Source organism: Chaetodon trifascialis, chromosome 1 (assembly GCF_039877785.1).
Source record: "Chaetodon trifascialis isolate fChaTrf1 chromosome 1, fChaTrf1.hap1, whole genome shotgun sequence".
Classification (NCBI taxonomy): domain Eukaryota; kingdom Metazoa; phylum Chordata; class Actinopteri; order Chaetodontiformes; family Chaetodontidae; genus Chaetodon; species Chaetodon trifascialis.
In genome coordinates this window covers 23,693,857-23,838,035 of record NC_092056.1, presented here as the reverse complement: position 1 = coordinate 23,838,035, position 144,179 = coordinate 23,693,857, and the positions used below count along the sequence as shown (strand labels likewise).

Genomic DNA, 144,179 nt, shown 5'->3' with positions numbered 1-144,179 from the left:
ACCATTGTCAGTTGGAACAAAAAATCCACTTGCTCCCTGGTGAACACTAATGTAGAGAGCACTACCACAGCAGAAAAATCCATAAATCTTAGGTATCTTATCCTTGGTCAATCCATTTATGACCAAATTAGCACCCTAGCAAAAACATATATCTATCTATCTATCTATCTATCTATCTATCTATCTATCTATCTAGATAGATAGATAGATAGATAGATAGATAGATAGATAGATAGATAGATAGATAGATAGATAGATAGATAGATCTATCTATCTATATATACACATACATACATATATACAGTCGTCCTCAAAATTATTCATACCCTTGCTAATTCTTGTGATTTTTTAATGTAGTGATGAAATGAATGCAATTTTTCAAGTTTGTGTACCAGTTATAAGTGACCAACAATTGAAAGAATGACAACAATACAAAATTCAAACAAATCTTTATTTCAGAGGTATTTTATTGATGGATTCCCAAAAAATGCCATGTTCAAATTTATTCATACCCTCGTCCTTTGTCTTTCTTTAATAGTCAATCGCATAGCCTTTGTTCTTTATGACTGCTTCTAGACGATTCTTGTACGTGTCCACAAGCTTCCTGCATGTCTCCTGTGGGATGTTGGCCCACTCTTCCTTGGAGAAAGACTCAAGCTGGGTCAGATTGGTCGGTTTCCTAGCCATCACTCTGGTCTTCAAGTGATGCCACAAGTTTTCAATGGGGTTCAGGTCAGGACTTTGACTTGGCCATTCTAGGACGTTGACATCATTGTCTTTGAACCATTCCTTCACTACCTTGGCAGTGTGTTTAGGATCATTGTCTTGCTGGAACGTCCAGTTGTGGCCAAGCTGGAGTTTCTCAGCAGATTCCTCACATTTTCATCAAGGATCCTGATGTAATCCTCCTTTTTCATGGTTCCTTGGACCTTGACGAGATTCCCTGTGCCACTGGAGGAGAAACATCCCCATAGCATTATGTTCCCACCACCATACTTGACAGCGGGCACAGTGTTCTTCGGTCTGTAGGCTTCTCCTTTCTTTCTCCAGACATACTGAGTATCCATATGGCCAAATAACTCCAACTTTGTCTCGTCAGACCACAGGATGGTTGACCAAAAGCTGGGATCTTGCTTCAGATGACGTCTAGAAAAGGCCAGGCGAGCTTCCAGATGTTTCTTCCTGAGCAACGGCGTCTTCCGAGGTGTACGTCCATGGAGACCTCCTCTGTGCAAAACTCGCTCGATGGTGGACCGTGACACCTGTGTTCTTGCCTGATCAAGCATTTCAATTAGGGCCTTGGTTGTGGTCTGTGGGTTGTTGTTGACCTCTCGGCAGATTTTCCTGGCAAGTTTAGAGGACACCTTAAGCTTTCTGCCACGCCCACTGAGGTTTTTAACAGTGTTGAACCTCTTGTGCTTGTTGATGATGCTCTGGACGGTTGACAGAGGGACATCATACTGCTTGGAAATGGCCTTATAACCCTTTCCTTCACTGTAGGCACATACAAGACGGTGACGTAGGTCCTCGCTGAGCTCCTTCTTCTTCTTTATTCCATTGTGACACCTTAAAGTAACTACTGGACAAAGATTACCACATTTGGTACATTTTTGTTGAAATATTGTCAGGGGTATGAATAATTTTGAACATGGCATTTTTTGGGAATTCATCAATAAAATACCCCTGAAATGAATATTTTCATGAATTTTATATTGTTGTCATTCGTTCAATTGTTGTTCACATATAACTGATACACAAACTTAAAAAAAATGTAATATTTCGTCACTAAATTAAAAAATCACAAGAATTAGCAAGGGTATGAATAATTTTGAGGACGACTGTATATATATATATATATATATATATACACACACACACACACACACACACATTAAGCTTATTAGTTTATCTTGTTTTATTAAAATAATATATAAAATGAAGTGCATTTTTCAGTTTTTCTATCTTCTTTACAATTCATAACCATCACAATATAGTGTACAAGTCGCTGAGCTTGTTCAACAATAGCATGGGAGGCTCCCAAGGGAGTAGTTTATCTATTCACTACATATATGTGACAAATACTTAAGCATCATGGGATAATGATGTAATAAAACAAGCTAGAAAAATGTCGGCCGCCAAAATCATATTTCATCCACTGCGCAGGTAGCTGCAGTGTCACATACAGTCCAATCTTTTACCAAGTATCCCGATTGTGTATCTGATCAGAGAGGACCGCAGTACCTTCCTATCTCGAAACATGGAGGTGTTGGAGGGCAACACTGTGCATGAGGAGATATGGGAAGAGGCAACAACAGGAGAATAATGAGCCACAAAACTCTGATGCCTGAGCTTTGTAAATCCTAATGACTCTGGCTCCAATTCAAAGGAGAAAGGCCCACTTGAAGCCAACTTTCATTTCCCACTACAGAATGGTGTCAATCTCATCGGCAAAAGGAATTATGGGTGTTGCACTCTCCACTGTGCACAGCTTCTCCGTCAATCAAAATCCTCCGACACAGGAGGTAGTGTGTGCTACAGGTTCGGGGCTGTGGATAAAAAAAAGTCTCCTCATAATGTAGATAAAATCTAACTTGCCATATTCATTTGATAAGTAGTCTCAAATGTCATATTCCACAATTTGCATGTTCAGCCATCCACATTACCACGTCAGCAGAGAAAGTAAGACAAGATTCCACACAGCTCTATTCATCAAACCACTGTCATATATGGGTAATGCCATAAAAGTGAACAGTTCTTAAATTCACCTTTGAAGTGTTCACATCTTTGTGCTTAGTAGCTGTCTCCCTTATGTAACTGTTCCACTGGGAATAGCTTTGGCACATTGCTCTCATTTTGGGATGGCTGCAACACATTTGACGTGGGGGTATAATTCTCAATGTCACTGAGTTCTCAGCGTTCTGACGAGCACAGGCAGCAGAGCAAAAACGCTGTTTTCTCTCCCCTGCTGCACTCCCTCCGTTGTAGATCTCGGTCCTTGTTGCAGACAAGCCACAGCAAAAGGTTTACTCCTCTCAATCACAGCTCTCAATCTGAGTAAAATAACCACAGCGCTTTGTGTAAAAGCCAACATATATCACACAACAGCACTCCTTTTGTATCTGCAAATCAGAGAAAAAGTGATGCACTGAAGGTTGTTTCTGCCACAACACCCACAACAAGAAAAGAAGCAAGAAGCGTTTCTTGAGGGGAGTAATTGTCACTTCATCTTTAGCCCTCGGCATCTCTGACAAAATATTTATCTCACTGTGGCACAAGCAGTATTGTGGGCTGTGGTAGAGACATAAATTGCATTTTTATGTTGTTCTATTGAAAGGGGTGGGTAGGGACTAAAATGCTATTTCAGAAAATCTTACTCTGCTACATTTACTGCTTACTTGGGATTTCTCTCCAGTTCCGCCTCTTAATATTACTCCCACATGACACCCTCCATGCAACATTCTCCTATCTGCAAGTTCATTATCATCAATAAGTCAAGTATATTCTATCTTTCATCATCATATCATGCATTCCAACTGCAGCACCTTTTTTTGCAATGTAAACCAATTTATTTCTCCCCTCTATTGCAGATAGTATTAAACAATGCCCTAAGAGTAGAGGCTGTCTGAATGGGAATGATTTATTACAAAGAGAGAAGTCTGTGCGTCGGTTTGCAGAGCTCTGCAGTGTAAAATAACCTCATTTATATTCTATATTGCTCAGGCTGCCTCACTTAATATTCCTGTCAGCACTCTTATTCCATGCCTTCTGTTGGCTTCGCCTGCAATAAAGCCACTACCTTTGAAAAGTGTACAAACAATATTTAACACATTTCATCAGATTAGTGCAATGCAATAGGAGCACCTTTAATAGAAAACAACAGGGTCAAGTGAGCCACAGAGCTCATTGTGTGACGACAGATTTGCATCATTATGCTGCAGGCATCAGGATCATTAAAAAGATGTGTGACAGAATGTCACCTGCCCTTGTGCTGCCTGTGTGTACCTTCAGAGGGTCTCGGAGCACATGAGAAGTAAACATAATCATAAATAAATAAGATGATGACACCACTCATTATGTAAACCACAATTTGACAGGTCTTGTCCTGTAATGAGAAGCATTGAAATTCTGTAATCACTACATCAAATTGTGTCTCAGCTAGTTGCTTTCAGCGCGACTTAAGGAAACTAGTAAGTAATCTTGTTTCCATATTACACACTCCCATATAAACAATTCAGGTTGGAGTCCAAAGGAAACAAAGACCAGAGCAGGAACAGGTTAAAAATGAATGTCAGTTATGTCTTTTGTTCTAATTAGTATTCTGTAAAAACATCATGCTATGTTTAATTAATTGTAATCCCTTTTAAGAATTAACAACAAATCCATATCCCAACGTGTATTTCTCTCAATCTTTAGTCATAATATATTCATTAAGTACTTCAGTACTGTGGTCTGGTTGTCAGCATGCATCTTCTCTGCATACCATCATACAGAATAATCTCATGTTTCCCCCTTTGTCATTATTCTTCTCCTTTAATTACCTAGGTCAGATTGGGCTAATTGCTCTTTATGAACTACAAGGATGCCCCCACCCCTCCCACAACATCCTCATCTCTCGCTTCCACACAAATGGATAATTATGACCACTGCTAAATGGCTTAAGAATTGATTTACTATGGCTAAGAAGATGTGAAGAAGCATTACCGTGAAATGGGCCAGTGTTTTGCTGGACTATTTTTATGACAATTATTTATCCGTATTGTTTTCTAAAGTGAAACAATACATAGCTTGTATATAAGCAACAGCTATAACATCACATAGAAGATAAGGGCAGCATGTTAATTTGCCAAATAAATGCTGAAAAGACTGCTCCAGTAGCAGCCCAGTAGGGTCAAGGTCTTAGCTAAAATGATTATTCAAAATAATTCCAGAACTACCTTGAGTGGTCATCTTTCTTCATTTTAAAACCATTAACAAATTAATACACATTACTATGGAATCCTTTTAGCTTATTCCAGCTGAGACCTTGGATGCAGATTGCAAAAAAGAGTTCTTGTGATTTTAAGAGATCAGAGAGGAGAGTATTCATCAACTCTGAAGCTTCTGTCTTGATAGACCACAGCTATGGGAGCTTCAAAACATAATTCAGTCAGGTATCCTATAGCTTCTATACCACCATAAAGCTTTCCAAAGTTCAAATCAGATGTCTTTTAGCCATGCATATGTTTTAATGGATGATGGCTTACTGCTTCTCAGCATATGCTATCTATTGTAGGTTGGTTGTTAATAGCTATTGACTGTGTCATCTTTTTTCCACTCAACAAAAACGCTCTATACAGCCATGGCCCATATAATTACAACATGTGAGGACTGTGTGGGCATATACAGACTGGGCTTGATTGCCATCTACCTGACCTTCCTGTTAGGTGTTCCTACACTACACTTCCTACACTATTACACCAGCACAGCTCCAGCCTAACTTCAAGTCTAATTAGCAATAAATAAGTGAAAACACCTGTGTGTAAACCCCATTCACAGCTGGCATTGACATGTAGTCTGTATTCAGATAGGGGTTAACCACATTCGTTTTATATTTAGAATTGTATATACCTAACTGCTTTGTATTGAGATCTAATCCCAATGGGGGTAGATTGGAGATCATGAAAACACTTATTAATGTTAACTGTCCAGTGCATCCAGACACAGACACCAGGCGTAAATGGGGTTGTTCAGTGGCCATCAGGGTTGAAATTCAACTAATGTACCAACTTTGCCAGAAGTGGCGGGATGATGATGTCTAAACTGTCAATGATGACCCACAACCACACCCTGTGTTCGACCACCAAATTACTGTAGCTCTTCTTTGCTGCATGAGCAATCCATAAATGCTTTTCAATTACAGACAATCAAGACAGAACCTTTAGGAGAGCATGAGACCAGCAATAATGTTTAAAGACATGAAATACGTTCTGAGAGAGGAGGTGAAAGAAAGATCCTGTGCTGATCTGCTAGCCAGGTGATGCTATCTGAGAGGGGCAGCTGTGCCATCAGCAGTACAATGCCACACCTTGGGGCAGCACAACACTTTTATTCATCCACACACTTTACACAAGCCACTCAAGACAAGCAAAAGAGACGTATGCAGCCATTAAAAACTGGTCGATTCTCAGTTCCTGCCCTCTCCAGAATGTGTTGAAGAAGGCCAAACCAAATGCATGATTTTCGCTCAGGCCTTTGGTAGAGATCTCTTATGGAGGGAAACAAAGGGTCAATACAGTAATGGGTTTGCCCCCCCAACACTCCTCAGAGTGGTCTCACAGTTAGCATCATAATAAAGCCTTTTTAATTGACACAGATAAGGATATGAGGAGAAAACCAAGTGCCCAAGGGAAAGGTTTTGCGTTTGCCTGGACCTGATGCGGTGAATGTGTTCTGTTAATCAGATGTGAACACATGGCTGATGAGAAGGGGCCCTCTGCTAATTGGCAGTGTTTGTCTGTTGGTGGTTGTGTTCTTTCAAGGACCACGCAGCCTCCCATTGGTACTCAGGGTTCTGCTTTGTGCTCCGAGTAGTGACGCCACATCATTAGGGAGAGGGACCCAGGACCTTTCCATTTACTTAACGAGGGGAACTTTCTCTCAGTGGTGAGCAGGACTCAACCCCTCAGCATCCCTGGAGCACACCTTTTTCAGAACTGATAGCTACAGAAGTCTTTCCAGCTGGATGCTACAAACAGATACGATTGGTTGAGTTGTCACAAAAATTGTAATTGACATCATTTTGTAACACCGCAGCAGAGGTTTTCATCATTGTAAATGATTTAATCAGTTTTTATCTATAATTGGCAACTCTGGGTAGCATAGATATAACAGCCCTTTGAGAGCTTTGCATCCTTGATTAAACTTTTATAGAAACGTAGACAAATCATCAGAGATCAGTTAATTATTGATATTATTTGCTTTATCTCATCATTTTAATTTGAGTTAGATGTTGTTGCCTTTTCCCCCTGTTATGGTGCTACATTAAATACTTAATAGGAATGTGAAATCTGATAGATTCAGAGATACACTGTGCATTCATTTCCAGCTGGAGATCTGTTCTTACCTTTCGTTTATGGGAAATGTGAAAAGAAGGTCTGTTATGCTCTACAAAACTCTCACTGAATCCCTGCCATTAAAATGACTGACTATCCCTAAAACACATCCAGACAAATGAAAGGAAAACTGTGAATAAATGAGTGGAGAAACATAATGGACGGCGATGGTTCCATCCACGGCCCGAGGGTTCACTGAAAGTTTTGAATTCAGAGACAATGAAGCTCTAATATTTATCTGACAACTCACAAAAACATAAATAGAAAGATTATCAATATACAAGCAGATTGAAATTTCTAACCTTTATTTAGATATATTTTTTTTTTTTGTCCAGACAAATCTAAATCGTCAGTGTAGCGGTCCAATAAACATACGCCAATATCCATAATAAATCGACTTGTGTACTGTCACTGTCTCTCCAGTGAATCTTTATTGAATCTTCAGCTCTAGTATTTGTTGCTCACTGATATTAATTAGAGTGCCTCGCCTCCTTTGCCTTGAAAGCAATTTCCTGTTCATGTTCACAAATTAAGATTGGACTGCTCAAGATCACACTAATTACATATGAGAAATCTATTTTGCAGGAAGTTACTCTTATATCGTCAAAGGCCTCTATGTTATTGATAATTGATTTAGGAATAATTCATGACACAGTAGCCTGATGTAAATCACATGATGAAGCATAAGAGCTTAATGTGCAAGAGCTCTGTTAGCTCCCGCTTCAATTGTTAACATATGCTGCCAATTATTCTTGCTATTTTATGAAAGCATGTTGACTTTGTTTGTTTAAGCAGGTTCACTCTACTCTGACATACCACATGGTGTACACTATAAAACAGAAAAACCAGCTCAGCTTAATATTCAAATGGACGACATTCTGTAACCTTTGACTTCCATTAGCTAAAATCCGCTCACCCAAGAGATCACAAATACCCAGGAGTTTTACTTAAACATCGCTGCAGGTTTTCTGCTGAAACTTATCTGTTTTTGACCTTAAGATTGCTATTAGTATGTATATTGAAGTTCAGTTTTGAAGCTGTTCCTACAAAGGTCAGAACACTTATGAAAATTAAGAGGACGGTGGAAGTTTTTGATGGAGAGAAGAAAAGCATGCTCTCTGTTTGATGGAATCTAAATGTTAGCAGTTGTTTGAATGGATTTTTGCTAGACTTTACTTTATACCAATGCTATCACTCATGAAGCTTCAGACCTTAAAATCTGTTGTAGCAGGAGAATTTGTGCATGTATGTCGGTCCTGTGCAGATTCTGTGCACTCATAGGGTTGTAACAGTGATACAACATTCACGTCAAGTCTTTTCAACAGCATATGAACGAAGGGAACCGAGTCGCACTTGGTGAGATCTGTCTTTTTTATCATTATGCCCAAGTTTCATGGCCAAATGGACCAGCTAATGGGCTATGACATCCTTGGAAACTGTTTGGAAAAGGGCAAGCATTTCCAAAAAATACTTGGCAGGTGATTGGATGAACCATCTGTCAAACACCATCTATCATGGGCTAATGTCAACCAATCTGATCGACAAAATGACAGAGTAAATGAAACTCATGTTGAAGCCAGTCAAGAGAAGAGCAAAAATATCAGTGCCATTCTTTGCTCTTCTTTCAAAGAAGAAATACTCTCTAGTTCTCATATAACTGATGCTACAGCATCATTTAGGCTAAAGTCTCTGGGAGTCGCCCTGTTTTTTGTTTTTTTTTCCACCATTAATCTGCATGACATGTGCTCTGGCAAAATCTTCTAAACCCAGCCTGCACATGCAAAATGAAATGAAATTGGTGAGATGTTTAAGTTTGAATCTGATCCAAACGAAGCCATAAGATCAGGCTCCTTTCAAAGAGCTGTAATGGCTGCAATGGCGTTTGGATCCACCAATCAGTGCATTTCTTAATGTGCAGTGGATGGTTGTCTCACAAATTAGTATTCTGGGACTGGACACACTTGAACCCCTGTCATCACTTGAAGCTATCTCCTTAACATCATGTGCTTTGTCCACAAAAGACTAGATGTGCAAACACGCATCTCCTGTATCTTTTGATAATGAAGCTATTAGAATTATATCATTAACTACATTCTCATCACATTTCAAGTTGACTGAAGTAAAACTGAGTGAGCTGGACACACATTTTTCATGTACTTACATTTAAATTTTAGGCATGCAGCTGACACCAAAAGAAAAAAAAAAATCATGTTCTTTGTGATGAAGTATTTTCATCCCAGAGGTCATACAGCAACACAGCACACTCTGCTCAGTTTCTCACCTCTGCACCACTGGCTCATCATTCTGTCATGTAGAATGGGAGCTGTCAACAGTGACACCCTCTACTAGTTGGGTGTCAAGGATGGATGGTGCAGCCTGCACAGCCTCTTCATTTAACCTAGAGTTTTACTCTCCAGCCACGTTACGTAAATAGAAAGAAGCTGGTGGCTGTATGGTGGAGGCATGTTTGATCACTCGAACAGATGCTGCTGAGATGGGCTGAAAATGGGATTCGCTCTGGGCTTTAGGAAAAGTGGTTCTTTCCTTAAAATCAACAGCATTGGTTGTTTGTTTAAACAGCTTAGAACGACCTATGTGTGTGTGTTCACTGCTGTTGCAGGAAATAGTGTGATTTTCTTCTAAAAGGTGGAGTTGATGGATCAACATGCAAAACGTGTTAGCATTAGAAGGAGAAGCATGTGGACTTGAAGTGATGGAGGGGCGAGGGGCGGTACAGCAATACAGACTGAGGCTCTAATGAACACACCAGCACGATGGATTTGAAGAGTACAGGCAGAGGTTGTTTTGAAATGAGGCAGATTTTTGATTGCGCTAATGTGGAGGTTTAACAGCAGTCATGGCCTTAAAATGAGATATATCAATGAAAGGAGTTTCCCCAACATTTTTTTGGGGAAGGAACAAAAAAACAAAAACAAACAAGCACTCTGAGGAGGACTCTGGGATTGTGGGTAGTTGATTGCCAAAGTAAGCTTCCGATTCTACTGGAGACGGACACAAAGTCTTAAAGGTTATTGGCACTGAGCCTTCAAGCTGTTTTACTATAAACTATTTTCTATCATTTACTATTATTTTCTCTTGTTGCAACCTGGGCATTGTGTTTCTCCTTTTGGCCATCATTCCTGCTGATTATGAAAGCATTCTCCTGAACAACTTCATCGCTGAGATCGGGCAGGCAGGAACACCATGAGCCACAGCTTAACAACACGTCGTTAAAATGTTTTCTTTCCTTTTAAAGCAGAAATATTCTCATTAAACTAAAGGAAATAGAGTAACTTGAGTTTCCGTTACGCGTATATGGTGCAATCTGTCGTCCAGTTTGTAGCACAAACATTATAGCTGTTTATTCTGCATTCAACATCTGGGGAAGGCTAAAAATTTGAAAGAGGTGAAAGCTTGACAGAAATTGGCAGCAAAAGGAAACAGACAAAGATGATTTATCACCCACAGTTTTCACTCACATCAAGAAAAAAATGAATCCTTTTAAGGTTAATCCTTTTAAGATGTGAGATCCAGCAAAATGTTCCTCCTCAGGGATTTCTCTCATTTTTCTTTTCTTGTGAGTACAGCCATTTCTCAAAAGGGTGAACAGGGAAATACAGCATACACGCATACTGTATGTCCATGTTTACACACACACACACACACACACACACACACACACACACAAGAAGATCAATTAAATACTTTGTACATCACTTTAAGAAGCTGTTTGCTTTCAAATAAAAAGCTGGCCCAAAGCAAATGAAGGGACAGCTGAGGAGAGCTTTATATGTTCCCTGGTCTCGTCCCAACTCTTGTTATTGTACAGTATGAATAGATCATGTGAAGCTGATTTGTTTTGATATCTTCAGCATATATTGATGCGTATCTGTGATCACAGATTAAATGTCTCTTACACACAGGGAGCAGCTGTGTGCACACTCATCAGCTGTGATGTTGTAATGTGACAGGGAGTCCGCAGAGTTTATGTACTCATCAGAAATCATCCTGTGATCGCACACTTCTTTACTGTCAAGCTCGGATTGTTTTCTACACTCTCCTACTTATTTTCTCCACAGGCATTTTAATGCAAAATCCAGCTGAGATCAATCACTCCCCATAAACCAGGACCATACAGAGAAACGTCTCAGAGGAGCGAAGAAGATCTTATATTTAAAACATTATTATACATAATGCACGTGGATCATTCATTTTTAAACCTTCACTCAAAATACATGGCTACAGAGCTGTGTATCAGTGTGCTCGCCATATAAAACCACTAGGAGCTGCCTTTAGATTTTGCACGTCTCACACATTGTGTTCAAAATAATAAGCAATGATACACAAAAGGAAAAAAAAGAGTGAGATGAAGGAAAGACAATAAACAATTTGATATCTCTGGAGTGCTACCGGGAACACTCTCCTTGTTTTCTTTGGTCTGCATTGCCATTTCCATTACGGCTGGGTTCAGAGAACATTTTGACTCAGGGTAGAGAAGAGAAAATGAGAGCGAAAACTCACACATCCTCAGGGTAGATGTTGATTTGAAAGGAGAAACAAAAGAATAATACCCTTTGATGTGAAAAATAAAACCAACCGCTTCGCAGCTTTGATGGGAGAATGTCAGGAAACAGCAGTCTAATTGGTGTTGTAATCTCTGTGGAAGTGAGGGCGAGGGGAAAAATGAGGCTTTGTGGCCTGTATCCCCAGACTAGACAGATGATGGGGTTTAAGTACATATGAGCAGGATACCAAACATTCAGCATCACTTTTTCGCTGCCTCAGACCCAAGGCAAGTATGGAGGGTCACAGAGTCAATTTACTTAGTAAAGTAAATAGTAAGTAGTAAATCAACCAGTAGACTCTGGCAATAATAATCGTTGCACCCGAAAGCTAATAATTACTGACAAGTTTTAGCCACTAAACTGGAAAACATTTTGGTGTCAGTCAAATTTTTGGAGGGTTGTCTTCAAACCTGCTCGGTAAATGAGTGAAGCAGCGAGTGTAATATACCCAAAAACATCTTAAAAGCAAAAAAAAAAAATGTCATTGACTACATCCCTGGTTACGACAAGAGACAGTGTAGTAATAAAGCACAGCTTGTTCTGCTTTATGGATATCGTCTGCACTGCTGGAAAACGTTTTAGACCAATAAAACTTCTTGGCTGAAAGTACCCTGTTATGTAATTCAGCCATAACCCCACATCTGCAATAGATGGCGCAGGCGTGGTCTGCAAGCTATTCATTCTATACAAAGACACACCTCATTAAAAGATGGTCATTGTAAATGTTTTGTGAATGGGTGAGGCCATCTTAAGCCAAGGGCAATTGAGAGCTGCTAATTTTGAATATATATATATATATTTTGAATATATCCTGTGATTTTCTCCCATGAAAATGGGAGCAAGCTTTTTTTTGTGCCCCTCCCTCCCGCCCAATTGGTGCTGGGTATTATTTCTACATTGCGGAAGTAGTTCTTTATAACCTTAGCCCAACGCCATCTTTGTTCTAAACTTCTAATTACACATACGTTTCATTCTGAATATGCAGCTCATCTATGTAACCGTCAGCGGCTGAAATTACCTGCAGATTTCACAAACAGCATCCCTCAGTGTCCAATGTAAGCAAACAGGGTGAGCTTGCAGAAATGCCTCTCAGCAAGGAGAAATAGAGGCTTTGCAAATTTTTCTTACTCTGCAACAATAGAGATATCCATAGTAATTAAGTAAGTCCGATAAAAAAAACATTGATAGTACAGTAATGAAATAAGGCACGTTACAATTGAGGCCTCAGAGTCTTGGAGAAAGCTATTGTAATTGAGGAGCAGTCGTGTTATCCCAAGCTCCATTAAAATTTCATCACCCTTGCACATTTCCATGAATGGCATTATTCAAATTATGCTAAATCACATCAGCTTTCCTGCTTGGCAATGCAACGTTGCCCATTACAATGACCGAGGCAAGATTCCCGAACTCTGGAAAGGGGTCTGCATGTGATTTAACAGCATGCATCATATTCTAAACAGATGCTGAAAAGTATTGGCCCCTGGCCTCTGAATATTTGGAAGATTGAGGAATGTGAATGCTGAAACCAGCCCATTTGAGACAAATCCTCTGCTTTATTCAAACAGATATAGCACACATGGTTTTGAAATAAAGATTAAAAATATGAAGTGAATTGGCTCGGGAGGCAGCTGGACCTCTGTTATTTTCTGCATAAATATTCTGTGGACATATTTATTACATCTACCATTATATGTATTCTGCTCTCTGTAAAATTGCTCATAATGGTGGAATGTAGAAATCTCAAATGATTTCACTGCTGCATTCATTACAAGTGACTGAATAAGTCTGTTGGCTGATGATGAATATATGCAAGGAATACATGTGCATCCCTTTTCTGATTACACACTGTACATGGGACAATGTTTAATTCAGAAACAGCAGCATGTTATTCACACAGCAATGCAGTTCATACTGCGCACGACGCATCAGGAGAAGTCCAACACAGCTTGACACTGATTTGTTATTGCATGTAACTCAGTTTGCAGTGAAATATTCATCAGGTGGAGGAAGCACCTACACTCCTGCCCATAATAAGTCAACTGCTAACATGTTGAGTGTTGCCTGTCTTAACCTAGGCCATGGGAACATCATTATGATTATAGCAGTGATTTTATGATACCTGGCTGTTAATAATACATGATAAATAGCTGGATGAATGGAACAAAGCAGTGTGTAATATTAGGTGACCCGTGTTATTAGCACTGAGAGGAACCATTAGTGGGTTGCTTTAACCTACCTTAATGAGGTCTCCCTGCTGTGGGAGTGAAAGGGACGATTGGTGCATACGTTAAAGGGGGAACAGGAGTAGATGTTGGAGAACATGCACAGTGGTGTGTGGTCGCTTTGTGTCAACTGCTACACACCACTGGTACACACACACACACACACACACACATATATATATATATATATATATATATATACATAGAGAGAGAGAGAGAGAGAGAGAGCGAGAGAATAGAGAGTGAGAGAGAGAGAAATTACTATAGTTTTTTAGAATAAGAGTACTATATCATAGTATTAATGGGATGCTCAAAACATGAGTGTATCTCTTTCCATCAAGTTAGGGAGCATCTCTTCAGAAAGTAAAATAATTAAATTGTGTTGCAGTATGTAATGTGGAGATAATGTTAGCTCTGGCTAAGTGAGACTACACAAAAAACAACCAAGCTACTACACAGTACAGCTAGTACACAGTTTCTCTTGACTCAATATTAAATACGCCAACATTGTTCCAGGCGTGTGGGTCTACAATAGATGCTGCTGGCTACATTAGCCGCAAAACATGCCAACGCCAAATTCAACAGTCCATCCAGAAAAAGAAACAGTGCGTTGTATTGACCCTCAAATACACTAGGTCTTCACTTCCTGGGTTGATGAGGACTTTTGTGTTGGTTCTTGCAGCCAGCGACAGAACAACTGCAGTAATTGCTTGTAATTTTACCTTCAACATCTTCGTGTTACCAGAGTCAGTGTTATAGTGAGGAAAATTGTAGTTAATGGATGTAACTCCAGTTCTATGAGTGCGTGCATGCCCTCCATCACTCTCCTTCCTGGTCAAATAGCCCTTACCCTCCCTGTCCTGTTGAAAGACAAATGATGGTCACACAAAGCACAAACTAGATGGGATGGCATGTCACTGCAGAGTGCTGTGGTAGCCATGCTGGTTAAGTGTCACACCTCTTCCTCCAAGCTTCACAGAAGGAACAACACATGCAGATACCATCCGCTCACCTTCTGTGCATCTTACAAAGCAAAAAATAGAAGCAAAAATCTCAAATTTGGACTCATCAGAGCCCAGCAGACACATCTCAACATCAAGTGTTCAGAGGAGACTGTGGGAATCAGACCTTCATGGTTGAATTACTGCAAAGAAACCACTACTGAGGAAGAACAAGAAGAAGAAGAGAATTGTTTGGGCCAAAAACACAAGAAATGGTTATTAGTCCCATGGAAATCTGTTCTTTGGTCTAATGAGTCCAAAGTTGAGATTTTTGGTTCAAACCACGGTGTCTTTGTCAGATGCACAGAAGATGAACGGATGGTGGTTTCTGGGGACTTTGTGCACATGTAGCTAAGAGGGATATGCAAAAGACAAATTTCAACTGGCTTGTGTTCATTCACAATTAAGATAAAAGCTATTTATCAGGAATTGCACTAAACATTTACCGTGCAAAGGTCATAGAGTGCAGCTGTAACCTGACCTGCGATTATTTTTCTCTATTTAAACTATACCAAACATGGCTGTTAAATTTAGATAGCAGTGGCGCTAATATAAATCCATTTCATGTGTTTAGACTGCACTTTGAGCCATCTGAGCCATGGAATGTAGGGAAATAGGAAAACAGCAACAGGCAAATTAAATACATTATATTACTGAACAGTCATATAATCCATCCACCCTCTATGCCGCTTATCCCTTTCGGGGTCGCGGGGGGGCCGGAGCCTATCTCGGCTGTCAACGGGCGAGAGGCAGGGTACACCCTGGACCAGTCGCAGAGCACATACACACACCATTCACACTCACACTCACACCTAGGGGCAATTTAGAGTCACCAATCAACCTAATGAGCATGTTTTTGGTCTGTGGGAGGAAGCCGGAGTACCCGGAGAGAACCCACGCATGCACGGGAAGAACATGCAAACTTCACACAGAAAGGCCCGACCCGGAATCGAACCTGCGACCTTCTTGCTGTGAGGCACGCACACTACCTGCTGCCTCACCGTGCAGCCCACAGTCATATAATATAAAACACATATGCAATACAGACTAAATACTGAGCACGTGTGCTCATCTCTTAGGGAACAGTAGATGTTACTGATTGATCCACAATAAGCTTGTTTGTAAGCTTGGAGACATGACATCTGATGGAAACAGGACTTCTTATATAATGGGCACCACTGCAGAAATGTCTGCTCTTTCTATGTTTCCACTGCTGCCAGGCATGCAGAAATGCCCTGCCTGTGACAACCCACATTCCACTAGCTATGTGCACAGCCTAGTATAGGAAGTAGCAGTTATTCTTCAAGTAGATGCATCAGGTCTAGTGGTTTTGATAAACTGCTACACATCTGAAAATCAGTTGAAAGGGTAACAGATATTCTATTAATTTACATACAGGTATACATTTTATGGGTGCAACACCTTTGTTCCACTGGCCCATTATTCTCATCCCCTGTGTTATGTTTCCCACCAGCAGACCACGAAGATCAACCTCTGAATTAAATAAATTTCATGAGTTGATACTTGTAAATTTGAGTTTCCTATAGCTTTAAAAAAGGTTTCGTGTAGGCTCAACAAAGAAGTTCATGCGAGCTAAATGACGTAATGTTTTAAATATACCGAGCCATAAAGCTAATTAAGTGAATCCAATTAATTACAAGTAGAGTAGCTGCTTGTTAAAGCTCTCTCTGAATGAGGAGAGGGGGTGTGGGGGGAGAGTGGGCCAAAAGATGAACCCCCAACCATGGGCCGAGTTCTAGACCCATCAATAGACATGACAGATGGTTGGCAGAGTGTGCAGATAGATGAATTATGTGTGTATACCTGTATGTGATGTATGATAAAATATGTTTGAGCAATTGTGTGACTGATGGTGATGAACATTACAGCTGTAACCACCGCGTTTACGGTGCAGTTTGTGCTGCACACCCACATACAGACTGTTAAAAGAGAATATTGCTGTCATCGAGCGTCATTGCCGATCTGCTCCCGTCTTTACCTAGTTTCTATTTCATATAATCATTTTGTGATGCATGTCAAATTTTGGTCATATTTTGTCACTTTGAAAGACAAACTTTATGCTGTGAAAGCATAGCTGGAAATTAAGTGCCGTCTCGCTTTAACTAAACCAGTGTGAATAAGAAGACATGGATGTGACAAGTTTGTAAGGTGACACGTTGAAATATTATTGTTGTTATTATTTGAGGTATTAGCCTATTTTCTGGCAGAGACTTCCGTTTCTTCCCGAGGGTGTCAGGTGATTGACAGTAAGCACAGCGTAAAATAATGCGCCCACTGAGATGAAAACATTAAACTCAGGCACAAAGAAAGAGAACAAATCAGACACTTTGCCAAATTAAGGCATCACATTAACCATGATAAATTATATAGCCTGGGCTAGGGTCTCCAAGTTGGTGGAAATATCTTTTCATACTGTACAATAAAATGAATGGCATTACATGAAGAAACAAATACTTTGCAGAGACAAGGCTTGAAAATCAGTCCAGACAATCTGCATTAACTTACAAAAACACTGCCACAGTCTTTTCAATATTATATTTTTCTCATTTTCTGTGCAAATGACTGACTCTGAAGGGAGGACTTTAATAGTAATGAGTGGTATGGGGGCCAGAAGATGGACATGGTTTCCACAGGGATCATCTGAATCAGTAAAGAAGAAGAGGCAGGAACATTACTTGTCAGTCATGTGACAGAGCCTCATTACACTCACACATCACTGAACCAGAGACTCTCTCAAGTGTTTATTACACTGGGCTTCAGGGAGAAATCGATCTAAAATGACAGCTGTTAGGTCCATTCCTGCGGAGAGTGAAGTTTGACCTGTACACTGTGACACCTGCTCTACCTGAAGTCACTGTGTTCAGCTATCCAGGGTGTGATCCTATCACAGGCTGTTTTATTAGCTTTGGCTGGTTGCATTTTTACAAAAAAGGGGAAAGAGACTGAGGAGAGAGAAAGGTTTAAAACATGTAAACATGTACAATGTTACAGAAATAAGTGGTAGATATTGTACACAGATAACGGCGTCTTTCTCTCTTCTACTGTGTGCATACCTGACAGAGACGGAGAGGAAACAGATATAGTTGCAAGAGAATACTAAATGGTAGAGACACAAGAGCAGAGACTGACTCCCTCAGCTGATGGAGCTATCAAAGTTATAGACTGCAGATAAAACACTTGATTCCACATTACTATGCAACCACTGGGGGAAAAGTCGCTGTGACTATTTTGACAGCAAATATCTTCAAAAAAGGTAATCACTGCAGTAGCGAACTGGTAGTCTTGACACAAAAGATGCAGCGCATGCTTGAGATGGCAATTGTTGTGCCTCCTCTTCATTCAGAATAGTAAGCACTGCATGAAGGTCTTTAAATACACTGTAGCTCCCAGTTGGATAAAGAAATGAACAACTGCACAAAGCAGCACTTCCTAGTATGTTGTAATGTTGTGGGTCTGTGGGGAACCTGGAGCATAGCACAGCTGTTAAGTACTTTTAGCAGAGCTATTGTTCAGTGAAACAAAACAGCCCATTCAGCTTGGCTGGTTTCCAGAGCACTCCTATAGCAGCCAAATGTTTATCATTGTTTTGACACTGCATAGGATAGGACAGCATGGGGTGTGCCTATAGATAGCGGTGTCGAGTTTGTGTGTGTGTGTGTGTGTGTGTGTGTGTGTGTGTGTGTGTGTGTGTGTGTGAGCAGAGAGAGGGGGAGGTTGTACAATGCATTAATGTTCCAGGAACAAATTAGGGCTACACTGTAACAGACTATTTGCCATACTCTCTTTGACACATCCTTGTATCATACATCTTTTTTTTTTTTTTCCCTGTGTAATTCCTCTTGGGGGTGGAGTACAAGCGCAGTGGTGAGCATGCAGTAAAATGAGCTCTTTAAAAATCTCAGGTGTCTCCATGTAAAAACGTGTTATTAGTTGCTGTCTCTACAAAGTCATCTCTCAGCCATCTCCAGTGTTTTGCCGCTTCCGCTGCCTTTGAATCTTCCTGAATTGAGTCAGTGTTTGGCGTAACAGTACAGGACAGAAATGAAATGTGCTACATTATCTGTTCAGACTGCAGTCCAATAGCTGCTGCTACACTGATTGTGCTTTCCCTCTCTCCTTACCCATTTAATCTCTTCATTCTGGCAGCATGCGCAGCCAGGACAGTTCTGCTTTATTCTAATTGCATACTTTCGATTAAAAAAGCTTGTTTTCCTTGATTACTTTGATGTTGAAATGGGAGCAGGGGAGCAATTCACATTCATTCGGCAGTATGTCCCCCCCCTCCCCGCTCTTTTGTGCTAACAGCAGAATTCCTATTTATATATTGGCAGTGGAACTAAATTACTGCAAACATCTCTGTGGGCCAGCCAGGCATAACAGATTGGCAGGGTCCTGTATTATGTCAGTGCCCCCTACTGGCCGCATGCAGAAATACACTATTGTTCATTCCAGGCACGTATGGCATCAGGGGCTGTTAGAAACACAGTGGAATGGGCTACTAGATTCTTTGCTGGGCTGGTGGAATATTTGCAAAACAAATCCCTCATGATTTTGATTCCTCTGCCAGTGTGCTTCAATGTGTACACACAATACAAAAATGAATTCGATTCACCTCCACAATATCTGCATTTAGCCTTCATAGCTTGCCTGGAGAACTTGCATTAAGTCCAGCAGACTTCATGTCCAAGATTACTAACATTACATGAATTTGCATGCATGAAATGCCTTTTTTGTAAAGCCAAACACCTTTTGTAGCATTCCTGTGACCATGCAAAGATCATAAAGAAAGGGCTCAAAATGTCTGAATAACTAGAAGATATGGAGAAGATAGGATTTGGGGAGTGACTGACATATTTAAAGAGATGAGTATTTAAAAGGAGGAAGGTTCCCAGAGGAATATATTCCAGGGGAGGAGGGCTGAATGGGGGTGAGATAAAGAAGGGAGGATTCCTTATCTGTGTTTTGATGCTAAATGCTACATGTTATATTGTACACTTTAGCACAGCAGGGCTAAGCACTCAACTGTCCATACAGCAGAAAACCTGATCAGCCATGTATCATTCATGCCCTTCATTGATGTTAACTCACCAGAGTACAGGGGTAGGTTTGCGACTAAAGGCATGGGTTGACATTCCCGCTGGGATGTGAACATCTCTCCCTTGAGTCCCATCACACACTGCTACAACACTACCAGACATCAAGAGGCTTTTGCTCTTTTTATATTTGATTCTCTCCCCATTTCTCCTTTCACAACAGCGAAAACCATGAGCTGCACACGGGTGCACAAAATGCAGCAAACACGGCCTTATTGGTCTATTAGCACTCAAATACAGGTCAATTAGGAGTGTTCAACTGCTGAGAGCTCAGCTGGAGCAAAAGCTTGGAGATTAAAGCAACAATTTAGACAAAAAGGTTTCTTTTTGTTATGTGTCTCTGCAAAGACAAATAGATACTGACAGAAACAAAAACCATGAGGGAGAAAGCTCTGCAAGCACTGAGCTGCGCTTGCTGGAGACATAAATAGGATCAGATGCAGCACACAGAACAGTGTGGTTATACCACAAAATAAAATATGGCTTTTGACTATGAAATAAATTTTTTCCATGGAATGTCATTTGAACACTTGTCACTAATGAATATACAGAAGTGCCATAAAAGCCTGTTAAAGAAACTGCATCATTATCGGTGAAAGTACAAGATAATGTAAAGCTTTTCTTTGGGAAGTAAATGCCAACCACTGAAATGTCACACAAAGATCACGATAGCCTCAAAAGTGAATAATGTTTTCAAGTGCTGCCCTCCCATCACATTCACAGTACAAAAAAAGCATCTTTGGGGCTGCTTAATCACTTCAAACTCTGCTATTTCTGAGCATTTAAAGGAATTTTGAGTAAGATTGGCACGTTTGCAATTCTTATTATTCACTTTTTTTGTCTTGGTGCAATCAGTGTAGCCCAGTTTTAATATAATAGGTCTATTGACGAGCACCTTCCGTCTCCTATCATGTCAAAGCTTGTGCCAGCTGCACCTTGGGACAAGGTTGTTTGTCTTCATTAGCATCCAGTGTTTCTTCAGTGTTTTCATTAACAAGGTCCCCTCCTGTATTTGTCAACTGCAGTGAAAGGCCAGAGACACAACAGAATCTGGGTCACGCTTTAATCGTTTTCATGCTATCTCTACCGCTCTCCGAGGTGTTTGTCTTCCATTAGCCGAGGAGAGACTTTCCCACACTTGGGGTTGCTCAAGCAGCTGGTACAGCCCGACCCTGCCAGTCTTGAAAACGGGGGGAATAAAGCTGCATGTTTTTGTTCCCAGGCATTCCTCGTTGCCCACCTGCATATGCCCACAGCATGATGGCTTTTCTCGAAAACTGGCAACAACGAGGTCCAGATGAGATGAGGTGCAATTTGCTCAGCCTAGAGAAAGTCAGGTGTCTCAGCACAAACACACACTCAGTGCCGGCAGACACACATACAAGCAGCATTCATAATGATAATAAACATGTCAATGCTATATATTTTAAGGGCCAATTTTATGAATAGCTTTAAACCACTTGGACCAGTAGAGATACTGTTTTAATCTCATGTGACTTGCTTTCATTGTATCTACAAAGGTCATTCTACCCCACTGTAAACATGTCATATCAAATCCAAATTATTTTTTGCCTCAAACAAGAGGTCAGAGAGTTTGCAGAGGAGAAAAGCACACACACGGGCATTCATGCACATTCGTGACATTATTGCATGTATATGAACTTCTATAATGGCTAAATCCATTACGCACATACTGATGGCAGATGTGCCGAATCGTGCTCACATACCGCTGCCAATCTCCAATGCGCTAACCCTTCTCAACACAGCAGTGCCGATGCATACAGTACTCATCACACATCGTGACCTCTAATTAAACTGCGAAGAGTAACTTTGAGGAGGAAGAACCACCTGCCTCACTTCATTTGCGTGTGTTGTCGGTTATAGGGAGAGAAATTAAGGCGCTGTCAGCAGTTTAATGAGCCTCTCACCTATTGTTTCCAGCACTTTCCTGTGGAACCGCATCTCCGTTCCTCGCTCTCAACAAAAATGACTGTAGATACTGCTCTCAGTGTGCAAGTTGCAGTGATTAGCAGCTGTGATTTAAGCTCTTTCTTAATTAACCCTGTTCTTTAATTCCCTACCACACTCATTTTCAGGAGAGACAATGGAGAGTCTGCACCGACTGCTCATGGGACTGAGCCTATTCCGGTGACGGGGTGATAGAGATATGGTTTATCTCACAATGTGCACATTAACCAAGTCGATATGAGATAGATGGAGAAGACTATCTTAAATTATTAATCTCACTCAATGTTAGTGCACCTACTGGTTCTGTACAGTTCAATGGGTCAATCTTGGTACTGGTTTCCTTTAATGGGGGCTTCCTTCCTCTATGTACAGTAGCCCATTAAGCATAATATACTACTATCACAAGCTATGTTAATCACTGCTGCAATTTCAGTATACATCCTATTCCAAGATGGTTACCACCACTGCTAGCCTGTAAACTCTAAATTAGCTACTTTTGATTTTTTTTTATGCATTTGGAAATGTTCATTGACAAGTGAAACCAGATACAATCTGGACCAAGTCATACTCAAAGCATGCTGCCAAGCGTTTCCCAACTTGCTTTAAGTGCATTCATTCGATTCTGTCAAGGTGGCCTCATATTTCTGAGAAACATTGCACTTCATTGTGTTGCCAAAATGGTAAAGGTCTTGCATATCCCAAGGCAAAGTTAAGAGATTAAATGCTGCCTTATGGGAGCCATGTCTGATTTCAAACTCTTCAATTAAACTCACTGACAAATTAAAATCTGTCTCGCCCCGTCAGCATCAGCATTAGAAACCATGTGTGTCCTGTTGTGGTGCTCACCAATCAAGCAAAAATGAGAAATGTTCATAAATAGAATAGATATTTTCAACAGTGTTTCATGCCTCCATGCAGAAAATCTGATACTGTGAAACTTCAGTTTTACATAACTTCTTCAGCACAGCAATACTTTGTGCTCCACCTTTTCCAAATAAAACTGCAATAGCTTCACAACAGATGGATTAATTGACTCACAGTAAGGAAACTTGTGGTCAGCTGATTTGGCGCAGTTCTTGAAAGTGTGTGTAGTGCACAGAACATTCACAAGGGAATTCCCAAACACGACCAGCTGCTGTAGTTTTGGTAAAATGCAGTTTTGCATACCGATACTGACAGCACATGGTGACCAGCTCTGTCATCCAGTCATCCACGCCTGTATCATGGAAGAGCTTCACGAGTCCATCCATTATGGCCTGCGCAGTTCAGTCAGCACCACGTTCAATCAATCTGTCCAAGACAAAATCTCCGTTGTTGGACACAGACAAAATGTAAACACTTTCACATCTGCAAGGTACACAACGGCACATTTTGAAACATCTGACATTATGGATGTGCACCTTTGATCATAAACATTGGAACACTCTTTCTGTTCCCTCATCCAAGGGTTTCTATTTGTCTAAACTTAGCCGTGGTAGACTAAGAAAACACTGGTTTTGGACAGCCACTGGTTTGAAAGGCATTGACAAATGACCTATTTTGTTATTTAGGTATGAGTAGCTGTTTTCTAAACAGTATCATGGTTTTGTTATTTACATAACTCTATAAAAGTGCGACCTCCAACATGCATTGTGGCTCATCTTTTTACACCCAGTGCTTCATGTGGAGTGCTTGTCTTTGCAGTGTCATGCACAATAAGATTTTGATGTTGACATGGGTTCTGGCTTACCTTTATTACTGTCTTAGGATTTTGTGTGTACAGAAATATTCACTGCCAGAGTTCAGTGAATTGGGCAGGAAGTAATAATAAAACTTCAACAGTTGGAATCCAGCTCATGTCTTTGTTGGAGGTCATCTTCTGTCATTTCACTGTCACTCCCCAACTGAATAAAGCATAAATGCAATTAAATAATATTCCAAAGAAACTGTTCACATCGGGGTAGCAGTCACCTGAGGTTAGTCAGAGCATAACCACTGAGCCTGATGGATATCTCCATGGGTCTATTTGTTTTAAAGCCTGAATCACCATCCTTTTTTTCCTTTTTTCAAACAAAGTCAATTGGGGCTATTGATTTTTACTGAAGTGCTATAGTAATCTCTGCTTGCTTAATATACACCAACCACCAGTCTCTCACTCCAAAAAACATTTATCTTTGCTGCAGCAGTTGGTTTAATGGAAGAAAAATGGAGGGGGAGTGGCCAGCTAAATTCCAAGACCGTGTAGTGTCTGTCGGTTCACGAGTGGAGCTCTGTGCTCAACGATTCTGGACTGAATAGCTGGAGGCAGGGCATCAGAATCAGGTCAGCCTGTTTACTGATCAGCATTGAGACTCCAGAGAGCCACTGGGCTAACAGTGCAAAGCAGTAGTGTGGGGAGTGTTTTCACAACCCATGTAGGTCCCCACCGCCCTCGGCCAAACTCAGCAGCATAATTTCTAAATGCAATAACCATAAGTCAGAAAAGTTGAAGTTCACGGATAAAACTGGGAATGCTGTAAGTATTCATGATGTGCATTAGTATGAGAAGTGTTCATAGCTTTAGTCTGTCAGCGCTTTAGGCTACTACCCATCCATCTATCCATTTTTTTTTTTTTAAACTCGTCCACTTGCAAATAAATTTCTAGTTTATTATTCAGAATAAATCGAGGTTAAAGTTGTGCACTGTGGCTGCACAGCTTGTTTAGCATCATGATTGACTGCAGAGACAGACACAATGGAGTTTAACAATTGAGACATTCTTGTGCTTAGTCCTCCTGTGCCATCTTATGACACACTGCACACATTCGAGCTCGACTAGGTACCTTTTTTATATTGACCTTAAGTCATTACCTCCTGTATTGTGAAACAGGATATATAAAACTGTGGGAAGACACTCATAGTATATCAACTCAAGCCTATGATGGCATGCAAAATGAATATTGGGTGGAATATTGAGTGAAAATTGAATAGCAAGAAAGAGGATCTGAATGGGATGCCCATGTGTATGTGTGATGTGCAAACTGGCAGGTTAGTCTATAATAAACACACATACATACACTGGCACAGTATTTAGTCACTGTAATTGGTCCTACTGGCCATACATTAACTGCACACACATGCATACAGGTGTGAAGATGCTGTTTTAGGACAGCCTTGGGAAATTGCAAAGCTAATTTGCATTACTTAAATGGATTCACTATGGAATTGCCTCAACCACTTATTATATAAAAGCAGAAAAGTGGTATCTTCAAACACCTTCTGTGTCATATCAAGATTATGTGGTCATGAGACCTTCACAGTTCTACTTAGGTGAGAAGTGCTGTGGCTTATTTTCAGGACAAAGATTGAAAATTATACATTTTCTTTAAGATCTGGGGATTAATTGATACAATAACAACCCTACCAGGTAAAACAGTTTGTATCAGTTAATCATCTCAAGGTATGAATCTGTGTGTGTATGTGTGTGTGTGTGTCTGTGTGCGTGCGTGCGTGTGTGTGTCTGCTCTGCAAGAAGGTGCTGATTATTCCTATTAAAATCGTGTTGTGTTTCAGGCACAGTAACAGCAGTGTCATCTGCCAATGTTATTTCATGCTCGGTTGGGTGTGAATCAATTTCATTCCAGGGAACAATTACTGAAGATTGCAGATTTTTTTTTTTTTCTGTCCTTCCAATCATAACATTTGAATCAAATCATTATGCGCTGCTCAACATACAGTGCCAGAGTCAAAACACATCAGCTGCTCAGCGCTGTGATCATGTGACGTCCATGACAGGCCGTTTCCAAGGGAAAAGCAGTTGTTTGCAAACCGCTATGTTTATTTCAGTTTCCTCAATTTCAAACACACAGCAAAAATATTCCTCCGAGTTTTTTTTTTCTTCTCCTCTTTTCTCTGGGTCAATAAATACCACACACGACCTTGGTGAACTCTGACTCAGAGTGTTTATACTGTCGGGGCAGGGTAGTCAAACAATATGCGGGATGGATGGGAGATAAAGCCTCACACATTCTCCCATTACTCACATAAAGAATGTCGGCCCCCTCGGCGATGGACGGAGAGCCTGGATTCCAGGAGCCGAGTTGGGCCAACACTGGCAGTTATTTCTGGCCTCAGAATTGGAATGAGGCAGGCTGGAAGTGGGCAAGACTACACGAGGAGCCATGCTTCAACAGTTAAAGAGGCTGATCAGCTCGAGGTTGTGCACCTTTCGCTAACGTGGAGGTGTCATTCAAGCCCAGCTACCTCTAACTGGAGGAAAGGGTCCGTCCATGGATCACTAAACAACACAGACAGACAGGCTTGCTCCAATTAGAACCGGCTGCAATGTATCCTCCCCATCTTCCACTGGCTTTTAGTTAGACATGGATGGGTATACGGTTAAGGGTGACAATCGAAGTGAATATAATCAAACTTTAAGGGCATGGCCGTGTTTAAATTAGTATGTTCTAAAACAAGCAGTCCACCTGCTTGCTTAAAGGGTGAAACTGAAGTAACAATGGTCCTTTTTAAGGAGGATTAGCTAACTTCCTTTGAATTATAGAATGAATTATTTATATTTCAGATGTATAAAATGCTTCTTTATATCAATCTAACGGTGTTAAATTTTATAGTTGAAAGATAAGATGCCTGGAATTAAATATTTTCTCAAATCAGGTGAGGAGCCAATAACTGTCACACTCCCTGTGAGCAAAATGATCTGCTTTAGCGTCATGTCTATCCTTTGTCACAGAGGAACACTATGGAGAGGGTGTGTGTGCACACGGCATACACAGATCGCCTTCTTTCATGCCCTGTGAAGTACTCATCCCTTTCCTGTCCATATCACACAGGTACCTGACTGCTTTCGACAAGGCTGCAATCATCAAGCCCTGATTTTTGACTCAGGGTTCCACAATATCAAACTGACAAAAGGAGAAGAAGCTATTTCTGAAAGAGGCACAAGAGCATAAAAATCACACAAATACAAGAACAAGAATCGATAGAGATTCTCTTTTTGCAACATTGGGGATGTGCGATGTGGTGTATTGCATGGTACATCAACCTTCCACCCACACTTTGCAGATCTAAACAGACACTGCGCTTGTTGTTCGTCGTGTTGCCACAGCAATATTTCTATTTATCCTGCGAGACAGCTATACAAATAGATGAAGTGCAACAACATGACATTTTCTGTACTTCAATTACTTTGCGGGGCTGGGCCACGTGGGTTAAAAGCCAACAAACCATAACTTTCCCTGACATTTCCTCCCCCCACAGTGACCGTTGATGGATTCTCCCTGACAAAGCATTCATTATCGCGGAGAACAGAGAGTGCACTAAAATCTCTTCTCTTTTCTTCTCCCCTCCATCCTCTGCCTCCCTGTCCAAATCGAGATGAACTCAGCTGCGGAAGCAGAATGGGCTCCGCGCTCACCGTTAGAAAGGGAAAAGCGTCGAGTCGCTGCAGGATATTCACTGGCAATCAAAAAGTATATCCTTATTGCAGGGCAGCTATTATGGTGCAGTGGGCAGAGAGGCATATCAAATGGAAACAACTGTTCTGTGCCAGCTCAGATTTGATCCCACTACAATGAGAGAGGCTGCTATGGAAATGAGCTATGATGGCATGCCATTGAAGATTAGCTCCCTTTTATCATTTATCTCAGAGTTCAATGCGCCGAGGCTCAGTGGTCCAAGATGCATCGAGTCACCTTATGTGGCAGGCAGTGCCCCAACCCCAGCCCCCCCGCAAAAGCCCCAGAAGGATGCAGCTAAGATGTAATGTTCAGATAGCTCAATCAGTGAAACAGTTTGAACAGATAGGCACATCAGTTCTGGGTCAAAATCAAAACCTACGCTGCTTTTTGTGCCTGTTACGTGACTATTTAACAGGCGTTGACGCATAAGGGAACAATTTACATGCCAGAGTTGGTGTCTTAATCACATCTCTCTTACATGGATGCAAACACACACACACACACACACACACACACACACACACACACACACACACACACACACACACACACACACACACACACACACACACACACACACACACACACACACACACACACACACAGGTCTTATCCACCCACAGGCAGGGGACTGATTGTCTGATAGCATTAGCATTCCTGTCCAACCCTGATAGAAGCAACACAGGAATCAGGCTCACTTCAAGGGGTTCACATCACAGACAGAAACACATCCATTCACTGTAGACAGGCTAATAAATAAAAGAGTAACCCTGTGGCAGTAACAAGCCTATAAAGTATAGCTGTGTTTTACAAGTGAATGAGACGGACGGCCAAGAAAGATGGTTACCTTGCGAGAGCTGGGCAATCTGTACTTTACAAGGCTGAGAGGAGTGTGTGACTCTATCTAATACTGCACTCTGCTGCAGATTGACTCTCTTCATCATGATATGAAAATCTCACAGTGTCACGGCATGAGTTATCATGTTTACACTGTGGAGATGATATATGTCTCTTTAGGTGATGTGCATTTTTCCAAAATATGAATTGGTGGAAAAAGATATTGTGGTTTGAAAAACACTCAAACATCTTCATAAATCAGATGCGTCTCCGCAAATCTACACACACCAACACACATTAATATTCTGTATGAGAGGTGCTTTGATTTCAATTATTGGCTCCGATCGGGATACAGAAGAAGAAGTAGGTACAGAAGAGACGGTGCTGATGATATGCCAATTATTTCTCAATGGATTCATCTTTAGTTATCAAATTGTTTCAAATTCATTTTAATGAATTTTAATGAGATTGTTGTTCCAGCTCTACCTCCTGTACAGATTTCAATCGAACAGAAAATTTGTTATTTAGATATTTTTTTGTCCTTGTAAATACTAAATCTACTCTATATACTGTTGGACATACATTTTATTGCCACAAAGACACAAGTGTACACAGAAAATAACTAAACCAGAAGTGAATGAAGGCCAGCAGAGATTGCTGCCAGGCTCCAGTCTGGCTGTCATGCCACATCCAGGCCTGGTGGACACAGCACCGCTGAATAAAATGACTCCATGTCAGCTCCAACATATGCACATCAAGTATCGGATCAAAAAAAACGCGCCTGGTGGACACAGGCCTTTATATTTACACAGCGCCTGTTTTACAAGAAGAACCAAAAGTCAGCCAATCAGAACAAGCTAACTCAGCGGGCTCAATTACAAGGAAAGTCTGGGCAGCCAAAACACTGGCCTCACTATGTCAGCGTTAGCCCTATCCAGTCCACTGAGACTGCAATCAGCAGCACACAACACAAATACAAACACATTAGCTTTAATTAGATTGTGGCCAGCACTTTGACTCCATCAAATCTAATACATATTAAGCTGGATATAATCCAGCTGGTTGCTATGGTATTGTAGCCTCTGCAGTGGAGGGGGGCTGGGAGAATATGTGCTGCTGGGGAAACAGTGATTTGTTTAACTGGAGATCAAGATGGGAGTGAGTGTCTCTCTGGTCTATGCAAGTGTGAATGTGCGTGCATGTATGTGCTGTGCAGTGTGTTTAACGTTGTTGTGCATGCATGCAAGTATGTGTGTTAGTGGTTATTTCCAGGCGGCTTAGAGAGTGGATGTGTATGGTTTGTGCATGTGTTTAGGGGAGTGGGAGGTTGCTGATTGTATAAATGCATGGCCACGTACATGTGTGTCAACGCAACCATGTGTCACGTCCAACATATGCTCCCCAGCAGCTCTCCCTTTGGAGGGAGGCTGAGCTGTGGCTCACAGCAGGACTCTCTCTGACATGATCCAGGAGGACAACATGAGGCACGGTCCAAGGGGCCACGGGGCACAGCTTGGGGCCTCAAGAAAGCTGGAGATCTGTTCGTGTCATCATTGTCACCGTCTGTGTGTCTGTGTGAGCAGGAAGGCCGACTGCACCACACATATGGACACATTCCTACATATTGAAATATAGATATTACACTGTAGCTGAAATTCAACCGATTTAGTTCAGTTCAGTTTGTTACACAACAGAAAGGTTATTTTTGAGTTTCTCTGAAAGTTGTGGATGGTACCAATAAAACTATTCCATTCCACCCTGTTTTTTCATTACCCCTCTATTGAGGTTTCAAGTGAGCTGAGCCAATTCTAAAAGGTGGAGTTCAAGGTATGCTATTCAGGAGTTTTCAAAAAAAAATAAAAAATAAACAATGTAGGGATTCATACGAAAGTAATCCCTCTCAATCATGACTTATGACCCACTACATGTGTGGCTGTGGATCTATCTGGTACCTGCTCTCTCCCTACATTTTCTTATTTGTTTCTTATTTCGCTGCGGCGGTGACGTCTCTGGGCTGCAACTTTTGGGCAACTGGTGTGTAGCCCCCCCAACCAATAACAGTGCACAGGTGAGGTCAGCATATAAGCAGCACGAATCCAAGAGGGAGCTAAAATGGCAGACACAGCACTGAAAACTGTTTACAAACAGTAACCAACAATTCCTGCACATTATACTATAGTATACAGATCTAAGGTTTAGGAACATGTAGCTATGGGTTAGGTCTGAGTTTTAAGGGTACTATACTGAACATGCATACCTAGAGTTTACGGTTTACAAATGAGTAGCTCCTTGGCTTGGGGAGGGTGGTTCGAGTCCAGCATGAGCTATTCGATACAGAGGTGGTCTCGCAGTTGGAGAGGTGCCAGTTCAGTTCTTGTGCCCCACAGCCCATCTTGTTCTAATCGCTCAGGGTGCTTCACTGTGGCAAAAATCACTAACATCTCTCTACACCTATTGCATGCAGAAGGTGAATTTCCCCCAAGGGGAGATTAATACAGGGATTATTATTATTATTACAACATGCCTTCAGCCACCTGCACATACACATATATTCACCCTTATACTTTGATGCATTTAGTTAGGAATTAGTATCAAACAATGACAGTTTTCATTACTAAGCTGAAAATGATTTTCTCAATGTAAGTGAAAAATGTCCACATCAGTTTCCCAGAGCCCAAAGGGACATACGGAATTTCTTTTCTTTTCTTTCCAAACCTATAATTCAAAACCCAAACACATTCAGCATCCTATCATAGGTGACAAAGAAAAGCATCAAATATTCACACCTGAGAAGGTGTCAGCCCTAACCCTCTCTCTACATGCACCGGATAGTCACTAACTCACATTTAAACGTGCATGCATACATCTAACACTGCTGCGTCTAGAACAGCAGGAGCTGTCCGGCTCTGCAGGGCAAACTACTTCCTCAGCCATACACCCGCCAAGTTGAACAGATTTTTGTCAAACAATCAACGAAAATCCATTCACACACAGACAGATTCCTTCCATTTTAGTTATGATATAATATATCATCTATCACTGGGTTAGGGTTAGCCCTAAAAACATTACATGTGGATCATTCTCTCTCATAACTCAATCCATTTTTTAAAATCACTCACAGCAGTGGATATGTAACTGGGTAAAGACATTCACAGTAACACGAACAGTGAACGATGAACAGTGTGATCTGTTTGCAGCTAATGAATGCCTCCAGTTGTGGGAAATATCTGTGAGTGAATGATGATCACAAGAAACCATTAAAAAGAGTGAACCCACAAGCTAACAGCAGAGTCAAACTCACAGCATTTTGTGAAGGATTGGTTACCTTTGTTTCTCAGCAACACCTAACAGTGGTGGAGGGAATATTTAGATTATTACCACACTGTGAAAATACTCTACTACAAGTAAAACTCGTGCATTCACAACCTCACCTAAGTGAAAGTATATAATCAGCAAAATCTACTATCATACGCAAAAGTACTCATTGTACAATAAAATGGTCTCTGTAAGTTTGAGCTCATTTCAACTACTTTATATACTTTTGGGTAGTTAAATCTGCAGCTATGCATGCGAGAAGGTTAACAGTTCATTTAGCTTAAGGAGAACAACACTTAATGGTCTGTATTTCAGAAAAAAAAAAAAATGCATGTGATCTAGGTCATTATTTGGGACGATGAGCTGAACTTTGAGCCGGCTCTAGTGAAGTGTGAATTCCGTACTTCTATCTTGCATCTGCCACTGTTGACTTTACATGACACTGGGCAGTCAAACAGGTCCAGACCCATGTCTCTGCAGCCCCTATTAGAACAGAAGATCCCTCCGGACATCTCGGTCCCCTCTGTATAGAATTTATTGAGTCACCTCAGGCTGGCATGTCCACAGCTCCAGCCATCCTTCTTATCCATTAGGACCTCAGGGAAAAACTTCTGTCAGGTTTAAAGCTCCCAGACTGCATTATGGTGCCTTCACTGTCGCCATAGCTCTGACTTTGCTCATGTTCTTTGTGATTTAATGGGATGGAGCTTTAGTTATTTTTCCACTTTGATGTGTTCTGTGTTTTCTCTGCTATCCAGGGAGTTGTGTGTTTCCAGAAGAATCAGCTGAAACTAAACACAAATATTACATCTACTGTATAAAATGCTGCATGGTGCATTTTCTCCCTATTTGGTGCCCTGAGAAAAAGTTTGAGAGTGAGAAAAGTAAAGTAAAGCAGGTAATAGAGACAAGTCACACATGTGAGCAGTGATGCTCAGGTGTATTAGGTGTGAGTGAGAGTGATGTGTGTATACGTCTACCAACACCTCCAAAGCTCACTGATAACACAAACAAGATAAAAACAACGTGCGCTTTTTATAGGGAGTGACAGCCTCTAAGTATTGCAGCCGGCAACTGAGAGCAATGGCTCTTGTCATCACTGTGAGGCTGTCAGGCAACCAGCGCAGACTCAGGCCATGTTCCGCTGTTGCTAATACATTTTTCCAGTTTGGCACCATGTTAGAAGTTTGCCCAAAACACTCGTCAAACATAAAACTGCTACAATTACGCATGTCTCGGGTTTATGTTCAATGACAACGTTTTTGAACACTGTGTTCGGAGTATTGGTTTAAGTTCGGCTTCAGCTATGAAAAAATGAGGAAACAAAAGGCCAAAAAAACAAGGAAGCAAAAACAGTAACTAATGGCAGAGTAATGTTGGACTGCATTCCTTCAGGGGGCATAAATATATTAAACAAATGTTTGTAGAGACAAAGATATTTTGAATAATCTATAATAGTCCATGATTGATTGATTCATTTCTTATCAGGATGATCATCTTACTCTGGTTCTACTTACAATCATTCAACTTAGCTAAATTCTTAAACAATGAAGTTACACTGACAGCAGTTTCATGGTTTCTACTCGATTGGCTTTGAAGGGGAAGGACTTAAAAGCCTGAGATGATCTTTTCTGCAGCGTGGAGTAAACCCACACAGAGAGAGCCCTCAAATATCACAGCCGCAGCCTCGGCACATCTCTGGCCAATGGACACAGAGAGTGACGTATGGGGCTTTTGCTGCTGTAATGTGCAAACATCACCGCTTGAGCTGTTCTGGCTTCAGCCTGCACTCGTCTCACTGCCTCTCCAAACTTGGAGAGCAGCACCCAAAGCTGTGTGCAGTTACACGTCTCTAATCCTGTAATTACTGGCCCATCAGCGCCTAGTAAAACCATAATTGGAACCAGCTGTCTATTTGTTTTGTCTTTTCCTCCCCCAATCTGCACCATGACCAATTTGACATTTGTAAACGCATCTCTGGACCTCCAATAGAGCCTATTTTTTAACAAGTGGGGACAATTTGGTCCAGATTACATTTGTCCAGAACCACGAGCCAGAGACAGAGGGGAGGCACAGTACAGTGTGGCAACCTTGTCTCAAATATCCCATGATTCCACAAGGCACAGTGTGCTTAGAGGGAGATATAAAGGTTACTAATAAAACAAACTGACAGTAAAGAAGAAAACAGGAATGTAAAAGAGAGGTCTGGCAGAGAGAGATTGGAGTTTTATTTATGCAAACATTTCCCAGAGGCAGCTGCTCTCTGGGCAAAACGAAGCACACTGGCTGTTTATTTTGTATTTGTTTGATTAGCAAATACAAGCCTGCACACCGTCAACTATTAAAACCACAAAGAAATTGTTGCCATTTAATTAATTTCTACTTCATCCTGTTTTTCATGAATACACAGTGTTTTTACTGGATGTTGGGTCTCTTTTCTGGTTCCTCTTTGTCACTGCCTGGGTCTGCTAGGTTAATATTTAACCATATGTCTGCCCGAAAAATGCACAAATACATAACTGCAACAGTGAAGCTGCTTCTAAGGGAACAATACAGTTTTTAATTTTAATTGTGCTTCTAGCCACCTGATGGATATAAGGTCAGTATTTCCTCTCTTGTGGCTTCATCTTTGATTTCAACCTTCTGAGGGAAATATCTGGCTGGTAGATGATGAATATATAGTCGACATGGACTGTTAATGTTCGCGCAACCAAAGCCCGCTCAAACATCTTGTCCTTTGCCAATAGATTCTGCAGTCACATGCACATGTCTGTTTATGCAGATTACGTTTGCCGATACTTCAGAATCCTTTTACTGTAGAGGCGTAAGATCCAAAATAATCACAAGGTGTGAATGGAAGGCACTGACAAACCGTCTATTGCATTATGAAGCACACAGAGGAACTGATATTGATCAGCCTCTTACACAGTGGGTTTGGATCAGTTCCCAGAATGGTGACGGCATTGTTCTGTCAAGGATGAGGACTTTACAACACATACATGTGAAAACATTAAACAGCAGCAATTTGTTTATTTTATCCAAGTTAGTCCACAAAAGATGTTCCACACAGCCTTCAGTTTCATTCTGCTTTCCTGTGAAGGTCACAGTTTGCTTTCCTCTCTCTGTGTACATTACATTTCACAGTCTATCGCTTCATTCTCATCTAATGACTTGCAGGCTCCTCTGTCTGATTTGCCAGAAATGAAAGCAGACATGACAGACTAAATGACTTCAATTCTACTCCGGAGAAGAACTACATAGCCTCAGTGAGAAACACACTCCAGATAAATAACAAATAGAGAAGCAGGCAGAACTATCAAGAAATACAATCATGATGCAATAAAGCTGCACAACAACAGAAGAGACATGATTGAAGTTGTTTATGGAATCAAAATGGAAGCTGTTATTATCTTATTTTTGAATTGTGCTTTTAGAAAATTGCGTCCTCGAGTGCATTTTGTCAAAGACTGTACGTGATTAGGAAAAATAGTGTCTCTGTGCAATGTTTTCTCCTGCAAATGATATTCAAATTACATTTAGGAGGGAACACAATGCCACACAAATTGTGTTTGTTATGCTTTTCTTCACTGTACCAGACAGAACCCTCATACTAGACATATTTTAGTGTTAATTGCTAATGTTGCCAGTGAGACTGACTTTCATATCTGCAAGAGGCAACTGAGTTACTAATTAAAGACATTTTATTAACTTCGACATGATTAAAACAAGTAAATCTGAGGCAGGCGGAATGTTTCTTCTGTAACAGTTGGTTATAAAGTTAGTCTTTCTCAAAGTGGAATCATCTGCTTACATGTTTCAAACTCTTCAGCCAGTGAAAAGAAAGAATGAACCCTCTTACGTAACTGAATCGGGACTCAAGATAAATGCTTTTCCATTTCTTTTTCTTGGCAAATGAAGTTATTTTGGTTCCTATTTAAGATCTTAAGGAGAAAGGTAAACATAGCAATGAAGTGTTCACCCTGGGATATAAAATTTAAACATTTCTAAGCTCCCACAAAGATGGAGTGCAGCTTTAATGCTCTATAAAACATTAATATGAGATAATAGCATTACTTTATCTCAAATTCAATAATAACATCATGCTATGGAGTTTGCAGGTTTTCTTCACGGTGTTTGCCACTGTACCTTTAGCCAGCAGTGCCTCAGGGCTCATATTTGAAATGCTACAAATGCTGTAGCAACACAGGATAATTTAATAGGTTTCTGACTGCCAATCCCCAGAAGCCAACATGAGACAGGGGAAAAAAAGGCAGCTATTCTAATGTGTGCTTGGCTCTCTTCCTTGACTCGACTGCAACTAGCACTGATAGGAATGATGGTTTTTATATGTATCGTTTTCTGAGTGGCGGCAGATGTTCCGCATTCTCCAGCAGCGCTCCATTCCGGGGGGAAATCAGGGAAAACTACGCACTATAAAATTAAACCACTGACACTTCACTGGCCCTGAAACCAAATAGGGCCCGGAGCATCAGCAAGCTGGAGCGAATCCATCATTTCTCATTTTTAGAGGGTTCCATCTGCTAACTTGCATTAACACTGGCTGTATCTGCAGTGAACTGCTATATAATCAATAAACATCACACTACTTATCCATCAGGACCCACTGTGTTTGATAATCACATGAAAACATACAGAGTGTAATATAGGATGAGGAACACCCCATATGGGTAAAAAAGCAAATATTGTCTAATTACACTGTTTAAAAAAAAAAACAGCAACAGTTATTTATATTAGTGCACTCAAAAGAGCTCGTTTTGTTGTTTGACCTTCGTTTCGAAGGTTTTACTTCATTTAGGAAATGTCGTTTCATTTCAGTCTGAAATATTTATGCACTATTAGTCAGTGCTTCCATTTGAGGAACTGCATTCAAATCTTGTTTTTTTTTTTTGTTGTTGTCGTTTGTTTTTGGTATTTTGTAATGTGTTAGCCTCCACCAGTAGCTAGTCACACCCAGTTGAACCTGGATAAGGGGATTAGACCTCGGGCATTATGGAAATAGTAAAGATCAAAAGAGGACCAGCAACGGTCAGACTGTTCACGCAGGTAGACTGGTGGAACAAAGCCTTTTTAATTACCCTTTTAATTGCCCCTTTAACAGTATGAATTAGCATTTTAATGATGGGTATGTAATTAGGGTGGAAAAGGCTATGAGAGCTGCAGGCTGCTAATAATGCCTCTCAGCTCAGAGATCACAGCAACAGGAGACAAGAGCAGCTGCACCTGAGCGCCGACACACACTGCACCACTCAGCCAACAATGAACAGATGCTACATATACACAGGCATACAGTGAGGGACTTTCTGCACACAGGCACACACACAAATGGGTGCAAACACACAAAGATTTAGCAGTCACTATGGTGAACGATTGGTGTACTTCCAGAAAGAGAAAGAACACAGAGACCCAAACAATTTTATACACAATCCACAGATACAGCCAAGTCTGCTCAAACACCTGATTAGATCTTTAGCTGGTCATTAAAACCACTGCAAATTAAAGTGATTATATCCTCGGTCGCCACTGTGTAAACCTGACACGTTTCTTTGTTCGCATTGGTGGAGATGATGGCGTTAACAACCTACAAGCATTGCTATACATACAGATATGCACATTGACACAGATGCATATGCAAATGGGCAGCATATACACACGCTCATGTGCACATACACACATGTACCCTCACACACAGAAGCACAAAGCCTATCAGTGTAGCAGTCTCACAGAGGAAAGCTTTGAGGACTTTGGCAATTACACCATTTTCAACAGGCTCCCCTAACAACTCGCATGTTGAAATTGAAGGACGGTAAAGAATGAGAGTAGTTTGGTGAAAGGCTTTCCAGCTAATTAAAAGACTAACGCAGCCGCCAGATGACCATTAGGATTCATTTGGCCCGTATGCAAAAAAGGCAGAGATGTATATCTCCTCGTGAAATGGGTGCGACATGAAAGCAGGCAATATCAAATACACCACTCATGTGTGCCAATCACTGCTGTAATAGAAACCTTTACCTGTGTTTACATGCTAAGCAAATACATCAACTGCACAAACAACATCAAAGATGTTCAAGTAATGGTCTGTTCTCATGGGGCATGTGTTTTGGTTTTTTTTGTATGAATATGTAATGACTTAAATAGGCCTAAAGGAGACACAATGCAGGCAGTAATTATGTGACATAATGGCACCATATGAGGAACAGGAGAGGCACATATCTCATTACTTTCCAGTAATGATATCTGCAGCGTATATTATGGAAATCTTTGCTCGTCTAACAATCTAAAAGCTCATATATTCAAAGCATTCTTTTGTTTTGCACATGATCACATACAAATGTTCTCCCTGTCTTTGACCCTAGTCTTATGCTTTATACCAGGCATTCAGCAGATTGTAGCATTTATTTATGACGGGACGCTAATGGCATGCTGCAACAATGAGACACATTTTTACAAGCTGAAAAGAGATCAAATCTGACATGTCCTTATTTCTGTGAAACCTGCAATCAGCATTTGCATTCAGTCTGAAAGCAGCCCTTCTTCTGGCTAATCTTACTTTAATTGCAGCTGCCCTTTTACAGGCTACAAACTTGGTTCTATTTAGCACCCAGATTAAGATTATTTAGCCAGAGCCTAGACATAAATATGAAGCTACAAGAAGAGAGGACTGTCTTTGTGCAGTGTTGCTTCAGGGAGAGACAGAGGGGGTTTCTCAGTATGCCCTGGACGGCCATCCTAATTATTTTTCCCAGAGATGAGGTCACATTCCTCATGGCCCAATCATGGAGAGAGGAGAGCTTGTTATTAACAGTCTGCAGACAAACAAGCACGCTTAAAGGCATCCATTCAGCCCATAAGCCCTTGGAGTTTTTTGCTCTAGTCACACTTATCAAACTCAAACAAACAAATCTAAGTATGGTAGACAAATAGAAACTAATCTCAATATTTTGGACATGAGTGTTTCAACTTCAAACAACAGAACAGATTTTTCTCTTTTCCCTCGAGGCATGCAGGACTATGACATGATGACACAGCGGGCAATAACGCCATTAGCAGACTATTACTGTTATTTGATGTGTGTTAAGCAGCCCTGCTACAGATGGTTTAGTAATGTTCAGGGGTATTAGGTCTGTTGTCATGGTGAACACAAAAGCTCCCGCAAACTGTCTGTGAAAATGATCGTGATAATTAGTCTTTCTTTTCCTAATGGACTCGTTTTTAGTGATACAAAATGCTGAACACCACACCACCGATCCATGTCCCAGATATTAATACAACCCTTCGAATCAACGACAACATCAGACAACAAAGAGCAGAATACATGGCTGAAGGTAGACAGATATATAAACTTGCAATTCATTAGCTCCATATGAAAGGGCTGTTGTTTAAACTGAACCAGACTATTAAAGAAGCACAAGCTGCCTACTTTCCTGACTTAATTAATCGTAATAAACATAACAGAAGGTTCCTCCTTAGTACTATTACCATTATTACCAACTTCCTGTCATTCCTGCCTCATCTATCCATCCTCGTTTCACCATTTGTTTTACCATCCACACCATTCAGATATCCTACTTTAATGTCTGAATTTGCACCTATTTCTCAGCAGTTCCTCATAACAATGTAGCTCATATGCACCCCAACTCCAGTTCATGTGATAGAATTGTAACAAAACTATAACAAAGCTCTCAAGTCCCTCACATCCACGTCCCTCCCTGCCAGTGTTCAGCCACTTCTTAAAAAAACCTTCCCCAGACCAAACTTCAGACAACCCTAACCAAAATCCTTGGAAAAATTGTCAGCGACCAACTCCTGAAGTTGGCTGAAGGTCATCTTTGACAAATTTCAGTCTGACTTTCATCACAAGCATACTACTCCGACCGCTTTACTGACAGTAACCAATTACATACTTACGCATGCACACAAAGGTGAGTCAAACCTTCTCATCTTCAATTTGACTGCTCCCTTTGAGACCATCGATCATGCCAGTTTACTTGATAGGTTGCATAACTGTGTTGGCATTTCTGATATGGCTTTACAATGATTTCACTCCTCTTTCACAGAGGATATTATAATGTTGCTATCATTACTCATGTGTCCTCAGCTCCCCTGCTGTGTGGTGTCCCTCAGGGGTCGCTCCTTGGACCTATCTTTTTTTCACTGTACATGCTTCCTCTAGTCACTTGTTAAGATGCTTTCGGGATGTGTCGCATCACTGTTACGCTGATGATACACTGATCTATTTCTCTGCTAAACCCAATAACCTGAATCAACGCTAATCCCTCCACCATAGCTTAGCTGCCACCAAGGAATGGAAGTTTCTAAACCCTGACAAAACAGAAATTGTTTTAACTGGTCCTGATAGCTTTTCTTCTGCAGTTGACCTGTTTATTGATCTGTTTCACTCAAATATCAAATCTGCAGAATCTGATGAATCTTAGTATCCTCTTTGATCAGTAACTGACTTTTGACCAACATGTGACTACGCTAGTTCAGTCCTGTTTTATTCAGCAAAGAAATATCGTAAAAATCAGATGTATGTTGTCTTCTTCAGATCTTAAACTACTGATCAACATTCAGTTTCTGCCACCTTGATTATTGTAATTCCCTCTACACATATCTCAGTCAAGCTGCTCTAAACCATTTAGTTACCAGTTAGTTCACAATGCAGCTGCCAGGCTATTGACTAGATCTAGCCGACGGTCTCACATTGCACCTGTTCTAGCTTCCTTCCAGAGGCTTCCTGTAAAGCTCAGAATGTACTATAAGGCCCCATTTGTAATCTCCTCATCCCATATTCCACTTCTCATCCACTCCAATTCTCTAATCTCAGCCTTTTATCACCCCCCCCCCCAACTCCAAAACAAAAGACGATCGTGCCTTTGCTCTTTTTAGCCCCAATGCTCTAAACTCATCTTCCTCATCTATCAGATTTTAAAACGGTTTCAAGTGGCTTCTGAAAACTCATCTTTATATGCAAGCCTTTACATTGTTCTCCACTCCTGGTTTTCTTTTGGTTCATTTGAACTGTGTTTTATGTGTTTTCATTTTTTTATTTGTTAAGTCATTTTATGAAACACCCAGAGGGACAACACTACTCCCCGTTTCAAGGCTGACAGCTGCAGCACTCTCCCTGAATATTGGACCACTTTCAAAAATGATTGTCGCCATTAGTCACTTAGACACAAAAACATGGGAAATCAGGGTCCACAACCACACGTAATATCTGACTAGAATATCTTCCATTTGTCTGGAACACTGAAATCTTCAAAGACTTGCCTGACTGGGAGATGCAGTCCAGTGTGTTCCTTAGCTCAAAATGAATTGGCTGTTGGGCTATCAAAAGCAAAATCAACTGAACCTGACATCCGTAACGTAGACCTACGACTCTTCACGTATCCTCAAAGGAAAATCATCTTTTCCTTGCTCCTCTATCCAGGGAGGTTAGAGGTCGGGTTCAGCTGTACAACAACACTCCTTGACTTGGTGGGATTCCATGTCGAGGTAAACGACATCTCAATAATGATGACAAACATGAGCACCAGAGCACAGAGGTCTATGGTTAAAGGACGATCTCCATGCCTTGCAAACAATCAACAGGAAGCAACTGACAATTCAATTTCTTTAACAACCTTCGAGGGCCATACTAAATTAATTAACACATATATCGCACTAACCTCTGCTTTGACTGGAACTGCTTCTGTTTGGCGAGGTGTTTGATGTCAGATGATGACGATGAGGATGATGGTGATGATGATGGTGATGATGATGATGATGATGCTACACGCAGCAGGTTTTCCAGGTTTAGGTCGGTGAAGTCTTGAGCACAACTGAGTCTTTGCAAGAGTCAGTTTAGAGAAGAACTGCTCACAGTAGCAGGTCGCTGCTTTGCAGCTCAATGATTAAATGTTGTTGTTTGTTCGGCACATCAGCTGGTTCCACAAGAACAAATATGTTCAGTTCCTATCATTTACTTTTCATGTCCTCAAACCTCTGCAGTATATTCAGATGTCATAGCAGTTTTAGTTCTTCCGAGCAGTTTTAATTTCACTTCTACTGGTCAGGTCTTCTTCCAGACAAGCTAACACTTTGTCTGGTGCTAGCAGCTCCACCGGAGCAGCAAGGCACTCCTTCACAAAGGTTTCAGCTTCTTAGCTATTAGCTCGCTCACCACTAAATTTTCCTTCATAACGACGTCCCTGTCACAATGTGGTCTGCTGAAAGCTGCTTGTTGAGCATCCAAACTGACGAAAAGTTGAAGTGCATTAACTTCAAGCGCATTTGTAACCCATCCAGTTTAGCGTGTTTGTAGCTGCAATGGCGTTTTCGATTGGTCTTTTTCATCACTGCGAGTGTGTCCACGTAAAGTAACTTAGACACACTGGCATGCCTTTCACTTTATGCATATATGTAGTAGCCCATTTCTCTCGGAAAACGCGACACGCGTCTTTACTCGACCGGCGTCATGATGCATTGACGTGACGTCAACCGCTACGTTTGTTGCGTTCACGGACCGCTCGGAAGAACGTTTACTACCATTTTTTGTCATTGTTGTAGAAACTTGCCTGTTTCTGTGTGTGAGTCACTGATCACACATACTCGATGAACACACCGGTTTATTGAAGAGAGAAATGCAGCGGGAACAGCGAGCCGACATGACATGGTAACATCCGCATTAGCAGCATCAGACAGCGGTAAAAGTACTATGATTGGCTGATGGATCTTCAGGTACCGTAGCTCGCGGTAAACAAAAAGAGCAATCATTTAAACATATGATCTACAATTGTCTTTATCGCTGTAAAAAGAAAAAAAAAACATGATTGCTGTGTTTGTATTCAGGAATTGCCTTGCGGGCTGGATGTCTTGACCCTTCCTCGAACATAAACTGCAATCCCACAAACCAATCTATTTAGCTGAAAATATCATGCTGAAATTCAAGTTTACAGGCCCACCTTGTTTTGTTATGGCTGGTACGCTCATATGATTGGGCACCTGAAGGAGGGGTTTCACACGAGGTCAGTTCAGCCAGTTTACACTACATCACCCTCTTTGCACCTGGCTTTGTTTGTGCTTTGGTTTTGAGCTAAGTGAGCTCCACTGTCTGTAGTGATTATCACTGAATCCACAAAAGCTATCCTTTTGAGCAGAAGCAAGGCCACACATAATACACAATAGTATCCTTCCAGCATGTAGATAACAGTCACATCTGAACTCACACTGACCATACAGTGGCCACCACCACACGTTTGCTTTCACACTTTTTTTCTTATCAAATTTGATATTTTGCAGAGAACACTCGTCCTTGTTCACAATAGGAAGAGCTGATTCTGGTGAAGGTCACACCGACATCCGAGCTGAATGAATGACATTTAGAGTACAATTTCCTATTTTTCACCATTTTCTTTGAAAGGCCTTACTCTACATGGACACACCATGCACACATCCACCAACTCCTTATTTATGCACATGGCCATACTGCAGGCTTTCAGCTGCCTCTAAACTCTTGTATTTTGCTGCAATGAGTAATACAAACAGTAACGACTGTGGGTCCCAGGCTCACCTCTCATGTTGGAACAGATTAGATACAGAAGCAGTGCAAACTGGATCAACTGCTCACACGTTTATGTGGAATTTACAGATGAATCATAGTTAGAATGGTTGCCCTAGTATAATGGTAAATAATTTAAAATAATGTTATTTTAAAATAATGCAATAATTCCTGAGGTAATTACAGAAATATTTGTTTACGTTGCCATATGTGTTTACAGCACCAGAATTCTTACTTCACTTACGTCTATGAATTTTCAAACATTTATAGCCAGCACTTTTGCTTCTGTTATTAAAGGATGGTATTTCTTCTAACCCTGTTGCCAAAGGACATGTCTCTTTGTGCTCCCATCCGGGATAATCAAGTCATCCTTGTCCACATGCCTCCCTGTATCTCTCCTCCAGCGCCCTGACCTTTATCTTCAGCTAAATCTTATTTGCCTTCAGGACTTTATAGGGTTTTCCACTCGTTCATAATCTATTTGCAGTGTCCTACAGACTTTCCATTGCTATGACATTTGACAAAAAACTTAATGGTAAGATATTTCAGTCCCTGTATTCATTTGCGGTTGACTTTGAGTGGATCCTTTTGGAAGCAGCGGGTAGACAGATTGCAAGCAGCTTCGCTCCAGGGACATTTTCCCCATAGTTCAAGGAGATTACCTTTTTGGATGTGTGCTCCGTTAAGCACTTCCTCAAATCATAAAAAATACTCCCCCAAAAAAATTTGTGGAGTTGCTATTGTTTACTGTCCACTAAAAGAACAGTCAAATGGACTTCATAATGAACCAATGACTCACTCGTTTTTCTCCTCAAATGACATGATGACATTTTCCTTCCTTGACACTGACTGAGAGACACTGACTGAGTGAAACACAAACAGACAAATGTTGTAGGCTGAATGTATACGGAGTGAAACAGCACATTATACGAGGAGCTATCCATTGCTGGATCTGGTTCTCAGGCTTTAATAAACACAAGTCAGAAGCCTCTGTCCTGAATGGCTCACAGCCTCCCATCAGTTTCTCATGTGGAACTCCCTTAACGAGCTTCTAAGTGGCTCAGCGGTTTCACTGTGTGTTATATACTGATGTTTCTATGGTTTTAACTTATAATCCAGGTAATTAGGTTTTCAGCGTTATTTGCATTCTTTAGCTAGCAGATTTTTTGCTTTGCTGGTCTGGAAGCGGATTTAAAAAATATCACATTTCAATAACAAAGTATTTGTTTTAAAATTAACCCTCACGTTAGTGAAGATGAAAACAAACAAACAAACAAACAAAAAACTCGTCCACGTGCTTTTTTTTTCCACACAACACAATGCCACAGATGTAAGTTTTGAGGGAGCGTGCAAATGGCAAACTGACTGCAAGAATGGCCACCATGATTTTAATGTTCATTTCACTACCATAAGCCATCATCTGGCAGTACATCCAACTGGCCTCAAAACCACAGACCACATGTAACCACACCAGCCCAGGACCTGCACATCTGGCCTCTTCACCTGCAAGATTGTCTGAGACAAGCCACCTGAACAGCTGATGCAATAGATGGTTTACAAGACCAAAGAATAGTGTCAGAAACCATCTCAGGGAAGCTCACCTGCCTGCTCGTTGTCCTCACCAGGGTCTTGTCCTGACTGTGCCTGACTTGAGTGGGCAAATGCTCACCTTTGATGGCGTATGGCACTTTGGAGAAGTGTTCTCTTCATGGATGAATCCTGTTTTTCACTGTTTCAAGATGAAACTGCACATTTTAGAGTGGCTTTGTATTGTGACTACTCCAAGGCACACCTGTGGAATAGTCATGCTCTTTAATCAGCATCTTGATATGCCACACCTGTCAGGTGGATGAAGTATCTTGGCCGAGGAGAAGTGTTCACTAACATGGATTAAACTAATCTGTGAACAGAGTTTGAGTGAAATAAGGCTTCTGTGTGCACAGAAAAGGTCCCAGAGCTTCTATGTGTGGCGTTAAAAACAAGTGTGGTGTTTATATTTGTGTTCATTGTGGGTAGCGGTGGTGCTGAACTAGACTGCCAACTTGGAAAAACCTCTCAGTATAATGTGGTACAGTACCTTTAACACCTTTAACTGATCCCAGTGCTGTCGGGGCAGAGAACTGATCTAATTGGTGCCACTACTTTAGTAGCAGTCAATGTTTATGAAACTGTTATAGCAGGAAGCCTCTGTAAGGTCTTAATGGTGTGTGATATTGCAAAACTGTTCAAATATTTGCTAAAATGTCAGTGCAATGTGATGGCATCATTTCACAGCATTTCCTTGTTGCTGAATGCAGAAGGTCAGTAGGTATTTGATTTGAAGCTTACAGGATTTCTTCAAATCAGCGTGCCATAATTATTGTAGTTAGTAATAATGATGATATAGCATTGCATTGATCAGTAGATCAGTAGACCACTGTTACTGCACTCTGCTGGGCGGTACATGCATCCCTTTTCTGTAGATAATTCATCTTGCAGAGACATTAAGATCAAACTAGTGAACGCGAATGTCCTGTAAAGAGATTCTGCTCCGAACACATATTATATGTCTACATCTAAAGTGCTCGGCCTGCAGATCATCTCAAAACAGTGAGACAATATCTGTGCGCACTGAAGCACATTGTCTTTCAGAGAGGTCAAAAAAACTCATTTCAAAGGGGGGTAGCTCATCGTGAGAGCCTTTGCTATTTGTTTTCGATCAGCTGTTTATGCACCAGCACCCCAAAGGCCTTAGTGACACTTCTGGATCACTTCAGGATCAAAATGGTCTGATCTGAGGATTTTTGGAAAAAAGAAAACTTAAAATAAAGAAACCCACACCCCTCTGAACAACCAGAGCTGCGTTTGCTGCAGTGTGAATGGGTTGGTCTCTGTAGCCTGCAGTGGTGGTGGGGGAAGAGAAAAGGGGTAGAGGAGGGGGGGTGGTTGGAATCAGTGACATTCTTCAAGGCCAGTGTAAGATTAAAGAGCGAGGCTGTCGTGCCTCTGATCATATATTCACAAAAGATACCCTGTGAAGAACACATCTTTAAAGAGAGGCTGGCTGAAAATAAGGGCACTACTTGTGAATATTTGTGGCAGCCCATTATACATATCATATAAATGGCCTATTACTGAATAAGGGGATTACACCCTAGAGAGTTTTTTTTAGTTACCCTTCTCATTTTCTGTTTGTGCTTCTTTTTTGGTACAGTCCTGTGAGCAGCTGCCTCCAGTGGCATGAGTTTGTCCTCTGTGATGTTTTATGTGTGGAAAAGTCATGGATCCTAGGTTTGGATTTAACCAGAGAGCTCTATTTTTCATTTTAGTTTTTATCGTACAGAATCACTCCAACATTATGGCGTCGCAGCATCGAGTTCAAAAAGCACTGATAAAAGGTGAAAAAAAAAAAAACAGCCTTGGGCATAATGGGCAAACAGGAGCATTTATGCAGAAATGAAAAATGTCAATAGTGCTGCCTTTCATAATATTGCCTATTTCGCTGGCACATAACACTGGCCTGTGACTCATGAACATAAATTCAGCACACACACACACGAACACACACACACACACACACACACACACACACACACACACACACACACACACACACACACACACACACACACACAGTACAGTAAAGCGAATCATGATTAAATATAACTTTCATCTTGGGTTTTGCTTCACTTGGTGTGGCCTTGGGTTCTTTAATAGTCATGGCACAGTGGAAAAATTTAATAGCTTGTTATTCTGTATGTCCTTCAAATAAAGTGTTTCCATAATGGATTCTCATTGGCAGATGTGTACATGTATATGCTTGTACTGCACCGTAAGTCATGCCCTTTTTCTATCTTTCATGAGATTTCATTGAAAGAATAAATAAATAAAATCTTTTGCTAGACCATAGAAGCTTAGCAAACAGCTAACAGCTCTGAAGCTTAGCAAACAGCTAAGCTTCTGAGAAGTATTAATATAATAATCAAGTGTCGTTTGCTCTTAATTCAATTGCCTCTCTTAACATTACCTGGCCATGTCAATCAACGTGCCTGCCTTGTATTTAAAGCAACAGAGGAGCTATCCATCCTGGCACCATTAAAACATCAATGTCTCATTTCTGCTAAATAGCAGAGGAAAGATAATTGGCATGTGTGCATGCATATTAATTAACTGATAATGAGACGATAAGGCCCCCTCTCTATCTGCAGATGTGGAACCACTAATCAATTGGCAGTGAAATGAGGTAAAAATGCGCTTCTTTTATCCCACTACTGAAATTAAAAACCTATTTAGTACCACGTTTTCCAACAAAGTGCTTTTCATTTATCTTCTCCAGCACATTATTCAATCACACTTTCCATTTGTATAATGGTAATATTTTCATGTAATTTCCCACTGCCTCTGAGATGGGTATTTTTGATATGGCTTTGTGAAATGGCTATTCCATTCCAGCTCCATTCACTAGCTGGTAATAAACTTACAACCTATATTTCAGATTAAATGTCTTCAGCAAATGGAGCCAGCCTCTGATGTCTCCCAGCACCGAGGAAAGATCACTTCTGCTCCCTGGTGGCGGCAGAGGGAACTGCTTCAGCGTCAGTCCGTGCCCCCTGGTGGTGAAGACTGGGAGGTGCTTGGAGATCTTTGCAACTTAGTTCTTGGCAGCATTTCATTATTTGCTGTACAAAGCACTTGTGGTCTGACTGTTCAGATGAACAGCAGTATATGCAGAGCATGCTATCTAGCTGGAGAGCTGCAAGGTTTCCACAGCTGAAACAGAAGCTGACTATCTTAAAGGGTTCTGCTTTAGCCTGCAGCAGAATTGGAAGCATTTGAAAGAGTGTGTAGCTATCAGCCCTGATCAGAGATGTGTGTGTGTGTGTGTGTGTGTGTGTGTGTGTGTGTGTGTGTGTGTGTGTGTGTGTGTGTGTGTGTGTGTGTGTGTGTGTGTGTGTGTGTGTGTGTGTGTGTGTGTGTGTGTGTGTGTGCTTCAGAAGAGAATGAACATATAACAGCTGTGAAAACAAACAAGGGCGATGCAAAGCATGCCGCAGGGGGGCTGTGCAACGATCTAAGCTATAAGGTAAAAAAAGAATAAAGAGGCAACACAGGTACAGAACAACACAGCGTAGTGATTGAATTGGTATATTTATCACAAAATAGTTGCTGGAATATGAATGTAAGAGCTGTATTCCTTCAGATGTGTGTGTATGTGTGTGTGCATGTCTGGCCCAGATGACAGAGGTTGATGGACAGTAGTGCAGTGCCGCCTCCTCCTGCTGACAGGCCCTCCTTCACCCCGGACAGGCCAATCTGTACACACAGCGACACAGACACACACAGCCCATCTCAGTCACCACACAGCCCATTTGTCATGTCAAATAGCCTCAGAGAGACATGGCGGTCAAGTTATAGAGGTGATTGTATCAAAGTGACCCCAATGCGATGGTCATAAATTGCTTGCTTTATGGTGAGGCACTATATATCCTTGTCTATTGATAGGATTGAAAACAATGAGAGGACACAGTCAGCTGATGAGTGAAATGGAAAAAACACTTTTCATGGTGATTGTGAATATTTGAGAGTTAATGAAAAGTATACGTTACGAGGATAGTTTTTAGGTAGTTTGTCAAATTTCGTACCTTGAGAAGAGTTTAGGGTGAGGAGTAAAGATGGCACTCAGCTGGAACTCTCAGTTTTTTCATCCTCGTCTTTGTCTGTTGGTCGACTGGATTCCTCCGTGGACGCCTCCTTGGTGGAAGTGGCTGTCTTCGGCCTCTCCTGCGGCTTTTCAGAGGGGTCCATCACAGTGGTGCCCCGGCTTGTGTTGCAACCCATGATTTGCTGAAAATCTAAGTCTACAGTCCACCGTTCAGCTGATGGGAGTCCAGAGGAGTGTAGAGTGTTAAATCACCGGTCATAACCTTAAAACCTGTAAATGTGTTGTGGGCTCAGGTGTCTTTGTTCTCCATGGTAACCTGTTCTTCCTTCCTGTTGAGTTTGGGCAGTTGACTGTGTGTTGGTTTCATTTTACGAGCCTTTGTCTGCAGGCCGCACTGCCATTTGGGAATTACCTCCTAAGCAACATCGGTTGAGAATTAACTCAGTGGCGTGCCAACACATGGTTACTGATAAACACTGAGGGGGATTGTATATCAATGATAGGGCAGCCATGGTTGCAAAGTTGGTGGGAGTTTCTGCTTTCGTTCAGTCAATCTGTATTTACAGGTCTGCTGGATCTGAGGATACAGTAAAGGACAAACTGAAACTGCATCATTAGTTTGGTAGATGCACAGCTTTTTCATGAAGCTGGAGTGTGAGGCTGACAAATGAAAAAGATGACGTTTAAACACAGGATTACACTATGCATCATGTTAGTGAGTCCCTTGCTGTTTGGTTGCTTGGTACAGTAGTGCTGCTCTGCCAAGTAAAACAGGTTTCCTGGTTGCTTCTCATTAGCTTTCTAAAAATGGAGAACAACAGACTGAGGGCAGAACATTGAGTGGAAAATAGTTTCCTCAGATTTGAGAAAATACATATTAATAGAAAGTGAAAATTCAACAGAATCCAAAGAGTTTTTGCTGTTAATGTTTCTGATAATTTCACCATAGAATGATTTAATGAATATGAATGTTATAGAGACACTAATATGAGACATGTGTCAAATAAATGTATGTTCATTATTACATTTATCTTTCTATGTATTAGAGTTTATAGTGGCACTAAGAACAGCTTTTAAACTTGGACTACCGCCTCTCAGCTGTCTCCCTCTACCAACCAGTCAGGTTTTACATCCATGTCTGTCCAGATTCATATAAGCAGTGAAGACTTTTTGTGTGACATCCCTTCATCAATTTATCATTCTGACTGACAATGAATTCTTGAGTTATGGCCTAAAATGTGTTTGCAGGGTCACAGTGACCCTTGACCTTTGATCTCAAAATCTGCAAAATCCACATCTCATTTGTACAAGTTGAATCCTGGACCATGATTGGTTTCCAAACTCGTTGTGATGTCACAGAATGCTGCTCCCACGGACACATCGAGACTCTGTCCCTTCAGCAGGCCAATGTGAAAACAGCCAACATACATCATTCTGCAGGGTGAAGTCAAACATCCAAATGAAGTAACAACAAGAGAAACACTTTTCTGAGTGGAAGAGTCTTTAATAAAATTCCTTGGCCATGATGTAAAGGTTACAATCAGCAGCGGCTGGAGCTGATGATGTGAAAGCATTATTATTCTGAGTTTTCACTCTCTAACCTGTCTACATACTTCAAGTACCGTTGAATAAAGTTTCTTGCTGCAGTAAATTTGCACTTTGCCTTCATTTCCGTTAAGAAGAATCATGTTTCATCTTGAATATATTGAACAATTCTAAGAGATAAGCTGAAAAAGCATCATTACGGGATAAAAAAGAGGAAAAAAACACATTAAAAATTGCTTTAGAGTGGCTTACACTGAACACTCCATGCCCCTTACTGAATCAGAATGTAGTCAATTACAATCAAGTATTCATGAAGGCCAAGGACACTGGTGAAGCTTGACATTTACTCACCCCTGTGGGTGCTGTAAGGAGCACAAAAGCTTGTCCCACTATTTTAGCTGCCCTTCAGTCGGTACAGCGACATCCTCTCTCAGTCTAACATTTACTCATCCAAGCAAAGTCAAAGAACCTTGCAGCCATGTCCCTCTTCAGCTTCATACAACATCATGTGCTTCCACCGGGGAGCTGCCCTGGATGATGGCAGTCTTCCACCAGTGGCCACTGACCGGAGAGCCAAGTGCTTTATACAAGGACAGTAGGTGTCAGAAACAGTGCAGAGCAAAAGAACAAAAAGGCATCGCTTGGACAGCAGACGGCATGAGCTGACAAAGAGTTTGGCCCAAATGAATTCATACGTGTTACCTGCAAAGGAAGACAAAGCTGCCCTGCGCCTCCCTCTCTAACAACATGACAGTGTCTGGAAACAGGAGCAGAGGGAGCCGGCGTGCTCCTCTGCGCTCTAGTGCAGGTTAGGCTTTGGAACTGGAGATGCTTGGTCCTGGTCCCTTCTTGTCACACGATCATTCACCACATTCCTTAGTCGCCTCTGCCAGGCTGACTGACCATCCAAATGAAGCCTCTTCGCTGAAGGACGCCCCTCTCCCTCCCCCTCCTCTTCTCTATCCAGGGACACCGCATAGCATCGCCTATGGGGTGACTGGCCCGTTCTGATCATGTTATTGATCTCACGCAGACGCTGATGGAAACAGGAGGGATATGTGGAGCAACAATTAACTGTGAAATCAACAAGTCAGCTCTGGTGAAAATTGTTTACTGCTAATCTACATGTTACATAAGTTAAATAATATAATTTGAAGATGACAGTTCACTGAAAGGGTTTCCAGCATTCTGTCCACAGACCTCTGGGGGGCTTGAGTTAAAGTAGTAGCAGAGCCCGGGAGTGCGGGGGGGAGTGCTTTCTGTGTTGTAGGGTGAAATGTAGATGGAGTGAGTGCTGGACAGCCTGTGTCTGCGCGGAGATGCTTTCCACTGCCGGGGGTACGGAGACAAGGGAGGCGTGTCCCCCTACACAAGAGTGACACAGCACATGCCAGAAAACCCCATTATGACAAACAAAGGGAGAACAGTTTATTATGGTATTTTACTGTTTTACATGGCCATAAATTTGCATTTCAGACTTAAAATGGTTCACTTACTCCAGAGGTTGGCACAAACTGCTTGGCAAAGTGCTGCATCTTTGTGGTGTAGACCTGGTTGTAAAAGTAGATAAGATTGCCCCTCTCCTCCTGACAGGGGCCTGGATAATGTGTCGATGGTGTGTCAGGGGTCAGAATACCATCGCTGTTACCTATAATCAACAATGTAATAAACGGACGCTTCTCATGGTGAGAGAAAACAGCCTCCACGTACATTACTGATATAATGCAGGCAATATGCTGTGACTTATTGTGGTACCTTGATATGGGCATTACTAGAACGCAGCTCTCAGTTGGTGTGTTGTTCAGGCTAACAGGATGCGTGTATGTCATTGTAACAGCATGGTCAAAACACACCTAATCTATTATTAAATGAGCACGGCTTTAATGAATTTGGGCAAAATCAAATAAATACATTATCCTGCAGATGAGAGAGTGTATGTTAACATACTTTCTTTTAAATAAAATGTTTCTTACTGTTGTGTTCAGTGAGAGAATATTTTGTGTCTCTTCCAGAAATCAGCACATTTTTACAGACCTGAGAACAGAAAAGAGTGTGTGTTCGTAACGACTGAACTCATTTAGCCACAACACATACGACACATCCTCAAATACACTTTGAATATGTTAATCACTCTTAATCAATTTGATGACAAGTTCACAAATGTTTGATTTATCTAAATTTTTCAGCAAATCAGTTTAAATCATAGCAGGAAGCTAAAAAAACAAAACAAAACCAACTTACACTTCGGCTGGCAAGAGGCTGAGACCTGTAGCACTTCATTATGTGTTTGAAGGGTATCTCCCCATTGGTGATCTGTGACAGCAATGCACACTCCACAAGTTAACAGAGTGATTATGTATTTAGGCATTTCTAAGCAAAAGTGTCACATTTGAATCCATCCTCCATCACAGTCGGTGGGTGGGGAGTAGTGTTGTTTTTGGCGGCCTGTTTTAATTTTAGTCTTAGTCTAGTCTTTGTGTCAAGCTGTCATTTTAGTTTTTATTAGTCTTAGTCACAGTCATACTCTTTTTAATCTAGACAAGTGTCAGCTGACTAAAAGTCTGAGCATTTTAGTCTTATTTTAGTCCGTGACTATTTTCATCTAGTCTTAGTCGACAAAAACTGATGACATTTTAGTCCAGTTTTAGTCAATGAAAATTGTACATTAGTCTCTTTTTAGTAATGCAATTCTATTTAACCCAGTCAATTTCAGTCAGATTTTCTTTTAGCCAAACCTATTTCACAATTCAAACAAGGTTGTCTTATTATTATATTATTGTTACCTTATAGACTCAAGAATACATCCATTCCAGACACGAAGACGCTCTGATTTGAATTTAAAACATATTTATTTTACCAACCAAAGCCGGCTGGCCGGCCGTCGGTCCCGTTCTCTGTGTCAGTTGTCTGTCATTAACGCTAACCTACCGCAGCTTCTAAATAATGCCACGAGTGGGGATTGAGGAAGTGACGTCGCCTGCGACTGCGACTGCGCAGTGCGACCTGATGCAGAAGCTGCTGAAGTGAGACGCAGGAAATAGAAATACTGAAAAATAATAGAGACAACGTGACTAAATGAGATGAAATAACGTTGTAACATTTTGTCTCGTCTCGTTTTAGTCAACGAAAATGAGAGAGATTTTAGCAGTTTTTATTTTGTAAACCACATTTAGTCTCATTTTTATTCGTCAACAATATTGCAATATATATTTAATTATAGTTATCGTCACATGACCAGCATTTACACTGCGTCTCATCTCGTTTTCGTCACGTGATAAAGGTTCGTTGATGCCGATATTTAGTCATCATTTATGCTGACGAAAGCAACACGTTTGTAGACTGAGACTCTCATGAGATGCCCTTTAATACCTACTAATTAAATACGTTTAAAGATACAAAGTTGTTTGTCCTGCTCACTGAGCACTGACGCTGTCTGCCTATGCTGGAAAAATATCTTAAAATGTATTTTCACATGGTAAATATTGTGGAGGAGACACTGACTGCATCAGCCCAACAGTCAGACAGATTTAAAAGTGTGAAATCGAAAACCAGGTTTATCTTTAAACACTTGCTCAGCTCTTTTTCTCACTTCTTCTTCCCCACACACGCCAACAAATGACCATTAAACGCTCTGAGACTTCTCTCAGACATATCAAAACCCACCTTAGCCATGATGTAGATGGCACACAGGAGCAGCTGGTCCAGGTGACGCTCCACCATGAGGTCAGTGCAGTGGACCAGAGAGTACTCAAAGCAGGTCCAGATCTTCAACCTCAGCTCATCAGAGATGTGCAGTGTGGAGCACAGCTCCCTCAGACGCTTGCCCATCAAGCTGTAGACCTAACGCGAAGACAAAACATGACCACACTAAACATACAACTCCATATGTTCCCCAGAGAAATGATGATGTGGAATATATACATCTGAAATTACATGATATTCCATATGTGAGAGGAGCAAGGTGAAAAGTAGGGAAAGATTCCAGTTGAGACTCAACGAGTACATAAACAACAGAGGTGTGGTGCTGAATCAATTTCTTATGTCAGCCAGGGCCACTTTATGTAAACAACATACAGTAAACACTCAAAATAATTGTGTTTGACTCTGTTGTGGAGGCTCCGTCTAAGTGAAATGGTGATTGTGACGATAACTGTTATCTGGGGCCACAGAATAGAATATCATCTTATACAACAGCAGAGTGTTGTGGTGCGGTGCTGACTGATAGACTGACCTTCCGAGCAAACAGATGGAGGGAGTTGCTTCTCCGAGGCCTGTTTACAGCTGACGGGGAACGCCGTTGGCCGGTGCTGCCGGGCAGCTCAGCCCCCAGACTGAGGCCTGCTGTTAAACGCAGAACAGACCAGTCAGTCCACAATAAGAACAGTTTGCCACAAGGAGTGCATCAGATTCAATGTAATCAGTACAGTGTTGGTACCTCCTGGTAGGTGTCCGTCAGGTTGAACATCTGCTCTCTTTGGATCTTCAAGCTGCGCAGGACGCATCACCTGCATAAGACACAAAGCCCTCATTAAAGCTCCGCGTGTGTGAAGAAGAACTGTCGTGCTTTTGATGTTTTGATCATTCGGTCAGTAGTAAGAAACATTTTAATCACATTTGTAATTTTGTTTTTCTCATAAATTGTCACCAGCGTCACCTTGGAAGGAACCTGAGCATTAAATCTTGGCTAACTCCTGCTGCCAGGTGAAGAGTTTTAGTGTGTTTTATTGCCAACCTGCTGGCAGGTAGGCAGATGGCCCTCATTGGCTCGGATTTCTTCCCACAGCGGTGAGTTACTGCTCCAGGACAAGCTCTCCAGAACTTTCTCTTCCACTTGTGCGAGGTGTGTGACCACAACCCGAGGCAGCCCCACATCAGCCCGCAACACCAGCTCAATCACCTGGCAGAGGGCGGGAAAACAAGATGGAGGACGGCCATTATTTTATGTACTTATTCTAGTCATGTATGTAGCTGTGAAACGCAGCTGTCTCTTAATATTTAATTGCAAACTTCTCTAACAGTTGGAGTCAACACAGATTTGATTGTTAACAAGCTTGAAAACACACCTTCCAGAAGTGGTATGGTGCCAGTTTGAGGATGTGAAGGAGCAGAGGGAAGTCACACGGTAGAGGGTTTGAGAATACGGTAATCTCAAGACAACAGGCCACCAGACAGCACTGGAAAACATCACTCTCCAAGATGCCCTGCGACAAACACACACATATCACAAGCACCAGCGCTTTACTTCACAACAGAAACGCCAAAAAACATTAACAGAGACCACAAATTCTGTTCAGAGACTGTTCATGTAGTTGTTCATCAGACAGCAGTTCCAGTCATGGCCACAGGAGGGCAGTCCACTCACTGAGATGTCACTGATGCCCAGCCTGCTCCTCTCTTCACTGGTGTGGCTCTCCAGGATCCTGTAATACCAGATCTCAGCTTCACAGCAGCACTTTGCAGCCAACTCTGTAGAGAATATCACGTGGATTATATGTGACACGTATCAACAGCAAGGGCTTCATTCCAGAAAACGATACCTGTCATTAAAAAACAGCCAGCGCTGTAATCGTGAAGGGATTTACAGTAATGTGCTGTAAGGGAGCAGACAGATACTGAACAAAGGTAACAAACAGTGTTTCTTGAAATTCGAGCGAGAGCCTTCGTCAGGCATTCATCCCCGACCCTGAAGTCACATCCCCTCATCCCACTGTTTGAGGATCACTGAATATGTTGGTATACCCGTGCTCTCACTTCCTGCGTTGTCCCTGTAGTGCTGCAGAAATGTGTGCAGCATTCTTCTCAGTCTGGCTTTAATCGCCTCGGTTGGATCTCTGGAGCAGGCCCTGAATCAGAGGAATCATAGCAGTTAGCATAGTGTAAATGAGTGGGAGTGGTTGGTTGAGAAGTAAACAAAAGGCCACGCAAGGTTTTTAAGAGCCATCACTGCAACTAAAAACAGCTCTCCTAAAGAACTGAAAGCGCGTACAGAACGCTTCTCCACTAAAGATCGCGTTTACACGCAGTGAAACAACCATTTGTCTCAATGTACAAGGTTCCACACAAACCAAATGGCCACTGTGTGAGCAATGCCGCCAAACTGTGGGGCTAACCTGAACATCGCGATCAGGCGGTCACTGGGACCAAACCTCGGCTTTCCCAGGTTTCCCTGATGCTCGGTTGCCATGGTGACCTCCACACTCACACGAGATGAGATTCGGAGGAGGAATGGGCACCTGAACAAGGAAAAGAACATGAGGGACAATGCAGGCACATAAAACCTCGCAGTGCAGTACAACCAGTAAGCAGATGAAGTGAATCAACCACTAAATACAAAGTGTAAAAATGGTAAAATGTGTCAAATTTTCACCGTTTGTTTTTTAAAGAGAACAGGATTAGAGGTTTAATGGACTAGAGCTTCTCTGCATATGTGACTGAGGTTAGTAACAGGCTGACGTTAGCAGCGTGTTAGCTAGTGTTATATAATGTAGTTTTCAATATGGTGACCAGGCGTTAGGTAGATTAGACACAGCCGGGCGCCAGTCAAATGTGATTACAGGCCAGGTGTTGATTTTATCACAGCAGTTTGCCTCATTCCTAATTATAATGCATTATTTTCACATAATCAAGTTAATTGCTCAAAGTTTTTCTCAAAGTTTTTGATTGTTTTACAGCCAAGGGTTAGTTCATAGCACAATTAATAATCAGAGGGGGTTTGTAAACGTTTCATTTGAATATGCTTCATTCCATTATGACACGAGTGGCTCTTTATCAGGCCACTGCAGAGCTCGATGACGAGCTGATCATTTGAACCAGGTGTGGTGGAGGAGGGAAACATCTAAAACATGCAGGTCAGGGGGGCCCGGGGACCGGAACTGAGAAACATGAAATGAAAGGAAGTGAGGAGATGGATCCTATTTGAAGACTGAGGGCAAATAAACAAATGTGCAAAAGTCATTTCTTCATCAAAGGTCATATGCTGGGTGCTTCTCCTTGCCTCTCCTGTAGGCTTTAATGGAACCGGCAGTGAGCAGAGCATTCGACAAGGGGAATATTTTAAAAACAGTGACGAGAATAACTAAAGAAGCCTCACAGCCTGCCACGACAGCACAGGTTCAGACAAAAAGATCACTTCAGGCTTAACTGACTGTTCTTTGTCAGCGTCTACTGAAGGACTTTTTGTGCCGGGTTATGTGACCACAGAGGGCGTGATTCACCTCCAACACTTCGCTTCAACTTGTTTTGCGTCAATGTTGTAGGTCTAGTGACACCTCCCTTCTATGTACCTCAACCTTTATCCGTGTGTTTGTTCCCCTCCTCTGTCCAGCCTTAATGGAGACTTTGTTCCTCTAATTATTACCACATGTGCTGTTTATCATTCTGGGTTACTGTCCTCACTGAGTCAGACAGTCCTCAGTCTACAGGGATGTGTGTGAGAGAGAGAGACAGAGAAGGATCCTCGAGCTGAGGCTGAATGATACTGAAAAGGACTGAACTGAGATGTCTCTTCATCAGGCGGGTGTCTTGTAAGTCCATGCAGGGTGGCCACCACGTGAGCAGGAAGGAAATCAAATCAAAGACGCGTATTGACCGTATTAGGGTGTTCTCTGTCTGCTTCCTGTTTCATGTTGTGGGTTCACTCTCCTCGTGCTCTCCGTGTGTTTTCCTGCCTGTTTTCTGCGTCACCTGTGTTTCATTAGTTCATTGGCCTATTGTGTGTTCAGCCCATGCGTTTTCCCTCTTTCAGCTGTCATTATCTGGAAAAGGTGAGATGCGCCACGGATAATTCCTCTTTTTGTTTGAGCAGGACCATGGATATTAAGCATACGCTGAGGGCCATAACCTCCTTTGAAAAAACAATTAACGATGAGCCCTGGCTGTTGGAAGTCACAGGCAGAGTGATCATCTTAGAAAGACCTCGCTTGCCATTCTGGATTCCTCCAGTGGCTCCCTTGCCGGGTTAACATGGAGCCTGCTAGCCGCCCGCCTGTCACTCTTTCTGAGTGTATTACCCTCCAGTCTGCATCTGTGCTGCCGTGGTGGTCAGTTCCTCTGCTGCAGTGGTCTCCTGTGGCTGTGCTTCAGCCGCCTTCTGTTTCTCTGGCTCCACCTGCTCATCTGCCAGCAGCGAGGGGGGCCTGCATCTACTAAGTGGCACATTGTCGTTTCATGTTCATTTTTTTACATCCTGTGTGCGCGTGAAAACCAGCGTATGCACCCTTTTTATTTGTGGGCTCCGTTTAAACATGTCTGTTAGTGACACTTTCCCTTACGAAAAAGAAGTATACTTCAAGTTCATGTTATTAAGTATACTTAAGTAAAGCTTCAGTATATTTTTTACAAGTATACTTTATGCAGCAAGTATACTAATATCAATGTACTAGTAGTATACTTCTAAGTGTACTTTTTCAATACTTGGGACTAAATTGGAACAATTTCAGTTTATTAAAAGTATACTTTAAGAGAGGTAAACCGTGAGTAGACAAGTAGTTTACATTTAAGGTTTATTTGGTACTGCAAGTATACTACAAGTAAACTTACAGGTATATTCTTAGTTTACTTGTTATATACCTCTAGCACACTTTTTAGTTTATAAAAGTATACTATAGGTATAGTGCTAGTTTACTACTTATCTACTTCCACCTCACTATTTTTTTTTTTTTTGGGGGGGGGGCACTTTTTTTGCCTTTATTGTGACAGAGACAGCTGAAGACATGACAGGAAAGAGGGCAGTGAGAGGGGACGACACGCAGCAAATGAGCTGCAGGTGGGAGTCGCACTGGTAGCCTCAGTGCATGGGGCACACGTCTTACAAACTGAGCTATGAGGGCAACCCTCCAGACCACTTTATAGTCTATGAAAGGACAGTTTTAAGTATACTTCAAGTCTAAACTTAGTAAAATTTCAGTAAGCTACTAGTTTAATAGTTTTTAGTTTTTTATACTGCAAGTATACTTTAAAGTTTTCTTTAAGTGAAGTTAACATCATACTTAAAGTTTACTATTAAATTACTTCAAAATATACTACTAGATTCCTATTTAGGTATACTTAATATGTAATGGCTCATAATAGCAGCCAGTCTGTCACAATACTGAGACCTTGGAAGAAATGTCAATGTTTTTCTCAAATAAAATCAGTTTATCTGTTTCTGTGTGGGTTAATCACACTGCATAAAAGATGAAGTTCAGTTCCACCCATGTACTACTTACTCTAAGCTATTCCACCCCAAAGCTGATTTGTTACTGCAAATGTACTTGTGGAATATGTAAGTTCATGAGATAGTATGTAAAACATACTGCAGTGTACTTCAAAGAAGCCAATATAAATGGGAAAACATTTTAATAGGCTACTATCAAAAGAATAAGCACAAATGCAATGCAAATATACTTGAACATTATTACACTTTTCCTAAGTATATCTCGATCAAAAGTTCAAGTACAAGTATAAGCCAAATATACTTAGACCTCTCTGTATACTTTTCAGTATAAGCCAAGTATACTTAAGAATAACTTTAAGTATATCTCTGATAAGTACATCAAAAGTAAACTGAAAGTATACTGTCTTATTTTTAGTTTAAAAGAAGTATACTAAAAGTATACTTAAATAAACTTCTTTTTTGTATGGGTTGACAGGTGACTTATGCTGGGATCAGGTCTCTTTCAGTCAGATAACTGGTGGAAGCACACATACTGTAGTTGTAGATTAAAATCTTAGCGACACACTGAAACACACTGGGTTAAAAACTGACCCAGTGAGGGCTCTTATGGTTTTGGGAATTTAATGTTGAAAGATGACTCTCCTCGTGTGTTTTGTTCTGTTTGTCTTTGGGTTTCTGTCACCTGTGTTTCATTAGTTAATTGCCCTCTTGTGTGTTCGGTCCATGTGTTTTCTCTCTCTCAGCTGCCAGGTCACATGCCTTTGTTGCTTGTGTTCCTTGTCAGTGATTCCTGTCTGTGTTCCTTGTGATATACTGGTTTGTTCTTAGTTTTGTTTTTGTATTTCTCCTCTCCTCTTGGATTTTGCCTCAGTCTGCTCCTTTAGTTTTCGTTGCCCATCTGTTTTGTTGGAGTGGAATCAGCTTTAAGTTATCAAAGCTTGTTTTATGCTTCTTCAAACTGCCTGTCTGGTGTCTTCATTTGGATTTTCTTCTGAACCGCCAACTTTAGTCACTCACTTATTCTCAGACACAACGCTTCAAATACTGAATTCAGTACAGTAAATGATATGTAACATATGTTATTTCATCTTCAGCTCCACTTCCACGGCCGCAGATGTGAGACCAGATATTTCACTGTACCCACTCTGAACACCTACAACTAATACAGATTAACTTGAAAGCATCAGCATTCACAAAGCTATACGAATCAAAGAAATCTTTGCTTATCCTCCTTTGACAAAAGATGGGTTAATATGCCATACATTGCTGTGACTCCCAGAAATCTGAAGTCATTTAACAGCAGAGAAAAATGACAAACTTAATTAAAATCTGCACAAAGACATAGTTCGAGTTTAGTTTACAGTATAACCTGGAAGGAGCTCACATGTTGTTTTCATGTTTTATTATCTACATAAAACAAAATGCCCCTGCAGTACATGAAAAGAAACCGCTTTTCACATCATGACATCCAAAACTGCACATTTGTTTGGTGTCAATAATACTCAGTAATAAAACAGGAACTGACTCACACGCTCAAGAAATGTAGAATCTGCTGCCAGTTCAGATGGGTTACACCCATTTCCTGTTTCCTCCTGACTGGCCTTCACTGGCAGACACTCCATCATTAAAGGCTTTACTTTCACTTTAAGACACGTGCTTATCACTTAAATGTCCCTTCAGCTAACAATGAAATAATGACTGTGATTATCAGAAATGTTATTGTTCAGTGCATTGTGGCCTGGCTGCAGTGGAGCTATGAGTGAGTGAGTGAGTGAGTGTGGAGGGCCAGTGTGAGCTGCAGCGTTTGGTTGTGATAAACCCTGCGGAGGAGGATGATGGTTAATCTGTCAGCTGATTTCTCGTGCAATCTGTCAGACACGTCATGTAAATTGATATCTTGACTTGACAAGAAAGGTAAAGTCACAAACCGGCTCAAAGTCACTTACCAGTGTCGGTGCCTCTAGAGAGAGTTTCTGGTGAGTTAAAGTGCCAGATGGAGCGTCTGCTCATCTAAGAATCCCCCTGTATGTCTCTCACGTCCGGCTGGTAGCGGCGGAGCGGTGCGGCATGGCTCAGAGGAGTCCACATGCTGCTCTGCACACTGAGGAAGTTCAGATCATCGGCCCCTCTCAGCAGCAGACAAGTCCCAACTTGTCATCTGAGTCTGGTTGCCATGATAAGCACTGAGCAGCCGCGCTGTGCAAGTCACTGACACGGACAACTGAGCGCCACCAAGCGGAGGAATGGGGGACCTCCAGTAGAGTGCAAGGCTTTAACACATGTTCAACAATGGCACGGTTTATGATAGCTTAACAGCTTTTTTAAGAATGCTTTTGATGGACCTTTCTTTCAGCAGGAATATATTTTGAATTATATCTCTAAATACAATTAAGATTTGGAAACATATGGTCCACTTTTTTAACTTTTATGCAGCACTTGTGCATTAAAGCTGCATTGTAACAGCTGTAATAAGCAGAGAGAACCCTCTCCTGCTCCTTTCTCCTGCTTGCATGCTGAATATGGAGGTTATGTTAGTAACCACCACATTCTGATTTGTAACTATGAAAAATGAAACGAGTAGAGTTTACTTTCTGAGGAAGAGGAGCTGGAGCGGAGCAGTAAGAAAGTGCACACACGTAAAATGAGCAGACCGAGTTCTTGAATAAGGCCCGCGCAGAAAACAACAGGCAAAGGCACACGTCATTTGATAGTCAGAAGAATATGTTTAATAAAAATAATTAAACCTCAATTTCCTCTATAGAACTTCATAGAAAGTAATCCAATAAATTACAAATGACTTTAAGACGCGTTTTCCTGCACTACATAAAGAATTATTTCGACTACACAGACCACAACTTGCAAATATTACAACTGTCCAATGAAAAAAAAGGAAAAAAAAAAAGAAAGACAAAAACTGACCAGGGTGACATTTAGGATATTATCAAGCTTGAAATAAAAATACAGAACCAATGATGCTAGTTTTGTCATCTCAGTGATTTCACATATGAAACTGAAAGAAAACCTCCCTGTACAGCAGTAGTGTGTTTTGTCATTCCTCTTGCATAAAGGTCATGTTTACTTGTGTCTGTGTTTAGCGCAGATTCAACGCTGCTTCCCTAAGACTAGCAGTGCTTTGGGAGTCCTTGTACAGTACAACCTAGAGGAAAAAAAAAATCTGAGAAGAAAAGCAAAATGAAAGCAGAAAGTCCAATCTTATGTCTACCATTTTTTCCATTTGCATCCTAAAGAGACTCAGCACAGTCATCAATCCATCAACCCATCACCATGGGGCAACAAAAAGGAGCAAAAGTCGTTAGATCAATCACCTACAGCAGAAGTAGCAATGGCTGGGTGTTTGCATAAGGGCACTACAAATTTAAAGAGAGCAGAGGTGCAGATTACAAAATGACAGTGGCATGTGTAAGTTCATTGCTCAGACATAGAAAAATACTGTACTGTTAGTCATAAGATTAAAAAAAAATGCAATTGCATTGCAAGCAAAACCCATGACGAGGTCTACATATATATCTATATATAGATATATATATATAGGTATATATATATGGCATACAAGAAAACCACTTTAAAGCAACATTAGAAATCAGACGTGTCTTCAGCGGCTGGGCTGTTCATGGTTTCACCCACTGGAGAACGATGCTACAGCAATACTTCAGAACTTAACAGACTGAGTTAATTCAGTGGGTTTTCCTACACAGGAGGGAGATGCTCGGCCATCCCCAGTCCAAACTGAAACCTCATGTTCGCATATCTAACAGTCCACTGTGTAACAGCAGTCCTAGAGCAAGCACTGTTGTGCAAGAGAAAATTACAAAAGGTACTTCGGCTTGAGTGAACTCCAGTGTTTGTGTGTGTCCTGGTTACAGCTGAACATGAACATGTGCAGGGATGATGGACAAAAACGCACGAGCACGGACTCTGAGCAGTCTGTCAGACAGAAGCTGAATGAGAGCGTGAGGTACAGGATAAGGGCACTTCTACATCTAGCTGAAGCTCCATTCATCAGCGACACAGAGGCGAGGACGAGGTGAAACACACACAGCCAACCTGCAAACCCTCAGCAACACAAGCTGTTATTATTGGGCCTTTCCTGAAGCTGGCCCGACTGGCACCGTTAAAGTCGATATCCAGTGAAAGACGCTGACAATTACTACAATCTTAGCCAGGATTTGAACTATTTTGTGCTTGTGCCAAGTGTGCCTGTAAGACTTTGGTACACAGGTGGGTCATGCAACACAGACCAAAACTCCAATGAGACGTGTTTAAAGGTCAATAACACTTGTAATGTGTTTCTTATGAGTTACAGCTGTCAAGGCCCCCCCCCCCCCCCCCCCCCCGCCCACTTCAAGACACATCATTCATGCTGGAAAGTTATGGAAAGAGTAGATACACCAGGTGAGACGAGCACTGCAGTCAAACAAGCCACACAGTGGAAGATCTCAGTCAAAAAAATAAAATAAAAATGGCCTCTGACATACACACATTCCAGCAGAGACGAGGACATCACGTACATGTAAGCCAAGAAACACATGAACATCTGCACAGTGAAGCCAATCCATTTAGCACAATTGAGGTAAGATGCAGTAAAAATATACCGGGGTCGTAGTAATAATATCCATGTCATCAAGGATCCTGAATTCTTCCTCGACACAGAGAACTCTGTCAGACCTCAAAGGGTCAAAGGGCAGTTTTTGGCACACAGTAAAAGGTTGTTTTCTGTCCCCACAGCTCAAAGAGTTTATTAGACACTGTAGTCAAAACCACCTGACATGCAAGTGAGCGTGCGTGTGTGTGTTTGTGTGTGTGTGTGTATGCCTGCTGTGAGAAGCTAAAGTGCGCCTTGGACATGTTGTGACATGTTGGTAAGGTGGTGAGAAAATGAGGATTTTCTAAAATTAGATATCCACGTGGAAAACCAAACCTTTAAACAGAAGAAATCACAGCAGACAATCTGATTCTGATCCACCTTGAAGGATTTAAGCTTATGTTTTTGATTGGAAAAAAAATAATACTACAGATTTCCCCCAATTTGAGGCCACGTTTAAGAGGAAACTGTTCCCAACAAGGTACGCGTACAAATGCAGAGGTGAACTTCTCAGCGTGACGTGAAGGGAGGTGACAGGTAAGTGAGGCTGCGTGAGTTGTGCACAGAGGTGGAACATGGCAGACAGAGAATCTACAGCTTCAGTGACATTCATTAGCTGCCCAAGTTATTGCTGACATATCCAACGTATGATCTGCAAAGCATAAGTGTCAACAAACCTGTAAAAGTACTGACTATTTACAAGAGAAACCAAAGTGTTTGTCAAGTGTCGTTCTCCCAACCCCCAACAATCAAAATATATTAGTACGGCTCAACGAGCGTGTTGATGTAGTTTCACTTTTTTAATAAAATTAAATCCTGACATAATTACAATAATGCCTTTTTTTGTTGCAAATGTACATAATTGTGTGGTACAAGTTGACAGAATTCAGAAATCTACTAAAGTCTGACATGCAAAATGTCTCAAAACAAGACTGTACCTTGTTAACAAAGACTGAAATTTCATTTCAGTTCCTTTTAAGTCAGTTTTTCCTGTTTTTTTTTGTTTTGTTTTGTTTTTTTATTAAGGTTTTTGTCGTCTTTATTACACAACATTTTAGTTAGTTCTTATATTTACATGTAAAGAAATCGCAACATAAGTGCTGGAAAATCCATATATATGTGAATATATGTATACATTTCTAGGTGATACATAAATAAATTTATATATATATATATATATATATATATATATATATATTAGAATCAGTCCTCATCACTGGAGTCTGAATCATCAGATGAAGAAGAAGAGCTCCCAGACTCTGATGAAGATGACTCTGCTTTTCCCGAACCTTCAGGACCACTGTTTTCTTTTTGTTCTGCTGACTCTTCCTCTTCTTCCTCCTCTTCCTCTTCGTCCAAAGCCTCCTCTAACTCCTCATCATCCTCCTCTCCATCCTTCTCTGCCACTGGCTGCTCCGTCTCCTGTGCCGATGACTTGGAGACGGCAGGTGGAGGAGGAAGGGTGGGGTCACTGTTTGAGCTCTGCGGCTGTGTGGCAGACACAGGAAGGTTAAGGCCTGGAGTGAGAAGCATCCCTGGGTAAAGCATACTGGAGAGTAACAAGGGGTTAAGAGACAGTGGGTGACTGGAGGCTGCAGATGCAGCTGAAGCACTTTGTGGGGCGGTGGCAGAGGAAGTGGAGCTGGGGGTGGAGGAAGGAGTCGTGTTTGAGCCCTCTGTCCTTTCTCCTTTGGTGTCTGAGGTGTGAGGTGGGGCTATAGATGCAGACGGCTCTCCTGCTACACCGCTGGCACTTCCCTTTGCCTTCTCCTCAGAGCTTCCTGTGCCCTCCTGAGCAGGCTTCCCGAGCAAGCTGCTCATGCCGAGCAGGTTTGGCAATCCAGCCATACCAGACAGCATCATGGGAAACATAGCAGCTAAGTTACTTGCAGCCAGGTTGCTAGTGTCGGACGGCAGCCCCATCAGGCCTGCCGTGAGCTGCAGGGACTGTAAGCTCTGGAGGTTTTGCTGGAAGGCCTGCAGGCTGGTCAGGTCCATTCCAGAGAGGAGGCCGTTGGCCAGCAGGGGGTTCAGACCCAGGGCAGAGGCCGCTGGGTTGGGTGCCGCTGCTGCTGCCGCTGCCGCCGCCTTGGCCAGGGGATTCTTAGGGCGACGTCCACGCCGGCTCACCTCCTCAGGAACGATGGGTCCCGTCAGGATCCTATCAAACATGCTCTCTGGCAGGTAACCCTGGAAGACAGATGCAGGGTTCGATGCGATTCAAAATAGCCTTTCCTGGAGAAACACAGCTCCAGTGAAAGTTTGATCTGTGGTTTAACTTGGTTAACTTGGTGGTGACTCACCGACTGCTTGACAACATCAGCCCATTCAGGTGGGACTCCGTACTCGGGGTTCTCCTGAAGGAACCGGCACAGATCCTTCAGAGGAGGAGCGAAGGCTCCACCAACCTACAAGACAGACCACAGGCAACGGGAGCCCGTGTGCACAACAGACAAATTACATGCCTTAAATTTAGGAAAAATGCAGTCCTCTCAGGCATATGAATGGTACTCTGTCAACTGGACTGACAATAATAAAAAAGTAGTTGTGCCATATTTTCATTATAGTGGACAATGTGAAAGTTACAGCAAGGAATCTGATAAAAATGGTCATTAAGTCATAGTATGGGCCATTAACAGCATCATTTCTGGAGATGATAATGACAACATTTTTTTTTTGTCTTATGAAGTGTTTGATGAAACCTTTGTACACCACACACAAACACACCTTGCGTGCATTTCTCCTGTTGATGATCTGGACCCGTTCCTCTCCTGTCAGGCTGTTCACATCGATCTTGTTGGGGTTCCTGCAACGATGCCTCTTCTGCTTGGGCCGCCCGTCCTGGAAGTGGAACTGCATTTGCATCTTATTTACGCCCTGGACAGGAAACAGAAACATTTCACGTGGAAGGAAATGTCAATTGTCATAGAAGTTTACTTTTTGCGTGTACTGCATCATCAAACTGTGACCCTGTGGATGTATTTCTTTGCCAGCCTTTTTCTGTACCTGCGTTCTCTATTAATATTAATTCCAGAAATATTACTATCTACAGCTCTCAGCTACAGTAATTGATCCCTGGGATTTACCTTTAACACAACCATAAAAAAAATTAACTATTAACTGTCTTGTAACAGAAGGGCGGGGAACCTCTGGACTCTGGCCAGTACACAGCCTGCAGGACCACAAAGTTATTCATAAATATAAAAAAAACTATTACTTTTTCAGCAAAGAAGAAAATAACAGTTCAGTACCATGTCCTCTGAGTGGTCCTTGAATGCAATGCAGACATATTGGTTGAGGAATGGTGGTTGATAAATAATTCAGTATGGCCAGGGGAACCTGGTGTGTGCCATGGAGTGAGTATGGCCTTCAAAGGATGTTATAAAAATTGAAAAGGCTCTTGATAGTAAAAAGGTTCCCCACTCCTGCTCTAACATTACCGAAATATTATGCACAGAACAAGATGATTGGGGGAGGATTGAACAAAAAAATGGGCTCACAGGGATAAAGGCTCCTGTGTCTGCCACAAAGCCAGGGTGCTCCTTTAGCCACTGTTCTAGATCTTTCCTCTTGGGGGCGTCGTCCCCAGCAAGCCGGGTGCCATCTTTAAGGTTGATGACGGGGACCCTGCTCTCAGTGTCCGTGGGGACCTGATTGGAACTCTGGCTGTAGCCCAGCATGGGGGCCACAGTCATGCCCACCTGGCCAATACCACCCCACCCTGGAGGCACCTGGTGTTACATGAGCACAAAAGATTACACTTTATTGACATCACTGCTCATCACATGCAGCACACCTGTATATGGCATACACTGATGAATGTACATGTTGAAACATCAAATTAAAAATTGAAGCTGTCCCTTTGAGGTACCTGATCAGGCACAGCAGGGACTCTACTCCTGTTCATGAAGAGCAGGTCCATCCCCTCCACGTTCTTCCTCCTTCCCCTCCGCTTCTTCATCACTGGCTGGCCGTCCAATACTCCATTCGACCTCATCTGACCAGTAAGATCTGAAGGCACTGCAGAAGAACTCACTTGTTAACTCTGAAATATTGTTCACTACTACTAATTCAAACATTTAGACCTTTAGCTTTTTAGAATTTTCACCTCAAGCTACTGTCCTGTATTTTCTGAAAAACCAGCTGGGCCAAACAGACTCAAAGAAATCAGAACTATACTCTGCTGCCATCTAATGGTAATAAAGGGAAACAGGACTGCCTTGTCTCAATGCATTCTGCATGCACAGGTCTTCAGGTATTTGCTGTATTTTAAATAAACACACCGGTCTGGAAGCTGCACTGAGGCTTGGTGATGTCAGCCAGGCCTGTGTCCGAGGCGCTCTGCAGCTCGTGAAGCCGGGCTAGGTACTGCTGCTGGGCCTGAGGACCCTCCTCTGGCTCCAGGGGCCTCTTCAGAGGTAGACCTTGTTTCTGGAAGGTCAATTTCAGACCTCCCTCTTGCTGCACACACAGACAAAAAAAAGGTGTTAGAATCGTTACGGGACATGTACAGTCACAGGGAAAACAAAGAGTTATAAACAAGGAGAAGCTTTTCCTTAAATTCTTATTTCTTGTCATACTGTTCATTCCACATGGGGCCGTTCTCTCTCTCTCTCTCTCTCTCTCTCTCTCTCTCTCTCTCTCTCTCTCTGTCTCTGTCTTTCTATCCACTGATTTGAGGATTCTAAAATTAATACGTCTGATGTTATTTTCATATCTCTAATCCTTTATCCTTGTAGGTATTTGAATTTATGTCATCTCACTTCTAATAATTTTTTACAATAGGAGAAAATATCTCTCAGGTATATTCTTGTTAGTAGTACTGGCACACATGGACACACAGTGGGTAGTGGCAAAGAGGGCAGAAGGTAAAGTCTAGTCATAGTTTGGAGTGTAGTGGGAAGCCATGCCAAAGAGGTAGCTGCTGTTAGCATTTAAAAACCTAATAGGTAACAAGCAGCAGGTGTTTGAGGGTCTGTGATGGTAAAAAAAAAGCTACTATTTGGGAAATATCAAAAAGCAACACAAAAGCAAGGAATACATGGATGCAAGTATGACGCCTGCTGAGTTAATAGCCTGCCTCAAAGCATATTAGAGAACACCCACAGCCGAGGTCTCCATTTCAATCTGATTATAAGCAAGACCCCTTCAGTATAGAGAGGTTTCAAACTGAACCTTATTATATTCTCATGACTGAGTGATTTGTGCTCATGTAATCACAGCCTCTGAGCCCAATTCAAATTGAGTGTGTGGGAAAAGAGAGGAAGGCTGCTATTAAATTAATCTCTCCTCCTGCCAGGCAGTCAAAACCACTAATCATACCCACAGGAGAGAAGAAAGAAAACCAGAGAAACATGCTGAACACGGCAGCTAGCACCAGTAATGGCAGCAGAAGTGGTAGGGTCCTAGGATTAGGGCGAAGCAGAGGGAGGAGGGGAATAAGGGAGAAATGAACATACATCGTTGAGTTTTACTGAGAACTCCTTGTTTTCTGGAACATGCTTGGTCACCTTTGACCCCTGTGGTGAGGCAGAGGGGTCCTCGCACAGGCTGTTGGCGTTGTCCAGCAGCTTGGTGGTGTAGAAGGAGGCCACTGCACCTCCAGGTTCATAGACCCGACGTGTTCCAGGCCACTTGCCCTTTAGCACCGCCTGGCAGATGCTGTCCAGGCGGTTGATGATCACACGATCCTAAATAAAGAAGCAGCACAGACGATCAACACACTCAAACTCCTGCAACAGTTGGACTTCCTTGTTCTTAGTTTTCATACTGACATGTTTTCACATCTATCTATAAAACTCATCAACAGAGACAAACAGGTGTTACATTTTAATATCAAATATATTCCTCTTAGCTCAATGCTCCCTTTGAACACCTACAGGAACAATGCAGTTAATCAGCCATATTTGGTTTGAAATAGCTTCAGTCTGGTTTACACTATGAAGTGGAAGCGTACACGGACAGCTGTGGACACCAGATGAATATTAGACACATACACGTACGCCCCCTGATGGTGAAATTTATGTCATGAGGACCCTCACTGACTCACAGACACAGAGAGTATAATACAGGCTTTTGGGTTTGGATGCCTCGTAAGCCATGCAGTGTTATTATATCACTAACTGTACTTGCACACATGCACAATAGTTCACCTTTGGCCAGTAGGATGCAGCGAGCATGTACCCTCCTCCCTGGAAAGGATGTGAGGAACTGCTAGTGATCCCATTCTCAGCGACATGGGTGTCTTGAGTTTCATCCTGTGTGGTGCTCAGAGACGCCACGCTGTCCTCATCAAAGCCCTTTACACTTGTTACTGCAGGCACTAAGAATGTGACAGGACACAGAGAGAGACATTAGAAACACACCTTAATCGTTCCAGTCTGCACACTTCTCAGATACGTTTTCATGTCATCGTCTATTTTTAACCACTGTCCCCCAGAGCAAATGGGCCAAAGAGCAGCAGAAAAACCAGAAAACCAAAGACTAATTCAGAAATTACACTTAATGTAAACAATCCAGCTGGTTAGTAATTCAGTGAAATATGTATTTGGTCCATAGAAAAAATACTAAATATCACAGTTTTTGTTAAAGTTACTCACCTTTCTTCTTCCCTTCCTCTCGCTCACTATCGCTGTCATCAGAAGAAGATGAGGAGGACGACGATGATGACGACGAGCCAGAAGAGCAGGATGATGAAGAGGAGGAGGAGCTGGACCCAGAATGTGATGAAGAAGAAGAGGATGATGAAGAAGAGGAAGAAGAGCGCGAAGAAGAGCTTGAGGAGGAGCCATCCGAGTCTGACTCTGAGCCACGCTTAGCCTCCCTGCGGCCCCTCTTGCTGGCCTTCTTGGGTTTCCTCTCAGAGGAGTTGGGTGTGAGAGGTTTGGTTCGTGCCGCCACCATCTGCTTCTCACTGTCCCTCGTCTCAGTAACAGGCTTCTCCTCCAGACCTGTGGGAGTAGCTGGTGCTCGAGGAGGGCTCCAACTCTCATGCTTCTCTCTGGCCTCCTCCCCCTCTGAGGCTGGTTCCACTTTGGGTACAACCGCACAGGGCTCTGTGTCTCTCTGGGCGGGTGGAGGTAGCGGCGAGCCTGTCAACACTGAGCTGGTGGCCTGGCACTGAGGGTTTAGAAGCGGGGTGGATGTACGTGATTGCTGCTGTGCAGTTTTTGTTTGGCTGTAGTTGCGCTGGGCAGCCATGAAGCTGAGCTCGGGGTCCCTCAGAATGTGGTAATCTGTGCGGCTGACGCCGTGCTTGGCGGCTCCAATTAGCAGGTCACGGTCATGGGTACCAGCTTCCCACCAGACGGGTAAGTCAGAGCTCATTTGGCACAGCGACAGGCGTTCATAGAGTAACGAATGGCAAAGGACTTGTTCCCTCACCTGGCGAAGCAACTCTACCCTGTACAGTGTACGAGACGCTCGCTCCTCTGTGATGGGCTGGATGTTGAGAGACGGGTCCACCGAAGAATCTGGAACAAAGACAAAGAAGCAGGTGTGAAAGGAAGTACATGAGAGGAAATATAGGCTGCTCTACATGTACAATCCAAAGACCTGTTTGTGCCTGGAGTTTAAACATCTGTGTTTATCTTTCCACAAATGATTAACCTTATCAGCCCCTCTACCTCAGTATTGCTGAGCCAGCTTGTTTAACAAGGAGCTACCAACCAGAATAAAACTGTTCACAGTCAGGAATGAAGCCAGTACAAAATGCAGTACTTGAAGCTATGTTAGTAACATCATCTTGAGCCTACATAAGTATCAACAGGTAATACATCCTTATACGACCCATTCCAGCAGACACCAGCTACTGCTGAGCACAAGCATGACACAACATCCCAACTTAACTAACAAGCCTCACTTCTTGTTGTAATCACAGGGTGTAGCAGAGAAACAAACTCTCTGTGGGTGACAGCTCAAAGTCAAAAGCAAAGCCTCTTCACTTCAGGCGTGCATAAATAAAGACTGACAGTTTGTCTGTGTGTGTGTGTGTGTGTGTGTGTGTGTGTGTGTGTGTGTGTGTGTGTGTGTGTGTGTGTGTGTGTGTGTGTGTGTGTGTGTTAATAAGCATGTGGACTTCTGACCTCCCTCTTTGGGTGGAAGGCGACACACCCTTCGGCACATAGCAGTGAAAGCACACAGGTATTTCTGCAGGCTCTCGTCAGTCTTCTTGTGCAGCCGAGCCATGGCCCTGAACTTGGTCCAGTCGAACCGGCCGAGGTTTGGGTCAAAAACTACGCCAAAAGTGGAGACCACGCGGTAGAAGTCAGCCTCTTCTCGCCTGGTCCACCTGAGGAAAGTGAAAAATGGACACTGTAGGAACAATCTTCATGCACAATAGTCTCTGTTACAATAACATACTCTTGATCGACTCCACAAAGGTCCATTTTGTTTTGCAACCACACATTGATCTGCTCTGTGTTCTGACCTTTGTTGGCGTTCAATCTTAGCAGCCATCTTGGGGTTGAGGGTATCGTTGAGTGTGGGGGGCAGCGGGCAGAGTGGAGCTGACAGTATCATGGTCTGCTGGGACTGAGACTGAGTCTGGTGGATTTGGAGGATCTGCCGGCTCTTGGTGAAGCGCTGAGAAGCCGTGATGAGACGCCTCAGCCTGGCTGTCAGCACTGAGGGTGAGGGCCAGTAGATGTTTTCACCTTCTGTCAGCGGAACTGCATCTGGATCAGAGTCATATACAGAACAGAGTGTCATTATTTCCATTTTTGTTTGTTTGCTTTTCATAAAATAATAGGAACCATGTTGTGCATGAGTCTTTTTCATCCTCACTTCAAATTTCACAACTTCTCTAGATTACTCCTGCCTGTGGGAAGCCTGGATTTATAATCAGTGTAATGCTAATCAGCTGTGGATTACAAGCATCTAATACCCACCTCCAGTGTTGTCAGTGACAACCAAGTCTCCGGGGGAAGAGGCGTCATCCTGCATAACAAAACAGTGTGTATTAATGGCAGGACAAAGCCTATGATGCTTTATCAGAGGACCAACTTGGGCCTTTGATTCATGTGACCTTACCTCCATATCGTCCTTCAGCAGCGCTGGAGCGGGCTTGTACTCTGGATCATCTACATCCCTGCACACATAGATAAGGTTTGCGTGATTTTTGCAGTTCATAACCTAACTGACACAATTTTAACAAATATTTAAACTTAAGCTAAGCAAGTTAAAACAAAGTCCACATAATGTTTTTCATGCTCAGGGCTTGTGTGTGATGGACCCACCCATCCATGAAATCATTGCCTCTCTGCTCGGCAGCGATGGCCTTCTCATCTGGTCGGCCAACGCGCTCTATGAAGCACAGGGTAGGGTCTGCGCGAATAGTGTTGTACTTCTCATAACCTGAGAGTGCAAGGAGGACAAGCAAATAGCAAAGTCAGCAAAGGATAATGCATGGAAACTCTTAGATAGGGACCTGCCAATATACACAAGCTGGATGGTTTCCCACAATCACCTGGTATCAAATGGAAAACACAAAACACTAAAATAGGGAAGCCAAAATCATCAGTTAAACATGTTTTACTTGTTAAAAGAAGAACTAGAAGAACTTTAAACACAGGACTGTTACACAATACAAGCAGCTTGTTAATGTTTCGTGTCAGGTTCTGACTTTTCCCCTTCTGTTCAGTGACCACAGACACTTTCAAAATACAGCGGCGACTGGCTGCGTTAAACTTTAACTCTAGACAACACGTTTTTAATTTGGATCATGTTATTAAGAAAGACAAATCACAGAAAGAACTTCTTACCATGTTTATAGACACCCAACAGCAAACACTTGTCAGAGATGGCATCCCACCACAAGGCTGGCAGCTCGGAGTGGTCAGGATCTGGCACCCAGATCTTTATCTCACTGAAGATGAGGAGGTTTAAACAGATATTATGTGGGGGAATCTTGACTTACATTTACTGATATCCACAGTTTGGGTGTAGACACAGTTCCTCTATTGCAGCATGATGTGAGAACCAAGTAAATCTACACAACTAAAATGTGGCAAGAAGCCCTGGATCTGAGAACCCAGAGCTCTGCAGGTATTTATTTTTATTTGAGTCATGAGACTATTGTAGACAAGTATTCATCTGTAGTTTTTTTAAATATAGTGAATATTATATCATAATTTAAGTCCTTGTTCCCATTTGTTAATGAAATCTGTTAATGAAACACTTCTAACTGATCCCCATGCAGGGCTTTTATTGCAAAACAAAACGTTGAGAATTGTGAAACATATAAAAGCCTCCCTTAACTTTCAATAGTAATTTCCTTTTCAACCATTTTCAACAGTGCGGTGTGGCAGAAAACAGAAAACAGACTGCCTAACTTTCACCAGCAGGTGGAGCTCTACAACCTTCTAATTAATTTGGCTGATCAGTTGCTTCTTCCTTCAACAGGTTGACACCATCATATGGTAATGACCACATTTGCAACTCAAGGAGAATGTCTGAGGCAAGTATTACACATGATAAAGAAATGCTACGGTAGCCACTAGTTGTAGTAAAGCTGCTAAATCAATCTGACCATCTGTGTATATCATGAATCCAGCTATTCTATCTGGGCAGGTCAGCAATTACACCGTAATGGACAGGGTGTTAGGCACCATCTATTCTGTTATGGGAAATGTATTTGTTGTGTAAAGTGACTGTGTTTCAAGAGTCTCAAGCAGCAGAAAAGGAAATGTATGTAAGATAAGGTAACGTCTGAGTAGCTCACCTTGAGTCTGCGCCGTCCAGCACCTTCTGGGCCTGGCTTCCTATCACCTCTTGTTTCAGGTAGTAGAGCATTCTGACCCTGAGCAGCACCCTGCGCAGAGAAAACCCACTGGTCACAACAAAGCCCCGACCACGCACAAACGCTGAGCGAGCAGAATCAACACACATACACCCAAACACACACACACGCAGCAAACTGTTGAACACAATGCAAATGAGTGCAATGATTGGCAATTCAGGAGTAACCCTAAAAGTTCACTGCTGTACACTGCAGCAACAGCATAAACTCTAATTAATTTAAGTATAATATGTATGTCTGTCTTCTGCGAATTGTGTGTGTTCAGCTGTAAAGCATTAGCTGTACAGGCCTTCCACAGACCAGGACACACAGTACATGGCTCGGACCAGTATAAGCCCGATGAATGAATGATTTTTGTCTATGTTACTGGAAGGACCTCGCAGAGAGTCGTGAGCTGCTCCGTAGCTGCAGCTCCGAGGACTGAACGAACAGCCGACAGTCTCTCAGCGGTCGTCACGTGGTCGCGCTCTGGCAGTAGATGAAGGCTGGGAAGCCGAGGCTGACAAGGTAAAGAGAGGCTGACTCACAGGGGAGACATTAGCTCTGTGATGCATGATCACACATCACAGCCAGCAGGCTTTGAGCGACAGTGAAGTGCTGGGAACTGTGATGCACTGGTGTGCCAGGCTGTAACGTCTGGCACGCCTTGAGATTCTGCTTAATGTAGAAGGCTGTTATGTGTAATCATTTTGTCTGAACACAAAATGATTCTTAAATTCAATCATGCAGCGTTGTTGCTGTTGGTAAAAATGCGGCACAGAGGGCTTTAAGGATTTCTGGCACGAGAGAGAAAATCTCTATGGAGGATTTCTTCCGCCATGGAGTTTTTAGCTGCCTTACAATCATTATTTACAGAATGGGTACACCTCAGAAGATCCAGTATGCTCCTCTGACACTGTCAAAGGAGCTGAGACATTTAGGAAACCTGACACATCCTGCATTTCTGAATGAAGACACTTAACACTCCCAAACCAAATTAATAATAAATCAATGATACATTTGCCAAGTGCCTGTAATCATTTAATTCTATTCATTATTAGTAGTATTATCTAGCACCTGTTGCCAAAATACTAATGTCTCAACAGTGTATTTGCAGTCTCCTCTTCTTATGTATAAGAACTAGACACCGTCACAGTTTACCTACAGAGATATCTTTTTTTAAATATTTTAAAAACAAACAAACAAACAAACCAAGACTTCTACATTAATCTATCTCTTCCTGTGGCTTCATCTCCTGCCAAAGCTCCTCCTCAGTGCTGCTCTTCTTTCAAGAGCAGTGACAGATTTGCAGACTGCCGCTCTGAAATGTAACATTCCAGGAATTCCATCTTTCTTACGCTGTTTTTCAACTAAATATTGTTATTAATGAGCCCAAAATCCTTCCCCGATTCACTGACAGGAGCAGGGGAAACTGCACGGCTCCTAGGTCTGTCTGTCTGTCGGAGTGATGGATGTCTGTGGTGCCCAGTCTGAACTTGTAGCTCTGGTAAATCAAAGTCTTGAACTTCCTCCCTCTCCCTCCTCCACCCTCCTTTGTGACTAGAACCGCCCAGGAGCAGCTGCTGCTGCTTCCTCTGCCTGTCAGCACAACCCTTCATCACTCTCCATCCAAGCCTTTGCTCGTCAGTGTGTGCGTGTGCGTGTGTGTGATGTGGTTCGCTCAGAGAGGTTGCATGGAATCTCAGCAGTCATACACAGTCTTTCAGAAGCAAATAAGCCAAGTATGCATGACATGAGTGGCATGCGGAGAATCCCTCATGGTCTGTTCACAGAAAACAATCCATCACAAAACAGGAAGATACCAACTCACTGATGCAATTCTGATTCAAAACACACAAACACTATGAATTTTTAATGTGCTTTCAGAAAACTGTATCCTACATGCCAAAACAGATTTAGTGATCACTGTTTCACGTCTTTACTACAGTGTGTAAGGAATATGTGATATTCAGACAGTAAGAAGCACAGGTGAACTGGCCAAGGAACAAGAAATTCACAACACGACGACCCGTTGGCCTTTCAGACTGAATCACCTCCCACTGCTTCCTATAGTTTCCATCCCTGTATCGGAGCTCTGTCCCACATTTACAGTCCTGTAAAGGAACCCCCCCCCCCGCGTTCCACCAGTCACATTCCAGGTCCTTGGACTGAAAACGCAGAAGTCAGCAAACCCTGCTGACCGTGTGTCCCCATTTGCCCGCCGTGTCTCACATCAGACAATCCCTAGATTCAGCATAACTGGACCAGGAAACAATGGAGAACTTTCTATGGAAGCTTCAGCGCTCTGCATCCAAAGCCCCATGGACACCACAAACCCCCCTTTTAAAAGAGGAGCAGCCATCTATTTGGCTTTATATCTCAGCGGCCCATGTTTTGATAGCAGCCATCTTTTTCCCTGTCTGTAAATAAGAGAGATCTATGACGGCCATTAGCTGGGCTGAAGTCTCGTTAAGAATCATATCAGTCTGCTGGTCTCGATGCAATGCACGTCTATTAATGAATCAGTCGACTGTCGGCTCCAATAGACGTTTCGGTGCCTCCTAATTACTGTGGTTTGGAGGTGCCAAAGTGACAATTTGAGCCATGTGCAAATTGTATTTTGATATATTCAGGCCTCATTCTATTACAAATAAACTGATACAATCTGTGCAAGAAGAGAATAATGACCACCTGCCAGTTGCTATAATAGCACAAAAGGTTTAAACACAGACAAAAGAACACACACACACACACACACACACACACACACACACACACACACACACACACACACACACACACACACACACACACACACACACACACACACACACACACACACACACACACACACACACACACACACTCTCTCTCACCCACAAGAGATAAAACAACCCAGCCATAGACTATTAGTCACCATGTGCACTGTAAGCTGTAAGTTAAATGTTAGAACAAATATTAGACACTACACAACTGTCTCTCCTATTTAATGATAGTCAGGGACATTTATCCTTTGTATTGTGGTTACCACTACTGCACTCTTACAAGCAGCTACGTTTAACAGCAGAAATGGCTGGTTGCGTGTACTTTACTGTCATACTTGACGTTAACTGAACTCGATTAAGGTGTCAGCTCAGTGGGATACGGAAACACTTACTTGTTGCAGTGGTGTTTGAGGTGTTTCTTGTAGCCATCATCCTGAAGCATGTGCTCTGGATTGTGCTTCCTCAGCCACTCAGCTTTGTGGATGTCAAAAGAGCTGGACTGGGTCTTCATCTTCTTACCCTTCCTGCCCCGAGGGACTGGGGCTGATAAACCTAGTGGAACAAGGAGATTGAGAGTTATAGGTGCGACAGAGGAAATGTGAGTCTCCCCCTTAGTCTAACCTCTCAGTGTGACACTATCTGTTGTAATAAGCTCCAGCTAAATGTACACTGGAGGTGCTGAGACTCACCCAGGTGATTCTGCAGCTCCTTGGTGCGTCCATCCTCAGTAGGGGCGATCAAGTCCCACATGAAGCTTTTGATTTTGTCATCTCCACGGTAATGGACCAGGCAGTAAGACAGCAGGGCCCTGCAGATGGACTCCACATCCCACTCCGTCAGCTGCTTCTTAAAACGGCCATGTTTGAGAATGTCAGTCCAACGACCCCACCTGGACAACAAGGGGGAAACCAAATTTTATAAAGTGGGCTCAGACACTATTTGGGGGAAACGCTTATTGTGAGACTCAACATTTACATGGTTCTTAGAATGATGACAGCCTGATTCACTCATATATAGGTGGGATTAGTTACAGTACATACAGTAAGGCATATTGGACAAAACAACACAACTGCCTGTAACAGATCTCCTGTATGCTGTCACATACTTTCAGTTAGGTCTCTTCAAAAACATCAGGTCAGTGCTTATCTATCGACAAGATCAACACAGTTGCTCTGGTTTAATGGCTTAAACTATTTCAATCATCTCACCCATAAACAAGCAGGTTCTTCTCTACTCTGAAGCACTCTGTGCGTCCGTAGCTGTTGAGGCGGTCGTGGTTTCGCCTGAGCTTAGGTTTGGTCTCATCGCTGTCGCTTTCGCCTTCTGAAAGCTCTGCCAGCTCGTCCTTGGTGGCACTGAATGGCCTTGTCTGCTTTCTGACACGAGGAGTGTCAATGACCAAGCTGTTCTGTAGAATGGAGGAAATATAGGGCAAACTAAATATCAGCAAAGGGCTTTCTAAGTAATTCAAATAGAGGAAGGCTGCAACTATACTCGATGTCCAGGAGTTATTATTTGTGAGCAATGTCTTTATCATGCTTTGCTCTGTACATTCTATTACTTGTGGTGCAGTACATACTCTGCCGTTGACCATATCCATGTCAATGTCAGCCTTTTTGGCCCATTTGTCCCAGAAGTTGGGGTCATCGAGAGAGATGTCTGTGCGGTTTCCTGATGCAACAAAACTAGCCTGAAAGCAGACGTCAAAATCATGTCAAACCATTATCACGGTCAAAACTTAGAAACAGTCAGTAACCTGTATGACTTGTGTTGGAGCGGCTGCATTTATCCATTTCAGTCACCTTAGCAAAGGTGGATCCTCGTCCCTCAGACTCAATGGTGATGGTCTTTGTTCTGCGCTGGAGGATCTGGTCAATGTCCTCCTCACAGAATTTGGCCCCTTCATCTTCCTCATCCATGATAGCCCCATATGCACCACGTCGCAACAGATCTTCAATCTCCTTCTTGGACAGCTGCTGCTGCACTGCCTGAGGGGTGAAAGGAAGATAGACATTTCAGGGCAAGAAACTACATCCAACAAATATTACACTGGCCAAACAAAATATACCACATAACGCACAAAAGAAAGTCCTCTCAAATACACAACACACTGTAAAACACACACATGTTGGATTATTAAAATCATAACATCAGCAGCCTTGTATCTAACCCCAGCAGCTGTTTATTATGCAAATATGTTCAGTCAGACCAGATGTGGAAGCCTGCTAATAGCTCAACCTCCTCATACTTCAGATAATTCTCAGAGGACACCAAGAGCAGATCAACATCCACCTACACACTTCATATGCTGTTGACACACTCCCTCACAAAGAGATTAGACTACTAATAGGATCAGTTATACTTCAAGTGGAAATTTTAGGAGTGAGCTCCAAGTTTTTGGGCTCATGAACACTTTCTTTTTCTTTGCTTGGCATCTTCTTGTCATGTGCCATCTGTTACAGTTTTCCTCTGATGTCATTCAGGACTGATTATATCGGAAACTGTTGATTTTTGTTATTGTTGGAAAGATAACTGGAAGAAATCTTGTGTATTATATTTTCAGAACTTCTCATTTGACATGTGCTACAAAAAGACTCTGCCTATGCGATGAATGAAATTATTTGAGTAGCACCTCTACGCGGCTCTGCAATGTGTGTGTGACAGGCTGAAACGGTGCTGAAATGCTGGATGTAGATCGTTTTTGTTATAAAACGCAGCTTTAAAATGAAAGTGCAGACGCAGACAGAGCCTCCTGTTTGTGTGAGGTGACGGTTTGTGTCCTTGCTTGTGTGTGAGATTAATCAATGACGCATTACTATTCCACTTGGTAACTGTAGTCTCTTGTGCCCCGGAGTCCATACATCCAACACCAATTCCCACAATTCCTAGGGAGGGGCCTCCATACTGGTGCAGGGTAGCTGTGCATGTGGCACCAGTGTCAATGTACAGCACTAAATTTGCTTGGCTGATTTTCACTGTAATTGTATCATGACTGTGTGATTATTTTCCTTAAACTAGATATCCAGTTTAATATCTACTAATACTTGGACAAGAGGGTGGTCACAATAAAAAAATGTGTACACACTAGTCTATAATTATCCGAGTGCCAAACCAGGCTTTTGTTGCTTCCTGCTCATTTGTGTAATGATTTGATGATGAAATATTTGAACTGAAAGATTTCATGTCCAGCCAAGGTCAGCTTGTGAAATGGATGGTATTCATCACAAGCACTGTCTGCAAACAAACACCCCTCTTTGAAAAATAACTGATCATAATTTACATGACTAAATGATTTAATTCCCCATTTCTATTCCAGACCATTTGGACAATACTCAAACTTACCCCTCCCCCGGCGCCTCCTCCCAGGCTGTTATCTCGGCCACTCATGCTTTGCAACACTGCTTTGTCCAGGCCCAGCTTGAGGCTGGCGCGATCAAACATTTCTCGCTCGTACGAGTTTCTGGTGATCAGACGGTACACCTTCACTGCCTTGTTCTGACCGATCCGATGGCAGCGAGCCTGGGCCTGCAAAGGGCAGAAAAAACAAATTTAGAGCACTGTACGTACTATAAGGAGCTTTAGTGGTCATACCTTTGGTTTGACCCAAACCTCACCTGATTTTCAATTAGGCCAGCTTTAAAAACTGAGCGATGTTTGCACATGTTTTTCATTGGACACAGTGTAAAGCACTTTCCAAGGTGAGGAGACTTTTTGGCAAGTGTTCACATGAGATGACATCAGAATGCCAAAACTAGCTAACGCCTAAACATTAATGGTGCAAATGTACAGAAGTATGTTGCATCTGCTGCAAAGCGACTCTGTGTGTGGTTGTGTCATACCTGCAGGTCATTCTGCGGGTTCCAGTCAGAGTCAAAGATTATACAAGTGTCTGCTGCTGTGAGGTTGATTCCCAGGCCACCGGCTCTCGTACACAGAAGGAAAACGAAGCGTTCTGAGTCAGGCTTACTGAAGCGGTCGATAGCTGCCTGCCGCAGGTTCCCACGAACGCGTCCATCTATCCGCTCATACAAGTACCTGCACCACAAACAAAAAGAAGGAAATACAATGCATTAACTCATGTAACATATTCACCTTGAGCTTTAGGGGAAAGTTTTAAACATTTAACGCCTTAAATTTTGGTCATGTTTGCTTTTTAACAACTTATCTTAACGTCTCATAACTCAGCCATAATGCAAGAGAGAGAGAGAGAGAGAGAGAGACAGAGGGGGGGGGGGTAGAAACAGAAACATGAGAGCAACAAAAGGGAGACTGTGGACTTTCACTTTTTCTTCATTCCCATTACAGGTCTAAAAATCACACATTTTGCAGGAAACAAAGCAGCTTCTGCTTCCAATACCTAAAATCCTGTGAACTTAAAAACTGAAAACACATGGTGGAGATGAGACATAACAGACTTGTTACAGAAGGGAAGATTGAACAGGCATGTTTATCATCAGTAAAAAGAACTGACAGGATTTCTTGTTCAAATTTTGGCAAAACATTGTGCTTTTTGAGATTTGTTTGGCCACACAAAGGCAGTGAAAGAAGAAGAAGAAAAAAAACTACTACTTTCGATGTCCCCAGAGGATCAACAGCTTAGGAGAATTTCCAATTTCCTCTAAATGTTGCTTGTACAGTGTACAGTACATACACCATCTTTTGTGCAGTGCATGCTGGGATATATTACAGTCCCTTGTGACCCTGAACATGAGTGGATGTGAAAATGAACGGACGGATGGATGTGTTGTTTTGACTCATTTGTTGTGATAAAACACCAGACTCCATCCCAGTCAACACTCATGCTGCTGCCAACTGGCTGCCATGCATTAATGCTAATCACAGCACTATAGGAATAGAGGCATACAGTTGCGAGCCATATGCAGCCACACCAGTCAGAACATCTTTTACAGTGTGAAGCAGTGACCGAGTGTTCCCAGTATACTGCACCACTAAATCCTGTCTGCCACGTGCTCAAGATTTAGTGCTTCTATTGAATCGTTATAAATGCAATAAAGCCAGAGGATAAGTGTGACTTTATATTTTTCAGCAGCAGCACTAAGTTGATGATGAAAAAAGAAAAAAAACTCTAAAACAAATGTTATGCGCAACTTGATTTTGATTCTATGTGGTCTTTGACAGAAGACACAGCAGAATGTCCTTGATTTAGTGTTTCTTTCCAATTCAAAATCTCACTGTTTCTGCCTTTAATCTGTATTGTGTTGAATATGATGTAAGCTGTATGCTGACACCTTCATACAGCTGATGTTTTTTTGATGAACATTATCAAAATCACTTTTTCAGACTTCAGATTACATCATCTGTCACCATTACCTTCTCTGAATGAGGTAGTCTTCCAAGATATCCAGGCAGCGCACCATTTGGGAGAAGATGAGCACCTTGTGCCCTCCGGCCTTCATCTTAGGCAGCAGCTTGTCAATGAGGACCAGCTTCCCGGCAGACTGCACCATAGCCTGCAGGTGAAAGTCAACGGCAGTGGGGCTATACACCTCCCTGAAGTCCTCCAGGATCTTCTCTTCTGCTCCTGACATATCAAAGACATGGACACCATCATCAACACTGTGTGTTATGCTTCTCATGTTTTCTTTCCAAGATTTATTTGCTGTAATGTCTGATGTCCATATAAAAAGATCAGGGGTTTATGTCTTTTTTGCATGAAAAATGACTGAAGAAGCACACCTGCTTTTCACAGTTCTAAGTTATTTAAACAGTTATCTCCGTACTGACATGTATGATTTCAGACAATAATTTCCAGTGAGAAACACGCTGTCTTCACATAGAGACTATTTTTCCAGAGGAGTGCAGAGGACTGATCGAGAGCTGCATCACATGGAACAACAACAATCACCTGAAGCTCAATATCAGCAGAAGCAATGAGCTTGTGGTGAACTACAATGCTTCAAATAGGCTGCAAAGAAGCTACAAATTGTAAAACGTGGATGGTTGACATATATCTTCACCCTGGCAGCACAGAAGATCTTTACAATCACCACAGTTTAAAGGTGGACACCCTAGATTAGAGTCACCATACAGTATCTGACCAAATGTGAAATATGGTCACAATCAAAGCTCACAGTGACCTTTGACCACCAACATTTAATCAGTTCATCCTTGAGTCCAGCTGAGCATTTGTGCCAAATTTGAAGAAATTCCCTCAAGGTGTTCCTGAGGATGTGAGGTCCCAGTGACGTACGTACTGTTACGCTGTGGTTTAATTAAAAAGGGAACAAAAACAAAACACTAGACAGATTCTGTGCATGTGCAGTATCTACTAAATCTGTAGAGATTTTCATGGCTTTCTTAGGGCAACATAACCAGTGTGCAGAGTCTCATGTAACAATCACTTTGGGTATCAAATTATAGTGAGCGCCTAAATCTTCTAAAATGATCCCACAACACCTCCTGAAGACTAAACAGGAAATTGTGGAATTGTAGACCTTCTGCTGCTACGCCTGCCAAGATCACAACTATAGATTTAAACTATATTTAACCAAATGAACCTATATTTAAGCTTAAAAAGGTACCATCCTACCTTTAATGAGGTAGGGGTGGTTGCAGCACTTTCTCAGCTCCATCATAGTGTTGACCAGGTTGGGCATATTTGCCTGGCCAGCTCCTTTAGCCAGGAAAGAGAAGTTCTTCTCCAGGATTGCTCGGTAATATTTCTTTTGAATGTTGGTGAGCTCAACCTCGATGATGGTTTCCTCTTTAGGAGCCAACTTCTTCTCCACATCCTCCTTCAACCGACGCAACATCATGGGCTTCAGGATACCCTGGAGCTTCTGTACCTGTGGTCCCAGACATGAAAAGAGAGTTAAACAATATCCCACAGCAGTGTGAGGTGATGCAACACAGGTCCGGGGTTACACATGCTGCGTTTGCACCGCCTCTGATTAAAACTGAAACAGCAGTGTCATGAAGCAGATGCAACAAACTATTAAAAGTACACAACATACATTATGTATATAATGTGCAAATGCTAGTTAGCGCCGAGCTGAACTTGACAGTTGTTGCCTGCTTATTATTTTCATTTACAGCCAACTGAGGGAAATGCCACAACGGGACACTAAAATCTTACATGTAATCAAATGCAATTACAGTCAGTCATCAAACATTAGACCAGACCAAACTATGCTATTTTATTTCAAAGTTTTATGATGCCATATTCTGTATATGATTGATGTCTGCCTGTAGAGTTATTATGTAGAATCTTTATTTTCCATATTTTATACGTATATATGAATTTTTAAGACCAGCAGTCAGATTTTTTATTTTTTTTTTTTGCATTTGATGCAGAACCAGTTGTCTCAAAGTTTGTGCTAACAGTACAACATCACAGCTTGGTTATGACTAGACCCCCCAGGAGTATTCCCCAACCACTGCTCTTTTTTTTATTACGCATACAGGCCCTCGTCTAACATCAGCTGTTATGTGTTGAAAAAGTACCTCTTAACAGCACCGGCAAAAGGATTTCACATTCCCACTGGCACAAAGAGCCTGTAGATTTAGTGCCATGTGTTGAGTACTAGCTGTTCCAAATATTTTAACTTTCAGCATGAGTACCGCACTTCAAACATGTTTTAATGGTCTTTCCTCGAGCATCTCTTTAGTGCTACTGCCTAAAAATGAAATGCCAAACAGCAATATATAGAAGGAAACTAAAAAGTCCTTTTTTTGTGAGTAACTGTGTCAATACATTGTTCAACGAGTGGCATAATACCCCATTATCTGCTATCATTATCCACCATATGTTGTGTGTGTTTGTGTGCATGTGCCCGTGTGTGTGTGCGTGCACAAAATGTCACTGTGGCCTAGTTAGAAAAAGCCGCACTTCAAGGCTTCCATCTGTACCAAGAGGATCTTTATATTTGAGCAATGATGTGTTTTGTGGAGCTCGAGGAGACAATAATTTGGCTGTCCTTTCATACAACAAAACCAAAATGGTATTTTCTTTAAAAACTCTTAAGATTAAAGGTGACAAAAACTGCACCAGGAGCTCGAATAACGTTGTCTGACCTGCTTCTGTGACATGTGGATATCTGACGTTACACCTTTTTTGTACTCAATGTTCCCTCCGACATGTGTTGGGCATTGTCATTTCGGAGTATTCACAAATCATAAAATGTCAGAAGATATTCTGTGTATCCGTGGGCTCACCTGCTCCTCCGTCTTGAGGTCTCCAAACTCCTGCATGAAGGTGTTTTCTGAGGGGAATCGTGCTGGCTCCAGGAAGTGGAGCAGGCTAAAGAGCTCCTCCACTGTGTTCTGAAGAGGAGTACCCGTCAGCAGCACCTTGTGCTCCTGAAAGAGGAGAAAAGAGAAGAAACAGTGTGTCAGGATTTGTAATGAGTCTCGTTTGTCAAACGCCCTCCTGCAGATTTGCATTTAATTCGAAACAGGTTGAATTAGTTTTGAATCCACACTGCAGCTTTAACAATGCCCACACTTGGAAGGAGTTGTTATTGTTATTGTTGTTATGAATCTTTCTCCAAGTTGGTGGTATATGTACCAGATTCATGAGCTTGAAGCCCTCCAGCAGCTTGCAGTTCTTATTCTTGAGGCGGTGGGCCTCATCGATGATAACACAGCGCCACTCTATGGCGTTGAGTTCGGGACAGCCTCCCAGGATCATCTCGAACGTGGTGATGACAGCCTGGAACCTGTAGGCGCCTCGCAACACACGGCCCTGTAGACAAAAAGGGGAGAGACGTGGGATGCACTTTGTCAAATTGGTTTTTAAAGCATCTGTAAAACAGATGCAATTTAAAGAGCTCATCATGTTTGTGTTTTTATGCAAGAGAAATTGTGCCTGTTCTACAAGTGCTGAGCAATTTTCTGAGAGAAAATAATGAGTATGAACTACAGAGCAAATAATGTCAACACATTCATATTTCAGGGACACATTTCTCCAGTGGAGTTGCTCTTTGTGTCTGTTAACATTAGAAAGGGATTAAATTTGCATCCTCATGCAGCTGACAGCAAACACATGGCTTTAGATTTCACTGACAATAACACACCTCTTGCTTGGGAAGATGTCTACAGTATGAACAGGACATGAGTGCACACCCGCTGGTGAGTCTTTATGCCATTTTGTTTATTTGTTTGTTTGTTTGTCTGGGGAGGCTTTGCTTCAGCCCGCCTCTCCATTTGTATCTACTGCCTTGACAACAGTCCTCAAGGGATACTCAGTTATCCAGTAACCCCCTCCCACAGCCAGCCTCGCCAACAGACTGCTGCAGAGAAGCCTCTCTCTCTGATATGCCTGAGCAGTGCTGACAGAGAGCTCCCCTTGGGGGCTGCTATGACATCACAGGCTGCCTGGGAGACAGCCTGGTGGCGGCGCCGCTCTGTTCTGCTCTCGCTCACTTTAATTCCTCCTACGGTTCGTCTGAATACTAAGAGCGTCTAACTGCCTGTTGTGACACATCACATGGCCTGCCAGCCACAGAAAGCCTCTGCCCAAGGCTCGCTAACTACCTAGCAGCCCACTTACTGTTGGACACGTGCCCTTCTTTAAATCTTGTTACATGCTATGTTAGTACGATGAACTGCTTATTCATAAAAATGCTCTCATGCCCACCACGGTAAGCAACCATGGGCTTCACGAACAGTTCAAACTGATTTCAAAATATGACAATCTTCCTTCAGCTTTACAAGACCTAAAATCTGTAGCGCTATTTATGTGTATAGATGTTTTGTAGAACATTTTGACATGACTGAGTGACAACAAAGTCACAGAACAATACATTTTCTGCCATTTTCTTCTACACATAGCATCAACTCAGACCTTTTCTTTAAAAAGAAAGCTTTTGCTTGAGACAGTCACTATACTTCAACTGCTGGCTTTTCAATATCCAACTCCAATTGTTATATCCTGTTTTCAAACATATCATTAGATTATTCACTGGACTTCATATTGCTGCTGTTTTCTAAAAACACTGTGATTATTTTAATCAAACTGAATCACTGCCTTCCAGTCTGAGGGTCAGCACAGTGAAGGAGCTTTCCACCCGCCTGTCTTTAAAAGGGGAGTATTATGTATGCCAGGATGAAGGAAAAGGCCTCTCAATCCTCATGACTCCATTTGTGTTAGATATGTGAGACGAGCTGGATGCCCAGCTGTGTATCCATGAGTGAGTCTCGGCTGGGCAGGAAAGCAGTGTTCTTAAGTAAAAAATATAATCCGCTATAGCTGCACCGCTATAACTACATCTGTAAGTCTACAATGTACAAAAGATGTTTGCATCTGCCAAGAAATACATGATGCATATTGATTCTCAATGCATTCACTAGGGGCCACTAGCAGAGCTGTAGACTTTCAGTTGTGGTACATTTATACACTTATTTGAAATTGATATAATAAGCTCTTAATTGTACAGAACACCTGATGGACTGTCTACAGAGGCACGTGTCTTGCCAATATGCCAATAAAACCAAGATTTGCATTGGTTTTTTAAAGAGAGGCCCACATTGACAATGACACGTGATATACTGTATGTGCTGCACTTCCCTTGTGTAACACGTTGGAGGTCCTGTGCTGATTTTGTTGTGGGACTGCAATGTATGCATTAATGCTACCAGTTTTTCAACTATTCATACTCAATTCAGTAACAGTGTGTGTGGTCAGTGAGCAACACCCTGATTACAAATATCTGGTAAAAATGAAAAGAAACAAGATCTCTGTGCCTCTCGCCCATTTACCTGCGCATCCCTGAAATACATCTCATACTGTTGGAGCATCTGCCGGCTGACCATGCTTCCATGGTAGACGATGACATTGAGATGGGTCCAAGTACGGAACTCGCGCTCCCAGTTGGCAATGGTGGAGAGCGGGGCGATGATCAGGAATGGTCCTTTAATGCCCACACGAAAGATCTCCTCTAGGAATGTGATGGACTGGATGGTCTTTCCCAGGCCCATCTCATCTGCCAGGATGCAGTTTCGTCTGCCAGGTGCAGATAAGACGAGTGAGAAGAGAAAAGGCGGCGAGATAATTAGGGCAGAGTAAGAAACAGCAGAAGAAAGACAAGAAAAAAAGTGATGAACCATACTAAATCAAAGGCACCTGTGTGAAAATGTAAAGATCATGTATATCCCTGGTGTGCACAGCAAACAGTATGTGTGCGGATGTGAATTTTTCAAGTCTGACAATGTTGCTGCCTGACCTACTATGTCTACATATCACTACGACAAAGGTGTGTCGTGAGCATTTTTGTTACGTTTAAAAAAAAATTGTGTTGGGATAAAAAAGAAAGCGGTGAAGATGAAGACACAGAACGAGAGCAAAGGGAGGGAAACAAGGAAAAGGCAAAAGTCCCATGATACAAAAATAATAAACTGTGAACAATGGAGGCGAAAACGACATCATAAGCAGTAATAACAGACCAGAGAGATGAGATACAGCATAATGGGAAATGCAACTGCCTCTGCTGCGTGGTGTACTCCAGCAAACCATTTATTCAGCTGTCCAGTGGGTGGGGGTATTATGTCTTGATGCTAATTGCAACGTGCAGATATTCCCACTGGCCTCTTAAGCAGCTCTCTACTTTTGATGAATCTCTCTGCGTAGGCATACACAAAATCCTGCATGCTCACACATAAAGCCAATTCCCAGGGTTAATGCAAGCACACTGACACCATGTACTCCGGATGTACTGTGTAGCACTTCTTTTGTGATCGTGGGCGAAGAAAAGCAATTGTTGTTGCAGCAGTGTGCACCTTGACAAGAAATTTGACTCTCCTCGCAGGCCCAACCAAATAACATGAATACAGCCAAATCACAGCACGCACACACGCATGCATGCACACATGCATGCACGCACTAGGAAAAGCGATTTGTTATTCATTATCTGCAGTCTCGATGCACCCAGAGGATTCCTCTTGAAATACAAAATGCCTACGTAAAATTTCTAAATCAATAAATATACTGTAGTATTCTGTCAGTGTGGGACTATTGAGGTTTCACAAGCAAATACAGTATGTAAAGAGATACAAGTTTGCTTGAGGTGTATGATTCATGTTAAATCTACTACTGTATCCGTCTTTCCGTCTGAGAGGTGTGCTGAAGCTATTAATGCCAGCTTACCTATGCAGAGTGGCAGCATGCACCCCTGTCTCGAAAAGCATAATAGTCTGTGACATTGTGATTGAAATATGTATTCCGTTATTTCCGCGTTTTGTATTATGTAATTATGTTGATTGGAAAGCAATTCATTATGCAGGTTAAATATAAATTCAGTCCTGTTCAGTTACAGAAGGCTGCATTTACAGAACAGAGATATCAAATCCTCTATATACTGTGTAATGTGTGTGGTTCTGTCTCACAGCTGAAAAAGTTACTTGCAAAAGCAGGCGGCGTGCAGTTTTCACTCTAGCTTTACCGTCATCACACCCACAAACACCCCAGTCATGACCGGGGTTATAGATGTAGGTCAGGTAACCCATAAGGACCAATTCACACCGCGGGTGAACAAGCTGTTGGTCTTTGCATTTATGCAAATACACAGTATTTAAAACTGACCTGTTATACCAGTTGAAGAGGAGCCAGTTGACCCCTTCGAGCTGATAGTCCCTGAGGCTGTTGCCATTCCTGTATTCCCTCGATTGCTCCCTCTTCTTCCACAGATTTGCTGGGGGCCGCTCCTAAGAGACAAATTTCATTTTGTCGAAATTAACTCTAAATTTATATTTTGGATAAAAACATTTATATAGAATAAAACATTTTACACATAAGGATGGAAATGATAGACATGCAGCAGTCTTAGGGAAATACGATGGTTTGGTGTATTCTAAAAATCTGTCTCAAAATAATAGACCACACAAAATGTTATATGATAGATGTGCAGCGGTAAGGATTTATGCATTTGTATCAAAACTGAGAAACACGTGGACCAACAGTTAAAGAACAGATATGCAAAGTGTGTACTTTCCTGGTGGACAGGGAGGTAAATATGGGAAGAAGAAAGATGACACGAAAAAATCTTGATGTGACTGTTCAAATCATACTTATCCAGACTATACAAATTACATGACTGATCTGTGTGTAGTCAGGTTATTATACTATACTATAAGGACAACCCTGTGTTTTGCTTTTTGCTTTAGGGAGCAGAAACTATAGATTACAACTGAAATCATGGTTCTATTTGAAACCATTTGCATTTTTCATCCCCCTTCTGTTTTAGCTCTAATACGCTGTTGCCAATTAGGTCTTGGCTAGGAAATCTCCTCTGGTAAAAGCAAAGTAATATTTTTACTTGTAGAGCAGAAACATCATTCATTGCTCTTGAAGTGACTGCCAGAAGGTGTTTTTTTCTGAGTCTCAAAAGTTTGTTTGACTACTGATGCCCATTAATTTCACCATACAGCATATTTGGAGGGTGCAGTGTACACCAACACTTCCACTAAAATTATTCTACAGCACAAAAGTCAGATTTTTAGATAAGGGGGAACCTCCCTTAATAGCACTTCAAAATATCAGCAACAAAAGAAAAAGATGGATGGATAGGTGGGTGGGTGGATGTATAGACAGACACACAAAGGCTGAATCCCATTTCACCCCTTGGCCCTCCCCCTTGGCCCTACCCCTCTGTTTTGCGCGTTCACGTGGAGGGGTAGGGGTGTCCCAATTCCCATTATGATGGAGGGGTAGGGGGAAGTGGTAGGGCTATGTACCCCTCCAAATGGAGATTTTTCCAAGGCACACTCTAAACGGAGGGGTACGATAGATTTCCCAGAATGCCTTGCAAGACCGGCAAGATGGCTGCTTCCGCAACTAAAGAAGGCCACAAATGTAAGTATTTTCTCCATGAATAAAGTTTTAAAATGTACGAAAACCACTTTATTGTCTATTTTAACGTTGTTTCAATGTGTAGTGGTCATTTTCCTCGTAAAAAATCCCCCGAAAAAAATCGATAGTAGTCGAGACAATCCGTGCTAACATGTTATATGGATGTTGACAACCGTAAAAAGATCCCAATAGCCCACGTAACAGAGATTACCACAGCGGCAGACGGCATGATTCCCCGAGATCTCCGGCAAAAGCTTGTCGCATCTGCCTACGTAAGAGGCAGTGGCGACTACTGATGACATACACGATTGTCGAAGGGGTGTCCCAATTTGGAGGGGTTGACTTTCGGCCCTACCCCTTGGCAATCCGTTTCAAGGGGCAAGGGACAAGAGGTAGGGGTAGAAAAGAGAAATGGGATTCAACCCAAGTATGAGAGCGAGTATAGTGACAAGGGAGGAAAGTTGGAGGGCACAGCTCACCACCCTGCGTGAGTCTGGCTTGACTGCCTGCAGCTGCTCAAACTCTTCAATCTTGCTCTGATCTACGTCGTCCTTCAGCTCCCAGGTACTGTCCTCATAAGGCAGAGAGCACCACTTCACCAGGTAGTACACCACCTCCTGCAGCAGGCAGAGGAGAATCAGCACTGCAAAAGACTAGAACGAGGCCAAGCTCTGCTTTCATAATATTAACAAAGGCTGCGAGGAAGCCCATTAGGATGGCCTTGGGCACTTCTGCGATACAAAGATATCACTTGAGTGGAGAATATACTAAAAGGTACCACAAAAACCATTAAAAAAGCTGAAAAAGAGAAAAACATGTTCAGACACGTAGATACAAATAAACACACACAGAAGCTGCTCATGGATATGATTAACAAATGAAAGTGGATTCACTTTACCTCTCCTGTGTCTTTGTCCTCACAATATGACACCTCCAGCACTCTGTCTACCTCTACATAGTCAGGGTTAAAGGGCTCCTCTTCCATCTGAGAGAGACAGGAAAAATGACAAGAGGGAAAGAAAGAGAGAATAAACCTAAGTGCCCACTCACCATCTGGAATCTGAGATAAGCATCACTGCTGTAACGACTCAACGGGTAGAAAGAGATTCAAATATATGCACACAGATGTGTCTGCCCACACAAACAAAGCACAAAAAGTAAATGAAACATCCACACACACACACAAAATACCTACTGTATATACATGCACACTAAACACACACAGGTCCTAAGAGACACCAAACTGTGAAAACGTACACCTGCTCATACCAAATGCCCAAATATATGTGTACACGTAAAGACAGTATACAGTGTTTCCACAAACAAAGACACAAACACACAGCCTTACATCTGCAAAGAAGAGCGCCCTCTGTGCTTGTTTCATCTTGAAACGTTTGATCTTCTGCTGAATCCTCTTGTCCTTCTCCAGATGCTGCTCTGTGGCCCACTCACAGTGTAGGTAGGAGCTGACATCCGCGCGCGTGCGCACACACACACACACACACACACACACACACACACACACACACACACACACACACACACACACACACACACACACACACACACACACACACACACACACACACACACACCAGACCAAGGTGAGAGACCCTGAAACACATCTTCGAAGCAGCATCTGGCTTAACCGCTGAGGCCACCCGATGAGCCTTTTATTGACAAGCTAATGAGAGAGTTGATGATCTCTTCAGCCATTTGGTTTATAAAAATTTCAAGTGCCACATTAATTTTTCCTTTTCATTAATGGGCTGAAAACATAAAAAATAATGCCCCTGAGTTCATAGACGAAAAATGAAATGACTATTTCAAATTTTGATGACACACATGACAATACTGAAAGCTGCCCAATGGACGGCGGAGATGCTCGTATGCTTGTGCAATCACTTATTCAGCATCCTTTCACAAAGTCGTCATCATCATCAGTTTTCTACTTCTATGCAACAGATCACACACTTACTTAAACTGAGATGATATGTATGATAGGTATAATAGACAAATTGTTTCTAACAATTCAGTTATGGTTTCATTCATAAAAAACAGTTTCTACAACACAACGATAAACTTACTAGTTTTTGTATTTTACAAAAAACTCCTCCACTTCGATCACCACTCCTGGAGAAACCTGTAGAGGGGTTTAAAATAACAGAACAATATATGATTACAAATTACACATAGAGTTATGGAATTGCTGTATTAAGCTCTCTCATAAAGTACTGTTATTTACAACCATGATAAAAGCTACAATTATCAAGTCAAATAATGTGCTGACAACAATGTTTGCGGTGGTAAATAATTCAGATCTCACTACTGTGATACTACTGGAGCTTTTACAACCACTAAAAAGCAGGAATAAACCTGTCAGCAAATCATTACCTCCTTCTTGACGATACGAGAGGACATGATTTTGTCAACAACAGCAGCATCCTCTTCACTGGGATTCTCCTACAAATACAGTGGACAAGCAACATTTAATGTCAAGTGTTACTTCATAGTCTCCCACATCAGAAATTTGCATAAGTGTCGAGACACTTCCTCATGTAAAAACCACTCACCACAGTGCATTAGTATAGTGTAATCAGAAAAAGCTGCACGGTCCCGTGCGATTGTGCTCTTCCTGAAACGGACATGTTCTGCTCTCACCTGTGCAGACTGACTGATTTAGACAACTGACACCAGGGCGGAAGCTTTGCACAATATGTCTGTAGAAACATGTTTCTGAGCATAGCTGTCATAATACTAATCCCTCATAATTTCTTTGCTGTTGCATCTCAGTGATTAATTGGCACTGAATATGTATCTTCCCTCCATGTACAGGCGTACTGCAGGGGTTCTGGCTTGTACGTCATTGTGTGGTGTTGAAAAGAACAGGCTGTGCTGCACTTCACTGAGCATGTGATGCTACAAAATGTGCTTTGACTTTTCAGTGTATAATAATTTCTTCTCAACAATATTCATGCGCATCATTGTCACAAAAACAATCCTTGTCTGACTGTTGTTTGTAAGACAACACATAGCTGGAATAATTGTAATATAATGTAATGAAATGTATTCTGCTCTCCAGTTTTCTAAATAATGAATGAATTTAAAGTCAACTTTGGGTGGAGTTGTAGGCAGAACGACTTACTACAAAGAGTTGAAGAGCGGGCTCCTTGGATGCTGCAGCGCTGGTTTTCTTGGCTTTGACAATAACCTTGACTTCATCATCTGACAACCTGGCCTCCAGCTCTTCGGCGTATTTCTTTCTCTTCACCTGGCGATTAGATCGCCTCTTCTGGAAGAAGCACATTTACAGAAAAATATTCAACTGCTATGGATTACTTCAAAGATCAATTTCACAACTGAAAAATAAAAACTTTGGATCAGGATAAAGGTTGGTGACCTTCCATAAGTGGTTGTGACAAAAATTATCTCAGCAGCTCTTTTCCAAGAATTACAGACAATGTCTCAAATGGCTCTCCAGAGCAAATAAACAATGTCACTATGTTACACCTGTAGATCACTGAAGTTACCAGTGCTCAGCTGGAAACCTCACTGAACAAGACGAGGTCAAAACTCAGTATAGGGCTGGACCATGAATTGTGCTCAGTTGTGGCCGAATTGTTACATGGACAGTTAGCGGTGGTGTCCATAATGTGAATTTGAGACAGTCCACACCTCACTATAAAAGCCTCCTGAGGACCACACTGAGGACTGCCCATGCCTATTGCTTTTCAAAGAGCACCGGCTAAGTGGGTCACTCCAGCACTTGACCAACCTATGGTGAACCTTCATCACTCACTCAGTAAGTAAGGGACAGACTTTTGTGCTTACAGAGCTGGCCCTGCTCTGCTGTGTTCCAGCCAAAACCAACACAGTACACACCGTATACATGCTCTAAATCGAGGCTCTGAGTGTCCTGCACCCTCCTGCTTAGCTTAAGTAAATTATCTTGCCGTTCAAGATCAATGTTAGTTTTTAAATGTCCTCCTGACATGTTGACATAGTTCTGACATGCCCCCTATAATTCTGAATGCTTTAGAAAACTACATTAGAGGAAGATCCTGTCTACGTTTAATAGATATTTTCCAGTGTCACTGTATGAACAGGCCTTTTGTATTCACATGTAGTGTATACCATATCTCTTGGAGAAGGCTGAAAAACATGAATCATATTGAAAAGTATAATATGAGTCCTCCTGAAAACCTTGAAAAAACATAACCCATAATGACCTAGATTTCTATACCAAGAAAAAAATTCAGAAAAACATGCTGAGAAGTCAGCCCCCCCCCCCAACACACACACAAATGAGTGCTTTAAAATCCAACTTTTTTTATTCCTTCCTGTCAAGCGTTTATAATTATCATATGCGTGGGCTGCTGTATCCTGCATCAATACACAAGCCCCTCCTAATGATAATATGTAGTTAATTAGGAATAAATGCCACTAAGCCAAAGTTAATTAGGTGTGGAGTACAATATCCCCATGGAGATATACCCTCACATCCCTGAGCCCAAGCTGACCAGAAGCTACAGTCAAACCTACCGCATGCCACGCAATAGGACTGAACCCCTGAGGTGGCCATGCATCAATTCTAGCTGTCGGCTATGCTACCGTGACTTCTTCTGCAGGATCATCCTAAATGAGTCATCAACAGACTGTTTTAATTAAGGCCAGGGCCGCCATTTATTGAGCATAATTATATGATAGGTAATAGTCCGGAAAGGATGCAAAAGCAGGGGAAGAGAGGTGGTAGGGCGAATGAGGAGACAGCCACTTGTCATCACTGCTCATGCATACATGTCGCTCTTTACTTAGCAGATATTTGTCATGGCTGTAGAGAGCTGTAGTGCTCCAATCACAGGATTGTGTTAAAGTAATAGCATTTAAGATTTTAATTAAATAAATGTCTGTTAAGTCACCATCTATCGCCAAATGAGGTAACACAATGGTGACTGAGCCTACGGCCCACTGATGAAAGCTCTTGCATTTGCAGCATTATGAAGGGGGTGTCTGTAGCGACATCCCATCAGCCAGCAGTGGTGGGTCCGCCAGTGAGGGTAGGAGGAGCTAACGCAACAGACTCACTGTTCAAATCACTTGTGTGTGAAGCGGGGTAATGTATGCAAACAGTTACTACAGTTTAAAAAATAGGTGAGTGACTACAGACAATGAAACCAGAAAAACAAGTCCACACAAAGGTTCAACCATTCGAAAATCTATTGTTGCACATTATGTCCATAAGAGGGAAAACCAATACCAGACACATACTACTTGCATATTATTTCAACATAAACAAAAGATCTGCATTCCTACAACGTTCTAGTCCATGTTGTTTAATTTTCAATCAATGACAGTGATGTGTCCAGGGTTTCCACACATCCTGGAAGAGTTCAATGTCCCGGATGAACAGAAGTTCTGGCCACATGTTATCCGATTATGGACCCTACTTTCCCAAACTGAAATTTAATCCCTCCAGGTATTTGCTCACCATCAATGTATGTTCACAGAAAGTGTTTGTTTTTGCCGCTGGCAGGCTTTCTTCTACATGTCTGACAACATTATGGAAATGATCTCTACAGACCTTTCGTTAAAGACTAAGATCCTTTCAGTTTAACTGGAAACAGCTACTACACCCCTCTCGCTAAAGCCACCAGACTCCATTCACAAAAACACAAATTTTATCATCATAAAACACACTTCATTTAAATGTGACAAAGACTAAGTAAAACTCACGAAAACCTTCTTGACTCATCTCTACACTGTTCCAACAATCACCACCAACTCTGGTTTGGTCAAAATAAATTTTCAATCCACCAAATCAGGAGAGGAGCGAGGAACAGGGCAGACATCAGAGAGGCAGCAGGGGAAAATAGCGTGTTGAGCAGAATATTTTCACATCTAACTAATTATTCTCACCATACTGGATTAGAGATTTTATGTTGGAAAAAAACAGTAATAATGCAATGCGGTCAGTGTATCTGCGGTGGTGCTGCTTTTCTTTTTCCACAATCAAATCTAAATTTTCAACCATTGAATATTTGGATTATTTTAATTCTAATATATATTCAGATTTATATTTATATCAATATATATATTTAGATTTAGAACATTTGTTGACAGCCTGACTGCAATTACCACCAATAGGTGCTGCCAAAGATAATTAAGAGATCTTGATGATTGTTACTTTAAAATAAAGAAAAAACATGTGTCCCCTACTTCATAATAATATCATTACTGACCACATTGAAAATAGCCATAAAATTGCAGGTGGGGTTTGGCAGTGTTGTTGATCAATATCAGACAGTAACTATTCATGTTCCACTATATACGAACAAGAGGTTTGTAATCCCCCCTTCAATGAAAAATTAAATAGGTGAATTACTGATAATTTATCTGGATTTTGCATTGCATTTTATATAACAAAAATTATATTTACCCTCCCCAGTACTTCACTTGTAAATTTCTATTACTGAATGTTAAAATCTTAAAAACATGCAAAATATTGCCTGGCATGTCCATTCTTCGAGCTGCTGTTATTTGTTTCAAAGTGAGGTAGGAACTAATGTTCAGCTCATATCTTTTAGACAAGTTCTTATCCATCAGGATGTGATGGTTGCCCTTCCTGTGGCATTTTTTTGCACCTTGAAAAATCTCAACTGTAGGTGAGCAATCATCAATTTTCCTTGTGTTTAGTGGAAAACAAAGTGTCATTACTCTGGATTTGAAAAAAAAAAAAAAAGTGATAATTTAATTTTGCTGTGTTATCACACTAAGGTGGAAACCTGAGGGATATAAATTCACTGGCTGCTGTGGCAACAACATTTCCTTTTAAATGAAAAACTGTTCAGTTGTTCAGTTTAGGTGTGGGGACTGTGCAGGTGCGAGGTGCTATTGTCGTGTTATGTGTGCAGCGCTGCAGATGTCTCCGTCATCAACGCAGATAAGAATGTGTACTTGAGATAGCCACCCACTGCAAGACCTCCAGGTGAACCACAGAGTCAATCCCGTCAGGCTCAGACTATAGCTGTGAAGCTTTCCTCTCGGCTCAGCAGCAGTGTGAACAATCAGACCAGGAACGACACTTCACTCAGTGCCTTGTACCAGAAGGGCAACAGAAAAATTCCATTTGTTTTCTTTCAGCAGAGATGTGACGCCACAAGCAATAACACCACCACATCTGAATAAAGTGGGGAATTTAAAAACTATCAAATAAATTCCCACCTAAAATCACAGGATTGCCTCACAGTTTGAATATTTCAATTTGATAAAGTGAGATGAAATACACCACAAAAGCTCCCAAGCACGACAACCCCACTTAGGTTTATACTGCATGTGTGTTCATGTTTATTTGTGTGTGTGTGTGTGTGTGTGTGTGTGTGTGTGTGTGTGTATGTGCGTGTGCTGGATCTTACCGAGTCCACATTTTTAGAAGTGTGTCGGGAGGGAGGGTCATCATCAGACTCCTCTGAAGACTCCGGCTTTCGTTTTTTCTTCTTCCCAATCTTGATGACAATCTTCCTGTGGGAGGGAAAAACACAACATGAATACGATGAGATGAAGGCCAGAACCATGAAAACCTGCTCCACGTACATGCAGTAATGTTTACTGCTTTGTTGTTAATAGGAGTATGTTGTGTTGTCAAATGCCATTGAAGTACAGCCCGGAGAGACAAACTGTCTAAAAACATGACTATAGTCAAAGTCTATGTACATTCAACCCCACTGGTTGTGAATCTCACAATGGCGTCAGTGTTCTTATCAAAAGTTCTAAAATATCAGATGAGGATAAAAATAACTTCAGTGCGGTGACCTTGCCCATGTGTATGAAGGCCAACAAAATACTAATACTGAGCTGTTACTGCGTCAGTATCAATGTATTATACGGGCAAATTCATATTTTGGCGGTAATTTTGGAAAATCTTTGGATTGTCTAACTCGAGCTGAGCTTCAGATTGCAGACAACGAGAGAGAACAAAATTTCTTGAATGGTAGCATCCTCCTGCAATGCAAACCCAACTCTTTCACTGCGCTTCACAGAAAAACCTCCGGGCAAAGAGAGCTGGCATTTATTTCAGAATAAACACAGAGAGTATTCAGTTAATTCTGCAGTAAATCTACACTAAGACAGTTTAACAGATTTTCTGGATGGATAAGGAACTGCTGGGGTGAGGGACGGTCTTAAATGGATTTTGAGAAAAGGATGAGGCTGTGTTGTCATACAGACGTTAAAAAGAGGCTTACACTCCATGGCAGACAAACATGTCGCAAAGGTTGGACGTGTCTCGCAGAAAAAAAGGCCCCTGCAGGGCTGCACCAGTATACAAGACAGAGTGAAATAAGAGATCATAAATTTGGGCACTGCCGCTAGTAAACAATACATCTGCAGCCTGTACTCTATAAGAAACACTCTCTGCACAGCTGTCAGCATGCAATATTTGACCCCGACATACATACAATGGCAGCCTGGGGGCCCGCTGAAGAACGGTGAGAAATGCTTACATGTATTAACATGCTCATAATGGGAGCTGCCAGAGTTTATGGAGAAAGGAATTCAGTGCTTTGCTAAAGCTCCACCCAGTATGTGGATCCAGGCCGACGTCATTTGATCATAATTTGGCAAATATTTTTCGTTCAAGCTACTATTGCTTATTTGTGAGTGTCGAAATTCTCACCATGGCCTAATGTCCAACTGCAGCATCAAGACAGACTGCGGGGATGTGATCGTATCAGGAGCCCAGATAGCAGCAGATTGTACAATGAATAGACCCAAGCTTATACTTTTCGCCAGCGCTTCATTCTATCTCTCTCCTCTCTCTTTCACACACGGTCACATATTATTTCTCTGACCTTTCCCCATATATTCTCTCACCACATATGCAGAGACTTCCCATCTTGCGCCTCTCCACATGTATTATCTCTCAGAAGCCACAGGCGCCAAATCTCTGGCTTGGTGTGATGTTAATGGGAAAAATAAAATAAAAACGCCGCTATCATACTCACACAATACGGCATCTTCCCTTTCTCACTCTGCTTGCATACACACAACAAATCCACACAGCCGTCCGACAAATAAAAACATGCTCTGTACTACACACCCATGCACACACGCACACACCCAGACAGAGTGTTGCACGAGCGGGTTTGTCTCTAGTGAGAAGGTTGTCCCTGTGGGGCGTATTCATATGAGATTATATTAGAGACTCATACTGAGAGTGCACAAAGATTCCCATGCTAGCCAATATTCTCCCCTGTTAGCTAACAAGTCATTCTGTTAGATAGCATGTCAGTTCCTCAGACACCAAACGGGCCCACTAGGAAGGCGGTCAGCCTGCAGGATATGCAAGTAATGTAGGGAACAGCAAGCCAACCTGTTACGACAGCGTATTAGCTTGTTCAACAAGTCAACCAACCACCAAGAGAAACACTGCCCATATTCATAAATCAATTCCATTAGATGAAGGGGACAGCATGTCTATAAACTTATATTAGTTAATGTCAGCATTCTTAGCCGTAACATCCTGGTTTACTTCCATCATGGACATAGACATTTGACTGAGATATAATATTCTTAAAGCCAAAATTAATCCAACTTCTTTCCAACTCATCTGACTGTGGTGTTGAGTAGCTTCCCATTCAATTCAGTGATTGAGATTGACAGTTTCTTGAAGGGTTGAAGCAGCAATCATGTGCAATGTGTGAGATTAGTATGTAGAACAGAACTGAAAAACCTGGAGAGGCCTGTGCATTTGCATTGCCTCAATATAAGTTTCTGTAATGCCCTTGTTTGATGAATTCCCTTGACAGAGACATACTTCAGACACGTTAAACTCGCCAAACTAACATGACCAGTTACCAGCAGCATTAACACCTCATCACAGGGGTTTCAACATATCACAGCGTCCATCAAAAAACAAAACAACAAAAAATATAGCAAGCTCATATACTAATACTGATAACAAGTGGTGATCTGTATCAAAGTCATTTCTGAACACATTAGCACTCAAACATGCTCCCATGGTAAAGTCTGACAGTAGAAAACAGTAGATTCTTTCAGCAGCACTGTGCTAAAAAGACGTCCCTTCTTCCTGGTGTCCCTGCCCCCTCTGGATGATATTATATTTCACAAATCCTCTTGACAATGACACTTTATGGTTGCCATGCAACGTGCCCTTGGGAGTGTATTTGGCAATGTGGGCGGCAATGTTCACGGTGACATCACTTCCTGTGAAAAACACCAGTACATGTCCAATGACACTATGAATGGCAGAGAAAAGCGTGCCAAGTCAGAGGGACACAATGAAAGAAAATGAACCAGCTGTGACACCCGGGAAGAAGAGAAAAACAAACATTACAAAGCAGCTGAATGGGACAAAACACAATGTTCTTCCTTCACCAAATAAAAGCTGACTAGGGTACGGGCCTTGCAGAGTAACAGTGTCATATTACCAGGCAGCAGCTCAGCGGCTAACAGCACATAACAGGGCTAAAGCATCTCTCTGATCCCCATATGGGAAAACCTGAACTGTGAAACGAGATACTTGAGGGCTGTGAAATCATCAGTTGAGCCAGTACAGACAGAATACTGATGGTGAGGTGGCTCCTACCAACTGCCATATATTGCATGCAAGGATGACATTTACAACAGCAGCTTGGAATAAAGTTAATATGATGAAAAGTATATATTGTGCAGGCAGACACACACAAGCAGAAAGAGAGAGAGAGAGAACACACGAAGCGTAAGCCACAATAAGCCACATCTTAGTGATGGTTATAGCCTGTTCCACCCTGCTGTGGCTGATGAACAGGACCACCCAGGGGTTTACTAACATCAGTGCTAACACCAGTGCTCCCTTCAACTGAACAGTCTGACCATAGGCTGAACTATATTAACTCAAATGACAGGGAGGAAACACAGGCTTTCAAATCAACCTCTTGATGAGAAAAGAGGTCTGAAATTGGCCAGATCTACTCTTTCAGGTCACAGTCACGTCTCCCTGACGTGAAGAACTGGACAAATATGCCTCAGAAAGCATATCTGCTGACCTTTAACTATAAGAGAAGGATTAGGACTGCCATACAATCATCTGAATTTATTTAACATCCCAATAAGATAAAGACAAAATTGACAAAATAACCACTCAGGTTTGTGTCACATAATTTTTCAAGACGACAAACTAAAAATAAAATCAAACAAGCTTGACTCCGATTTCAAAAAGTCTTTGATTTATATGAACTCAGTTCCCTCACAGAGGGTGTCAGCTCTTATAATCATACCCACTGTCAAAGTAGCAGAAAACCTGTCCTAAACCATGCAGTGAAGACAGACCTGCTGGTCAACTAAAAACTATGTTGACTTCCTTCAGAGCAGCACACACAGGGCTGATCCTGGACTAACACACTCAGGGCCTCAGATGTTTTGCAATATACTCTGTCTACAAATACACATGTACGCATGTGCTAAGTCTGTTACTCAACATTTCACTTCACACAGTACCAAGTGCACTCAGCCAGCCAGATATTTTAGCAAGCCTGTTTTAAAAACTACTTTTGGGTACATCAAGGCACGCTAGTAAACGCCAAAGCTTTTGGCAGGGAGCTTTACGGAAACTGCCAATGAAACTTTTGTTAAAAGAAGAAAGATACAAAAAGAGCAGATATGTAATCAGTCAATCTTTTGTCATCAGAGACAGCAAAGCAGAGAGACCGGAAACAAACGTGTAACAAAATATGGAGCTTGGACTCAACAATGTAAAAGGTATGAAATACACTGTTTAGATTGAGCAACTGGCTGATTATCTTAATACTGAGCAACTGTAATCTAGCTGTGTGCTGGTGATCTAATTAGTGAACTATTAGTAATATTCCACTTGTAACAGAGGAGGAGCAGCCCTGCTTTTAATACACAACAATGCCACTTCTGTATTAGGTGTTATTTACATGTTTCTTTAGGCTGAGTGGGACTACCTGTTGCCTCTTACTCGCATGATGAACCTGGTATCTAAAATAAAATACACCTTGTGAAATAACTCACCAGACATTAAATGACTATCTTTATATTTGACACCTTTACATTGGAGGACGTCCATAGTTGTCTTTTGTTTTTTTTGTGAGCAGTGAAATGCTTACTTTTCACTGAATTTAGGTAGGAGTGATTTTCATTAAAAAAATAAAAATAAAACATTGCATTTCAAAACCCTGTTTATGTGTTCAATATTTCTTTCATTTTATTGTCAGTTAAATACTTTATGTGCTGAGTAGAACTCCACCTTGTTTCATACTTCTACATTTAGATGCATGTCCACCTGGATGGTGCTGGCTGCTCATGATGTTTATTACTGATGGAGAGGAAAGTGATTTATTTGCCTCCCCAGCTGGATTTAAAGAGGCCATCCTCCAGACATAATCTTGCATGTCTAATTAGATGAGAGCTGCCCCCTGATCTGACATTACAGAGTGATCCCCGATGATAGGCTACGACTCGTTTTTTCCGGAGAGTGATAGCCTAGTTGCCGTTCGAGGCTTGCTTGGCTCCCATCCTCTTATTGTGCCAAATAACCTCCATCCCTTGTCCCCCAGTGTTGTCCTGCCCTACTTGGCATGCTGCCAGTGTGTGTGTGTGTATGTGTATGTGTGTGAGGGTTTGATTTTAATAGAATCAAGATATGATAGTGGTTTGCAGGCGAAGACTGCAATGTGGTGCTTCAGCATCTCAGGGAGACCTTCATCGCCTTTAAGTGCATCTACCTCAAAAATTCTGATTGTGTGTGACTGAGTCATCTTCAAAACTGCTCTAAGTGCGTGTGTGTGTGAATGAAGCTGTGTGTGTTTCTCATCCTGAGGGGCTTATTGAGACAGTAGTGCTAGTTCTTGTCAGGAAATCCCCCTTTTTATGAATGGAGGGCTATAATCTCAGTGCCACAACTGGAAACAGTAGTAACAGCACCATCAAGCCCCCTCTTAAAGACAAATACTGTATCAGCAGAGTGCACATGGCCACGCGGGATTTCTGCTTTATTCAGCGGACGCACGCACGCACGCACGCGCACACACACACACACACAATCTCACAAGAACATGTACATTTACATGACTTTCAACACAACATGCAACACTGACCCACAAACATGTTTATGTATCTCACACACACATGCGAACATGCACACATACACACACAGCAAGGGATTAACTGGGGAAACACTCAATTAAAAAACAGCTTTGGCTCTTCCTAATGAAAAAGTGAGGGAAAAGAGATTAGACAGCTAGCAGGCAAGCACTGAAATATGAACAGCTATACGCTGCTGCATATACGCTAGACTTAAACCTCCATTTTCTATCATGTAATTGATCTCACGAGCACCATTTTGTTTGATATTTTCCTGCTACCCTGCTGCTTTGTAGTAGTACTGGTATATTTAGAGCATGCCTGCTAACAGGAAACATTGGGATGCACGTACAGCTTTGAGCATGCTGAAAGAACCAAATTTGTATTAGGGGAAAAAAATGTAAAGGAGGAGGGGGAGGGTGAAACACAAAAGGGAATGAGCAGCACAGTGCTTTCATCTGATGATTATATGAGGTTATTTTTCAGCAGGTAGGTTGCCTGGAAAAGCAAATTCCAGCCTGTAGAGAGCTGTGATCAGTCAAGCCTGACCTGTTAAATAACCCTTGCTTAACCCCAGTCAGTGAATACATTGGTCCACATCAAGCATCTACACACCAGGTTTTGGATGAGACCTAAACTCCATCAGTGCTCTTGTTTCATTTTTTACAATTAAATGGGAAAAGATTAAAACTAAAAAACTGCAATTTTTTTTAGCAATATCTGAAAACTAACTTCACCTCTACCTGCTGTGTGCTTTAGACTTGGCCTTATAAAAAGCTGGCCCTGTGGTCACCTTCCCCAGTAGCTGAGGTGACATTTACTGCTTCACGGCATGCTCAGTATGATGAATTTAAAATGGGAGAGGCAAACGTAACATTGAAAACAAGCTAAACTCTGATTCTTAATTTATTAGTTACACCCGTGCTTTTCCTGCTATGTTGGGTCAAAATGCTGCTGTGACAGACACCTGTGGGTTTGAGCGGATCTCAAACAGTTTTTTAATATATTATATAATGAATTTCACATAAAATCCTATTTTTTTGCACAAGTAGCTATAGGAAGCTACATAAGCCATTTTTAAACAAAACAGTGTGAATGAGTGAATTACACTTTGCAGGAGAGGCACCTGCATTATTTTTTTTTAAACAGATGTTGAGCAATTCCCCCGGGTCATTTCCCCTTCCAGCAGAAATGCACACAAGCGTCCCTGTTGATATGTTGGACTCGTCTGGAGGCTATTGGATCTTCCAGTGCTATGTATAGGCTTTGACGAAAGTTCAACACAGACTAAAGTGTAAACTAATTATAAAGAATGTTATCAACCAAACTTCTCGTTTAAAGCAGGCTCTACCATTCCACAGTAGCCGACTTTAACGTACTACATTCACTTTAACCCAAACATCAGTTGGGCCTTTAATGATGGCAATGTCTAATGTGGCTGTATTTTCCTCAAAGGCCCCCAGATCAGGAGCCCTACTTAATATTAAAGCACTTTAATAGCCAAGAAAGAGATCACTGACAAAAACGTAACATCTTTTCTTGGATATGTGTCATGTTGCTAGTCCACCTGTCACAGCGGCTGGTGCATCCATATTTTAATCGGCTGCATTCATTCATGTTTCTCATCACTCAGACAGATTTTCCATATGATGATATGAACCCTAACTTGCTTGCCAAGCGGCTGGCAGAGGGAACTAGCAAAGTAATCCAGAAGGAATGTACTAGCAATTAAATGGAACTGATGGTTCTCCTAGAAACCCAGGTAGTAATGACAGCACAGTGGTCTCAGAGAAAAAGAACCTTACGTACGCAGACAATTAGGGTAATAGTCTTATCTCAGGCCTCATTCCCTGCTTAAAGAAGGGTCAGATGCAACGGAGGAGTGAGCATACACTGGACACCAAATACACACACAACCTCAAGCTTTGTGAACACACCCTCAACAGAGCGGAGGCTGGAGTAATGACTTCAGCGGAAGGTTAGTACCTCTGCAGCCGAGATGCATTAATATTTTATGGGGAGAGCCTGGGTGGTGCATGCATATGAACAGGACTCTCCTCTGGTATGAATCTCTCCCCCGAGCTTCTTGTCATCATGTATGCGGGATGTCTCCATCACTACACATTAGCAACAAAACAACTATCCCTCACCATACTGTAGCTGTACAGGCACACATTCCACCCACATCTACATACGCACACGAGCAAACACGCCAGTTCTCGCTATATTTGGTGGCTCAGTCAGGCACAAGCCAACCCAAAATGAGTATGTGTGCTGCCTGCGCTCCATCACTGACTTTGCCGGCTTTGTCTCTACTCCTTGACATCAGTACTGAAGTTAATGATGAGAGGGTCTCGACAGGTAAAAGCATGGGCTCCAAAGTAGAGCTTGAAACATAAAACATTCGCTCACATCCACAGCCTTGATACATGTACATTGGCTCAAATCTTGAAAAGCTTGACAAACGGCCTTATAGTCATCATTTACAACAGCAGATGTTCCCTTCTGACTGGAGTGAGCTCCTGCAACACTCTTACTTGTTATACCTGCTACAACTAAGCCCGTGTTATATTAGGGCTTGTTCCGCTAGGCTACCAAGCTTTCTCCTCTTGTCTGTCTAGGGTGCACATGCAGTCACTATCAGACTAAGATGTCACAATAGTGTATGGTGCATGTGCCCCACAAATGTCAAGTAAGCGCAGTTGCACCTTCAGTTATCTGCTTTTTGATGCATTTGCCATGTGAGTGCCATGGCTCTTTGACTGATCGTGCTCTGCAGAAAACTCTGCTTCACATTGTCTCCTTTTTATTGTGCCATTTGTAATTAGTAGAAAAGTAGAAGCTCTATTAGCCTGAGCATTCGCGAGCTATGAATCTTCACACCTAAGATGAAATATTCACACACTCCCACAAGCCTCTTCACATATACTGAGAGAGCTATACATCATTGTCACATTTGCACTGAGGGCCCGTACATCTGAACTTCATTTCTCAATTAAAAGAAAGGGAGAGGGACTCAGAGTAGGTGCTACAACTGTAAACTGGTGATCACTACGGCCACATCTTAAAGGACTGTGAAGAGATTGTGCATCACACATATATAACCACTGAAGATGAAGTCACAGCATCACACCACACACATTTCACTGGGCAGGACACACTACAGGGTCACATTCAAATTTGTCCCGTCTCCTTTGGTCAAATTCAGGCATATTTCATTGTCACAACTCTGCCAAGTCTGAGGCTCCATCAAGGTACAGTGCTGACTGCAAATGACGACCTGCCCAGTTTTCTGTAGACTCATGCAGACTCATAATGATCTTGAAACATTAGTCACCGTGACAAAATCAGGGGCAGCAATTGAGTATTTAAAGCCCTGCAAAGTGCAGTTTACCAATTTAACTACACACAAGACCCATTTTAAATTTACACCACTTTAGGGAGAAGTATGCACAACTTTGAATGTGTGTATTTATACACTTACAGTACAGCATAAATCACACAATGTGTTACAAGTTCACAGGCATCCTTTAGATTGTATTGCGCTTGAAAGAGGTTAATAACACACAGCAGAGTGGCATTAATACTAACTCCACAGACTGAAAGCAACTGGCTGTGTTGAGAGAGAAAATGTTGGTTTAGAGAATAAACACAGAAACAAAGCTATCAAACAAGCATAAAAGGTCATGGTCTATGTGAAATTTTGTAGAAGACTGTGCCAGTCTGTCATGTGACCAGACAGAATGAGTCTGATGTTTCAAAATGGCTGGAATGTATGATGTAATAAACGCTCTAACAGGTTGACTGAGACGATATTCGGGTCGTTACGCGGCTGTGTTGCACGCAGCCTTATCTGATGCTTTTTCTGCATGTAGGCCAAGTATGGTTACACTGAATAAAAATGGGTTACACAGCTCATTAACTTGTACCAAGATGGATAAGTGTAATCAGTTACACATCTGAATGACCACAGCAACGCAGAGCAATTGTCAGCTGTCCATAAACACGAACAAGTCTTTGCATTTGATTAAATGTTAATGGCCAAATCACCCACATCTCCGCAACTGCAAGGTGGTAATGGAAGGAAAATGATGAAATGAAGGAAAACTAACCGAGGCAGAGATAAGCTTCTTGCGTGTTTTGTTAAATTACATGTTAAATTACATGATCAAGCTGAGCTTTTATTTAATGATCAAAACTGAGCATGTTCAGTGATGTCACAGGATCAATACTTTAGTTAACAGAAGAGCTAAGAGGCCTGAGTTCCTGTGAGCATCACCAGGCGAGTACATCCAACTAAAGCTGGGAAGCTGGTGGGACTGTATCATAATGACGGATTCCTCCATCATCTCACTGTTCTCCCAAACATCAGCACTGCCACAACTTTCTCATTATCACACACACACACGCACACGCACACACACACACACACACACACACACACACACACACACACACACACACACACACACACACACACACACTGCAAGCAAAATCCATTATCTCCTACAGCCTTTTCCCTCTGCCTAGCTCATCTAGTTATTAATCAACACAGCTGTCAGCCAGATATTATTGTTGACCATTGTCAGTCACTCTCACGCTCAGTCTAAAAAACACAGCCCTTCTCAATCACGCCTAAGACTAATAACGCAGAGGTTTTATTTATTTATTTATTTTTCTCTTCTTCTTTCAGCAAACTGACATAACTGTGTCTAAACATGCCCCCTTTTCCCTCAGCTCCCTGCATTGGCCCTCACATCTGCACCAGCTGATATTTCACTAGCTTGTGTTGGGTGTGGCTTATAGCTGCACACTGCTTATAGCAGTTAAACAGGGGGATGGGAGGCAGACCGCGGTATCTATAGATCAGCACTACTTGCTTAAATACACTCAGCAGCACTGTCTCACATGTAAATGCAGCCTTTGTTTGCTCCACCCATGTCTATGCTGATGACTGAGCATGGTTTATTGTTATGGCATGCAGTAAAATCTGTTGAACTTTGAGCTTCCATCATGGCAAGTACAGGCAGAAAATGTACGCTAGCAAAACAACGTACCACAAAATCAACCAGGACACCAGCAGGGTGAATCAGTGAAACAGGCGAAAATACGGGCCTCGGATTTTAGCAATCTATCTAAACACAATGAACTGTATGCACTGTGTCATATCAGCATCCTCCTAAACAATACTGTTTTAATTACCAAGTAATAGAGCTTTGATTCTCAGCTCAAGCCATTGGACTTCCACTTGGACTGTTTGCGTAAGAGATGATTTTTTAATAGTGCTATCAACAGTTCACAACACGTGGAGAGGGATGACGTGTGAGATGCGATACGGTAGCCTGTCAGACGTAAATGAACAGCAGAAAGTGTCGCCTCGTAAAATAAACATTAAAACACCACCCACATCCCATCTTGTGTCAAAACAATCTTTTTCCATTACAATCCCTCAGGCTTAATGGGATCAGGATTTTATTTGTTAGCTTTTTCCCCTAAATCAGAGCAAGTGAAACACACCACGGAGGTAACACTGCACATCAGCATATCTGGTTCTGCCGGTACTTTGTAACATTTATCAGTTAGTCCTCAGTTATACATATTAACTTAGAAAAATGGATGTGATGAAATAAAGAGGCTCTAAGGAAATTTGCTTTTGCCCTTACAAAAAGGAAAAAACCTGCAGTGACAAAATATTAGTGAAATTATGTTCATTAAAGTGTTTAGAAAATAAATCAACTGTGTTTCCTCCATTCATATTTATATAAATATCACTGTGAATACTTGAATTTTGTATCCATCTGCTCCTTCTTTGATGTACATTTGTCATTACTATTACTATAATATTGAATTTTAAAAAATGAACTGAAAATCATCACTAGATTTATTGGTTGGTTTACTGTTTTTTGCATTCCTCTTTCTGGGTCCACTATGCATAAATCTCCTTCAGGGTGGCAGTACAATGTCACGGGTTTACCTCTTGCAATGGCATATGTCACTTGTTCATTTGGCTCATTAAATGCTGCAGTGTTTTAGGCTCTGGGTGTGTTAAGAGAAATATTACATGGCTTTGGGCAGGGCAGGACCTGATCAAAGCTCCTCTAACAGGAATATTTTAACAAAGTATGTTTCAGTGGTTTACAGAACAGCATTAATGGCTGTGACTACATACCCGATCTTGGCCTTCTGCTTGGGCTTGGAGGAGGGTACAATGCAGGCCTTCCGACAGGCCTTCTCTTTGAGCCGTGCCTTGCCGTTTCCTTTGTGCTCGCGGTCACGGTGGGTCTTGTACTGTGAGGAGGAGCTGGGGAAGCTCTCAGGGCTCATAACTCTGGGGATGTTCTTCTCTCCTCGTTGCCGGGCCTTAGCAATAGCTTCTGATATTATCCTGTTTGCCTTCTCCTGCTTCTCCTGCATATTTGACTCCATCTGATGATGTGTCCTCCGCGGTGCTCTCTTCTCCGAGGAGGAGCTAGATGAGGATGAAGATGATGATGAAGAGGAGGAGGACGATGAGCTGCTCTTCATAGGGGGACTGAGGACCCGTACCTGGCTACTGGGACCATTGGCATTCTTTCGAGGCTAAGGAAAGAGCGAGAAAAAAAAACAGAGAATGATGAATAATATCTACAATTATGATCCTCTTTAAGACAAAATATTAGACATGATGTCATCTATTATAGATGACACGAACCAAAACTCAGATGTTGTGCTGTATGCGTTACAGAAGGACCTAGTGAGACACAAACCTACAGCTGTGACTTGACCTTTAAAGCAGATTCAAGTAACTGAAGATTCTCAAGCAAAACAAAAAAAGACTGAATTCAGTTCATTTAAGCACGTTATAGATCGTGCAGCCAATCAGGTGCCTCATACAAGTCTTCAACCACCTCTTTACAGCACATTTCTCCATATATGGAGACACTAGATAAGCCATTTTCTAGCTGGGTTTGTGTCCAACCTCTCAGGTTGGTCTTTCTCTGTATGTAATTATTAACATGTGAACATGTGCTGCTCAAAACATCTGCCATCATGTTTTGGAACATACATACATACAGTGATGCCATTAGAGTAAAAAGCTATAAATAGCAAGGCTGTTATTATGGACACACTGAATGTGTGAGGCCCTTACAGACTCATACAGTTCAGATAATAGGTGAGTGTCACAAGCAACTCATGGTTTCCTTTTCAGAAAACTGCCAGCTCACTGAGATGCCATTTCACTGGACAATAAGCTGAATGTGATTATCAAATATGAAACAGAAGCTTAGAATAAAAAAAATACTGGAAACCACTGCAACCCCTTAATGAAATTACAATACACTCTGGTGCTGCGATGTGGCCATTGCAAGTATCACTCATTCAGAAAAGCACAAGCCTCTGAGGGCCGTGGAAACCTCTCAGACAGCAGAGCTTGTTGCTGTCCCCATCTCAGATGCTGGGGCTGGGGGGTGCACCTGTGTCACTCTGCATGATGAGCATGGCGCTCACTCCAGCTCTCAGCCTCCTATGTAATTCTAACAGCAGACTTTCAGCATGAGAAAGGCTGGTGTTTCCCCCAGGAATTCATTTAGGTCAAGTGGAGAGGACTTCAGGTGGAGAGAAAATCTGAAACCATGTGACATGAAAACTCTGAGCCTGATAGAAAGAAAATTCTTTTAGGTGGACTAAACTATGCAGAGACAAGGGTAAACACTGGCTCAGTGTAGCAGGTTACAGAAAGCCTTGGAGACATAAATAATCCATCCTAGCTGATACTTGATAATATGTGAATAATAGATGGTGTGACGGTGGTTTTGCCTACACAAGCGCCTTGCGGTGGGCCTTGAGCCCAGCGGAGAGGGAACCCATAAATGGATGACCTAATCTAAAAATGTGTTGCGTATGCCTATATGGCGCAGCCGGTTGCTTTTTTTCCACACTGCTAGCTAAATAAAGAGAATTAGCTTGAACCTCGCCAACAAAGTGGGGGGAGGGAGTTGAATAACTCGCGATTCATTTGGAAGGAAGGGGAAAAACACACACTCTCACACACACAGTCACACACACACAAGAGCTGCATTATGATTTTCACGTGTGCAACGCTGCTGAGGCTATTAGGAAGAAATTTACTGGATCATGCTGGAATGTTCTCATTCAAATTAATGGTTAAAAAAAGAGGGGGAGGGGATGAAAGTAACGCTTACGAACGGAAGAACATGAAAGAAGCAGCAAGAGGAAGAGAGAAAAAAAACAGGTTTCTATCAAAAAGAGGGGGAGAGAGAGAGAGAGAGAGGGAGAGAAAAGATAAAATGCACCAAAACTGAGAGCACTGCAGCTGTGTAATACATCTATAAATAACTGAAATTACAGCCTGCCAGCACTGCAGTGATTTCAATCTCTATAACAGCACGTAGTCCTACAAAAACAGTGAGGACCATTACAGCCATGAAAAGGTAGAGTAAGCTCCAATTGGGCCGGCCAGCTTTCCCTTGCTCTCACCCCCTCATTTCCACATGTAGTGAGCTCTCTGGTGAGTGACAGGTTCAACACATGGAGGACGCGCGCACGCACACACACACGCACGCACGCACACACACACACACACACCCACACACACACACACACACACACACACACACACACACACAGTCACACAGCATGGACTGTACATAAGCCACAGAGCAGGGCAGCCTGGAGAGAAGAATTCAAAGGAGGATGGGAGAGGGGTTTATGGAATGAACAGACAGTGGGGGTGGGGAGAGAAACACTGTAAAACCAGTGTGCCTTGATAAGGTCTAGCACAGCAAAGCAAATGAGTATGGAGGGGAGGAAAATAAAGCAGCAATGAGTTCAAGATGGCGGCAGTGCAGCATGAGCCAGTAGCAGAGGAGGTTGTTCAGTTCCTGTCGGCCCCTCCTCCTCCCCCTCGTCCCTCCTCCCTCCCAGCTCTCAGAGCAGCTCACTTACCCTTCCTCTTGGCCTCTTCACTGTAGACATGGTGGGGTTTTTTTCTTCCTCTTTCCTCCCCCTCTCCAGCCGGCTAACAAAAGCCTTGCCCTTTCGCCGGGTTTTTTCTCTCTCAGTTGCTCGCTCACGCTTTCCCTTACAAACACACTCACTCTCTCCCTTTCAACAGTCGTTTTCTCTCACTCTTCCTAGAGCCTTGTGTCTCCCCCCCTCCCCTCCCTCTCTCCTCGTTTGCCTCCCCTCCTCCTTCCCGGTCAGATCTTCTCCTCAGGCAGTGCGAGAGCGCTGAAGCCGTTCGTCTCCTCCTCCCCCAGCGGGCAGGGCTCAAGAGGAGCGCATGGGAGCTCTCTCTCTCTCTCTCTCTCTTTCTCTCTCACTCTCGTTTGTCTCTTCACAGGGTGATGAGGGAGCAGCGCTGTGGGCGGTAGAGGAGGTGCGTGGCAGTCCAGGAAGCTCTCATTCTGCTGCTGCGTGCCTCTTTGCCGACGTCCGGCTTCACCCAAGTCCCCTCACTCTCTCTCTGTGCGTGTGTCAGAGTTGCCTTCCCCTGCCTCCTCTCTCCTCCCCTCTCATTGATTCCTCTTTCCGCCTGCCTTTCGTGTGCGCTCTCTGTACCTCTCCGAGCCTTTTCCCTCTTATTTCTCGTTCTTTCTTGCGCTTTCGACTCTGCCGTTTCCTCTTTTGCACCTCTCCTCGTCTTCTTCACCGGCCAGGATAAGGTACGTTACTCCTTTTATGACACACAAAAAGGCTTTTGTGTTTGCTTGCTTGCTTGTTTGGCCGGCTGTTTTTTCCTCCTTTTTCCCCACTTGTCTTTTTCCTCGTTTTCCCCTCGCTGCCCTCCCCTCTGCCTGGCTGGGGCGTGTGTGTCGAGATCGAGACTCTGGCAGGCAGAGCGGCGGAAAATGAAAGCACAAAGCAGCAAAATGCATCAGCATGAATATTAGAGATGTCGTTAAAACCCAGACTCGTTTTTTTCTCTCTCTCTCTCTCTCTCCCTCGCTCACTCACTCACTCTCACACTCTCTCTCTCTTTGTAAGGAAGTAGGCCAGCAGATGGTGCTAGCAGTTATTACATTAACTTTCACAACTTAACCCCCAAAGTACTGGATTTCGCCCACACCACACACCGTCAACATCGTAGCTTTTTTTGTCCACATGTAGGTTAGAGCCAGTGACGTGCTGATTTATTTATGGAACAGCATCATATTGAAAGACCAGATGAACAAACAGATAAACAAATTCTCAAAGGCTAAACATTTATTCACAGAAACTTGCACACACTAAGAAATTAAGACAGCCGTGCACAGCAGACTTTCTACCCCCACGCCATACCAGACACAGCTTCCAGAGCTTCCAGTGGTGAATTCAAGCACGTGTGAGGTCAAGGCCTGGTCACCCTTCCATGACTCTTGGAAAAAAAATGCCAAGAGGGGAAACTGGGTTGTGTCCAACATATGCAGCTCTTCCTGTACACCAGAAGAGATCTTGGAGGAGTGAGCCACCCGTTCAGGGGACTCCTGACAGCATGATGCAGGGGCCATGTGCATGGGCTGACACATGGTTGGGAATTATGCTGAGACACATGGCTGGCCTGAAGCCAGGTACAGTGCACAACACTACTGGGTCAGGCCTGAGTTACTGACAGATACCCAATCAGCTTTTAAATCTTTGGCATACTGTGCAAAATCTGCAGAACAGGCTTCTTTGCCTGGCCAACATCCTGTTCAGTTTTCATGGAGCTGCACACAATGGCATATGTGAATTAATTTGGGATGAGCACATGATGACCACATATGACTCAAAACATTAAACAAACACATGTCAATAGATATCTCCTGACAGGTGAAGCTGACTACAGGCTGTAGACTGAACGAGATGGGTAAATACAACACAACACAGAGCAAGATGTCACAGAGGATCTCCCACAGTATCTTAAAAAGCAAAGAAAACTCTTTAAAAGGAAATATCTCCAAGGAAATCTGTTATTATCAGACACATAAAATGATATTTTGTATTATGTTTGTACAACTTATCATACTGCTCCATTCTGATCCCTCACAGTAAACTACACTACTTGTGAGTTTATTCAAGTATGGTGTGAAATATGTGGGTGAGTGCGTGTGGGCTACAACACAATATGCCTTTCCATTGCATGTTGAACACATAACCTAAATAAAGTTATATGCAACTGACCAACTGGAATGGTGTGGACAGCCTTATTCAAAATGTGTGTGTATGAGTGCATGTGTGTGTAAGCAGAGAAGGGAAAGGTCATAAGGTCAGTGGGATGACCACTGCCAACACACAGGTGTGACAGTAGCCGTCTCTCACTATGTCTCTGGGGTTTGTGGCAGTTTCACATTTTACAACATTATATCTAATGCGGATATGACTGTGTGCATATCATGGCCGTAGTTTCTATAAGTGTGCCTGAGCAGACATCAGATCCACCTGCTAGGCCGGGCCTTGGAGTTTGGACTTTCAAGCAGACCACATGCTTGCTGAGAGCTGAGCAACAGTGTCCTCCCCAAGCTAAACAAATCTACTGTCTGATAATGTACACTAAGGTAAAGCACTTGGGGGTGAGCTTTGACCACACACACACACACACACACACACACACACACACACACACACACACACACACACACACACACACACACACACACACACACACACACACACACACACACACACACACACACACACACACACAGCAGTGCATCAGGTGTTACAACTCATATAGGCCTTTTTCAAACAAAACATGGTACATAGTCTCCACTAAACCGACACAAACAGCCACAATGAGAACAAAACTGGGTCCTTCATTATTGCATCGGCCATAAGAGTACACAATTATGCAACCTCTTACACTTGCAACAACACAGAACGGCCGTCCCCCAGTCAAGTTGGAAGTATGTTAAAAGAAACAACTGCCATCTGTAATCCAAAAAAATCATGGCAGCAGTGAACAGACTATTTGAAGGGTAAAAAAAAATAGTCAAGAGCAGACAGACATTCAGAGAGGCTGAATAACACCTTATTTCAAACACAGACTTAGTTACCATATGAGGCAGCTAATGACAATAAAGAACTTTCCTCTGACTGGAAAGGATTATTTACTTGTTTTGAGTAAAAGCAAGAAAAAAAAGCAAAAAAGAAAATAAAACAAAAAAAGAGGAAAAGAATGAACAACATAGACATGCTTCAACGGTCCCTTGGCGCAAAGCCACAGCTCCTTGGCAACTAAACGGTTAATATGCAAACAAGCCTGGCAGATCTGTGTGAGGGGGAGTGGCTTCCTTTAAGGACAGAAGAGGGAGGGAAAAAGAAGGGGAGGGGAGTAGCAGACCTGGTGAAAGGAAGCGAACGTGCGTGCGTGTGCGCCTGTGTGTGTGTGTGTGTGTGTGTGTGTGTGTGTGTGTGTGTGTGTGTGTGTGTGTGTGTGTGTGTGTGTGTGTGTGGTGGAGAGAGAGGCTGGGTGGCTGTAGAGGCACAGGTGTCTGTCTCTGAACACTCCATTACTTCCTTATCAAAGGGACTGTATTATTGCACCACTGCTCTCATTTCTTGCCTGTACCACTGTGAGAGTCTCCACTAAGTCGCCATTAGGGAAATGAGAGCTGAGAGCTAACATAGTACTGACTAAAAAGATGGCTACCCACCCATCAGTGCTTCTAGTCTTCAACTAGCTGCTACTCTGGTACACAGAGAACACAGCCATTAATCATCCAAGGTGCACTGAATGACAGAAAAGGCATTTTGATCTCTTACGCACTTGTATTGGTGTGTACACAATGCACATTTGATTGGTTTATTGGTCATTTAAGTTTTAAACTTCCACAATTAAGGGGTAAAACACTGCTTGGCTGATATAACGCTAATGTTAAGATTTCCCCGACTAAGATCTCATACAATTACTATTTCATCGGAGGGATCAAAACGGACCTGGCCAATGCATTTAATACAGCACTACTGAATTATCTCATTGAGAATCAGTGAACATCCATGAGACAGCACATGTTCAGAAATGATTTGGGGTGGTTTGACATCCAAAGCTTAAGAGTTGGTTGAGACACAGAGAAATAATCGCTCATAAACTGCTTATCTGTGAAGTAATTTTTTTTATCTGTAAGACTGCGTATGAAAGCTGCACTCTGGGAGCCCCTTTGATCAATATTAATGTCAAAATGCAGTTCCCTGCAAACTCCTGAAAGGTTGAAATACTTAATACAAAATCTGTATGTGGGAAACACTATAAAAAAACATTTGTGATCAACAGATCAAGATTGGGTTAGTCAACATGAGAAGCTGCACAAAATAACAGACGACATAAAGACTTGCCATGAGCAGCTGAGAGCCTCTGCCAACCAGACAAGTTGCATTTACATGTTTGTCCAGACTCATATAATGTATGAGTAATAACAAGTATTAAGTGTATTTTTTGTGAAATTAAGTTATTACTATATTGACAAGTTTGATTCCAGTGAATAATGTCCAGTGAGAAACACGCTGTCTTCACTTAGAGGCTATTTTTCCAGAGGAGTGCAGAGGACTGATAGAGAGCTGCATCACATGGAGCAACAACAACCACCTGAAGCTCAATATCAGCAGAACCAATGAGCTTGTGGTGAACTGCAATGCTTCAAATATGCTGCAAAAAATACATCTTCAACCCCACAGCACAAAGGATCTTTACAATCAGCACAGTTAAAAGGTTGACACGAAAAGACGAGTGTCACCAATTCAGTATCTGACCAAATGTGAAATACGGTCACAGTCTGCCCTTCTGTTCCTGAGTTATGGTGCTGAATAATGGCCAGAAAAGTGTTTTTGCAGAACATTATGATGCCACAGTGAAACTGACCTTTGACCTTCTGGATATAAAATGTCATCACTTCATCATTGTGTGAAATTTTGCCATAATTTGTGCTTGGCCAAAAATGTGTTTTGTGAGGCCACAGCGACCTTTCACTTTTGACCACCAAAATGAGTCCAAGCAGAGCTTCGTGCCAAATCTGAAGAAATTCCCTGAAGTCATTCCTGAAATACTGACTTTGTGAGAATGAACCATATGTTCAGACAACCCAAAAAATGAAATAATGCCTTTGGCAACAGCTGTCGGTGACACAGAGGCATAAAAAAAAAAGAAAAAAACAAATCAGCTCCGCCTCCAACTTTGGCTAAACCTTCCCATTACTTTTTACACTTCCTCGAAAAGTGCTGTTTACAAAGAATATGCTTGGCCTTTAGTGTTTCTCACAGAACAAAAATATCATAGATGCCTCATCACCATCACCAGATCTCATACCTATAGCTTTGTTAATGAAACATACACTGCAGAGTTAAGTCTAGGTGTGTGGGAAAAAAAAAGAAAAGAAGATTAGACCGTTCTAATTAGGCCTACAGCTATAGGCCAGTTTGCAGCCACATTGGAGTATGAGGCAGCTTCAGTGTTGCTAAATGAAAGGAGACATGATGCACAGGAGTGCTTCCTCAACCAATCAAATACAGCACCATGCATTAATGATCCTTTATTTGGGGCCAAGAGTAACAGTAGCTGAGCCGAGCACGATGCCCTCCAGAGAAGCTGCTGAAAGTCTAACAGCACAGTAATACTACAGTCGGACCTGCTCCATCGTCTTACTGAGCCTGTTAGAAGAATAACACAGGGGGAACAGTATAGTGCAAGCTCACAGTTTAAAAAGAAAGCACTTCAACTGCAACAGCATTGTAAGAAAACAAGCAATGCCGGGTTTCATGTGTACAGTGACACACTTATACATGTGCTACCCACCATCCTGTGGTGGCCAATGAGAGGCAACTAGGATTAACTGCCCTGCTGCCATGCTCAAAGGCGTCTGGTCAGCAGATTTTGAGGAGTGTGAGCAGGTGTATCATTAACCTTTCCACTTACTTTTTAACTGAGCAAAGAACACATATAACACATAGTTTGCTGTTATGTAGTTTCTTACAATAAGCAATTTTAAGCTTTAATTAGTCATTAATTCCAAACTAGACATGCACAATATAAATTTCCAGTTTTAGTTTTGTGCAGACTTATTTGGAAAAAGACAAAATGAAAGACAATGTGTACACATGCAAACACCCTTCCCTCCTTCATTTCACTCACACTCTGTGTGTCTCAGGACAACAGGCCTGCTGAACTCCCAAGCAACTCAAAGCCAGCACGTATTAACAAAGACAGCCCATTAGCAGCCATTCCTATTAACTAAAAGCTTTATGACTGTAGATGGATCCAAGATATCAAGTGTTAGAGGGACAGCATGTACACACTGTGATCTGGCTAAGACAGGACTGAACACTAGGGGGTGACTGTGAGGAGAGAGCAGGAACACGTGGTAAATTGAAAAGAGGCCTGCCATCACCTCTGCGTGACGTAGCTGTCTGAATCAGTCTAGTGAAAATACCACAGTGTTCTTCTGCATTTGACTGACACAGGAAAAAAATGAAAGCGAGTAAGAAAACTAAGAAACAGCCGACAATGCTGTGTGACAAGTTGTGGTATTGCTATTACTCTATCCTCGTCCTTGTTTTGTGTCGTCGTTTAGTTTGGCTTCCTCATTATACAAAATACAGAGTACAGTACAGCCTGAGCCTGGCTCTGTGTCAGTCAGGCCCACTGACGAAGAAGAGCCGGCAGTGATTCTAACTAGGGCATCTGCCCAACTTGCATCTTTAAGAGTCAGCTCAGAGGGCAGTCGCTCAGCAAGATTTAAGATGATATTTTAAGGGCTAGCACTATGCAAGCACCAGTGAGCATGAGCCAATGTGAAAGCAAGAGGCCATCCATCCACAGAGGGACACCCTTCATAATTAGTAGCTAACTCCCGCATTGTACATACCAGCAGTGCCAGTGTGGATCCTTTGCTGTTCAAGCACGGTTCACCGCTCTAAATGCAGATCTGTTTCCTGTTTAATAAAATATTAGTACACATGAATCTGTGCAGAGTTAATGTCACGGTAACCTGTGTGGCGATCACATACTGTCGGCTGCGTCTTTTCACTTGTTGAATTGCTACAAATCATACATAGTTGCATGTCATTTTCTCATGGAGAGGAGTGCTGAATCACTGCTCGGACGTTTTGGAGGAGGTCTTGCATACTTAAAGGATAACACTAGTTTATTATGACTTGAACTTTATGTCCAGAAATTTAGCAATCATTGCCATCAGAGATGCAAACACTGTAGTCACCAAGGGCTGTACTGAAATCTGAAATCTACAGCAACAGAAAAGAAGATGGGGCAAGAAACGCGGTGGGAAGATGATCAGGATAAAAGCTAAAAGTTTAGTCCGATTATCTAAACCAGCTAAATTGGAGGTAAAACCTTATACAGCTTCTGAACCAGCAGTATCAGTAACGGTCCCTCATTGCAGAGGAAAACTGAGCACAAAAATACACCAAATACAGTGGATCAAAGTTGAACTCACATTGATAAACTCAGATTGAGCTTCCGCATCACAGCAGTTACTTTGTTGAGTACAATGTTATCATAGAAACAACAGCCAATGCAAAAAAGATCAATCTTGTAATAAGCCAGGACTATGCTTTGAAGTGGGTCTCCTCATCCAGGAATCTGAACTAATGAAAAATGTCACTTAACAATATTTGAGTGCTCCTTTGAAATGAGATTGTTATCCAGGTAACTCAGAAGCAGCACAGGTAGCCTGCAAAGACAAGACAATTTTGCAGGTGCTATCGAGCACAGCTACCCAGCAGAGGAATTAAATAAGTTTTGCATATTAAACAGCTCAAGGCTTCTGTGTACTTTACATACAGTGAACTTCTTCTTTAAGGCTGCTTTTATATTTGTTTATTTGTATTTTAACTGTGGTTGGTCTGAGTAATGACACGGTGCTCTCTGAATCGGAGATGGCACAGCAGGTGAGACACCAGGCAGTAAAGTGAAGCTGAACTGTGCAAAACATGCAAGCCGGATGATGCCAGTCATTAATGGGAACATCGGTGCAAACTGAAGAGCAGAGCTGAGAGGGGGGTCCCTTAGGATGCTAGAGAGAGAGAGCCAGACAGAGAGAGAGAGCGAGGGGATGAGAGAGGGAGGGATGAGGTGGAGGGGAATTCAGCAAGGGGCTCACTGCCAGACCTTTACAACTCCTTCATTATTGAAGCAGTGCAAAGTGAGAGCAGGGCCAAAGTCTGCGTAAAAAGGAACACACACAGAGGCAACTACGTACATCTGCACACTAGCAAGACGGAGCGGGTGCGTAGTTGACCTGCTTCATGATTCTACTTCATCAGGGTATGATGAAGTAAGGACCCCCCCCCCCACCCCCGCGCGCGCGCTTTCATTTACACCGCCTGCTCAGCACAAGCAGGTGTTTGTGGATTGAATCTTCCCAGGAATGGTAGAGGCCAGGCTTTCTCCCACCAAAAAAAGAGAACATTGTGAACAGGATCACTGATAGATTGAAGAAAAATATGCTAAAAGACTGGTGCTAAGAATGCTGTTTTTTTCAGTTTAGTAAAGATAATGGAAATTTTGTTGGAAATGGAGGTAATTCTGGTCTCTGACCTCCAATTATTATGAATTGGAAATTTGTTTGTGTCGACCAAATAATCAGATATAGACACTGTAGTGTACAACTGCTTGATCTGAGAGAACAAGCTGTCAGGGGTGGACTGTACTGTTTCAGGATCATTTAATTGCTGCATTTGCTGCACTACTTTTTCCACATAATTTTAATGACCGATTGCAGGACAAACATGAGAGAACTACCAGCGCTATCTGTTTTAAGTGTTTTTTTAGGATAATTTGGGATGCTGTGTAAAACGCCTTGATAATTTGCTCATCCTGTCTGACATATACTCACATGACAACAGTACAAAGACAAAGTATTTAATGTTTGACCTCATCAGTTTCATTGATTTTTGTGAATATCTGCTTAGTGTGAATTTGATGCCAGCAGCACATTTCAAACAAGTTGGTACAGTAGCAATAAAAGACTGGGAAAGTCCACAACTTTGCCAATCTTTGCTCCTAAAACACCTGTTTGGATCATTCCACAGGTAAACAGGTTCATTGGTAACAGGTGATAGTATCATGTTCACCACTTGGTGAACACATGATTGTATAAAGGCTCGGAAACACTTTGTAAAACACCTGGCAGTTCATCACATTTAATTTCAGACACTTAACGAAGAATACCCTCAAACTTATGTCTGCTACACCAACAACAGTACACAAGGGGCAGTGATACACAGGGACACATTTTGTGAACAATTTGGTTTGGATCGTTGTTGTGTACCTTACCATCCTGTGTCAGTTTCCTGACATGTATCAATTGATATGTGCACCCTTGTAAGTTCTGCTTATTAATTTAGTAAAGGTTTGGTTAGACAAGCTTCATTCTGGAAGTCTGCTACGAGTACTTCCTCATGCTAACTTACAGCTAAAATTTCTAAATGATAGTAAAATTGCGATTACAATCATCCAAACCTTTCATTTTTATCAATCATATCCCACTCAGCAGAGTGAAGGCACTTTGAACCGTAGACATGCCAGCATGATAACAAGCTGCATCAAGCTAACAGGCACTACCCTGGTTTTGGTAGAGGTGGTTTTGTGTGGTAACACTTAACATAGGTAGAGGAGTCCAGCCAAATTTTACTCCACCAAGCCAAGGAAACCTGACAATTAACAGGAATACCAGGATTGGCTCTACACTCAAATGTCTGCAGCATGACGCTGAACCATGAATCCTCAGGACTGCTGAACATGTGCAACTGACAGAATTTTTTACCCATCTGTTTATTTAAATTGAACTTTGTGTGAGCCTTTGTGCCGGTACAGTAGCTTGACTCACTGCACAAGTGAGTGATGACAGACTGATCACATACCAGTTTAGACAGTGAACTTTCTTCTTCAAAAATTAACAGAGAATTGAGTGAGTCAATTGCCCTGTCAACAGAAATGCAGTGTTGTAAAATACAAGCACAACACTCAATAAACAGGTCTCGACTTACAACACAGGCGTCCCTGGCAACTAGCTAATGACTTCCTACATGACACAAACTTGTTTGCTGAACTTACAAATCAGTAACCAGTGTGCCAAGCGCTGTCTCTGTGCACAATGTGGCCGACATTACAGTGTCAAAGTCAAACTGAGGCGGAAAAAAAGAAAAAAAAAAAACACATAGCAAGTAGAACAGTGGGACACATTTATTGCAGCACCACTAACACTCACTGGCTTCACTGTAGTGAGCTGTGCTCAAGCTTTACTTGATATGAAGATGTTTTATTCCAAGAATCCCTGCCTCCTACCACAAGATGACAATCACTGTGTCAGCTGTAAATACAAGGGCAAAGGGGTCATTACCCCTTCACTGCTTTTCTAAATTCTTCTGCTGCACCCGACACTGACTGAGGCATATTTACAAGTGGTTTTCATGCTGTCTTCCTCAAGAAAGTCTGGAGTCTTTCCATGCCCAGGGACATTCAAACCAGTCAGCTTTCTTTCCCCTCTCCACCAATCAAAGGTGAACATGAGTTCAAGGAGGTTACCTCACGTTACAACCAAAAACTGCATTCCAGCCACACACGCAAAAAAAAGAATCCTCCACATTTGACCAGTGAGTAAACACTCACCCACTCATCAGCCCCCAAAAATATTCAAAGCAATTTAATCCTTGGAGGAAGAGACAAGGGAGGGACAGAAGGAAAGAAAAGCAGAATAAAAGAGCATACTTTAAAATCAAACCTACTGTGCACTTTGGGCTGGCAGCTTTCCCACATGCTCCTGACACAGTCATCCAAGTACAGCTCCCTCCTCCCTCTCCTCTCCCCGGCTCCTCCCCCACCTCCTCTACTGAGCCCTCCCCTTCCGCCCACAGCAAAGACCGCCTGACTTCCTGTTTACCTCTGACCCTTAGCTATCCCCCGCCCCCACCTTTATCTGGCAGGCCTCCAAACAGACAGGCCGATGAAGCCGGATGCAAGTAAGCAAGAGAGAGAGACAGAGAGAGAGAGACAGAGACAGAGGGAGAGAGAGGGTTGTGCATGGATGTTGGGGGAGGTGATCAGAGGAAGTGTGCAAATGAGACAGCCTATCACCATGTGGCCACTGAAGCAGCAGGTTTCCCAGGGGTGTGTGTGTGAATGTGCAAATTGTGCGTGTGTGTCGCATGTGGGTGGTGGGGTGAGAACGAGGGTGATGCATGGTGTCAAGTTTCAGGGCCGATTATGGCATTGCCTGCCCAGTCTGGTCGGCTGGTTGGTTAGGAGTTATATAAACCTCAGAGATCAGGAAGCACCAAAGCTAGCATATCCCGCATACACTCCCCATCCCTGCTTGCAAACGCACACACATGCCCTAAGTTGCTTACTCGCGACACAGCTCAGAGGCCAAGGAAGGGGGAGAGTGAGCTGCGATACCCAGTCAGATAATAAATCTAAACCAGCAACGCAGGCATAGAGGGAGGAGGCACCTGCTCAGTGTCACTGCCAGGGGGCCTGTAGTGGCTACAGCAGCCCAGGCCATCAGTATCCATTAGGCTCCACTCCCGTCTCTGTTTCTATTCTATTCAGCAAGGGAGTCGTTTCAACCCTTATATTCGAAGCCTTTGGTCTGATGAAAATGACAAACAGCAGAGTGGGGCAGCAGCGCACAAAATTGCAAAACCAATCATTAAAAATACATGTATCATGTTAAGAAAATAGGGATGCAAATTTAGCAGAACAGATTAAGGCTGATGTAACATGACAATTGAAACACCTGACTCATCAAGAGAAAGTGGCAACATGCAGACACTCAGGACACTTCAGAACAAGTCAGTGGTACCTGACAGTAGAAATATGGAATCATTTAATCTTAATGCCTGACTATTGTTGAGGCTTGCTTTTTAAAAATATAATTCATTAATATCAAAAAAATCTGTCATGGTGGCAGATGATGTGAAAATGTTACCTGACACAGCCAATATTTACACTGTATTTGGCAGGTGGCAGGTGCTAATTTCATTCTCTACTGACAACTGTTCATTTTTCCAGGTCTAGTCTCTGTTTTTATATTTATTTATCTGGAGCATCAAATTACCAATACACTGTCAGTCTGCCTATCTCATTTCAAAAACAGTGTAGGAGCTAGTAAAGAAATTTAAGTGCAGACCAGCTGGATATAACCTAGATTTTAGAGTAACCAGGTTATTGCAAATTATTTAAACATGTTCTCACCACCCCTCTATAGTGATTTATGGCACCAGTCTGGTTTCATGTGTGCACATAAACATGGTGGCCCATGTCAGTTTTGAATTGACATGATGATGGTTCCTTAGATACGAAAGGGCATGACTGATACCAGTTTGAGTACGCCGCAAAAAGGTCTTTTAAATGTGCTGCCGTTGCCCCACAAATCTCCAAAACCACTTTCCCTTTTGCCTTTGGGGCTTACTTTAATTTGTAAACATATATAGTTCTATCAAATCCAAATTATGACACGGGATTGCAATCAAGAGTACAAAACAGGAAGGCACAAATCCCCCATTGAAAATGAACTGAAACTGGATGTCAAAAGTTTAAATCTCTGGAAAAAAAATGTTCAAAATCAAACAACGAATCAAGACAACAATCAAGATCCCCAGCATTTTTTAACACTACTGTGATGTGTGATGTTTACATTGAATCCTTGGACGAATCCTTGGAACACTGTAGTATGATATAATACATTTCTGCAAGAGTAAAAGATCAGATAAAGGTAAAATCTGTTTGTTTGTTTCAGTCCATATTGAATTAACTAACTTCATAACTGTCCAGCGACCAGAGAAATCAAGACACTGGATCACATGAATGTAAATACCCGCTAACCTCAACACTGCCACAAGGCAGTCCTGCTCAATGATCTGTAACGTTGCTACACATATTCCTTCGCACAGTTATTTTGTCTGCCACATGCATAGGCATCTCAAAAGATGTCAGTTTCGAATTCCTGACTACACACAGCACAGAGATTGACTCACATGAGTACACATAAGCATCACAAACTGGCATCCAGCTCAGAAGGGTCTCAGCAGAGTGCTTGATGTCTATAAGCTCAGAGAAAGCCCCTAGCAGTCCATAAATGTTGCTGAAAATGACTCATAGAACAGGCTAGTTTGACACACATCTGTTCACTTGAAATCTGATCCATTGCAAAAAGGACTTAAGACATGATTGTTTATGCAATTTAATGTCTGAATAAAGCAACGTGTGTGGTGGTTCCCAGAGTTAGAACAGAACTTGGGAAAAAAGCTTTTAAATATGCTGCTCCCTCCTCTTGGAATAATCTACAGACTGATCTGAAATTATCAGAGCTGATCTCTCTCAGGGACTTCAAGGCCATAATGAGGGATCGAGAGGAAAACTCCCTTGATCAATGTATCTGTTTTTGAACTCTTTTGCTTCTATTTTATTTACCCCCTCTGATTGCTGTTATTATTATTATTTGATTATTGTTATTGACCTGTACCCTTGTATTTAACAGTTGTTTTATGTCTGTTCATATTGTTGTATATGTATGTTTTTTTGTGATAATGTTGTTGGGCTGCCTTCTTGGCCAGGTCACTCTTGGAAAAGAGATTTTAATCTCAATGAGGCTTTACCTGGTTAAATAAAGGATATATAACCTTGGACAATTATTCAATCTTGAACCCAGGTGCTCATCATAGCTGCAGCTGACCATTACAACCTCTGGAAACCCTAATTAGCCACATTCACTGTGGGGGGGTGAAGAGTGGACAGCTATCCCCTGATGCCTTGCCTGTTCAGCAAACACACTATCAGCAGGCTCTTCACACATCAGTGCACATGAATAGCACAGTCAGCCTGTAAGCATCAACACAGGGCTGGGTGTTGACACAGACAGGGAGAGGCTCGTTCATATGGCTGTGGTTCATGGCCCCATTTCAATCAAGGACCTTTGCAGATGGCCAAATGGCCTGTGTGGATTCGGTCTGGTTAGGCAGCCCACCAGTTCTGCTTTGGCCTGCTGCCTGTTGGGGCATCGTCGAGCCAGTACTCAACACAGGTTGTATTTTGGCTTGCAGGCACAGGTTTGGTTTCAGGCGTGGAGAGATTTAAATGAGTCACTCAAACGGTTTTACCATAAAATTGCAATCATTCATGTGTTTACTGCACTAGGCTAAGTGCAGATACTGAAACTATAGGGTTGGTAAGATAATGTCAACCAACACCTCTGTGCTGTCGGTGGCCATGAGAAACACTGTCAGCCTTGTCAACATGTGGGCCATGAAAAACACAAGTGCTCTTATAAAAATTCTGTAATTCTTTGCTGCCCTCAACAAAATATGTTGAATTGTTGGTACAAATGTTGTTTTTGTAAAAACATTGCTGAAATCTAACAAATATTATCAAAAAGGACCACATGGATGTGTTGAAATTCACACATCCTTTTTAACGTGTGCAGACCATGATCAAGCGTCTGTTGCTTTTGCTGCTAGTCATGTGTCACTCGTGGGCCAGGAGGCTGTGTGGATGCTGCTAAGTTACTGGCCAACTGAGGTCCAGGAACCGCCTGAAGCCTGTTACAGCCAGCTAATGCATTCTCCCAATCTCCCCCTACGCCTCCCTTCTCTCATGCTCTTCCTCTCTGTCTCTTTCCCTCCCTGTCTTTCCTGAACTCTCCCTCTTTTTCCATGAGCTACTGCTCTCCCCATCTTCCAGTCTGCCCCCCCTCCCCCTCCCCCCCCCAAGTACTAACCACTCTCCTCCACCATGCTCTTTTCTTCCTGCCCACTCTCTCACATGTGCAGTCACACACAGACACACAGAAACGGTGGCAGCTACCACAACAGCATGCAACCTCCCCCACGTTCCAGCAAGGCAGTGTGCAAGCGCCTCTGGCTTGCCCTGACCCACATCTTGATATAGCCCTAAGTATGCTTACAGCTAAGTCCTGAAGACACTCCTGCCACTCTTAGCCTAATCAGGCCTGACCTGCTGTCGGCGTACTGGGTAGATAGACAAGACTGGACTAACCATTATCATTTTCAGAAGGCTTTCAGATGGCCCTAGTTACCACGTCTCCACCTTCCCCCACTCCACCACTGATTGCAGGTTTCCAACTAGAAAAGCACATGTTCTATCTGGGATAGTTAGTTAAACATTATATGAGTGGCAGTGGGCCATGCGACACTGGGAAAAAAAAAACATCAATTGACTTAATGTCAGCAAAGAAATGTTCTCCTGCAGTAAAGCATCTAATTTCTTCAATTAATTTCACTTTATCAACCTTCACCCCCCTCCAATTCCCCTCATTAAATAAAAATGAGAAGAAATGGGGGAAAAAGGAGACAGAGCATAGGCTGTCCAGATATCAATTAATCAATTACATTAGGACAAAGAGAATATTACATTCAAGGGATGTTCAGCAACAGGCTTGAATATCCTGCTATGCATGTGCCTCAATACAAACTAATCCTTTACATTATATTTTTTCAGTACCAAAAATGAAAAATACTGAAGTTTGTAACACAGTGTTACCTTCTCTTCCTTGTATTCAACAGGTGGTGGTTTTCTGTGCTCTTGGCCCCTCTCCTGACTGGAATCGGCCCAGGAACAGCTGGATTCATCCTGTTGGCTGAGAGCAGCCTCCAGCTGGGGCAGTAGGTCAGGCAGAAGGTCCGGAGGCTCCAGGCCCTCTAAGTCTCCCTCCTGAGTCTCTGATGGCAGGAGATTGTCTCCCAATGCTTGGTATCCATTAGTGTTGATGGCCCCGCAGCTCTGAGGCTGCTCAGAGGGCAGTTGGCTGGCTAAGCTGGGGTAGCAGCTCATTGATTCACCAAACATTTCAGATGACTTGCAGTTCGCTGGGGTTTCTCCAGAACATTGTAGGGCCCGGAAAGGGCATTGCTCTGCCTGGCTAACTGGGGCCACAGTGTGCTGCTGACTCATAACTGGTGTGGATGGAAACTGACATACTGTCCCTGACAGCTCAGGCATAGCAGCACTGAGAGGTGCATTGGTGGTGGTGGGCCTTGACACTGATGCTGAGGACAAAGACTGCTGACTAAGACTGGGTATTTCTGGCTCTCCAGGGTAGGCAGGGTACGGAGCTGGTTGGTAAGCAGTGGCAGAGCTGACTGAGCATGTGGACAGGGTGTGAACCATAGATGATGAATGCATGGGAAAGGCCAGGTTGGGGTCTTCCGGTCCTGATCCAGAGAAGGCTTGACCTCCCCTGGTCAGCTGATAGCTACTCTGCTGTTGCTGTGTTTGTAAGCAAGTCCCACTCAGAGAAGCATTTTGACTATCCAAATAAGACTTACTTGGCAGGGCCCTTGAATGGAACCTTGAGCCCCCTGCAGCTAGCTGGTGCTGAACCTGCTGCTGCGTATGGTGAACTTGCTGCTGGCTCTGAGATTGACCTCCCTGGTGAAAGGCGAAATTGTGATGCTGCGGTTGCTGCAGTGACATAGTCTGTGTGCTAATTTGTTGGTGCTGGCGCTGGTTTAACAGCTGCTGCTGATGGCTTTGCTGTTGTTGCAGCTGCTGCTGCCGCATTCTGTGCTGTTGCTCCTGTTGTTGATGATGATACGGGTGGTGCTGTTGCTGCTGTGTTGGTTGTTGTCTGACATGAAGTTGCTGGCTGTGCAGTTGCTGGTGCTGCTGATGACAGAGCTGTTGTTGCTGATGCTGCCGCTGTTGAGATATGGGGTGGTACATATTCCCATTCTGGTCTTGGTTGCCCCACATTGGACTGCTACTATTACAGAACAGACCATTGGATTGAGGTACTTGGCTCACAGCAGCATTGTGGTACTGGCCATGTTGGTCTGTAATCATGCCACTGTCTCCACCACTTCTGCCCCCAAGGCCAGAAAATGCCTGCCCAATAGGATTCTGTGTCTTAATGCCAATGTAGTGACCCATCTGCTCACTGTAAGTAGACATGGCTTGTTGGGTAGAAACTGGTGGTATCATGTCTTGATGTTTCCCTGGGCCTAGAGGCTCCACTTGGAGGGGCTCAAAGTCAGCACTGAGGTTTAGCTCATCCACAAGTGATGGTGCTGAAGGGAAGCCATCCTCATCCAGCCCTTCCAAACCCCCAACAAAGAGGTTGGGGTCATTAAAGAAGTCCATGGCCGAGCCTGGAGGGTAACTGGAACCTTTGGAACTCCACTGGATCCAAGCTGGTCCCAATGAGCCTCACTTTCTAGAAGGCTACAGCATGTCCATTATACTGGGTCACTGTCCAAAATACAAAGGGAAAGAAATATTAAAATAACTGTGTTTTACTAAGCTATGTATGATCTTGATTAACATCAGATGACAGTTTGCAAACAAACTACAAGCTCCTCATTAAAATAATGAAGCTGAAACACACACATACATGCAAATTAATAATTTTCAGTCTGATAGTGTATGACATGACAACTTATCAAGCATATTATTTCCCCACAACATCTATTTTTATCATCAGTTTCCTCATCAGTGATACATGGTTGTAGGCTAACAGAATTGCATGCATGGCCATGCAGTGCCAAAAAAAAGCTTTCAAATGGCAGGTAATGGCAAGGTCAGACGGATCTGGGAGAAATTTGTTTCTGTCAATTAGCGATCAGCACTGCCTTTCATGTGTGTAGCAAAGCAGCTGGTGCAAACCAACCGCCAGCCATCAGCAGGTGCCTCTTCCTGTACCGCCTCCCCTTTCACACACACACAAACCACCTCAACCCCCGACCCCGCAACCAATGTCGCTGCCTGCCCTGCTACTGCAGAATGTGTGGGAGGTGCAGACAGCTGATAGAATTTCAACAGCTAGGGACACAGGCAGATGAGGTCCTTTGATTGTGTGAGTGTGAGTGTGCGTGTGCGTGTGTGCGTGTGCGTGTGTGTGTGTGTGCGTGTGTGTGCGTGTGCGTGTGCGTGTGTGTGTGTGTGTGTGTTCTGCAACCACAGAGCAGCAGAAGCTTACCCAGGTCAGTCATTATATGCTGACTTGCTATGTACACAGTCACACAAAAGCACAAATAAGCACAGACGTTTATACAGTATCTTAGTGTGACTTGTAGAGATGTTTATCATTTTAATTGTTTAATATATATATTTAAAAGACAGCCAGGCTGATAAGTGGTTAAACATAGTTTATTGGAAAGTGGTATTTTCTGCATATTCTCTTAAATACACTGGGTGTTGGTCACAGTCTTTCTGTACACAACTATTGGCAGCCTCAATTACAGCACCTGTGATTTGTAATAACAGGCCAAATAAATCACTAAAAATGACCTACTTTGAAAGCAAATACATAGTACATCAATAACACTGCATCTGACTGGATGCCCATTGCATACTCAGGTCAAAAATGGTGTGGCTAAATATCTTTAAATGGCAATAAACATCACCAGGCACAACATTAATGTATTTGTGCTGTCTGCAAGCAAAACTTGAAAAAGTAAATATTGCCAGTATTTTCATATTTGACAAACGCAGGCATAATGTCTGAGCTTTTACACTAAAATATGGTTGTAATTGCCAACTTTTCAACATTTAGGACATAACGTTAAAAAGGTCAATTTACCTTGGTGGCCTGATTGGCCTATATTAACCTAAATCATCCACAGAAACTATCTGTATCACGATTGGTTCTTTGGGCTGGAGCCTCTCCCGGCTGACACTGAGTGAGAGGCAGAGCAAACCCTGGACAAGTCGCCAACAACCACTTATGCTTCTGTTCACACCTACGTGCAATTTCTGAGTCACCATTAAACCTAATCTGCATGCGGTTGGACCGTGAGAGGAAAATGAAGCACCTGAAGAAACCCACACAGGCTCAGGGGAGGATATCAAACTGCACACAGAGAGGCCATAGCCGACCTGCAAGTCAGGACCCAGAACCCTCTGCTAATCACTGCATCATCATGCCATCCTGTTTGTTCCGCCCTGTCATTCTGTGCCTGATTTGTCGCTTGCGAGTAGGTTTAAGAATTAATGTGACACAATTCATGATTTTTAGACACTAATCATAATTTGCCATGCCTGAAGTCTTTCAAGTGTCATGTCACTCACCTGATAAGCAAATACGTTTTGCACACAGCCTGATCTGCTACTAGACTATGTACAGTGCGTTGTCTTTATTTCAACCCAGTCATTTACATGATAACTCAATTTTAGTGTTGTACAAGCAGAATATTAAATCAGAATAGATAATATCTTGTTCTGACCAGAAATTCTGTGGAAGAACAAGACCAGGCTGTAGAATGCTACTGGACATATCCACATGCTGGGCTTAACACTTAACTCACAACTGACACTAATTTATCCAATTTGTAACAAGTCTAATTTTCAGCAGTTCATTCTGCAATTCAAAATATCAAAAACACAAAACCTAAACCAAACTTATGTCATAAATAGAAGAAGAAAAGATCACTCCCTCCACCAGCCCAGGTCAAGAGGTCCCAATGAAAATCTGTTCATGCTCATGAAGCCAATCCTGTTTTCAGTTTGGCGTGTGCCTCCAACTCCAGGTTAACTCCAGTGCTTTATTGACTATCCTGTTTGTTGGGTAATCATGGGACTGTGCTGAAATGTGACATTCCCACTTGTAACTGTTTTTAAGCTTCTTTGGATGCCATATAGGCAACATAGTGATGATTTGTCTCACACTCTGTAAACAAGCAAACGAGAGGCATGTGAAATCACTGCCTAAGAACAGGAAAGACAATAGAGCTAGAAGAATTATGAGAAGAAAATGTGTCCCATCTTAGCAATTTAAAATTACAACTTTTCCCCAATCATACTCAAGTGATAATTATACCATCTCTAAGCCAAGTAAATTGATTTTTTTTAAAGTGTCTAAAGAGGTATTTCTATGCACTGGGGTTTGTAGTGACACTCTTCTAAGCTATATTGGCTTTGTGCCAAGCACAAGACAACTATGAAGCACTTGAGTCCTTTCATTTACTGAAAACAAAAAATGTATGTCACTTGTGTTATCTGGAGTGAGCTGCAGTAGATACTCTCTTGTTGGTGACATTCAAAGTAACTCTGAGACAAAGCCACACCCAAGCTGAAAGCTACGATGAAGTAAAGAGTCCATTCAAGCTGAATTTACAGCAGTAGACTTGAGGTAAGGCAGTATGTACCATATGACAACTGAAGAATAAATTAAAACACGTTGATGTCATATTTCCCATGTATCGTGAATCAATGCAGCTTGTTTCTGAGCCTGCAAGCCAAGACACTGCTAACCCTGAACTATCTGGCCCCACCGGTCCCCTAAAGCCCCTGTCGCCTTCCAGCTGTTCCCTCCATAATCATGACGTTGTCAGCGCCATCCAGGCACGTGCAACTCATGGCTAATGTCAACAAGAACTGTGTACGTAACCGTCCCGAGGTTGCCATTGAACCCAGGGACTGTTGTCAACAAATGGTCTGATGGCTCACTTCTGCGCACCTCGCCAAACAACACCAAACCACGACCTGAAGCTTAGACAACACCAAGGTTGTGGCAATATGACGTGACGGTTGAAATGCGTAAAGTTAGTCACGTTGGGGTAAAAAAGTGCGTGTTGCTGTGACTGGATGCGCATTTCATTTCATTTAGTAGGCCTATTCAGAGCTCTTTAGATGTTTTAATTGGTTACAAAGGTACTATGGACACCTCACAGCGCGTTTGTCGTGTTTTCAATGCTCGGATAAGGAGTCGTGCTCCCGTTAAGCAAACACTGGTCTCACCTCTGAAGTCAGCTGCATCCTCTTCATATTCAACTCAGCAATGGCTTCACCCCCACGAGCGCGGTGTTTGATAAGCCCGCGAGGCGCCAACGTGTTGTGTGTTGCGCGACTTTAAGCCCAACTGCTCGCCCACTGGAAACCAAAGAAACGCACGTGGGGCATCTGATTTGAGGGTTCAAATGTGAGGCCGAGGCTGTTGAGACGGGTCGCACGTGCTTCTTGACCAAGCTTCCACTTAAGAAGCCACCGGATTCAAGAGGTGTCGTGACGCTTCCTCACTGAGAAAGAAGAGGAGGGGGAGGAGGCCGGACATGGATGAAGAGGTTGACATTGATGGTGCCCGTGATAATACAACTAGTTTGTAATCTTCGACCGAGTTTTGTTTTCATCTCTAATAATGCTGCCTACGTACTGGCACTGCTAACAGCAACAGCGTCCACATACAAGTGCGGTGCTGACTGAGCACGGCTGGTCGCTGTCAGTTCAGGACCACCATGACCAAGAACCACGGAGGACGACTTTTCTTTAACCCGGCTGAGAGAACAATGTGAAAGTACGATGGCATGTGCCGTTTTATAAGCGAACTTACAGGAAACTAGCGCGGACAAGTTTGGCAAGTCAACAGTCTTGTTTTCTGCCGGGAAGACACGCACTCAGCAGAGCGGTGTGTCATCAGACAGCTGAGGCGAGCCCCGCTGACTGACTGTCAGAAATTTGACAGCTCCTAGCCTGAATAAAGCCCCTCGAGCCCGAAACATCTCTCAAAAAAATCTGACATAAAAGTGTTATTACTTACCTGAAACGAACCCAACAGTGTAACATTAGACGTCAATAGGGAGCGTCCTATCGGCGAAGTTGTGACTGTGTTGTTAGTTGTACTCCTGCTGGCGACCACGGCGCAGCAGCTCTGCCGCTGCTGCTGACGTGACCGTGATAACACCATATTTGCATATTAGTGACCTCCTCTCTGATTGGACCACCGACAATTCATCACAATTTCACCTTTCCGCGTGAAGTTAAATTCCGGTTCCCACAATGCGAGCACTTTATGAGCGGTGGCACCTCCAAACAGCAGCGGAGAGCGGCTGATTAAATGATGGATTCATGTCTAAAGTCCTTATGTTGACAGAGTGCATAAGATGGCCGCGCACAAGCCAGAGCCAATCCGGAGAGGTTTTACTTTGGCACATGCACCGGAGTCGCTCCTCAGCGCAAACATGACAGGAGCGGGAGAGCTGCCCTCCACCGTGGGTACATATCGGCCTCTGGTGGCCGATTGGGGGACATACTGCTCTAAGTTAATGTACGACCTGCAGGTGGGAGACCCCGGTCAATCAATGCGTATAGAAAGGATGTAGAAACCAGGTTTTCAGGGAAAAAATGTGCATTTACAACACAAACTATGGACTTCTAGCGCCGTTTCAAAAAAAAAAAAAGAAAAAAAAAAGAATCCTAATTAAAAAAGGACGAACCGGAAGTGACATGACGTAAGAGACACCAGCCAAGTTTAGCCCTGAGGAATAACTGTGAGTTTGACACTGAAAAGGTTGTAAATGTAGATTCATCTGTGTATGGCGTACTGTAAAGTTAGAACTATGAGCCTGCAGGTGTCCAAGAGACCAGGCAAAGACGAGGATTAGAAAATCTAACGAAATAATAACAGTGGTGCGGAACTGAGTTTCCGATGAGTGACCGGCCTGTATGTATCTGAGAGCATATTATCTTCTTTCGGTTTGGCCGATACACATCAGTTGTTTGTGTGTGTTTACACTGACTTCATACGATTGACAATCTCCTTGGTACACGAGTTTAATAAAAGCATACTTTAATGACCTGAGTTTGCACGGACTTAATCAGTATATAGACCAATTCAAAATCCCTATAATCAAAAATACATGTAAAAAAGAGGACGAACATATTTGTCTGTGTAATGTCCTTCTGCAGTTTATTACACAATATGTAAACTTGCCCAAACGTGGATTGTATGTGGCAGTAGTGAATACAGCTATTAGAATGCAAATAAGTGAAATGTTCCTCCCACGTATAAATATACAGTTACTGTTACTGTTTTTCCCCTTTGCCCCCTCCCCTCCAGTGGTCAGAGGAGGCCTAAGTCAACTGTAGATAAGCAGCATATGACCTGTGAGCAGAGTAATCCTGGGGGGGGAAATAAATCTTAAAACGTAGATCAATTTCACTTCAGAAAGGTTTCTATATAACCTGTGCTCTCTGTGCATCAGGAGTCTCAGATCATTGAAACCACATATGGCAATCCCCACGTGAAAACAAAAATCTGAATTATGACTTAGTTTTTAATCATTTTATTGATTTCAGAGAAAAGCATTAAAACCTCATGTCATCTACGCAGTAACGTCTTCCACAAACCAGCGCAGGAGTGGGTCCATACAAAACAGCCCAAACTGCAGTGTGTGAAGTACACTGAGATTTCATTACACCGTGTCCTTTCACAGCAGCTATTAATAGATGTAACATGTTTCAGCTCCGTGTCTGCTGTTCTAATATAATCATTTCATTCTGGGGTTTCCACACATTCAATAAACTCAATCCTTTTCCCACATCCTTCATTTGTCATATTTGCATATTGAAAACTGCTTGGCAATATCACTATCAATTCAGCCACAGCCCTCTACAGATGAAGACAGCACAGACAAAGTGACATTTTTCTGGCATGACAGCAAAGGTGAATTCCTTTAACTCGATGAAACTCTGAAACTAGATGATAACTAAACCTTAACAAAATAAATTTCTGATTTCATTTCAGACATATGTAGGAATCCTGCACCGTCTTTGACTTTAGAACATCTCTAAAGGAGCTTAAGTAACATTTACAAAGACATGTAAGAAAACCAAAACAGTCACTTAGAAAATGCAAGCATCAATGCAGACATCTCGCTCTTAAAGTGAAAGCTTAGCACAGCATCCATTATTTACACATCAAACCTTTAATAACCAATGGTACATAAAACATTCAAATGATTTAAAATCAGACAAAATAAAATACACGAGCTTACATATTTAGCATCTCACTTAAAACCATATTTGCCTGCTCTGCTTTATTTATATACTTATAAATAAAAGACCTATGTAAAACAAAGTTTACATTGGAATTAAAAGAAATCACTGTCCAAGAAGAAACAAATATAAAACATGTCAATCAAACTGGGTAGTGATAGAGGTGGAGATTAGGATGTTTCATTCACAAAGCTGTGACTGACAACATTCCAAGTCTGACAAATGAACAGTCCTGAGCCAATTCCAACAAGTGGTATAGATCATGTAGTCCACTACACTTAGCGTATGACTGCAAATTGCTTTGCTCATACTTTCCAGCTCCTTTTGGTACAGTATGTTATATCACCTAGCCCAACATGTGCATGGATCCGAAAATCTAAATGAGAAAGCTCTTTGATTGCAACGCAGCCTAAATGAGGTTGCCGAGACATCCATTTGTCATCGTCAATTTACACATGGTACAAACTTTCCTTATTCTAAAGCTGTTTGAGGAGATGCCTACAAAGCTTTTAAAGCCGAGCGATAACACGGAGATATAACAAAGTTCTCCCAGCTGTTTCAAGGATCCAGTTCGCAGAATCAGCTGAGGCAAGCCGGTGGCTTTGCATCAGATGCGTGTGCCTCCCTCTAGTGGCTGCTGCGGCGTCACTGCAGGCTCAGCTCTGGGGAGAACTGTCATCTTTGCTGAAGGGCTGCGTCGATCCAGGCTTCACCCAAGACAACCCTGACACCTGTGTTCCCTTGTGATGATCCTCAGGCCGTCTCTAAAGCATACAAAGGAAAATTAGAAGCAGAAACAGTTCGACTAATCCAAGTGCTCATAGCTCAAACTCCATCTTAAACAAACATTTCGGGCTTTAATTCTGGGAGGAGAACTGCAGCAGATTACACTATCCTGCTTATATACACTTGAAGATGACACAAGTTGTCTTTCTTGTTTTCTTTTTTAGAACTTACTTTGTACGTGAACATCCGCTCTTTTGCTTCCTCGTGAACAGCTGGGTTCCATGGAGAAAAACTACCGAATAAATAAGAGAAGGAATGTCAGCATGTAAGAAGTAAGAGTGAGGGTGGAAGAACGTTAACAGTGGAGTGAGTTCACCAACCTTATTGCGTAGGGATCTTCTATCTTGGGCTGGTCAAAAAGATGACTGTTGCATAGTTTTACACTATCCACCACTTTGCTTTTGAACAAGTGCACGTCCTTTTCATATCTGAAAGTGGAAAAAAACACGTCCAAACTCATTAATGACATAATGGCTTGTGCATGCTGGCTTACTGGGGCACATGATCCAATTAAATAATCATTAGTGCTATTGGTGCTATGTTCAGTTTTGGTTTAAAGTGTTTTAGAGAGGTATTGTTTCAGCTGTATGGTCATTTCAGAGGCTGAAGTTTGTGGTGCTGCTAAATTGTACTGCATTATAGCATTTTCTGCATCCATAAAGGAAGGCTAAATAAACACCTCTCTGAATCAACATTTGAAAAGGCATTAACACTGACACTAACATTAGAGGGTAAGAATCACCGTTTTCTGGTTCATCTCTTACTTTAGGATAAAGCCAAATAAGAGGAGGCTCAGACACTCACAGCACAGCAGCCTCTGGGTTGAGGGGTTCTGTGGTATTGATCTTGTAGAAAATTGTACGTGCGTACATCAGGACTTGCCAGATGTGGTTGTGATTCCGTCTGCAAGAGCACAACATAAGGAATGGAGAACAGCTTAAAAAAAATGTCAGGAAGATGGGTGCATGATATCACAAGCTGATGGAGAAAACTAAAAACAATCAAAGGGCAGAATACTTTGTACTTCTTTGAAGACTACTTGAAAGTGACATTCCTAACCTTGTTCAGACTGATGACATAAGTTAGAATAAGAAACTAGGAGGATATTAAGATGTTCTGCCTCTGCTTTGAACACCATGCTTTCAATTTTAGTTCTTTGAAAAAATAGTTTCCTTTCAGACTCACTGTGTTTCCTTTTACTGGTCCAAAAGATGACTCTGCACACAATGTCCAGCTGAGTAAACTCGTATAATACTCTAATAGGTGATGTGTGTGTACCTCCATTTTGTGAAAGCTCTTCTGACATCAAGCTCTCCAGACACAGGATCAACAAGAGGATGGAAGACTGGGATGTCGAAAACTAATTTCTGAAACAAATCATAATGAAGAGATGGTTGAGGGTTTGCCCCCAATTTTTTTCTAAACAAAATGTCATGGCTGTTGTGTAACACAAAAAAATAGTTGCCAAGATCATTGGTCAACTGTCACTTGGTATGGCTCTCAAGTGCCTTCTTTTATTTCATCCGAAATACTTATCTTGTGCAGTTCAACTGTTTAAATGCGATTATGAACAAATTTTCAGATGATCATTTGCAAGTACACTATACTTACAGGACACTCTCCATCTGGATAGTTATCTGGAATATACACGGTGAATTTGAAGACTCCATCCTGGTACAAGCCATGTCTGATGAATATGACCCCAAACCACACTAAACAGTGAGAAACACCACAGTTCAGAATCTTTACTTCTATCAACACAGGTATGAACCATGCTCAACACGGCAGTGTAAATGCACCAAAAGTTTATCTAAGATGGTGCAGAGACTGCGTAGACAAATGATATTTTCTGCAGAATATAGTGACACGTTGTATAGAATAGAAAAAAGTACAAAACATTATGCTACATAAATATTTTTGACTTAGTTCTGCATCTTTTTTGTGAAGTAAATGATGAACTTTAAAGAATGAATGCACTAGTAGCCACATATATATGTATATAACATGCATGACCTTCAAAAAAAGGGTTCTTACTTAGTGCCGATTTGTAGGATGGCTGCACATATATTCCAGGGAGTTTCTGCTTAATCACTAGTGTGCTGCAAGTCACATGGTAGAAGAAGTTAGATCAATACAAAAGACAGAAGACCATGCATGGAACTTCTTTTCTTCAAAGGTTCCAAATTAAAGGGAGACTTTGAACCTTATTTAATACAGACTATGCCTGTATGTTTTAAAAGCAGGTACTATCAACATATTTCAAAAGGAACATTAAGTATCAACATGGAAGAACACAATGCAACAAGTGCCAAGGGAATAAAAAAACAAAAACAACTGAACTTTTAATAGGTTGTTTGCACATGACGTCACATCACTCTTTTGTGATGGCGCCAACTGCAGATGGAGGGCCAGAAGTGATTTTCTGCATCGGAAACACTATAACACACACTCAAAATGCTAATGTTTTGCATCGTTTACGGTTGCTCAGATCAATCAAACCAGGAAAGCACGAGTAGCTCCATCGCGTCTATTGCAGTTTTCACTTTTGGCCCTCCAGCTGAATTTTGTGTCATGTGACTGCAACAACCTATTCTGATACTGGACCAATACTTACAACTCAGCCAGCAGAGAGTACTCCAAGTAAAAGGGGCCATAGGAGGCATGTGTGCCATTGGCCGACTGGGCTGGGGTGCCTGTTGATGCAGGCTTAGTAATAGGGGCTGCGTTTTTCGGAATGGGTGGGAGCTGCTTTTTGCCAAAAGGTAGCCGGGCTGGGCTGGCTCTCTGCTCCCCATGCCCACTCTGTTCCTCGTTGTCAGATCTCTGCTGTTTAGTATGAGAAATATAACAGGAATCTCAGTGAGTTAGCTGTAAAAAATTAGCTATGTGAAAAAGCAGGCTGACAGAACAGCCTTTAAAGCCAGATAAGAGAAGACCACTGTTTGAGCCATTATGCACACCCAAGAGCAGACCAGCTACCCAGGGTGGTGACCATGTGCTGTGACCAACCTCTCAGGTTACACTTCCCATCTGGTTTACAACTCATCAGGAAGTCGTGTCTAGACGAGAGCAAGCCATTTCAAGTATAGCTATCATTGCATCTCACTGATGCTGTTCAGAATGATAAGAGTTGTGACATTGCAGTGTGACTGTGCACATGGAGCACACAGCAGCAGGATGCCAAGAATGCATCAGGAAACCACAAAGAAAGTTGCTGATGGCTAGCACAATTATGCAAGGAATGCTTGCAGTGAACAGTGCGCCAATGCAACAGATCTGGTCTGCACAATCACTGAAGTCAGACTTGACTGCAGAGGGTTTCTGAAATGTTCCTCTGACTGGGCAGAAAAAAAACAAACTTACACCCATGCTCAAGGTACACCCTTTGCTTCCTCCACACCTCACCAAAATTGCACCAACCTGCTAAAATTTACCTGCCCTGCCTTTTGTTGGTGGCAATTCAGTGAAGCACGAGCCAGCTATAAGCCACTGACACCAGTAACACTTACTAGTTTTCCACACTAAGTAAGAGTGGATTCTAGTCATCAAAATATATCTGAATTTTAGGAAGTTGTACAGCTGTCTTTTTTTTTTTTTTTTTTTTTTTTTGAAAAATGAGAAGAGGACTACACCCTGGAGCACTGAGGTATTAACAATTCCAGTTTAACGAGATTCCTAGCAAAATGAATACAAGTGGCAACAGGTGTAGGATATAACATCAATACAAATAAAGATTGTCAGTACAAACACAGAACAAAGTAACTAAAAAAAACTAGCAAGCCTTCTCAAACATTCAATGATTGTTTTCGAAAACTTGAAACAAAGCTGTGACAGCTGAGCACCAACGCATCACCTTCATGTTTAACAGGTGTTGGTGACAATGATGTGATATTCTGATTCACTGACAGACAAAGTCACAGTTCAATGGCATGAGTCGGTCAGTTTATCGTCCCCTGGTTATTCAGCAAACATACAAACTTTACCGATGATTCTGTTTTGATTAACCCTTTAAAGTTCATCAGTAAAGTAATGATGCATACAAGTATTATGGTTTTAAAAACAAAATACGTTGAATGTACAGGCTGTCATCTGCATGTCAAGCATTAATGGGTTTTAAAGACTTTAAAGAGGGCCAATTTTCAGCTCTGTAATTCCCAGGTGACTACCACATCCAGCAGATCTCACAGAAGGGCTTCCACAGACCCACACATACTTTCACACCATTATCAAATGCAAGCTTTCAGTCATAGTCATTGTCTCTTTGCTATCAAGTTTGATTATTTCCTTTTCCAAACATAGTGCTTAATGCGTGGCTTTCAGTTTTGTTAAGCATGTTACAGCTCAGTGTGCTTAATCTTTTACCTTACGACTTGTGTTGGCAGACATGCTCCAGAAAGGGTTTAGGTTCATTACTCATTCAGAGGTTCAGATTGGCGTCCCTCTCTTTTTGTTGGTCCCACGACAAGTGTGGTCGCGGCCATCCGCTGCTGTGATGAAAAGAAAACACATGGAACAAATGACTGCTGCTGCAGTTTAGCTCAAATGCACACTAACTTGAAGATAAACACACAGTAAAATACTTAATGCTGATCTAGGGCAACCAAATGGCTGTCACTGACATCATTAAATTTTCCTGAGGTGGCGACAAAATACAAAGTGAGAAACGTTAACTGCTACTAACGTTTCTCCACACTCATGAAAAACGAGGGATTGTTTGGGATAGCTTAGCTTCGTGCTAACTTGGCTGTTTCGTGAAGTAAGCTAGTTAACTGTTGTACTGCTATCGACGTTCAAAGAGTCTGTTGTGTAATGTTAACTATTGAAGGCTGTCGTAGGCTGGTAACAGCACTTGAGAAAGCCATTTCAGTACAGTTTGCTATTAATATCGTGGCATATCGAGTTATAATGTTGGTGTCACTCGCCACAGCCTAAGGTTACAGTGCTATCGTTGCGTTAGCTTACATTATGGACCTACGTTAAGTAGTTAAAACGAATGCAATTTAGCTGACAGCTGGAAATCTGACTAAAGAGTCTTACGATGCCCAAGACTAGCTAACGTTAATATCCACTCAGACGTTGTCTCGCTTGCTGTCCCTGAATCAGTGCTCTTTAAGTACAACATTAGCTTACAAGGCTACATTTGACGTTGCTCACAACTTGACTGAGTTATTTCTTCAATGTTAGCCCTTAGTGAAAGAAAGCTTAGCGATGTAACTCACCGTATTTGCTAAAGAGCTGTCAAGATCCCTTTAACAGAGGTGTTAAAGTATGTCCAGGTTTAATTTTCGTTGACAGTGGTCAAGTGCTAGCCATTCGTTTGGGTGTCATCCCGGCTAACTAGCTAACACAGGATAGCTAGCTAAACAATTTGACAGACACAAAAACCGGAATTCAATCTAACATAATGAGGGGCGTTTCGGGGTGTGAATACGGATTCTCATTGGTTTATGTGATAAACGTCTTCGCAGTTGATTTGCTGGTACTTCCATCACGTGAAAGAAAAGGTGTATTTGACTGGCATAATATAGCTGGAGTGTCCATGGGTTGATGTCAATCAAACGGTAAGAACAGTCTGTTTGTTTCAGAAGAAAAGGGGCCTTAGCCTACAGGCGTTTTTCACAGCAGATATTTTGACCTGTCACTGCAGGAAAAGTTCAGGTGGAGCTAATAACATTAACAATGACCAGGTGCCGCCACCCCCCTTCCATGTGACACATGCATTACTCAGCAAAAGTAGACAGTGAAAATTATTATTAAAGTTTGTCGTAGTGACATCATACTAGCAACATTACACCTTTCACTACTGTTTCAATGTCTATATCTGTAGAAAAAACTAAGCTAAACTCAACACTTAAACAAATGTAATCCACAAAAAGCCTTCTGTCTGTTTTCTTTCTGTAATGTAGCCTTTTTTTTCTTTGTATTCAATTAATAATTGAATAATAGATGTAATAGTTGATTCATCCATTATCAAAAATTGTCGTTAGTTGCAGCCCTAGAAATATTTAGGATGTTCGGTTTTAGTGTTAAAGGACCCAAAATGTCACAACTCAGACAGATGAGACAACAGACAAGTCATGGTTAGGCACCTGAGTACAAAAAACAAGAGTCAGGGAGGTACATAGCTGAAAAACAGAGATCAAAAAGTACCTAAGAATCTCCTGGTATTGGTTGTTACCACATGGAGAAACTGACAATTTGAC

General features: G+C 42.3%; 3 protein-coding genes across 9 annotated transcripts; all 3 read right to left on the bottom strand.

Annotated features, from left to right (window-relative positions):
• Positions 1-50,236: 50,236 nt before the first annotated feature.
• Positions 50,237-61,667, bottom strand: LOC139331433 (retinoblastoma-like protein 2). Its single transcript, XM_070962903.1, has 13 exons — positions 61,395-61,667; positions 56,405-56,527; positions 56,034-56,137; positions 55,657-55,760; positions 55,358-55,495; positions 55,027-55,191; positions 54,730-54,799; positions 54,526-54,635; positions 53,958-54,134; positions 52,536-52,607; positions 51,791-52,328; positions 51,495-51,659; positions 50,237-51,330 (listed from the first exon to the last, which is right to left on the bottom strand). The coding sequence occupies exons 2-11, from the start codon at positions 56,476-56,478 to the stop codon at positions 52,248-52,250; spliced, it is 1,095 nt and encodes a 364-aa protein (XP_070819004.1). The 5' UTR covers positions 56,479-56,527; positions 61,395-61,667; the 3' UTR covers positions 50,237-51,330; positions 51,495-51,659; positions 51,791-52,247.
• Positions 61,668-62,157: 490 nt separating this feature from the next.
• chd9 (chromodomain helicase DNA binding protein 9) lies at positions 62,158-135,089 on the bottom strand. 5 transcript variants are annotated; one of them, XM_070970662.1, is made up of 39 exons: positions 134,954-135,089; positions 128,965-130,671; positions 110,668-111,077; positions 98,810-98,915; positions 94,543-94,689; positions 93,792-93,860; positions 93,485-93,540; positions 92,746-92,863; positions 92,296-92,382; positions 91,877-92,014; positions 90,132-90,253; positions 88,313-88,556; positions 86,121-86,297; positions 85,769-85,912; positions 84,144-84,399; positions 82,925-83,135; positions 81,433-81,628; positions 80,936-81,118; positions 79,396-79,581; positions 79,173-79,283; positions 78,802-79,001; positions 78,283-78,482; positions 77,986-78,145; positions 74,772-74,861; positions 73,813-73,916; positions 73,288-73,405; positions 73,082-73,139; positions 72,940-72,988; positions 72,480-72,726; positions 72,136-72,341; positions 70,651-71,523; positions 70,204-70,373; positions 69,511-69,741; positions 68,335-68,512; positions 67,923-68,071; positions 67,552-67,782; positions 66,779-66,928; positions 66,355-66,459; positions 62,158-66,241 (listed from the first exon to the last, which is right to left on the bottom strand). In XM_070970662.1, exons 2-39 carry the CDS (start codon positions 130,561-130,563, stop codon positions 65,255-65,257), a joined length of 9,066 nt encoding a protein of 3,021 aa, XP_070826763.1. In that variant the 5' UTR covers positions 130,564-130,671; positions 134,954-135,089; the 3' UTR covers positions 62,158-65,254. The 5 variants fall into 5 exon arrangements, 4 of the variants coding, with proteins under 4 accessions (XP_070826763.1, XP_070826779.1, XP_070826771.1 ...); XM_070970678.1 differs by having other exon boundaries at positions 69,562-69,741; XM_070970670.1 differs by having other exon boundaries at positions 94,543-94,686.
• A 1,373-nt stretch (positions 135,090-136,462) lies between these two features.
• aktip (akt interacting protein) lies at positions 136,463-143,367 on the bottom strand. Of its 3 annotated transcripts, none has more exons than XM_070966581.1 (10): positions 143,196-143,367; positions 142,339-142,463; positions 140,591-140,802; positions 140,011-140,075; positions 139,588-139,688; positions 139,255-139,343; positions 138,781-138,879; positions 138,297-138,404; positions 138,148-138,208; positions 136,463-137,954 (listed from the first exon to the last, which is right to left on the bottom strand). In XM_070966581.1, exons 2-10 carry the CDS (start codon positions 142,384-142,386, stop codon positions 137,847-137,849), a joined length of 891 nt encoding a protein of 296 aa, XP_070822682.1. In that variant the 5' UTR covers positions 142,387-142,463; positions 143,196-143,367; the 3' UTR covers positions 136,463-137,846. The 3 variants fall into 3 exon arrangements, with proteins under 3 accessions (XP_070822682.1, XP_070822675.1, XP_070822667.1); XM_070966574.1 differs by having other exon boundaries at positions 140,591-140,799; positions 143,196-143,355; XM_070966566.1 differs by having other exon boundaries at positions 142,339-142,460; positions 143,196-143,314.
• Between the last annotated feature and the right edge of the window lie 812 nt (positions 143,368-144,179).

Excerpts from the sequence above, each read along its gene's own strand:
- LOC139331433 (XM_070962903.1), bottom strand. The coding sequence starts at position 56,478 with ATGGCAACCGAGCATCAGGGAAACCTGGGAAAGCCGAGGTTTGGTCCC. Across the intron at positions 55,761-56,033 it reads CGCAGGAAGTGAGAGCACGG|AGTTGGCTGCAAAGTGCTGC; the intron begins GTATACCAACAT and ends TATTCTCTACAG. Across the intron at positions 54,800-55,026 it reads ATCTGCCTACCTGCCAGCAG|GTGATGCGTCCTGCGCAGCT; the intron begins GTTGGCAATAAA and ends TGTCTTATGCAG.
- chd9 (XM_070970662.1), bottom strand. The coding sequence starts at position 130,563 with ATGGACTTCTTTAATGACCCCAACCTCTTTGTTGGGGGTTTGGAAGGG. Across the intron at positions 78,146-78,282 it reads GGAGCTGCAGAATCACCTGG|GTTTATCAGCCCCAGTCCCT; the intron begins GTGAGTCTCAGC and ends TTGTTCCACTAG. Across the intron at positions 74,862-77,985 it reads CTCAAACACCACTGCAACAA|GGTGCTGCTCAGGGTCAGAA; the intron begins GTAAGTGTTTCC and ends TTCTCTGCGCAG.
- aktip (XM_070966581.1), bottom strand. The coding sequence starts at position 142,386 with ATGAACCTAAACCCTTTCTGGAGCATGTCTGCCAACACAAGTCGTAAG. Across the intron at positions 139,689-140,010 it reads ATCCTACAAATCGGCACTAA|TGTGGTTTGGGGTCATATTC; the intron begins GTAAGAACCCTT and ends CTCACTGTTTAG. Across the intron at positions 139,344-139,587 it reads ATCCAGATGGAGAGTGTCCT|AAATTAGTTTTCGACATCCC; the intron begins GTAAGTATAGTG and ends GATTTGTTTCAG.